Source organism: Cibotium barometz, chromosome 45 (genome assembly GCF_041138505.1).
Source record: "Cibotium barometz isolate CiBa-2024 chromosome 45, ASM4113850v1, whole genome shotgun sequence".
In the NCBI taxonomy this organism is placed as follows: domain Eukaryota; kingdom Viridiplantae; phylum Streptophyta; class Polypodiopsida; order Cyatheales; family Cibotiaceae; genus Cibotium; species Cibotium barometz.
Window position 1 is genome coordinate 6423005 of NC_141090.1, and position 144179 is coordinate 6567183.

Below are 144179 nucleotides of genomic sequence, written 5' to 3' on the forward strand. Positions count from 1 at the left end.
TTCAACGCTAACAAGATATTTCCTAATCTTGTTTGACCATGCTCTGGGTACCTGCTTCAAGCCATAGAAGGCTTTGTGCAACCTTCACACAAAAACTAGATGTGTATCGCTCTCATAACTTGGTGGCTGTATCATGTAAACCTCTTGCAAATCACCATGCAAGAATGCATTCTTTACATCAATTTTATGTAAATACTAATCCTTTTCTATAGTCATATCAAGGATAGCTCTCATGGTTGCCATTATCACAAATGAGATTGAATGTCTTCTCATAGTCAATGCCATTTGTCTACCCATAGCCCAACCAGTCTTGCATTATACATGTTCACAGATCTATCTGAGTTATGCTTGACCTTGTATACCCACTTACATCTAATTACATTCTTATCCTTAGGTAAAGACACTAATTTCCATGTCGCATTTGTATCCAATTTAAGTTGCAATCTCCTCATCCATGACATCTTTCCATTTTTTATTTCTAAGTGTCTGCTCAAAACAAGTGGGCTATATCTCCTGTATTGTTTCAACCATGTAAACATTGTGATAGACTATATGTCTATTATATCTCAATATATCAACAAGGTATCTAACCCGAGCAGACCTGTGTATACATGGATCACTACCATATGGCATCAAAATAACCCTAGTTCTCTATGCACTAGGAGTAACCAATGACAGAATGCCAAGATCCTCATCAAGCCTCTCATGTGGAGCCACTAGAGTCACCATCCACATAAGAGTGACCTACCGACATATTAAACATAATAGGTTGATATACCTTCTCCTTTTCTTTGCATTAATAACCAATGAAGATGCATTTCGCTACCTCTGGATGCAACTTGATTCTCACTTCATTAAGAACATGCGCATATGAAACACTTCCAAATATTTTTAAGTGATATAGATCTGGTTATATACCTATGAACTTCTGTTTATGGCATATTCAGGTGCCATGCCATGAATAGATACAATGGAGGTTTTGTTTATAATATAAACAACAGTGCTACTACTTCAATCCAAAAATAATCCGGCATATTCTTTTCAGATATCAAGACACAAGTAACTTCTACAATGTGTGTTTCTTTCTTTTCTGTAATACCATATGTACCTACATGTGAATTATCTCATAATTCCCTGCTTTCTTAAGAAATCACTGAACTTATTAAAGAAATATTCTCTCCCACCATCCGATCTTAAGCATTTGATCTACATTCTTGTCTTGTCCTTAACCAAGGCTTTAAATCTCTAAAAGTGATCAAACACCTACTTTTCTCCTTCATAAAAAAGTAAACCTACTCTTTTGTACTATGATCATCATGAATATAACATAGTACATGTAACCTATAATTGTTGCAATCTTGGTCGGTTTCCATAACATCAAAATGTATAACATCAATGATCTTACACTGATGTGATTTTTATGTGGGAAAGCATGTTTGACATGTTTACTAAGCTCACATGCTTCACATACTTTGTGCATATCATCAATCTTAAACTTTGACAAACCTATAACAATATTTTCGGCATGCATAGACTTCAACCACTGTATATTCACATGATCAATATACTTGTGCCATATGTTAATATCTGCAATGACACCTATCCCATGTGCAAACATGGTTGTCTTCATCTCTCAAGTATGTTAATATATCCAAAGTAAATATTATGTCATTTTTTTGTTGCCCTTTGTAACCAAGCGACATTGATTTTTGAAGGCTTCCACGGTATTTCCATATCTCCAATGACACCTATCCCATGCACAAACATGGTTACTTTCATCTTTCAGGTATGTTAGCATATCCAAAGTAAATATTATGCCATTTTTGCTACCCTTTGCAACCAAGCGACACTATTTTTTGAAGTCTTTCATAAAGCACCCTTGAGGATTGAACCCCACTTACAAGAAGACTCTCCTTAACTATATCTATCCAATAGAAACTAAGCTTTTCGTAATATTAAGAACATGAAGTATATATTCCAAGTACTTTATTTTGCCATTCTACATAGACAACGACACTTTACCAACATGCGCAATGGGATGTACAATTTCATTCTGTTTTCACATATCTTGGTTTTTTTCATTTTTTGCATACCTCTAAACTACTCACCACCATGACTGATCTTTGTGGTAAGTTGGTAGGAAGTATCATCCTGTTCTCACATATCCTGATTTTTTCATTTTTTGTATATAAACCACTCACCATGACTAATCATGTGGTTAGAGGTGCCAGAATCCACATATCAACACATCTCTTGTCATGAAACTGAGCATGTATTGCATCACAAACAACTGCTCACTTCGATCATCACCATGTTTACTTGATGATGTATAGTTGCCTTGCTGCAACTTTTCACTTTTGATATCATTTTGCTTTGTATAGCAGTCCTTTGCAATGTGCCCTAGTTTGCCAAAGTAATAGCACTCCATTGGTTTCTTTGCCAACCACCTTAGCCTCTTTGGCTCCCCGTCTCTAGAGTGGCCTCTTACGCATGTTTGTACATTAGATTTCTATTGTTGCTACCCATGACTTTTGTTTCCAAAACGGCTTGCACCTCGACCTCTAGATGATGATCTTTCTCTATATCTATATGTATCTGAGTGAAAATCCCACTCTTGTGAATTTTGGAAGGATGAACCTCCCCCAATATTCATCTCCTCATGGATGAGAAGAGAAAGTTCTCTCGAACTCAAATGGAGATCTCAAATTGATTGTATTTCTTGCCAAAACAATTCAAGGTCACTATTGATACCATATTATCATTATCTATTGGTGATCCAATAGAAGTCAAAGAATCTGTAAATTAGTTACATCTTCCGAGCTTGAGTGTTTACACATCTTCACTAAGGTGTCCCAAGCCTCTAATACACCAAAGTGGCTGTGTCACACAACTTGTAAACAATTGGTGACTACCTCCCATCAACCTAACCAGTAACATAAGTGCAAAAGTTATCAAAAAGAGACTCATCAATGTCTGTAACACTAGTTGAGCTAATTATCTCAACAAATCAAAATGTCAAATATCAAAAATCATACCCATGAAGATGTCAAATAGATGTCTTAGTAATATTTTGTCCCTTCTCTAAGATCCTTTGTTCTTTCTAATAAACCCGTCTCGTCGAGAGTAACTCAAGGAAGAGGGGATGTTATGAAAATGTATTTTAAGCCCTTAAAATTATTATTATACCTTATAATTTAGAAACACCTAGATTTTCTTTGTGTCATGACAAATTATGTTAATATTGTAGACGAACATGTGTATGGTGATGGTTTGTTTGTCTATGGGCTATGTGATGGATTTACCAAATTCATTGTTTGGATATTTAGAGGTAAGGACTTGGAAGATTGAGACATGCAAATTATTATCAAAAGCAAATGCATCCAAGACTCCAAAACCTAATATATTTCAGAGTGTAACCCCATACTTGATATCGAGTGATATTAGGTAAGCCCAACAACCCAGAATAGATGGAATAGAGAAGAGGCGGAGCGAACAAGTATTCTACTGCAAGGAAATGAATGTATATTGCTTAATACAAATGGCCGATGCCCACAATCAACCCATCATAACTTAAAAATAGTTTAGGGTTGCTATTTCAAGCCTTAAGTATATACATGAAGTCTATGACTTCCCTAAGTGCCTTGCAGTAGGATAAGCAGACCGAACCATGTTAACCATCGGAGTGGTTTAACACCTCCCTTGCACTTCCACTTATTTTCTTTCATAGATGAAGGTATGTTCCTACTTATTACCCCAATATATTCACTTCATTTTTGCACAAAATTCACATCCAATATTTTATGTCTGCTAAGTTCCTAAATTGTGCATTGATTTGTTTTTATAACCCTCAAGATTAAAAAGAAAAGCATGTCATCTGCATACAAGGGCTAGATGTAACGATTGATCCGACAAATTGCCCAACCCCATGGATCTCTCAATTGAAAAAGGGTTGGAGATGGTGGTCTTCACCCAAATGGTGCATTTAAATTCCATGAAACATCACTAATGGAACTCTAAGCCCCATCCAAGAGCTTGCTTATAGATTGTCATTAAAATCTAGGGAAGATTTGATTGGATTTGATTGGAAGTCTAGTGCTTGAAACATGTCAAAAAGCATCCTACATGGGACCATGTCAAAAGCTTTCCTAAATTCCACAAACCTATGGTAGACTTTTTAAGGACAAGCATGTGCTCTAATAATGGTGAAGATAGGATCCAAAGTGGAGTAGGTAAAGCCTAAAACCATCCTAGCCTCTAGCTCTCACGTTATTTCATCTTGCAAAAGTGCTAACAAGAGACCCAAAGGCCAAGGCAAAGATCATTGTTATAGTGTGGGAGCCATAGAAAATGAAAACAAAGTTTCCTTGGCTCATAGAAACATGATCACACTGTCCTTGTTACAAATGCTTGATCTACCATCATCTCCTTAAAAGGAGGCATTTCAAGACAGCCCATCAAATCAATGGTTTAGAGAACAAGTCGCAAATGTGTAAGATTTTGAAGCTGTCCAGAGTTGTTGATATGCTAAACACCACATGCTTGAAGTCCTTTGATAAGACCAGCAGACTCTTCAACACACAGCACAGCTACAACAAGCATTAGTGCAACCAATATATATGATACAAAGTGGCCACTACAAACCCCACATACTCTAGTCATTAAGACATGAGCTTGACAAATTTAGATGAACAGGTGTAGCACCAATCGATCAACATGCTTATGAATCAACAAAGAAGTAATAAGGCCTGAACATTGGCGTATTCTTCTTGACAAAAACAAGTTAACATTAATGCCTCCGTCCCAGTAAATTGAAGAATGTTAAAAAGAGGGTGCCTCCAAGCTCTATAAATAAACCAGCTCCTCACAAGATCAGATTGTTGAGGCCTTTCTTGGGTGAAAGAAAATTGCAGAAGGCAATGTAAGCAAATGAATTGATGATCCCTTCTTTGACCTTCTTTGAAGGGAGGGGACTGCCATTCTAGACATGCCACCTGTTCCACTGAAGCAATGAGTGTGATAAAGGATTTTGCAAGCAAGTCAAGAAACACATCTGTATACACAAGCCAAACTCCCTACAAGTTTCTTAGAATACTTACAAGGCTTTGAACCCAGACTAAGTGTTGTCCTTGACTGTAAAGACTAACATGCTGACGGAGCTTCACGCAACAGCTTAGCTCGCTTCCACTTGGAACTTGGCAATAAAGAAACCAATTGTATCCAAAGGTCCTGATGGATCAAACCTTTGGACCAGATGCTTTTCTTCTTCCCTAAGCCATTGCCTACCATGACACCAAAATAAACATCACAGAAACATTGTTTTTTGTAATATACTACAAAGATATACAACTAAAGTTCAACATATTCAGATTTCCTTTGTAATGCTTACTTGTAAGACACTCCGTCATCTAGCCCACCAGTCAGACCAGGCCCACCTAACTTTGGATACTGCACGTCAATGACAGCTTCGACAGTAAGTTCATTATATGCCAGTGGGCTCTAGCCCGAGCCCGAATGGCAATGCCTTGACCTGCCAAACTGCAGGTCTAAGGTTCAAACCCTGGCACCTACATATAATAAATATCTAAGAAAATATAACAATCTTAAGTGATATAAGATTTCTTTGGAAAAAGAAGCGTTCCAAAGAACAAACTTAAACATGGACAGACCAGGCCAGAAATATGTATAATACCTGCGGTACAAGGGACAGAAAACTGTAGGTATCCAATGCATATCGAACAACAGCCTCATTTTCTCCCGGATTGATCGTGCATCTAGTTATTAAATATCATTCTCAGGCATGCAAGGCATTCAAGCAATTGACAATTCAGCCCTAATTAAACATCTAATTTGGAAAACGTAATACAAGGTTTAAGCTCAAGGCCATGACCTTTATGATCAGATGTAGGCATGCATACTTTCAAGAAACTGTGAACAATGCCTTCGAAGTAAGTGGTAAGGTAAAGGTTTCTCATTATAAGCCATCTTTAGAAAAGACTCTTGAATGGACTTTATTGAAAGTATCACCATTATTTCCTACTTTCCCGCATTTAGTAAGTATTTGGAATCCGACTTGCAAGAGTAAACCATGGTCTTTATTCGATTTTTCTTACAGTTGTTTGCACTACACCTTTCTCCCTACCTCAGTTTGGTAGGAATTGAGGTGCAGCTTCTGTAGTTAGTGTTGGCATTGCCTTCTGTCCCTCATATTGTTTGACTTGTGTACCCAGAGTTCCCTCTTGAGTTAGATTGGGCATGACCTGCATATGAGCTAGGAACTCTGGATCAGTCAACAATTGGTTAATACCCGCCTTAGTAGGTTCCCTAGGGTATTTAGCTATGGTAACAGTCTCAGCTTACTGAGTCACACTACCTATGTCTTCCCTTGAACCTTCTAGAATGGTTTCAAGAGGTGGCATTCCTTCTCATCAACTACTTGAACGTAGGCATAAGCATCTCCTGGTGTCAGCTGGCCAATGGTGATACGCATGGCATGTGACGTCTGCCAATCAAGGTAGCTGGGACTCATAATGAATCCATCATCAAAAACTCACAAGTACTCTCTATAAAATTGGATTTTCGTGGGGAGCTCAGGTGGGGCCATCCATGTGTGGCTGGTTTGCAGCTCTGTCAAGTTGAGGTGGATAAGGGGGTTGATCTCTTGCCAGGAGGGATTCAAGAACAGTGAGTCAAGAGTATACGGAAAGGGGGGGAGGCAATCTATGTGAGGGCCATGTCCATCAAACCAGCTCAACACCCATGAGTACCAAGACTTGCTCTGTCCCTCGTGTAAGCTGCAAGGACGACTCAAAGGCCAACTGCGGGAGGTGTTTCCATACAGTGTGTACACGACGTATATAGTTGATGGTTTGGAAACGTGCATCTATGACAAAGGGGGAGACTCCACAACTCAGCCAAGATAATCCAACGCAGCACTGATATCTTACTCCAGATCATGCATTAAAGCATCCTCACCTGCCATCTTTCCTCCTCCATTCCTCCTCTCCTAGATCTGACCCCGAAAAGGCACCATACACTACTGCAAGGCGCACCAAAGTGTCAAAAACTCAACACTTGGTGTGGGGCTCCTGAAAGTGGCGAGCCCCAAAAGCGGTCCTGGAAGCACTGTCTCAAGGTGGGCCGAAGCTGCTTATCCTCTTGACACGTGGACTTGTGCGGCTGGTCTCATAGAAAAGATTGGACCTGTGACTGCCACTCCAAGGTAAACATAAGATGAGACGATCTCACCTGGGCTCCACTGTAAAGAAAGGACCTGCCTGCTCTCTGTCAGTATGGAGTGCTAAAGACCATAACCTTGGTTTTGCAGAGATTAATCGTGAGTCTCTCTCGTCACAAAACTGCTGCAATGGGTCCAAATTTCTCTGTAGTCCCTCCATGAACTGCAGATGGTGATTCGATGCTTTGCTGATGACTCACTTCTCTTCTTGGATGCATCCAATGATAATGTTAGAAAGGCTTTGGCAATTGTACAAGTCTGCAGATGCTTCTGGCTCCAAATGTAACATTCACAAGTCAAGGTTAATCAGTTTAACCGAGGATGAATCCTTTGATGTAACCAGATGGGGATGCCAAGTCCAGATCTTTAGACATTTGGGATGCCCCATGGGAGTGGATGTTTCAGGTAAATGCATAGTGGACTGGCTTATGGACAAATTCATAGCCAAATTTAGAGCTTGGGACAACGTATTTCTTCCCTTTCATTCAAGGGTAGTAATAGTAAACATGGTGTTGTTGGCATGCTTTCACTTCTTTACTCCTGGTATAGATTTTACAGCATGCCTTTGGAAGAGAGCTTTAAGCTATGCTAAAGCTTTTCTATGGAAGAATAAGCAGGGCAAGAGACCATGTTCCTTCTTGGCATGGCAGAAGGTGTGTAAACCCAAGAAGGATGGGGAAATTGGCACCCTAGACATGGAAACACATGCAATGGCGAGAATGCCAAAAATGTTGACCTCCTTTCTACAGCAGAGTCAACCGTGGACTAGGATGCTTAAAGAGCTTTCTCTGAATATGACTGTGAGTTAGCAAGGCAAATGGAGGGGACTCTCTTGGATTGATAAGATTTTTTCCCATGCTCCTCTTGTCTTTAAAAATATGCCCTTGGCTGAATTTCTGATTAAGAAATGGAAGAGGATCATTCCCCTCATTCAATGGCAGGGATCTCCCAGAATCACGGGAAATTCATTATTCATGTATAATGTTTGGTGGTCCCCAGTTTTTTTTCCCCCATTAGCCCTCATTCAGCCCAAAGTGAGCAAAAGACTCAACAACAAAGGGATAAACAGATTTGAGGATTCTGGGATGGTCCTCTTCTGGGGTGGAGAGATGAGGATCAACTATCTGTCATGTATGGTCTCTCAAGATTTGATAAGAATCATCTGCATGTAATTATTGGTAACCTCAAGACACTAACTATCAATACTTCTAAGCTTACGGAAAGGTGGATCAAAGATTGGGGATGGACAGATGGACTTCCCCTTGGTCGGGAATCAACTGCCAAGTTTTATCAGATGTTAATGCAAGAGGAGAGATTTTAAACATTTCAATACAATATGGAAAGTAGCTTGGCCGGACAAATGCTGGGAATCCAGATGCAAAAGAATTTGGGGATCCAAACTGCCAACACATGCTCAGACTTTTTTGTGGAGAATCATGGTTGGGGCTCTTCTGTTAGGCTGTAAGCTGATGATCAGAAATATGGCCTCAGGGATATGCCCAAGATGCAAAACAGCCATCGAGGATTTCAAGCATGCCTTTTGGGATTGCCCGGCATTAAGATCCTTTTGGACACAACTCTCTAAATGGGGGGGGGGGGAACATTTTTGGGCTGCAATGTACATGGTCCCATTGGGTTTTGGGTAAAAAGATTGGTCCAGCAGAAGAGAGTAATAGCCTTTGTGGATTTGCAAGATTTACATGCCTTTGGGAGATATGGTCTACGGGGAACACTCTGGTCTTTGTTAATGATAGCATGCAAAGTGTAGATCCTAAGAAAGTTATTTGTTTAGTGAAAGCTCACATTGCTAGTTTGGTGAGTATAAACAGACCGGAGTCAGATGCAATGAAACTACTCACTAAGAGGATTTTGGATTGAGCAGTTTCTGTGGGTAGTTCTTCTCTTGATTGTTTGAGAAGACTATCCCACAGTTTATATGTACTCTTTTCTTATTATTAATAAAAATACATCTTCACTAAAAAAAAAGTTAGAAAATCAGGACTATGTCATCTGCCTACAACAGAATGGGCACAACTGCATGCGCCATCCATGAGCCTGTCCCTGCAAATATATGCAGAAATAATGAGATCTCATCAATGTATAGCCCGAACAATGTAGGAGAGAGTGGGTAGCCCCTGATAGTGCTACTGAGGGTCTCTAATAGCCCTTGTGCTGCTGCCCGGATCCTGCAAGTCCTGGCCTTGTATAGGGCCATCACTATCCATATCATATCTGATGGAAAATGAAGCCCATGTAGGCAATCAAGAAGTTGGGATTGGGAGAGTCAATCAAAGGCCTTTTGTAAGTCCACCAAACAGTATCACTGAGGTGCCATGTGACAGATATTCATGGGGGATGATTTGACTCCCGCACAAGCAGCACACCGTTGAGAGGCCATGATGACTGTAAGGAGGCGGGTAAGGCGGGCGAGTGGGCTGTCTATGGAAATGGCCGCATCATCATCATCGAGCGTCACCACAGATAGGCGGGGTGTATTGAGACCACACAGTTGAGGCTAGCCGTATGGAACTGCAACTGCACTGTGGTCTGACCCAGGAGAGAGAAACACCCACAGGTAGGGACATCATCTTCTGCACAGAGACACCAAAGCCCTGAGAGGAGACTACCATACATATCGGATTACGAGTGGGAGTCATCCTCACAGGTAGGGACATACATCTTCTGCACAGAGACTACCATATATATCGGGTTACAAGTGGGAGTCAACCTTCCGGGGTGAGACCTGCATGTCGGGAGGCTTGCGAGGCATTGCGGTCCTCTACAAGATCACACCTCGGGCGGATTCCTAGTAACGTCTGGAAGGACGAGGAGGCACGGTACATATGGGTGCGGCTACAACTGACTAGAGAAAGAGCTATGCATATTGCAGCATGCTATTTCCCACCGAGCCACTCCCGTTATGCTGAATAGCATGGCCAGTCACCTTTCCTATCACTCTATAGTGATAGAGTGCGGTTCTCTTGCCTGGGTGAAGTCCTACGGGGAAACTTCCACGCCAGGAGGACTGAGGCCGCCCAGTTTCTCTACTTGATTTGGATAACCCCATCAGACTGTTGGGGGCCCTTGGCCGCAAAGTACCAGATGGATCTTCATTGAGATGTGGGCCCGCGGGTTTAGCCTTGAGGACAGATTTGCAACGAGTTTACTCCGAGCTTGGGACCACCTCAGGCCGGCCCTCAGGCAGCTAGCTCCGGTTGCCGCAGAGGAGCGTCTTCAGCAGCCATTAATCTGGAACCCCTTGATCCTTTTACCGAGTGGCCACATGCTGGGGGGCCGACCTCATGTATCATGGGGCACATTGAGCTTAGGACCTGCCAGGTCCCTTGAAGAGTGGCTTGCACACAGGCAGTTACCCCCAGAGGTTCAGGAGAGGTTTGGCAGGGATCTGGGGTAGAGACAGGCTCAGCATCAACATCAACTCAGGTATTCCTCAGGAGTGGCTGACTCCTATCCCAGACCCGTCTCCCCCAGTGTGGCTTGGCGTGTTTACCAGGCATGATATTGTTGTGGCAGTTCACGGAGCGGATAAGGGCAGGTGGTTTGCTCACTTTTTCTATTGGATTCCATGGCAGATTAGAGAGATTCGAGCCCCCCTTGGAGGATTTCAGTGGCTGCACCTTACAGAGGGTGAGGGTGATTGGATTTCATGCACGGGAGGGGTACATAGACCCATCACCGGCCAAGGTGGCCAGGGAGCGATCCTGGCGGCTATGGATTTGGGAGTGCCGACCCCTCACGCGCCTCCAGTGGGAGTCGGGACCCACGAGAGTGGACTTGGCATGATCCAGCTGAACGGGAGGAGACTCTGGATGCCCCCTTTTTTGCATATTCAGCGCGGCTAGGCCGCAGGATCTAGATGCCAGAGATTGATGACACCCTGGCAGCTGCAGCTCATTGGCAGTCACAAGGCCTCTCACAATGTTTCCTCTCCGATTTTTGGAAGAGGTTTGGGACAATTTTCGGCCTAGAAAGATCACCCTCTTTCTTTGGTTGATGGCACACGAGCTTGGCGGTTGGCACTTGGTTGGCAGTTGGAGCAGCTTGCCCGAGGTGCGGCCACCCTCACGAGTCTCAGTGACATTGTCTTTGGGATTGCCCGAAGGCTCAGCAGGTTTGGCGGCGGATTCTCCACATATTCACGATGGATAGGGCCTCGACCTGGATCATTACATGGGGCACTCTCGCTTGGGCCACAAAGGTTGAGGTGGTCAGGGCATAGTCACAAGGGACGGAAGGGACGAACGCTTGGAACGGCGAGACGCCAAGTCGGGACGAAACAGGAACGGGGACGGCAGGGGGCGGTCAAACGTCCCCCTGGAGGCGTCCCTCACAAGGGACGGGTACGGGATGGCTGCAGGAGCGGGGCCGGCTATGGGGGACGGCAGGGCGCCATAGCGCGTTGTCCCGATTGTTTTTTGCCTGTTTTTTGGCCGTTTCTAGCCGCTTATGGCCATTTGGGTGGCCGTTTGGGGATGCCTTGAGCCTTGAGGCTTGGCCTTTGAGGCTTGGGCCTTGGCCCTTGCCTTGGCCTTTAGGCTTGAGCCTTGGGGCCTTGGGCCTTGGCCCTTGCCTCTCTCTCGTAGCTACGAGGCCATGGATTGCATGATAGAGAAGTTGAAAGACTTCGTGCCTGACGAAGACAGATACGAGGAGATCCATGCCTTGTGTCTAGAAAGGTGGAATTCCTACTACTCTCCATTGCATGCAGCAGCTTTTGTGGTGGACCCAGAATTCCAAGGCAACAAGCAAGAGAGCGGCCGGGAGGTGACCGCTGGATGGAGGATCATCTTGCATCGGTTAGGCGCAAGATCAGGGACCAGCTTTCCATGTACAGGTCATTTCATGGCTCCTATGGCTGTCATGATGCACAGATCGACCGCTCCAAAGTTGGTGCTGCTCTATGGTGGGAGGACTTTGGTTCGGATGGACCGGAGCATAGTTGCCACACGTTTTTTGAAACGCGTTTTTGAAACGTGTTTGAAACGTTTCAAAAACGTTTCAAACAAATTTCCAAAAGTTTTTTAAAAGTTTTTTTCAAATTTTTTTTCAGGTGTTTTTTCCAGGTTTTTTTTAGGGGGGTGTCCATAAATTTATGTTTGGTACAGTTTAATGCTAAAATCTACATTCAACTTTCATATACATGAATCATGATACATCATGAATGATGAATCCATGATTCAAATTTCATACTGAATCCTGATTCTTAATACATCATACATGATTACAATTTACATCATACAATGATCATACATGTAACATGAATCATGATACATCATACATGATACATGGCAGTCTTCAGGAATCAGGAATTAGATCATAGATGGCAAAAACCCATATAATTATTAATAGCATAACCAGTTTGAAGTTACAAGTTACAACTTACAACATACTAAGCAACATACTAAGCACTAGTGAATAGTGTCAAATGATAAATCTGAAATCTGAAATACAGATGTCTGTACCGAAAGACCAAATACAAAAACTCTGAAAAAACAAATGGTCTCCAATGTCTGGAGTCTGGACTCTCAACTCTAGACTCAAGTGTCAAGAGTCAAGAGTCACTAGTAGTAACTAGTAACTACTCAGCATCATCCTCCTCTGAGGAATGTGAGTCTGTGTCGTAAGAAGATGAAGCCTCAGCCTCAGCCTCAGCACTCGTAGATGCATGATCTGCTGATGTCGGTGCCCGTGATCGTGTCATAGTAGCTGGTGCCATCATCTCCTCGTATAGCATGGCATAGATGTCGCGCTCCTCAGCAGGGATCTCTGGTACGTCCTTCACTTTCTCTATGTCGATCTTGTCGACATTCACTTGGCGCGGCTCAATGGGATTGCCATGTCCGTAATGCGAAGCACACTATATATAGGCTGAGTGGCCGTGACAAGTGCAAGGGCCTCAGCCCACCAAGTGTCTCGCATTACCGCGCGCACAAATGCTACTGCCTTGGGATGCTCTCTATCATCCCATGCCATCCACTCCTGAGAGACAACAGTGCGGAGTAAACCTGTACGGACCCGCACAAGCCTCTCAACCACAATGAGCATGTAAGCAAACCTGGTGTTTGAGGGCTTCAACAACTCCAAATCACTGTGTGCACGAAACATAGCTAAAACCTTTGGCCTCTTGGTGACAAACTTCACCATGCTCCGAGAAGTACTAAAGAGGTCGGCAATCCACCCAATTTTGGCCACATCCTCTATCAAGAGGTCCAAGCTGTGTGATGCACATGGAGTCCACACTATCTTTGGAAACTCATCCTCTAACATCCTGCCCATAGATACACAATTTGACCCATTATCTGTAACTACCTGCACTATGTTCTCTGGGCCAATCTCTAGCACTGCCTCACGCAAATGTCTCCATATGAATGCTCCAGTAACAACTGTACCTGGAACCGAGGCATCAATGGCACGCAAAAACATTGTGCCCTTACAACAGGACACCAAAATGTTATATACATTTCTCTTTCTCATGTCTGTCCAGCCATCACAAAGCAATGTGCATCCATATTTCTGCCAGGTTGCCTTCAAAGGCTCCATCTCAAGCTCCACTGCCTTCTTCTCCTTCCTTAAGTGGGTTTTGCGAAGGGACTCATAAGATGGACCCTCCCACTCATACCCAATGCGGCTGATAGCTTTAATGGCCTTCTTCCAACGAGGAGTACGCACGACGTGAAATGACAAAGCGCATTGTATAAACAACTTTGTCAATTCACGTGTGGCCTCCTTGACAGCTTGCTTTTGTATGCCTGCTTTAATGCCTGCCCTCTTTAGAGAAGGCACGGTGGGCAATGAAGATCTGTGGGCTACAGGAATGGAGCTAGACCCACCTGCTTGACTCTGCAAATCATCCTCTGTCCTAGCTCTTTTGGACACATCACCTACAGAATCTGTATCCTGTACATCATCATCAATAGGCTGAATTCCCTTTGCTGCTTCATGTTCTCTCTTCCATTGCTGAAGAGACGCTACAACCTCTCTTGGTACTTGACTGCAAGGGCCAATGCCTTCCCCTCTTACTCCTGTAAAATGGGCCTTTACCCTAATAATAGACCCACCTGACACTTTGGCACAAAAATTGCATTTCCACCTTTCTGTGCCTGAACCCCCATATCTGCTCACAGGAGTTACGTGGTTCCACATGGCATCCTTAGCCCGAGGCATGATGAATGAATGAAGAAATTTGGGCAACCTGGCAAGAAATGCCCAAATTTCAAATCTGAAATTTGGTCCAAAATCAGAAAAAATCAGCATTTAGGGTTATTAAAAACCTGAGAAGCAGGGTGCGTAGGGGCCGGAGGAGTAGGCTTGGTGCGTAGGCAAGGTGTGCATGCACCAATGTAGGCAACCTGGCAAAAAATGCCCAAATTTCAAATCTGAAATTTGGTCCAAAATCAGAAAAAATCAGGATTTAGGGTTAGTACAAACCTGTTACCTACGGTGCGTAGGGGCCGGGGGAGAAGGACTGGTGCGTAGGTAGGGGTGCAAGCAAACCTGGAAGACTTCAAAGGCTGGAAACGTCTCTTTCAAGCGTCACTTTCAAAACTGAAATGCCAGGAGATACTGCATCGTACGTTTTCTATCATAAAAAAAAACTGGCCCAGCAAAAAAACGCGTTTCAAACGTTTGAAACGTTTGCACGTTTCAAACGAGTAGCCTAAAGTTTGAAACGCGTTTTTTTGCAACTATGGACCGGAGCTACAACAGCTTGCCACCCGCATACTTAGCCAGGCCGTCAGCTCCTCTTGCTTGGAGAAACTTTGGAGCACCTACAGCCACATTGCCTCTAGGAAGAACCGACTCGGGGTAGAGCGTGCCAATGACCTTATCTTCGTCAACGCGAACTTGGGAATGTTTTACAAGAGCATGACCAAGAAGGCAGATCCCTTCACCGAGTGGGAGATGAGTCAACAAGAAGAGCAACAAGAGGATGAGGTGCAGGAGCAGTATGCTCGTGAGGATGAGAGTGAGGATGAGCTTGACGCTCCTTTGGCACAAGCTACCCATGACCATGAGGCGAGCACTTCACGTGGATGATCATTCATGGATCATGATTCATGGGCCTTACTACTTAGCTCTAGCCTCTAGGCTTTAGCACTTTTTTTCATTAACTCATTTGAGTCCGTCCATGTATTCTGCCTCCTTAAGTCCTGACTCTTGAGTCATGACTCATTTTGTATCTACTTAATTATTAATACAATCAACCGTCAACGCCTTCACTCTTTGATTGGCGTATTTTGTTAATATGACTCAAAAGCTTACCATTTTAGTGTAAATTTGTGCTCATTTTGACGTACTTTCAAAGTAGAATGAAAGTAGAGTAGAAAAACTTTTTAAAAAAGTATTTTTGAGTGCCGTTCCCTCCCCCATCCCCGTTCCCTACTTATGGCCGTCCCCCATCCCCGTCCCCGTCCCCGTCCCCGTCCCCGTCCCCGTCCCCCGTTACTGTCCCCCGTCCCTTGTGACTATGGGTCAGGGGTTACGAGGAGGATGGTGAAGGGTTAGCCCTTCAGGTCTCTCACCTACGCATTTCAGCAGTACCATTTATTACAGCCCCACCTACAGACCACTAGCGACCAGGCTCATGCCAGAGATGGGAGATTTGCAGTAGCATTGCAGCCTAGCACATATGGCGAGCTAGATGCAGCGAAACCATCGAGGGTACCCACACTCCGCCTGCAGAGTCTATCAAGAGCATTTGGCTCGATATCATACATACCCTCTGCGGTCAATGGGGGAAGTTGTAGGGTGGTTCTGACCACATGCGGAAGCAGCAGGAAACTTTCTTGTGGCTTTGGTGGCCTGGCCTTTTCTCACTGATAGAGGTGGTGACCCCAATTGGCATTATAGACCACCTGTGTGGTTGTTCCCCCCCCCCCCCTCCCCCCCTCCCCCCCCCCTCCCCCTATACCTTCTCCTCATAGAGCCAGTTGGAGGAGAAGTGTCTCTTTCCCCTCTTTTGATTACTTGATTCCCACCCTGTACAGGAGGCGAGTTTGTATCTAGCCCTTCGTGGTTGTATTTAGTCCTTCGTGGCTGGTTTTTTCAGTCACTAATAGAAGGATCTTTTTCCTAGAAAAAAAAATCCCCATCAGACTACAGAAGTTGGACATCAGTGACACGGGACTCATGAGATCATCACAGGACAGGAAGGTGATACCTCCTAGAGCTCAGAACAGCACACGGACTCGTTATTTATAATGGGATGCCATGTTGGATCTCCTTAGGTACCTTCAACTGCTTTCCACATGGAGGCAGCTCCAGCACCTTGGATTACCTACCGAGATCTCTGGCTTTGGCACGTCTCATCCCTGACTTCTCCACCCCGCCACCCCCCATTGACGCCGACCACACCTATCTCCACTTTGTCCTCATGTGCACACTACCCAGGTCCCACCCTCCCACCAACACCACCCCCCACCACTCACTACACTTAGATCCATTTTGATCATGAGCTTGATGGTGTTTACTAAGACCACATTCATCCCCACCTCCGGGATGTGGATCCTCTTGCCCCCCTTGCCACCCTCACATCCCAGGTCATCACCATCCTTCACACATCTGCCACCATCTTCGTCATATACACACCTTGCTCCACTACCAAATCACCTTGCCCAAGAATGGTTGGTATGACGATGAATGCCGGGCCACCCGCTCCTGTCTCAAGCATGAGGTATGCTTGGATAAATCTCGAGGCACCAAGCACAATGGATTTCCTGACGCATTACCAAACACAAGAAACGAGAGTTCTATGCTCGGAAAGAGAATGAATAATATTGACTCTTCCTAGGGCATAACTACAAGGATGCTTGGAGAGAACTCAGTGACGTGCGAAAGCCACCCCGCCACCCCCCATTGACGCCAACCACACCATCTCCACTTTATCCTCATGTGCACACTACCCAGGTCCCACCCTCCCACCACACACTACACTTAGATCCATTTTGATCATGAGCTTGATGGTGTTTACTCAAACCACATTTATCCCCACCTCCGGGACGTGGATCCTCTTGCCCCCCTTGCCACCCTCACATCCCAGGTCACCACCATCCTTCACACATCTACCACCATGTCCTTCATATGCACACCCTACTCCACTACTAAATCACCTTGCCCCAGAATGGTTGGTATGACGATGAATGCCGGGCCACCTGCTCCCGTCTCAAGCATGAGGTATGCTTGGATAAATCTCTAGACACCTAGTGCAATGGATTTCCCGTCGCATTACCAAATGCAAGAAACGAGAGTTCTATGCTCGGAAAGAGAATGAATTGTATCGACTCTTCCTAGGGCATAACTGAAAGCTTTTTGACTCTAACTTAACATTCTTTTTTGTACAATGTAGAGACGGATTGCATTGAGAGTTCTCTCCCAGGACTACAGTTCAGGGCCTTGTGAAAGGAACTGGAGTACATGGGCTCTTTTTCACACGAAAAAGAGAAATAGACTCTCCACATCACAATTGGAGAGGCTTGTCTTTTGTCATTGCAATCTCCGATTGCTAGAACAAAAGGGTCATCCCATTGAGCCTCGCCAAGTGAATCCAGATAAGATTGATATCATGAAGTGCAAGGAGATTCCCGACATTCCTCAAGGAAGAGAGACATCTATTCTATGCTCTATGAGGAGATCATGGCTCCGGCTCGCACTACACGATCTTCTCGAGAGGCTAGTACTAGTGGTGCACCTGCACCTCTAGAGGATGAGGCATTTGAAGACTCGGCTACCGGCAGTGACCTTGAGAGTGAGGCTGCAGAGGCAGAAGATGCAGATGAGGATGAGCATGAGGATGCAGATAGTAGCTAGCAGCTACCAGCATCATTTTATTTGGACATGTTATTTAGTTTGAACTTTGGACATGTTATTTATTTTGATCTTGGATTTTGAGTCATGATTCATCACCCACGTGGTGATCCTTTTGATTTTTGTTTAGTCATCAGTGATGATCACCCACGTGATTTGTGATATCATCATATCTTACATGTATTTTGTTTTTATTGAAATGAATTCAATGTGGTCTCTTATAAGTTATGTCAACAGTTTTTTCTTTTGTATATTTCAAGTTAAAAATATACATGCTTTTGTATGAAACCTTTTTGTACCCATTTCTTACCTTTTATGAAACGTTTCAAAACGTATGAAACCCGTTTCATACCTGCCGTTTCAGAAACGCCTGGCAACACTGTTGAACACAATGCTAATCAATATAATTAAATATATTGAGATTTTTATGGACAATAAGCACAATACAAGATGTAATTTGCTGAATTGACAAGAGACGCACAATGATGTGGGTAATGGCTGTTAGGGTTAGGGTTTTGGAAGGCACTTCAACAGGAGGCGTGAGAGTGAGAGAGAGGAACATGATTGCTCATATATTGATAATGATAAAAATGAAGTACAATAGCCACATAAAGATGTGACCTAATAGTGTGTTCACATGGTCCGGCCATAAATAGTGCCAGGTGGACCAAAACCACTTATAAACCTTTATAAGTGAAACTAAGCTAAACTGGGGAAAAAAACCTCCACTAACTAAAGTAAAAAGTGCCCCAGTAACCTACTGATGATCACTAGCACTCCCCTGGGTGCATACACACCATAAAACCCAACAAACCTCCCTGGAGTGATATGTGATCACTGTACATCATCCACCAAAAGGAAACAATTCAAAGCAGTGCGGAATGCCTCGAATTTCGGACGTGGTAGTGCCTTGGTGAAGATGTCTGCCACATTCTGATCTATAGGGCAATAAATCAGACTCATATCACCTGCCTCGAGTCTCTCCCGAACAAAGTGATAGTGAATCTCAATGTGTTTCGTGCGAGCATGAAACATAGGATTCCTGGCCACGGCAATGGCACTCTGACTATCACTATAGATAGGTGTAGGCTCCTCCACTGAAATATCCATATCAGTCATAAGACGAAGCAACCATACACACTCAACGCTAGTAGTGTAGGCTGCTCTGTACTCTGCCTCACAAGACGAAGTGGCCACTGTGATCTGTTGCTTAGTCAAGAAATACATGAAGAGCCAAGAAAGAAACAATTTCCACTAGTGGAATGTCTGGTATCAAAATCACCAGTCCAATCTGAATCGCTGTAAGCATATAGCTGCATGTCACCCCCCTCAGGATAAAGCAATCCAAGAGACAAGGTACCCTGCAAATACCGAAATACACGCTTCACAGCTTGCCAATGTGACAATCGCGGGCTGTGCATGAATCTGCTCAACTGAGATACGGCATACTGAATATCTGGCCGTGTAGTACACAAGTAAATAAGGCACCCAACAGCATGAGCATATGTAGTGGCATCAAATAAAATACTGTCATCTTGTAGTGACAGTTTCATCCCAGGCTCCATGGGAGTGCTGATAGGCTTGCAATCCTGAAATTTGAACTTCTCCAGAAGTTTAGCAACATACCGAGATTGCAACAACCCAATGCCTCTGCTATCCTGCACAAACTGTATGCCCAAATAGTAGTGTACGAGCCCCAAATCAGACATGGCAAATGTCTGTTGCAGTATCTCTTTAAAAGCTGCAATTTTGTCATCATTTGATCCCATGAGCAAAAGATCATCTACATAAAGACTGATGACCAGCAGACCTTTCTCTTCTTTCTTTACATACAAAGTGGCTTCTAATGGACTGTTCACAAAGCCTTGAGTGAGCAAGAAAGCATCTATCTTTGCATACCAAGCTCGTGGAGCTTGTTTCAAACCATACAAGGCCTTTTTCAACCTGAATACTTTCCCTTCATGACCATGTTCTGCAAAACCTATGGGTTGATGTACATAAACTTCCTCCTCGAGGTCCCCATGTAGGAAAGCAGTCTTGATGTCCAACTGATGAACAACCCAACCACAATGTGCAGCCAATGCAATGACACTCCTAAGTGTCGACATACGGGATGTTCTCCTCATAATCAATGCCCTTCTTCTGTGCATAGCCCTTTGCAACTAGACTGGCTTTGTACCTGTCAATGGATCCATCTGCATGTCTTTTCAACTTATAGACCCACTTAGTACCAATGGCTTTCTTGCCTTTGGGCAAATCAACCAAATCCCATGTTTGATTCTTTTTAATAGAATCAAGTTCATCCTGCATGGCTTTGTTCCAATGCACATTGTCTCGTGCATCCACAAATGAATCAGGCTCATCATCATCCTGTAAACTAGCTACCATAGCCAGAAATCCATGATGTGTGCATGCTCATTGGTTCGTGTCTCCCTACGAGTACGGCCAGCAAGAGGAGCCTCTAGATGGCTGTCCTGTAATGTCCTCAAATACCATCTAGGTATATGTCTGACCTGTGGACCTGTTGCCTCATGTTTGGCTCAGCTTCTGGGTCAATCTCCTGCTGAATTTCTGCACCACCTTCATGATTAGCTGGCTGTCCTGCACCCTCATGGGTTGGATCACCAACTGTGGAATGAAACTCCATCGGTAGTAGACCTTCAAACACATCATTTTCAGCCTGATTTGCATCATAACTAGCCATGGATAATTCTGATTTTTCATCAAAAATCACATCCCGACTAGTGAATATCTTCTTGGACAGTGGGTCATATAACCGGTAGCCCTTGCTCTCACGGCTATACCCAACAAAAATACATTTTTTGGCTTTATCATCCAACTTCCTCCTCAACTCTTTGGGTATGTGTGCATATGCAAGACACCCAAAAGTACGAAAATGTGATACCGAAGGCTTGCGGCCATGCCAAGCCTCAAAAGGAGTAATGGAAACCAATGCCTTTGTGGGACATCGATTCAAAATATGACAAGCACACATAACAGCTTCCACCCCCAAGCACAAGATTGTGGGTAACCGCTCGCTAAAGCTCCCGCCCCTCCCTGCTCGCGCTACCTGCACACTTGCGCCCCCCCGCCTACCTGCCTGCTCGCCCCCTCGCTCCCCCCTCATTCCTCCCCCCCGCCTGCCCTCGCTACTGCGCCCCCCTCCCTCGCTGTACTGCCCACCGCCCCACCTCTCCTTCACGCCTCCCCTTCTTTTCGCGCCCACCTCCCCTCTGCAGCGCCCCGACCCCCGCCCCTCCGCCAGCTCTTTCTCCCCCCCACCCCTCTTGCGCGCAGCTCCCGCCACCCCCCCCCCCCCCCCCCCCCCCCCCCCCGGGCTACTCCTTCGCCGCCTCGCCCCCCCCCTCCCTTTTCTTGCTGATTTCCGCCCCCAGGGGGGTTTTTCCTTTTTCTCCGGCCTTCATCTTCCACCTATCTGTGTGCAGCTCGGTTCTTGCAGGATCTCCACTTTCGCCTCGCCTTCGCCATAGCTTCAGACTCTGATGGAGGGTCCTCCTGCCCCGCCTCAGAGGGACTCCCCTGCAGTCCCCTCGCCCGCCCCCGAGGACACCCCCATCAGGCTCTCTCTTTCGCCAGAAGAGGAAGCGAGCCTCACCGCACAGGTGGAACGCCCCCAGGCTCATTCCACCGTCTGCCGTATAGTCGGCACTCGCCCCAGCAGAGGGGAGATCCGGGATCTTCTCCAGGCCCACCTTCTTGCAGATGTGGGCAAGATCCTGGACGTATAGCTACTAGGCCGTGGACATTACCAGATCGAGTTCGAGACCGCCCAGAGTGTGGCCAAGGTCCTAGCCATGAGTCCCCTTGACATCAGGGGTGCTCGGGCTTTCTTCAGACCTTGGCAGCATGGCTTTGACCCAGCAGCGGCCGAGCAGGGAGAGCGCCTTTTCCATGTTACAGTTTGCTTCCCTGGACTCCGCCGGGAGTATCTTCCGCTCCTCTCTAGGCTAGGAGCATTGGTGGGCTCGGTACTAGAGACTGGCCCCACAGCAGCTTCAGTGGTGGCCAAAGCAGCTGGGCTACCTTCGGTCAGAGTTTTGGTGTCTGACATCTCCTCCCTTCCTAAGGTCATTCAGCTACCTAGGATAGGGGGGGGATGGATTGATCAGAGAGTGGAGTTCTCGGGGCTCCCAAACCAGTGCTTCATTTGCAGGCAGGTCGGTCATCTGGCCAAGGCCTGCCCTCGCAGCAGGAGACCCCGACCCTCACCACAGCAGCAGGCCCCTGATGGCCCGCCCACAAATGCGGCTCGGCAGGCAGCCTCTGGGACACCTGCTCATGCCACAGAGACCTCGGAGTGGCAGCCTGGACAGGGGCGCCATCAAGGGAGACAGCCACAGCAGCATGCTCAGAGACCGTTGCACCAGCAGCCATAGTCTCAGCATCACTGGGTTCCCGTGAGGAGCAGCTTTGCTTCCCTCCAGGAGGAGACCCCTGCGACGACTGAGGACCAGGAGATGCCAGCACCCCCTCCTTTACCCCCCCCACCCCCGTCCCCCCCCACTGCCTCGCTTCCACCTTCGCCTCCTCCCGTCCCCGCTCCGGTTTCGGCAGCGGCTCCCTCTCCACCCCCCTCGCCCCGCCCTCCTTCCCCCCCGCCCGCCTCACCTCCCCGGGAGGCCCTGGCAGTCCCCTGGCGTTCACCTGCAGTCCGTAGGGCGCTAAGCACCGACCTCGCTCGAGCACCACAGAGGAGACTTACCATGCCGATTCGGGCTTCACGGATATCATCTATCCGCAGTCGGCTGAGTCGCCTCGGCACTAGACAGCGCTCGGAGGCTTTTGATTACGCCTTCACACGGCTTTTTGGAGCAGAGGGCCCCCATGAGCCAGCACCCGTCAGAGTTCATGTAGTGATTCCTCCGGCCCGCGGGGAGGAGGCACTTGATTCAGCGGTGGTCTTCTCGTTCGCTCTATGTGGCCCATGCGACCGGGAGTGGACTCTAGAGCTCGCTCTTAGCACTTAGAAGACTCAGGCAGTTGAGTTTTCTCATCATGTGAGCGATCTGGAGGTGACAGATGTGATAGGCCGACTATGGGAGTTGGCTCATTTTTTCTTGGATCCCGAGAGTGTGGATGCCTCAGGGATTCGTCATTTGGTTGTTCGCATAGTGGCAGACTTAGCACGCGACCTTGGATATGTATGTATACACGAGGTTGCTCTGTCGGAGCGGGAGGCAGTCGCCATGGGACACAGCCACTGGCGCCTGATCCTCTTGCAGTACACCGGGTGGGCTGATTCGCAGCCGCTCGGATGGGGACTATTCTCCATCCAAGCCGCTTGCGAAGGCCCGCCGCACGGCTGAGACAGCATCCACCTCAGCAGGTCATCCATGAGGATCATCTCATGGAATGTACAGGGCCTTGGCGGAGCACATTATATACGCTATCGTGGTTGCTTGAGGCAGGAGCTTCAAAGATGCCTGGTTGGTGGCAACATTGATATTTTGATGATGCAGGAGCACCACTTGGGTGAGAGCAGGATCCGGAGATATGGTTCGGTGATGCCTGGTAGATGGGACACCTTTTGGTCTGCAGGGTTTGGTCCTTTGGGTGGACAGGAAGGAGTATGCATGGTCATTGCAGATGTATGGCGGCAGGCCATTGTGGATCGAGGGATCATTGTGCCTGGTAGAGCACAGTATGTCATTCTGAGGATGCATGATGAGCTAGTGGGCGTGCTCAACGTCTATGTGCCCAACCATGCTAGTGCCAGAGCAGAGTTCTGGACCCAGGTTACGGATGCATTGCCAGAGGCCGCACATTGGTGTGTCGGGGGTGACTTCAACATGCTTGAGGACTCGGCTGATAGGGTGGGAGGCAGTCATGTTACAGTGCACGGCACGGAGCTTGCAGCTTGGGAGCGATTTTGCATGTCACTGAGGATCACTGATGCATGGCAGCATGGGGCCTTCTCCCGCTCTCAGGACAGTCTTAGTTTCTCTCGGTCGGATCGCTGGCATGGAGGGACTAATCTATCACGGATTGATCGCTTTTATGTGGGCGACTGATTAGGGGAGCGAGGGGGCTCCGTTGGCATTCTCGTTGGCACCTAATTTTCAGATCATGCGCCAGTTATTTTGACGCTTGAGGAGAGGACACGGGAGCCCAGCTTGCAGTTGAGGATCCCAGAGAGGGTACTTACAGATCCTAGTCTCGCAGAGGACATTGAGAGGATCTGGCATGATAGTCAGTGCTCTGACCAAGATGCAGCAGGCCAGTGTGCCCAGGGACTCATGGAGCTTAGCTCTTTTCTGCATGCTGCAGCTTTGACACAACTATGAGAGATTTGCGAGCGGGAGCAGCGGCTGAGACGCAGCCTTGCTTCGCTTCAGCGCCTTCAGGAGCAGCAGCCTGCATGTGAGTGGGTGGCGTCCCAGCTGAGCCAGGCACGCCAGGAGGTTAGAGAGGCAGAGGAGCAGAGACATGAGTTTTACTATCCTCGCCAGGCCTCTCAGTGGACGCAGCTTGGGGATAGAGTGACTGGGGAGTTTTTTGAGATTACTGGACCCCGCCATGCTCGAGCAGGAGTCCGTCAGCTTGGGAGGCCGGACGGGTCTGTAGCTACTAAGCCCGGGGAGATCAGAGCCATTGCCACTGGGTTCTATAGAGACCTGCTTTCAGCGGAGCCAGCCACTGAGGCTCGGAATGCTTGCAGACAGACGGTGTGGGCCCAGGTGCAGAGGAGGGTCACAGATCGTATGCGTACAGTCCTTGGTGCGCCTCTTTCAGAGGTTGAGCTTGCTGAGGCCTTGAGGGTCCTGCCGCGCCATAGTTGCCCAGGGGAGGACGGGCTGACGCCTGCCTTTTTTATGCGCTATTGGGACCTTTTGGGGCCAGGCCTCCGCAGGGGCTTTCAGTATGTTTTGGACACTGGGGTGATGCCACAAAGCTTTTCCGAGGGCTTGATCTTTCTCATCCCCAAGGGGAAGGGAGTATCAGATGATATTCAGCATTGGAGACTTATTACGATCCTCAATACTGTCTACAAGGTCTTAGCAAAGGCCTTGAGTTTGAGGATCCAGCCCTTCCTGGGGGAGTTGATTCATGCTACCCAGACAGGATTCGTCAAGGAGCGTAGTATCCTTGACAACATTTTCACCTTCTGGGAGGCGACGGCCCGAGCTAGATTTCTTGGTGAGGACTTGGTCGTGATGCTTCTCGATTTTGAGAAGGCATACGATAGAGTCGATTGGGATTTCTTAGAGGGCACTATGCTTCGCCTGGGCTTTGAGCCAGGTTGGATTAGAGGGGTGGCGACTCTGTATTCCACAGCTCGTAGCCAGGTGTTGATTGCAGGAGGACGGGGGCCGAGTTTTGAGCTGACCAGATCAGTCCGTCAGGGGTGTCCCCTCGCCCCTTTTCTTTTTCTCTTCTTTGCGGAGGCTATGAGCATGTATTTGATGGCAGAGGAGGTTGGTTTGAGAGGACTCCAGCTCCCAGTTCGGGGGGAGGACCTGCTCGATGCTGAGTTTGCAGACGACACGGGCTTATTTTTGCATGGCCAGGAGGCCAATCTTCTTCGGGGAGAGCAGTCGCTCCAGGTTTTTAGTGCAGCTTCAAGAGCATTGATCAATTGGCGCAAGACAGTGGCCCTTCGGATCAGTAGCGCTCCCACTCCGGCATGGAGCCCAGACCCCGGCTTTAGATGGATTCCTCTTGGCACAGCAGTGCGGTATTTGGGATGCCAGATTGGACTAGATTTGTCACCTGAGCAGTAGATTGCCCCGCTTCTTCTGAGCATTCGGAAGAAGCTTTTGTATTGGAGTACAGCTCGACTATCCTTGGCCGGGAGGGTGGTGGTGGCAAATCAGGTGCTGTTAGCGACCATGTGGTACATTACGTCTTGCTAGATCTTCTCGAGCTCTTGCATCAGCCAGGTATGTACAGAGGCTGATCAGGAACTTTCTTTGGTCTGGGCGGGACGGTCAGCCAGCTCGAGCAAAGGTTGCATGGGCAGTTATTACACTTCTGCTGGCTCAGGGAGGCTTGGCCATTATAGATCCAGTCGATCAGAGTAGAGCCTTATTGGGGAAGCTTATTGTTCGGGGGCTACTTCCAGGCGCTGAGCCTTGGAAAGAGCTTCTCTTGCAGCGGCTGCAGGCTCCCCCAACAGGGGGCACTTGGGCACCAAAGATTCGATGGATCTTCATAGAGATGAGGAGGACAGTGCAGTGGAGGATGGGAGGACAGATTTGCTTTGAGCATCCTGAGAGCTTGGGAGCTGCTGAGACCGGGGCTCTCAGCGACCTCCTTCTTGTGTCGAGGAGCGAGCCAGACAGCCGCTCATCTGGAGCCCAACGCACAGAGCAGGGTCATATGCTGGGTTCTCGGCCTTGTCTAGCCTGGGGACCTTTGGCGGCAGGCCCAGCACGTAGCTTTGGAGACTAGCAGGCCTTCTGCAGTCTACCAGAGGAGATCCAGGTGGAGAGGCTGAGTCACTTCAGAGGGGGGTTGATTATGAGGGATGACATTCAGGAGGCACTCACAGAGGAGTGGTTCACGCCTATCGAGCTAGTGGCCCCACGGTGGATGGGAGCCTTTACAAAGTTGGAGATCCTGATTGCTGTCAGAGCTTGCACTGAGGATGGCAAATGCCTCTACTATGAGATTCAGGATGAGGGCAGACTTCAGAGAGTGGAGGTGGAGTCGCCTTTGGTTGCAGAGTGCACCTTTCAGAGGATACAGGTAGTGGCCGCCGCTTCTCGGAAGTGGCATATTGACCCAGACCCTACAGATGTGCTCCCGGATTGGCGCATATGGGCATATGCAGCACGCCCCTTGGCCCAGCTACAGTGGGACCCTGGTGAGTACGAGTGGCACGATCCTTATGCATCCCTTGAGGCCACAGAGACTACCTTTTTTCAGTATACTGTTCGGTTGGGACGGCATATTTTGACGGCGAGGAGGATGGTCTCTCCAACTGCAGCGGCGGCTACAGGGACTCTCACAGGAGTTTCTGGAGGATTTTTGGGCCTGGCTCTGGGCTAGTCGACAGGCCCGCAGGATCTCGACTTTCCAGTGTGACTGGTCGCCCACAGGGGCTCAGCAGTTGGCACCTGGCTTGTCTACAGCGGTCTTCCGGCGGCCTACGTCCGATGCGGCCACCCTATGGAGACACAGAGACATTGCCTTTGGGACTGCCCTCAGGCGCAACTGATTTGGCTGCGGCGGATGCTGCGTATTCTGGCCCCCCTCTCTCCAGAGGGTACGTATACGTGGGGTGTCGCTGCTTGGTCGACTTCGTCAGGGCCTGCTATGGGCTATGAGACGGAGCAGGACAGCGAGGCCATCAGATTCATTAGGGGCCAGCCTCGCCTTGTTCCTTCACCGGATTTCTTGTCCGCCAGCTGGACACAGGAGAGGGATCTACGATGGGAGCTCCTCAGCAGCATCACCATCTGGTTCACCTGGAAGGCCCGGTGTTTTAGGGCCTTTGAGGGGAGTGTGGAGCCACCAGCAGAGACTGTTCGGGGGATCTGGCAGGAGTTGATCCACACCTTGCGGGGACAGTACAACCGCATTCGGGGCGACTCGGATGAGGCGATCTTGCGGCGCCAGGCCTTTCACACCGCAGCGGCCCCTTCTATACCCTTCACGCGGGGTCCCCCCGTTGGCACTACAGCCACCTGTTTGGCTTTTCCCCCCTCCTATTGTATGATATAGCCATTTAGTTCTTTGTACTGATACTTGTACTTTTCAGCACCTAGGGAGAGTCTCCCTGGCTGCCCTGCTGTTTTCTCTGCTCTGTTTTTTCTTGTGAGCAAGAGAGGATTTTTTTGTAGCCCTACGAGCGTTTTTTATAACTAATGAAAGGATCTTTTCTCAGGGGGGGGAAAAAAAACAGCTTCCACCCAAAAGATATGTGGTAGCTTCTTTGCCTTTAACATACATCTGGCCATCTCCACCCATGAGTGACCGATTCTTCCTTTTTGCAACCCCATTTTGCTGTGGAGTATAAGAAGTAGTATACTGATGCTTGATACCTCTACTCTCAAGAAAGGAATTCAACATGTGTGACACATATTCCCCCCCTCGGTCAGAACGGAGAGTCTTAACCTTGCATCCTGCCTCTGTTTCAGCAAGTGCTACAAAGGCCAAAAATGCATCATATACATGTGATTTCCGTGTCAACGGATAGACCCAGCATATACGAGAGAAGTCATCAATAAATGTAGCAAAATAGAAGCAACCTCCTAATGACTTCGTCTCATGGGACCACAAAGATCACTGTGTATAAGCTGCAACTTTGCAATTGCTCGTAGAGCCCGATCACGTGGAAAGGAAAACCGATGCATTTTTCCCAAAATACATCCTTCACATATGTGATCTAGAGGCTTCTCCATAAGAGGTAGGTCTGTCAACATGTTATGTCGCTGCATAAGCATAAGACTACCAAAATTTACATGCCCCATGCGAGCATGCCATAACTCCGCATTAACCATAGCTGGAGTAAGAGTGAATGCATTTATCCACTGGCTGAAATGCATCCAACTGATAGAGTCCATGACATAATGTACCAGTAAGCATCAAGGTCAAAGCATTACCTTTGTCTCTGACCATGCATTTGTCATCATCAAAGTTGACTTGCATACCACACTGTGCTAAAGAAGAAATGGACAACAGATTCTTCTTTATCCCTGGTACATATAAGGCATCTGTAAGGCAAAGAATAGAGCCATCAATGGCTGTGAGCTGAATCTCCCCAATGCCACGAACTGGATATGAAGCATTATTGGCACACTGAACGGTCTTGCCAACAGGGGCAGGGCATACATTACAAAACAAATCCCTGCGAGATGTAATATGCTTTGAAGCACCACTATCAAAATACCAAGTACATGCATGCTCAGTCACACTGAGTGCCTGTGAAGACCAAGAGGCATCATAACTGCATGTGTAGAAACAGTAATCCCTGTCTTCAACAAAGGAAGCAGTCTCCGGAGGAGCTTTAGAGGCATCGTTTACAGACATCCCAGATTCCTTCGCCTTCTCTTTGGCAATCCTCTTCCTACACTCTGTGATGTAGTGACCTGGCTTCTTACAATAATGGCATTTGCCCTTCTTCTTGGGCTGTCCATCACCTTTCTTGGTATCCTAAGATGAACCACCATCACCTAGCTCTTTGGCTGAGACTTGCCTTTCCCTTTTTGACCTGTCACAAATGCTTGTTCAGCACTTGTGTTCATGTTCATGTTCTTCCTGATTTGCTCTTCCTGTAACAAGAGAGCAACAAGTTCCTGATACTTTTGGGGCTCAATAGCATTCCTCATGCTGAGGTTCAAAGAGGTATGAAAAGCCAAGTAGGATCTTGGCAAAGAGTTTAAGATGGTGGATACAAGCTGTGTCTTAGGAATAATCTCATCCACATTGATGAGTTGCTCTCTCAAATCCTGCAGCTTGTTCAAGTGGCTAGACATATCATCTCCTTCATGCATCTTCTGATTTTCCAGCTCTCTTTTCAAAAATGAGATCCGTGCCTCATTACGAGCAGCATACATTTGCTCCAAAGTCACCCATGCATTCCGTGAAGAGCCAGCTGAACGAATATGAGGTATAATAGACCTCTGTACTGACAATGCAATAAGTGATAAGGCTTGTGCATCTTTGGCATCCCATGTCTTCTGAGCATTTGTTCTTTGAACAGGCTGTGGCTGACCCGGTGCCTGTGCCTGTTGTCCTCTTCCACAAGCACCCCCTTGGGGAGGGGTCTCTGGAGCCAATGGACCTGGACATGGTTCATCACCACTAACAAAATCCCAAAGACCTTTTGCCACGAGCACATTTCTTAGCATAAAACTCCACAAGGAGTAGTTCATGCCATCCAACTTGTCTTCCTTAGACAAGTACGTGAACACATCACTCTGCTGTTGATTTGCCATTATGCCAGTGCACAATGTTGTACCTGTGTATCAAAAAACCCAAAAGCAACAACCCTGAAAGCAACTGTACTCCACTGAGTACAACTGACCCAAATATGCTTGCACTCTCAATCCTCTGAATGTGCAAAACAATGCACCATTGAGACTGAGTAGAGCAACAAAGGTGGCTCACACAGTGCCAAAATGCCCAAAAATGGCCAAAATTTATGCACCCAAAGCCTTGCAAAAGCCTGTAGAGGTTTCTTTGCAAGAAAACCTCCCTGTATCTGCCAGAAAAACTTTCACAGAGAAAATGCCCAAATTTCAAAACATGTAAAGCTGTAAATTTTACCCAAAAGATTTTGCAGGTACACTCGGCTGTAGGCTGTACGGAACAGTAGCAGGTACTAGTCGACTGTATGGAACTGCAGGTATTGTACGGAGCTACAAGTGTACGCAGCAGGTGCTGGTCGCCTGCTGTCTGCTGTACGGAGCAGTGTACTGAGCAGAGCAGGCGCGTGTACGGAGCAGGGCAGTCTGATGGCGAACCAGTACGGACAGAGCAAGCGAACCAGTACGGGCAGTTGCAGGCGAACTTGTACGGGCAATTGCAGCTGTACGAGCAGGACAGGCGAAGGCAGCTGATGGCGTGGAACTGTACGGGCAAGGCAGGCGCACCTGCTCTAATACCAAAATGTGGGTAATGGCTCTTAGGGTTAGGGTTTTGGAAGGCACTTCAACAGGAGGCGTGAGAGTGAGAGAGAGGAACACGACTGCTCATATATTGATAATGATAAAAATGAAGTACAATAGCCACATAAAGATGTGACCTAATAGTGTGTTCACATGGTCCGGCCATAAATAGTGCCAGGTGGACCAAAACCACTTATAAACCTTTATAAGTGACTAAGCTAAACTGGGGGAAAAAACCTCCACTAACTGAAGTAAAAAGTGCCCCAGTAACCTACTGGTGATCACTAGCACTCCCCTGGGTGCATACACAGCATAAAACCCAACAAAATGAGCCGGAATGGCCGGCCCCTCCTTCAAATAATGTTTATTGATCTTGCGAGAATCAAGTACATAGTGTCATGGGAATTTCTGACAAGATTTCCATACCAATGTATATGAATACAGTATTGCAAACAATATGGTTGTTGATGAAGATCTGAAACTCACACTACCCTGTGAAGTGCCCATGTTCCCTACCATCTGCTCTCTATTGTTCCACCAACACACGGTAGAAACAATCTGCAAGAGAGCACGTAGGACAAGAGAACACTATGCACGATATGTGAACACGGAGTCCTACTTCTCCCTCATGCTACTTGCTTCCATAATTGAGCATCAAAGCTTACCAATTACAAGTAGAGTCGATGATAGCGGAAGTCTTCACGATGGAAGCGCCTGGAGTTTTGAAATCTTCAATCTGTCGTGATCCTTCGCAGAAAATGTCTTCAAGTGGATGAAGTGAACCCAGGAAAAGCTTCCCCTATGGTTCAACTTGAGAAAGGAAGGCTGAAATTAGGGTTTTCAGCCAAAAGACCAGAAATTACAGCAAATATAATGGTTGTTTTGCTGAATTTCAGTCATTGGGAGTGTGTAGGAGAGTGAAATACCACCTGGAAACACTCTTAAAAGCTTGGAAAACACACTAGCAAGCTTGGATATGGTGATGGAAAGGAGAAAGTGCAGAAAATACAGCCAAAAGGCCTCAGAAGTGAGGCCCGCAAGGCTTTGCTTGGACTTCAAGACAAATAAAAAGAGTATAGCCAAACCAGCTCTTTTAGAGTATAATGAGACTTGGATCTCATTAGGGAAACTAGTCCTTCAGCCTACTAAGGCATTAATGCAAACTGTTTCACGACTGTATGATGAATGTGAAGGATTTGTAAAGCTGATTTTCCACATTAATTCTTATCTCTCGTAGAATGTAGTTTCTTTGTCATGACTACAAGAAAAATGCCAAAAGAATTCATCCTTGGATGAGGATGGATCACCAAACATGACTGCAGCATGACAAGATGTACTGTGACCATCAAACTTGAGCATAGGACAATGAATGTTGTTTTCGGAGAAGGGAAACCATGACAAAACTCCTTTGAGATCCAGAAATTGCTCACTTTGTTACAAACAGGTCCTATCAAGCCGGTAAGTGGCTAAAACTAGGACGAAACCAAAGGACTGCCAAGGATACTCCAATCCCTGCTACCTCCACTTCACAAAGAATCCCCAAGGGTAAAATATGACAAAGTGTGGATACCAAAATGCTTAATGATTCTAGCAACAGTACCCTCTACTTCTCCAAAATCCAAGGTCAACAGGCCAGGTATGGATCCCAAAAGCCAATATTCCAAGCCTGCAACAACGGACGGCATGTGACAAGGACAGCATTCTGTGTAGCAAGGTATGTTTAAAGACATCTATTTTTCTGTACAGCACCCGTGTACAGGGCATCTGACACTTGGCCTTTAACTGAAGGCAGTATATCTTCTGGTTTTCTTATCCTCCAACTGATGTCCTGTCCTGGTCTGTGATTGGTCTGCCTTGGTCTCATATTTTCAGTGCACAAAAGCGTCACTAATGGTCTATTGTCTGGACTTTCTAGTGAGAGCATTAGTGTGTCAGTGAAACACCTTTCAGTCAAATATGGGTGTTTAACACATTTCAAGAGCAGTTTCAACGATTGAAGTGCTTAAATGTCCGCAGAAACTGCGTGCCTCACAGTGAAGCTGAGTGAGCTATAGGCAAGATTTGCATTCATAAATATACTTTGTTCTAGAAAACAGCAAGTAGTCTCTTGGCATTGATGATGTGAGACGGAAAGAACCACAATGGAATGTGAAGACAAATTCTAAAAGTCACTTACGTAGAGTACACAATGATGCCACCGGGGCGACAGAGTTGAACAGCTTGGTCAAGCATTCTTTTCTGATAAATTGCATGCCGCCGCAGACCCTCTATTGTTTCCTGACACACCAGAATATACAAGAAAAATCAAATCAAAGCTGCCTTGTAGAACTACATACCTCCTCCACAGTATTGATAAGAAACATACAAAAAATAAATAATTCCTCATATTTGTTAGACCCTTCATGACGAGACTCATACCTCCCCAGCAAAGAGCCGTGGCCGCAATCCCAATGCAGAACAAGGAGGATCTAGAAGGACTCTGTCAAAACTGTGCGGTAAAAATCCTTTTGTTCGGTTGTTATTGGCATGGTCTTCTGACTTCCAATTCCCTCTTGGTCCATTTCTTATCTTCCTTGCCTCTTTCCTGGCTTTGGCATTACTTTGATACTGCACCTTTACTGTTTTCTTGCCTGTGCCAAAAACTGTCTGGAATTAAGTGCTTAAAATAGTGTCTTCTTTGCATGGCTTGCCAAAACATGGCTTCTTAAAGAGAACCCCAGCTAGGCAAAACAACTACTTGCCTAGAAAATTAGTGGAATCCTTGTGCAATTCTGCTGGAAAAAACGTCGACTCTGAGCCCTCATGATCAGATTTGCGAAGCCCTTCAGTAATGGAACCAGCTACAGAAACTGTCAACACATCGGCTTCTGATATAGACTTCAAAATCTCTACATTTGGGTTACATTCAGCGGACACACAGTCAGATTGAATTATTTCTTTTTGTACAGCCTTGAGAGCATCAAGTTTATATGCATGAACAGATGTCAACTTCATTTCTTCTGCCAGCCTCCTAATGTCCATGACCTACATAGTCCAAAAAAAAATCCATGAGAATGAGTCTGTCAATATGGACTTGGAAGATAGGAGTTGTTTACACATGTCCAAGCATCACCATGCACCATCCAACATATCATTATAAAAAAAGCCAAGCCAATGCCTTAGCTACTAGAACAGCATGCTAATCTTCTCTGCATGCAATCTCAATTCATGCACTCAACCCTAGTACATACATGGCATCCTCCTTCAAGCACTCAACCTTGCACATGTGCCGACATCACAGTGACGAGTCATTTTCTCAGCCCCAACTCCACACTTTTCTTAACCTCTAGCACTCTTCTCACATCTGCTGAATTCAGTGGCCCTTCGAATGCTCTCTTTCTCACACTGTTTTCATGGTAGAAATACAGATTTTATAAACCACAAAGAAGTAAAATTGGAGAAAGACCTACTAACGTCTGTAAAAAGGCCACAAACATCCATGAAACTGGTTTTTCATTGCTTTATTGAATTGTACATGAGATACAACAGGAATTGTGTCTCCCAAGATGCTTGCATCTATAAAATGCTCAGAGCTGTTATACATAAAAGAGATCTTATTGGTCTTGTAGCTCTTGTCGATCAAAGCATGCATGCCACGGTTTCCCAAGCAATACATCACATCCTTGGAGAGGCACAATGTGAAAGTTTTCGTGCTTGAGGTAGCCTTGGATGTGTATACACATGTAAGAGATCTCTGAAGATCTCATCCTTAGTGCATAGGATGGGTGGCAATATCACTTTGCCATAAACAATTTCAAACGGGGCCTTTCCCATGAAGGCATGCACTGTGTCGTTGTATGTAAACTCCACCAACAGTAGATACTTTTCCCAAGCTGTTTTCTCGTCTGCAACATAGCATTTGAGAAGATCCAAGATAGCTGAATTTGCAGCCTCACTTTGCCCATCTATTTCGGGGTGAAAAGCCGATGAGAAGTCCAGCTTAGTGCCCATATTGTCAAAGAGAGCTCTCCAAAAGAGGCTTGTAGTCCTGGGATCTCTATCCCCCACAATGGATTTAGGCATACCATAGTGTTTGAACACTTATGCCACAAATAACTTGACCATGTGCTCAGGCCTAACAGTCTTCTTGGCAAGGAGTGTGCTTGCTTGCTAAGCTTGTCAACAATGGTCCAAATAGTATCATTGCGTTGCTAAGTACGAGGAAAATCCATGATAAAACCCATTGCAATACTTTCCCATGCCTGTAAGGGAATAGGCAAAGGCTGAAGCAAACCAAGAGCCTTTTGCCTGTTAAACTTGATACATGCACATACATATGCTCTATATCTTTGCGCACTCCTGGCCAAAAGAAGTAACGCTCAATCATGCGCGTAACAAGCATTATACCTCTATGTCCTGCATACGGGGGAGCATGGCACTCATCAAAGACCTTTTGCCTCATGTTTGTCACAACACATAGGCAGTTATCCTTCACGAGATACCCCTCTTTGATCACATAAGAGGCATGCGCATGTCCAGCCACTAAACCAATCCATATATGCCCAAAATCAGCATCCATATGGTACAATTCACGCATGGCAGACAAGTCCCCATGTGAGGCAATTGATATTGCAGCCACATATGGCTTTCTATACAATGCATCTGCCACCACATTCTTCTTTCCAGGAGTGTGCATAATCTGAAAATGATACATAGACAAGAAGTTTGCCATCCTCATATGCTTCTCCAAAGGCTTTGTTTGCATCAAGAAGTACCTTAGGCTTTGATGATCTGTCTTGACCATCAAAACATCCCCAATAAGGTAATGTTTCCAAATAGTCAAGGCATGAATCACAACTAACAACTCCTTCTCATAAATGCCCAAAGAAAGCTCTGCATTATGCAAACGACGGCTTTCATAAGCTATAACATGTCCTCCTTGCTTTAGGACGACACTAATGCAACTTCTCGATGCATCACATTCCACACAGAAAGGTTTCTGTAGGTTTGGAATGACTAACACAGGCCCACTCATAACAGTCTCCTTGAGGCAAACGAAAGCATCTTTCTCATCAACTGTCCATTTGAAGGCTACCTTCTTCTTAGTGAGCTCATGCAATGGCGAGGCAATCCATACAAAGTGTCTGATAAAACGCCTGCAATATGAGCACAAACCCAAAAAGCTTCGTACTTCATGTACGGAAGATAGCTCATGCCAATTCCAAATGGCTTCAGGATCCATCCTGACACCATTCTTTGATACAATATGTCCCAAATATTGAATCTTGGAAACGAAAAATTCACTCTTTTTCGCATTAATGAAGAGCTTGTGGTTATGAAGCTCTTCAAAAACAATGGCCAAATGTTGTTGCTCATTTTTGGAAAATACCAAGATATCATCGAAAAACACACCTGTGAATTTACGATGCTCACAGAAAATGCGATCCATCATTCTATTGAGCATGAACGGGGCATTCGTAAGACCAAACAGCATAACCAAAAACTCATATAGCCCGAATGGCATCCTAAATGTTGTTTTGTGTACATCCTGTGGTGCTACATGCACTTAGTGATACCCACTCTTAAGGTCAATGCAACTGAACCATGCAGATCCATCAAGTTTATCAAGGACGTCATCTATACGCGGAATTAGTAACCGGTTCTTGATAGTAAGCTTATTTAAAGTCCGTAATCCACACACATACGAAAGGAACCATCCTTCCTCTGCACCAGTGAGCAATATGGCGAAGAGCTTGGCTAAACGAAATCTCGGTCCAAAAGCTCTGTCACTTGTTTCATAACCTCCTGCTCCGCTTACCCTATATGCAGGTCTATTTGGTGGGGAGCTACCCTGCACCAAATCAATGCGATGATCCTCAGGTCTTTCAAGAGGTAGCTCTCCTTGCAATGCATCTGCAAAGCAATCCTAGAATGCATTTAAAAATTTCAGCCTTTCACTTGTGAGAGTATCTACACACACATCATTACAATCAACCTTATCACAAACAAAGACCAAGTACGCAGAAACACTCTTCTTCATTGCTTTATTAATCTGGATATGAGATACAACTGGGATGGAGTCTCCCTCATAGCTCTATGCGGTGATGCCATAGTTTCCCAAGCAATACATCACATCCATTGAGTGGTGCAACCAAAAAGTTCTCATGATCGAGGTAGCCTTGGATATGTATGCGCAACTTCCCAATGATCGGGGTTACATGCACTTCTTTACCCACAAATGCGGCCTCCGCTTCTATTTGGGGTCCCATGTCCCCTATTTCAATACCCAAAGTGGCCACCATTTCCACATCAATGAAATTATCAATGGCATAATCATCAAACATAAAGAGAGCAGGCTGATCTTATGAGCTGTCCCCATGCCTTACATACCACTCTCTCTTTGTTGTCATGCTTTGTATTCCCTTGTACATCAGGACTGGCATGCACATTTACCCCTGGTTGCTTCTCTTTTCATTCTTCTTACTTGCGGGCATTCCCTAAACATGTGATCGTTGTTACCACATGAGAAGCATTTACCCTCCTTGGCATATTGCTCCTTTTGCTCAAGAGTGAGGCTAAACTTGTGCTTTTTTTGAGAGGCATCCTTTGGCTGCATATTTTCAGCCTTCACACCACTCTCTACATCTTTCACAAAAGATTTAGCATGTTGTCCGTTCTTTTGCTGGTTATGACCAGCCCTCTCTTTGCCCTTGAACGCATGGTCTCCTTTACCAGAACGCTGCAATTTATGTTCCAATTGCTCGGTAGCAAGAGCAGCTAGACTTGTACACCGGTTGAAGTTTAAGCTGATGAGAAGTCCAATTTGGTGCCCGTGCTATCAAATAAGGCCCGCCAAAAGAGACTTGTAGTCCTGGTATCTCCATCCCCCACAATGGACTTCGGCATTCGATGATGCTGAACACTTGTGCAAGATATATTTTAACCATATGCTCAGCTTTGATGGTCTTTTTGACCGGCAAGAAGTGAGCTTGCTTGCTAAACCTGTCCACAATTGTCCAAATTGCATCATTGCACTGTTGGGTCCGTGGCAAGTCCATACTGAAGTCCATTGTAATACTTTCCCATGGCTACGTGGGAATAGGCAATGGCTGAAGCAAACCTAGTGCCTTTTGCCTATCAAATTTCACCTTTTGACAGGTTATACATGCACCATAGTCACAGGGGACGGAAGGGACGGACGGTTGGAATGGAGGGACGCCGAGTCGGGACGGATCAACAACGGGGACGACAGGGGACGGTCGGACGTCCCTCTGGAGGCGTCCCTCACAAGGGACAACAGCAAGAACGGGGACGGCTATGGGGGACGGCACTGTGCGGGGACGACAGGGAGCCGTTGCGCGTAGTCCGCCTGTTCCCCCCCCCCCCCCCCCCCCCCCCCCCGTTTCTAGCCGTTTGCCTTGGCCGTTTCTAGCCGTTTATGGCTGTTTGGCTTGGCCGTTTGGGGATGCCTTGAGCCTCGAGGCTTGGCCTTTGAGGCTTGGCCCTAGAAGCTTGAGCCTTGGCCCTTGCCTCTCTCTTGCCTTGGCCTTTAGGCTTGGGGCCTTGGACCTTGAGGCTTGGCCCTTGCCTCTCTCTCTTATCAAGGACCAGAAGAAGACATTGGACAGCACCATCACCGCCATCAAGGAGGACTTATTGACGCGCATGGGGAAGCTGGAGGCCGAAGCAGAAATATGGAAGGAAGAGAAGCTTACCATGCAAGAGGAGTGGGAGAAGGAAAAGCTCGCCATGTAGGAGGAAATCAACCTTTTGAAGGGCGAAGTGGCATCCTTACGCGATCGTCCACGGGAGGAAGGAGAGACTCTTGAGATGGACAAAGAGGCGATCAAGGAAGAGATCACCAAAACCCTCACCCACACAATCGAGGGAAAATGGAGGCGGCCCACGAAGGATGGGTAGAAGTGATGAAGAAGAACATCAAAAAGGAGGTGCAAGAAGATGTACAAGTGATGAAGAAGAACATCAAGAAGGAGGTACAAGAAGATGTACACATGATGCAGTCTACTCTTGATGAAGAGAAGATGCGACGGATCCGGCGCCTCAACATCCAAGTCACAGGGATACGAGAGAGCACTACCTCCACGCCCGAGATTGACGGGCGGAACCTATGTACCAAGCTAGGACTAAAGGAGGATGAGCCGCTCCCATTCACTAGAGTATGGAGGACAACCCCAAAGGACTCCACCAAAGGCAAGGCCTTAGTGCTACAGTTCCCGGACGAGGAGAGTAGGATGAGCTTTATGAGAAGACGGGCTATCTTGAGGAGCTTGCCAGGGGACCCCATCTACTTCGATGATGACCTCACATGGATGCAACTAGAGCATAGAAGATTATACATGCCGAAGATCAAGGCGGCACGCAAAGAAGGGAAGAAGGCACATTATAGGGATGGTCACATCTACATTGATGGGAAGAGGGTCGAATAGCGCCATCTGGCCTATGAGACACGGAGGAAACAACATGAGGACAAAGAGATACACATAGCAATCTGGAACTGTAATGGAGTCCTATGGACACATCCAGGGAGACTTGAGGAGGTGATGGAGGGCCGGGATATCATCTTGATGACAGAGACACATGAGAGCCCGGAGAGGGGCTTACCACGGGTTGAGGGTTATCAGTGGGAGTTAGCTCACCAACAGGGGATGAGACAGGCCACCTCCCGAGGTTCAGGAGGTTTTGCAGTGCTTTTCAGGCACGGGTTACATGAGCATGTTCGAGTCGTAGCACGAGACTCGGAGGCGAGATACATGTGGATTAGCTTACGCCTCTCGGCAACCAGATGGATTTATATCGCCCTTTGCTACTTTCCTCCGAAGGGGTCGCGGTTTGCCACCACCGAGGAGCCGGGTGGAGGAGAGGCTAGTGAGTCTCCATACTCTGTCTTATCTGAGGAGATCTTACACTATTCGACACTGGGAGAAGTCTTCTTGATGGGGGACTTCAATGCACGGACTCAGAGCAGACAGTGCGAGATCTATGACTTTGAGGATCCCCTGAGACTAGAGCCGCTAGCTACAGAGGATACAGGGACCACTCGGATCTCCGCTGATGGAGGAGCTGACAGCACTGGATATGGGCAACATCTGCTGGAGCTTGGGGCCCGACACCATCTCGTTATTTATAATGGGATGACTCAGTGGCCAGATTCAGGTGGGTTGACTTGCTTTCCAGTGGGAGGCGGCAGTAGTACAGTGGATTATGTGATGGGATCCCGGGAGGCAGCAGATATGGTGTCTCACTATCCAGCCACCACGCACTATTTTTCACTTCACTCAGGACCTAGCCGAGGTGTACGACTATCATGTTCATGATCAGCTATTTGCCTTAGATCCATCGGCACCCATGGCCATGCTCACCTCCCAGCTCTCACATGTACTTCACTCCGCAACCGCGAGGAGTTTCCCATACCACATACAGACAGGACGGCCACCTACATTTGGGAGCATGCCCCAGAACCGATGGTATGATGATGAGTGCAGAAACCTTTACCGCAGTCTCCGAGTGTAGAGGGCTCGCGGGGAGATCACCCGGAGGCAGGCAGGCAGGAGGATGCATACTCTCACCCGCCGTAAGCGGCTAGCTTATGAGGAAGCTCAGTACTGGGACACATATCACATGCTCATGAGCAGAGATGCTGCTGCTGCTTGGAGGAGACTCAGAGAGCCCCGTCCTCCCACACCTATTGCCGATCCTCAGACCTGGCAGACATATGCAGAGAGACTTTATGATGTGCCTGCACAGCCCCCTATACCACAGCCCACAGAGCCATGCTCCACAGTCTCCACCTTCTTTACCCCACCTATGGTTAGGAGGGCCATATGCCGACTCCAACATGGACGGGCGACAGATCATACAGGATTACAGGGAGAGCATCTCATCTATGCTATTGATACATTGGCACCATTTCTTGCTCATCTCTTCAACAGAGCTCTGTCAGAGGGGTTTCCGGCTGAGTGGACGATGCACACTATTGTGCCAATCCATAAAGCGGGAGATGTACTAGACCCCGGGAACTACAGGACCATCATGATTGGCCATATATTGGCCAAACTATACGGGGCAGTTTTGGAGGCAAAGCTGAGCACTCATGCAGAGCTTGGGGGATTGAGAGCAGCAGGCCAGGCAGGCTTCCGTCGAGCCTTCTCGACCATTGACCACATTTTTACATTGAGGTGCCTGATTGATCAGGCCAAGGCACGGAGGCAACAGCTCTATTGTTGCTTTGTGGATTTCCGCAAAGCATTTGATACTGTGCCCAGAGAGCGCCTCTTTCAGCGACTACAGACACTAGGCATACCTTCAGACATGATGTGGGGCATATACAGGCTATATGAGCAGGTCTTTGGGAGAGTCCGATGCCTAGGAGGCTTGTCCGACACAGTTGCTAGCACCATTGGTGTGAAGCAGGGGTGCCCGCTCTCCCCCACGCTCTTTGGGCTCTATATTGATGAGTTGGTCGATTACATCACACAGGGAGGAGGCTCTGGGGTTGAGCTATCAGGTATTACTGTCCATGTTATGCTTTATGCTGATGACATCGTCTTGGTATCCGACACGCAGGTTGGGCTTCAAAGACACCTTGTGGCTCTTGATGACTTCTGCGCACAGCAGGGGCTCACAGTGAACCTTGGGAAAACCAAGGTTATGATCTTCCACACTTCACCCGCAGTCAGGAGCCACACTACTCCCACATTAGCAGGAGGGCGGGTCGAGGTGGTGAGCTCTTATGTTTACCTTGGCATCACATTTACTAGCTCAGCTGGACGCTTCTCCATGGCTCAGGCAGGTCCGAGACAGAGTGACCCGGGGATATGCAGCTCTTGTTGGCCTTGAGCGTCAGTGTTATCAGGCACATTTTCAGGAACCCCGCACGAAGGGGTGGATCTTTGATACATTAGTGACACCAGCCTTGATGTATGCAGTAGCGGTTTGGGCACCAGGGCTTGCAGCCTCCACATGGGTACAGCTAGAGAGACCACAGATCTTGATGCTCTCGAGGATGATACGCAGCAAACCATCCGCCCCGCACGACATTGTTCGAGCTGAGTTTGTTGCACCACCTATGGCAGTGGAGGCATTGTTCCAGACGATCTCCTTTATATACAGGATGAGGGAGATGCCCATGGAGAGATTATCCCGCCGAACTTTTGAGGCATCCAGACAGCTGGCCGAGGCTGGACACACTGGATCTTGGTATGCACAGATGCTACAGTGGTTCTCACATCATGGTATAGACATTGAGCGGTTGCCACCTTTTCAGTATGATCAGTCTGCTCCACAGGGTTACCTCTCTCTCAATGAGAGGAACAGAGTGATGAGACAGGACATATGGCAGCACTACATACAGGAGACATGGACAGCACCAGAGAGCCCACTACCACCGAAGATGCTGTACTACACCACTTTATGAGCATCTCAGGGGATGGGTTTAAACATCGACCGCGGTACATGGATGTATACATGCCACATAGCTAACGCGTTGCTATTGGACAGCTACGAGTCTCATCACATCAGCTAGAGATAGAGGCTGGGAGAGCCGCACGGGTTCCTAGAGCTGAGCGGATATGCAGATTGTGCCGCGAGGAGGTGGAGACTGAGGATCACTTTGTATGTAGATGTAGAGCCCACCAGGGGTCAGAGATAGATATGCAGGATTGTTTGAGGAGCACTCTTCACTACATCAGTTGATGGAGGCCTCGGACCAGCGACAACTTGGCAGACTACTACTAGAGCTTCATAGTTCTCGAGAGAGACTCCTCCAGACACCCGCTCCCACTAGGGGTGGGAGACAGTCCCAGCTCACAGATTTCTTCCAGAAAGCTATGCCAGTGCCAGCTGATGTACCACGTGGGGTGACCGCACAGAGAGCAGAGGAATTGAGAGCCAGGAGGAGACCTAGACAGACTGGACATAGAGCACCCCGACTCCGTCACACCGAGAGATAGCAGCTATCCGAATGAGACACCAGATGGAGACACAAGAGAGGCTAGCTCGCTTTCATTCAGACTCAGGGTACATGTTCATGCCATTCACAGCCTCAGCATCGGCGATGTATGATATCTTATATCCCTCTTATGGCACTGGATGGAGTGAGACAGAGATCTGCATAGCATGCTTGTACTACCCCTTCAGCATATAGAGATGCATCTTGCCTTAGCACTCCATCCACATCCCCATCCCCCTTATATTGTTTGTATATGGGCTCCCCCGATCCATGATGATTCACAGTTGTATCCAGACACATGCACACTTTTTCTTTTGTTTCTTTTCTTCCGATGACCGGAAGAACACAGTTGTATTATTTTTTGTCTCATAGGCCGACTTTGGCCTCTCGTAGACGTTAATATATCTTTCTTTCTTTCTTTCTTTCTCTCTCTTGCACTTTCCTTTCTCTCTTGCCTATCTAATATCTATATAAGAACAAGGCTACAAGGCTACAAGCACACACACACCCTTTCAAGTTTTCAACTTAAGGCTTCAAGGATTCAAACTTCAAAGTTCAAGCAACTCTCTCTCTCAACTTTCAAGCCTCGCTACACTCTATGAGTGTATCTACTCTCTCTAGTCTCTCTCCCTCAAGCTTCTTCTAACTTCCAACTTCCAAGTTCCAAGCCTCTCACACAAGGCCCTACTCTCTACTATCTAGACTCTCTCTCTCTCTCTCTCTCTCTCTCTCTCACCTCTCCCTCAAGCCTCTTGAGTCTTCAACTTCCAAGCCTCTAGGCCTCTAGGCTCTCTCTCTCTCTCTCTCTCTCTCTCCCTTTCTCATTGCTCAAGGCTCAAGGCTCAAGGCTCAAGCCATCTTCAACCATGGCATCCTCCTCACGTGCCAGGGCTTCCGTAAGGCTTAGTCCTGACTCTTGAGTCATGACTCATTTTGTATCTACTTAATTATTAATACAATCAACTGTCAACGCCTTCACTCTTTGATTGGAGTATTTTGTACCATTTTAGTGTAAATTTGTGCTCATTTTGATGTACTTCCAAAGTACAATATAGAGTAGAAAAACTTTTAAAAAAAGTATTTTTTGAGTGCCGTTCCCTCCCCCGTCCCCGTTCCCTACTAATGGCCGTCGCCCGTCCTGTCCCCCGTCCCTTGTGACTGACATGCACGTACATGTGCCTCTATGTCCTTCTGCATACCTGGCCAAAAGAAATACCGCTCAATCATGTGCGTAGTAGGCATTATGCCTCTATGACTAGCATATGGAGGAGCATGGCACTCATCCAAAACCTTTTGCCTCCTATCAGACACCACACATAGGCAATTATCTTTCATAAGATAACCCTCTTTGATCACATATGAGGCATGTGCATGACCAGCCATCAAATCAGCTCAAATAGTGGCAAAATCAGCTTCCGTATGACACAAATCACACATGGCAAACAAGTCCCCGTGAGAGGCAACCGAAATAGCTGCTACATACGGCTTTCGTGACAATGCATCTGCCACTACATTCTTCTTTCTTGGGGTGTGCAAGATCTAAAAATGAAACATAGAGAGGAAATTGGCCATCCTCATATGCTTCTCTGACAACTGAGTTTGGGTAAGAAAATACCTCAAACTCTGGTGATCTGTCTTCACTGCTGTGAAATCAGCCCCAAGAAGGTAATGTTTCCATATAGTAAGTGCATGAATTACAGCCAATAGCTCTCTCTCATAAATGCGAAGAGATAGCTCTACATCATGCAATCTACGGCTCTCATAAGCCACAGCATGTCCCTCTTGATTAAGGACAGCTCCTATGCAATTTCCAGATGCATCACATTCCACACTAAAAGGCTTTTGCAAATCCGGAATGATCAACACTGGACCATGAGTAGTTGCATCTTTCAATTTGAGGAATGCATCCCTCTCTACATTAGTCCATTTGAACACGGCCTTCTTCTTTGTCAAATCATGCAAAGGAGAAGCAATCCATGCAAAGCGGCGAATGAACCTGCGGTAGTAAGAGCATAATGCAAGAAAACTACGGATCTCATGTACTGAACTCAATTCGGACCAATTCCGAATTGCATCAATCTTTGCAAGATCCATCCGCACTCCATCTTTGGACACAATATGCCCAAGATAATGTATCTCTGACAAGAAAGACACCACAAGAAAATCCTCATGATCCACAGCCTTAAATGTGTATGCGCAACTTACCAAAAATAGGCGTGACCTGCACTTCTCTACCAACAAAGGCAGCCCCTGCTTCAATTTGAGGACCCATGTCCTCCACTTCAATACCCAAAGTAGCTGCCATCTGTGTGGATATGAAATTCTCAGATGCACAATCATCAAACATGAACAAAGCAGGCTGATCCTTGAGATGTCCCCAAGCTTTACATACAATCCTGTCTTTGCTATCATGTGAAGTATTACCCTGCACATCCGAAACCAAATGCACATTAGGCTTTGATGCATTTGCATTATCACGCTTCTTCTTGTTTGGGCATGCTTTTGCAATATACTCGGTGTGCTACCACAAATAAAGCATTTCCCCTCGCTCATATATTGCTTTTTTTGCTCCGGAGTGAGACCATAGTCTCTCAATTTGAAGGGACGCTTCTTGGTAGTGTTACTTTCAGCCTTTGGACAATTTTTATCTTGGTTTTGGTTCTTTTTAGGTGGCTGTCCATTATTTTGCAGGTTTTGGACAATCCTCTCTTTGCCTTGAAATGAGGGTTTAGTCTTATTGGATCGACTCAATTTGAGTTCCAATTGCTCGGTGGCAGTGGCGGCTGCGATTAATTGGTGTGACCAGGATACATTTGTAGTCCCGCTTTGTATGCAGGTTGCAATCCCGATTGAAACCTTCTCTTCCTTTCCGCCTCGGTGACATGCATAAATGGAGACACCTCCAAAAGCACTTTCCAAAACTTTTGTACATATGCATTTACTGATTCCCCCTCATTTTGCTTCACTCAATCCCACTTCATTGTTATCTCATTCAAGGCATTGGGAGGCAAGAATTGAGCGTAGAACCTCTCCTTGAACTCTTCCCATGATCTAACAGGATTCAGGATTCGGTGAGAGCTTCTTTGTGAGCCACCAATGGACAACAGTGCCTTTCATAAACATGCTTACATGCCGGATCATGGATTTCTAAGTGAAATCCTCATCACTGAAAGCAATATCAAATTGGGCAATAAAAGCAAGTGCCTTTGATGCATCATATTCCCCATGATATGTGTCAAACTTCACAGATTTGTCTCCAGCTTTGAAGTCATGAGACTTTGATGCATGTGCCTGCATCTCAACATGTTTTCCCCATGTTTTTCCATTGGGACAGCCCTTGTGACTGGCATCATTTTAGGACCAAAAGGTGATGCATAAGGCATAGATACATGTGCCCTCTAAGCATGAGGCATGGCTGGCCCCTCAACATACATTGATACATTTTCAGCCATAGCTTCTCCCTCACGAGCACACTCGAAGGCATGAGTGGCATGAGAGATATGTGGAATACCTGCACCAACAGAAAATTGCAGCCCATGTTGCATGTGTTGTGTATGCACATTTTCAGCCGGCAATGGCATTTGACATACATTTTGACCACTGCCAAACATTGTGTCCTTCACAGGCTACATAAGGTATTCCTGCATGGCGTGAAGTCGTAAGTTCTTGTTCGGACACCCGTAGGGAATCCAAGACATGTGGGATGGTTGCCTTTTCTACATAGACATCCTCGGTATACGAGCCAAGTATGCACCTGCTGCATCCCTCGGTTGCATGTGCAACTCTTAAGCAATCATTGCCATTGCATGATCCATATAAGATTCAGCTTTCTTGGCCTTCAAACGGTTATGTACCAATGGGTCCTCGCGGCGGTAGAGATTCAATTGTTCTTGTTGTGCATGGAGAAGAGCCTGCATACGAGTAAGTTCAGCCCTCAGGACCATGGACTCTTATTCCTGCATCTTCTCTTTGCCACGGGATGGTTGTCCCACACATTCATGTTCTCTGTTGTGCACCACATGAGTTTGCTCATCCTATAAAGCATTGGAGGCATGCATTTCATTGTCCCTATCTCTTATGTTAGCATCTCCAACATTCATTGTATGGTTGTCCATAATGTTCTAAGTGTAGAGATAGCTAGTGTTCACGGTGATCGTCTCTCACGATAGAAGTGAAAGAGAATTGTATGCTCTGATACCAATGTAACTTGGTTGAACACAATGCTAATCAATACACTTAAATACACTAAGCTTTGATGGACACTTGCTCACATACAAGAAGTAATTTGTTGAATCGACAAGAGACACACAATGAGCCGAAACGGCCAACTCCTCTCTCAAATAAAGTATATTGATCTTGGGAGAATCAAGTACATAGTGTCATGGGCATTTCTGACCAGATTTCCATACCAATGCATATAAATACAGTATTACAAACAAGTGGTTGTGGATGTAGACTTGCAATCCACACTACCCTCTCAAGTGCCCATGTTCCCTACCATCTGCTCTCTATTGTTCCACCAACACATGGTAGCAACAATCTGCAAGAGAGCACGTAGGACAAGAGAACACTACACAGGGTATGTGATCTTGTAATCCGGTTCCTCCCTCTTGCTACTTGCTTCCATATTTAAGCATAAAAGCTTACCAATTGCAAGTAGAGTCGATGACAGCAGAAGTCTTCATGATGGAAGTCCTTGGAGTGATGAGATCTTCGATTTGTCGCATTTCTTCACGACAAAAGTCTTCAAGAGGATGAAGGAAATCCTAGGAAAGCTTTCCCTATGGTTCAACTTGAGAAAGGAGGGCTGAAATTAGGGTTTTCAGCAAAAAGACGAGATATTACAGCAATAAAGAGAGCTGTTTTGCTGAATTTCAATCATTGGGAGTGTGTAGGAGAGTGATTAGCATCCGGAAACACTCTTGGAAGCTTGAGAAACACCTTAGCAAGCTTGGAAATGGAGTTGGGAAGGAGAAAGTGCAGAAAATGCAGCCCAACAGTCCTCATGAAGGAGGCGCCAATCTCTAAAGAGAGGAGGAGTGAGGTGGTGAGTTGTCCAGTGTAGGTGGCAGGCAGGTGCTTTGTGGAGCAAGCTAGAGTGGACACATGGCTGGTTACTACCTTTGTACAAAGGGGATAAGGTCTGGGCGGTGGACATTGAGTTATGTCCACCTCGGGACATCAGTGTGTGTGAACACCGGGCTGGTCATAATTTGTAAGTGAGTTTTGGTCTCCCAAAACTTAATGAAGTGTGCACACACTCTTATAAATTAGTGCTAACTCCTAAGGCTAGGTTTATGACCAATACTTACCACCTATCACATGCCACATAACCATGTCAGCAGACAGTTTCACACACTCTTATAAATTAGTGCTAACTCCTAAGGCTAGGAGTATGACCAATACTTACCACCTATCACATGCCACATAACCATGTCAGCAGACAGTTTCACACGCACGGTTCGCAGGCGGGCGTCCCCTTACCCGGAACTACACATTGGTCAAGCAAGCATGAAAACAACATGCAATTTCAATTGCAAGCAAGCACATAAAGATGTTATGCAATGCAGCATTGGTATGGACAATCCCCGTTCATGAGACTATACCAAAATAGACGTGTTCTAGGCAAGTACACGAAGTACCAAACCCAATGGAACACCAATCCACCAAGCATTTCCAGGCATGTACACAAAGGCACAAGTCCCAATGGAAAGCCAAGTCCACAGTATCACATGAGTGGAATCAATCCCCAGCATATACAACTACCATGGACACCAGTCCAATGTACATACATGATGAAAAAGCACGGGTGGACCAATTGGGTGGCCAAATGGTGACATCACCTGTAAAGGCTCCGCTCACTGACGAACGTAAGAACAGGTATGTCCCTGCCTGCTGCCAACATCTGGCAAGCCATCCACCATTTGGTCTCGGAAAGCCTGCCGCAGCGTATCCACATTCAAGTGATCATGACGAGGCTGCCACAAATCACCTAACTGAGAACCTGTAAGAGAGAGTGCTGAGAGTTTGTAGATCCCATTCTCCACTCCACCTCGCCATACAACCTGGCTTGTTGCTTTGTCCCGTAGAGCAAAAAAATGCTCATCAAACTCCACCCGTATGCCAGTCTTGCAAATCTCATGCATTGACAAACGATGAAAACCAAGGGATGGGACATAAAGAACCTAGAAGGAATGCTTCCCCCCTCTGCCATCAGGAACGATCTCTAACCTGCCCTCACTGTGAATAGGGATAGTGGACTTGTCACCAATAAGGATGTGACCTGTATGTCTTTGAAGATCCTGTAATAACTCTCAGGAAGGAGTCATGTGCCTAGAAGCACCACTATCTAGAATCCAGTCCCGAGTCTCCCTAGCAGTGAGTCCAACCGCTTCCCTGCTCGAAGAAGATGAAACTCCAGTGTCCATAATCTCCAAGTGCACAAAAGCGGGAGTCTTCACGGTTACTGCTAAGGACTCTACACCTTTCTCGATGCTCCGCTGAGAACATTTCCTCCAATAGTGGCCTTTCTCGCGACACTGGTTATAGGTCCGCTCTGCCTTCAAGGTGTCACGATCCGACTTGGGCTCCCGCTCAGAAGACCGCCTGTGAAGACTTCCCTTTGCCCTTGTTGCAGCCTTTCGACTGCTAGCCAGTCAAGGCCTCAGAACCTCTGCCCTATGGAGGGTTCGTAAATCGCTCTTCTTGGTCCAAGACCATTGGCACAAGCTCCTCCCATGTGATGGTGCTAAGCCTCCCACTGGTGAGATCAAAGAGGAATAGAAAGTTGAGTATTGAGGGGTCACATGAGACAGCAAAGTGATGGCCATGTCCTCTGAAGATATCTCCTTCCCAGCCTGAAGAACCTCTTGCTAAAGGGCCTGGAGTTTGTTGATGTGCTCCCGCATCGTCGAAGACTTTGCAGGATCCATCACTCACATTTGCACTTCCAAGGAAATCCGCTTCATGGGTGATACTCTGTTATACAAAGAAGTCAAGTGCTGCCAAATCCCTCTGGCCAGCGTCATGTGTTTGATATGATTAATCACCCGGGGTGGCCAATTAAGGAAGATGAAAGCACACGAGCATTGACACGATCCCATAATTGTGCTTGAGCCTCCCGTTCTTTCCTAGTAGGGGGTAAAAGCTCCCTGTCCTCCAACTCTAGCCGTGGAACACCAACCACAATGAAATCAGCCAAGTCATAAGACTCCAAGACAGACTCCATCATTACCTTCCAGATGCCATACTCGGTCCCGTCCAGCTGTCGATCCACTAGGAAAGTGGGGAGAGTGGGAATCTTCACGTGCTTCTCAGCCATCTCAAGTAAATATGCCATCTCAAGGGTTCACAAGGTCTTGTGAAGGGAGGGTGGGTGGGAAAAAAATAAAGAAGAGGCTGCAAGCACTATGCAAGGTGGCTGTCCAATAGTGATGGCCACCTTCTACTCGTTCTCCAAGTCCCGAACAACCCAAGAAATCTCCAATCAACACCCAAAAACAGCAAACCCTCAAGCTCCCACTGTCTCCAAGCTTCAAGCCACCTAGGGCTCTGATACCATGTCGGAATGCACAGGGGAAAATGAGACACCTGCTGTGAGAAACAAAATGCAGAAGTGTAGAGAGAGAGAGAAGCTGTATAAACTCTACTATATACACGAAGATCCGATACAAAAAGGAGTGTGGGGGCAAGGGTGGTATTTATACCACCCTATGGTACTAGTCGGCCAGCCCAAAAACAGCCCACAGGCTGATTGAATGTCCACGACTGGGTGGGAGCCAGTCGGCCAGCACAAGTACAGTCTGCCAAGACAAAAAGCTCAGTTGGCCAAGACAAAAAGCTCAGACGGCCAGAACAAGACAGCCCCCACGACCCAAAAACAGGGAAAAAGACATGGAAAAATGGAGAGAACTCCTGGGTGGGCACACCCACAACAAAGGCCCTCACTGAGTAATATGGTATAGATAGGAGATAATTGCTAACAACTTGATGGTGAGTGGACCAATGATCTAAATGATCTGGAAAGGGAATCCTTGGCACATTTCCAATCAGTCTTTGCTACATCACATCACTTCTCGCAAGAAGAGTTGAAAGCGAAAACCAGGATGCTTATAAATGTGACATCAATTCTTAATCAACAAGCAGTTGCACAAATGGAATCCCCTTTCACAAATATGGATTGCAAAGTGCTCTTGCCAAACTGGGTAAGTGGAAGTCACCACGATGGGATGGATTGACTATGGAATTTTTTCAGCATTTTCGAGAGGAATCGGAAGACATTCTATTGGCAATGATAAATGTTGCATGGTTACAAAGAGTGACACCTGCTTCCTGGCAAGAAGGCCTTGTGAAATTGGTTCCATAAAAGCATGTATGCATAAATTTGGTTGATTGGAGACCTAACTTCAATGCCAGTACTATACAAATTGGTGACAAAGATGATCTCCAATAGAATAGCCAATGTGCTTGACAAAGGATTGCATTCTGCCCAATACAGGCTCATTCCTAGATATGTAATGCTTATGTGAGAATGGAGTATGCCAAATATACTGGTCAGGATGTGTTGCTACTATAGGTAGACATTGCCAAAGCATTTGATACAGTGCATTGGGACTTTATTGCTGCTACCATGAAACGTCTAGGATTTGGTCCAAAAATGACAGAAGTCATCTATTGGTGGTAGCACAGCTAGATGTATCATTGGGAAAGGATTATAAGTGTTTTTCCACTGTTTTTAGATATACTTTAACGAGAGTCTCTTGCTTTGAGGGTTCTTATAAAATAGTGGTTTCACCCAAAAAAAAAAAAGGTGTCTGAAAACACCTCGAGCCTACGAGGTATTTTCCCATTGTTTCTGATCTGAGTCGTAGCTGTCCCACTCTGGGTAGCTATGAATGTACATTACTATTATTAATAAAGAAGTGGTTTCACTATTAAAAAAGGTGTGTGTGTGTGTGTGTGTGAACACATGTGCCACTTGCATTGATAACTTCTAAAAGCATGTGTACAAAGTAAAACATCACACACTGATCCAGAAAAGCATGTTGACACTCCAGTGTCTTACCTTGTTATTGGATCTATCTATTGCAATTATGTTTCCATTGTCCTTCATAAGAATTGCGATTGCAGTACTCTTTCCTCCTGGTGCAGCACACATATCCAAAATGTGCTCTCCTGGGTGTGGATCTGAATGAAAACCGAAACACGAATATCAAAGTAGTAGCAACAAGCATTAACATGTGACTTACCAATTCTTTGGTTTCACTAGAAAAAAATCTACTTTACTTTGAAAAATGTTGATTGAGCTTAATTTTGATGTGATTTTCCTTGAGTGTTTATAGTGTATCACAGCTTTGTGATAGAGGTCTTGAAATGCTTCAAAGCAAGAATCGAAACTACTTGAGAGTTCACCCAAGAACTATATGCACACACAAGCTCTCCTAGGTGTGGATCTGAATGAAAACCAAAACACACATATCAAAGTAGTAGCAACAAGCATTAACATGTGACTTAATTCTTTGGTTTCACTAGAAAAAATCTACTTTACTTTAAAAAATGTTGATTGAGCTTAATTTTGATGTGATTTTCCTCAGGAGTGTTCATAGTGTATCACAGCTTTGTGACAAAGGTCCTGAAATTCTTCAAAGCAAGGATCGAAACTACTTGAGAGTTCACACAAGAACTATATGCACACACAAGCATATTTGTGAAGCAATCCAAGTACATGTAATCCATGGTCTCAACGATACCACGAGGACAAATGTGGATTCAACGAACACTCGCCACCAAACTATAGGTTACAAGCCGAATACAACGTTAAGCCACCCTCAAGCTAGAGACCGTGCAACCCTAGCCCAATCCGCATCAAAAATGTATGAATGTCCCACAACTAATGTGACTAGTCACTGGACTATCTAGTAGTTCGGCCCTTTGTGAGCTACCCTTGGATCCGCACAAGCCTTTGTTGGAGAAGCTGAAGGAGACAGATGAGCACATAGCATCTCTATGAACATCCATTCAATTGCGTAGCCCTTATGGCAAAATGCTCTATAATGCGTTGCTTGACATGGGGGCTAGTCACAATTTAATTTTCTTCAATACATGGAACCATTTGGAAAATGGAACCAGTTGGAAAAACTTGAACTCGTAGACACCTCTTTGAAGATGGAAGGTCTCAATGATAGGAACACCAAGGTTCTTCGGCTACTACAAATTGGAACATATTATGATAACAAGCACCTGGTGGAAGAATTCTTGGTTATGCCTACAAGAACATTACCTGAACCAGTAATACTTGCACATGGATGAAGGTTGCACGATGTATGATTGACTAGTCAACGGGGCGTGTCTCTGTGGGTGAAGCCTTAACCCCCACGGCGGAACATTCTACTCATAACCCCCTGATACCTCTCACTCTTATTGAACGTCGCAATGAGGTGAAAGCCCAACATCAACCAAATCTAAACAAACCCCCTCTACCTCATCGTCTATTGTTCAAAGGACTCTTGATTCTTTTCCCTCCACACGGCTAACACCTCCATGTCAAAAGAACCAGCCGATCCAACGGGCTAAAAAGTGACAACCCAAATCTACCATGAAATGGGTTCCCAAGATTTCTCCATCCGTACCACCTCAACCAACCAAGCAGAAAGGTCTCAATGAAATAATCGGCGCAGAAAGTCCAAACTAGATGTTACCCCAAAATGGATACCTAAATGCTTAGTGAAAGCTCAAGGCTACTACGAGTGTAACCATTATATTTGGATCCCAAAATAAAAATGTATTCCACTAGCTTCACTGTCGCCGCTTGCCAATTCCCAAGTCTCTTCAGCGGTGGACAAAAGCTTTATAGGCTCGAATTCAAACAAAGGGAAGACTTTTGTAGATGAACCTTCACCCAAACAAATTTGGATCCCTCACATTTCACTCCCCGACAAATTTCACTTTTACCCTCACATTTCATCAGGAGGGAGCTTGTTAGGAGGGAGCTTGTTGGGAAAGGCTAGCGCCATAACAATATAGTTTGCACCAACATGTACAACAATATAGCACATACACACGATAAAAATACAAATAACAATAAAAATTAAAAAAGATGATGAGAAAGAGCACATACCAGAAAGAGAATGAATGTAAGTCTCTGTTATTACTACAGGCCTTGAGTATGGACTTTTCATGGACTAATACGAGCAACCCTATCTTGGATCCGGATTGTTTGGACTGGTACTATCAAGGGGAGATAAGTATTCCTCCTTTCCAAATCCACTCACAATATTTTCATGCACCATTAAGGAAGCGATGTTGTGGAGTCACCTTTGTGGACCTATTCTGCTTTAACTGTGAGCGTCATGTTTTAACTGATGTTTTAACTGTGAGCGTCGCGAGTTATCCGCAGCATCCTACTTATGTTGGCACTGTAGAACTTATTTTAGGCGCTATGGGACAGGACTCTTGCAATCCATGGTAGAAGAGACCCCACAACGACATGATGGAGTGAGTGTACTTTACCATGTGGGAGGACCCTGTCAACTAAGGACAGCGCAAAAAGAGCTCATAGAGCAGGGGAGGAGAAATGAAATGAAATGAAATGTTATATTAACGTCTTACACCATCATTCTATGCAATAATGTTACCAACTCCTTGTCCCTTCTGGAGCATGATGGGTCATTTCCTTTACAGCTTAGCTAGTCGTGGCTATTTAGCTCACTTGCCTGTAATACCCATGCCATATCACAGTGAGAATCGAATGGGAGAAAGAATTATTATTAGGGTTTCATGTGAGAGACAAACACACAGAGAAGAAGGGAGAGAGAGAGAGAGTTGTGGGGATAAGTCAACTCATCAAGGAATGAGTGTGTGACTCCCCTATCACACATGTATATTGCACTAGTACACATAGTGCACTTAGTACATTAAAAGTACTAACTGTACTATGTACTATAACTTATGGGCTTGTACACACTACAAGGGTGGGCATAATGCCTTTACCCCAACAACCTCCCACTTAAAGGCAAAGTGCCCTTAAATGAAGGAAAAGAAAAAATCAGCATGTACATGATAATATACAAGGCCATATCAAGGCTGAAACTGGCCTCATCCAATGCCCATCAAGTGTCTGCAATGAGCAAACCACTCCGGAGGCAAACTCTTTGTCAACAGATCAGCCGGGTTGTCATCCGTATGAATCTTAACAAGCTGAATTTGCTTGTTCTCTATCACCTCTCTGATGAAGTGATACTTCACATCCACATGCTTCGTCTTTGCATGAAAGACAGGGTTCTTTGCCAACTGGATGGCACTCTGACTGTCACAATGCAACAATGGAATATCCCCTGTATAACCCAAATCAACCACTAACCGAGTAGCCATAATGCCTCCTTGCAAGCCTCTGTGGTGGCTGCAATATACTCGGCCTCTTTAGTAGATAAGGCAGTGCACTTCTGCATCCTGGATATCCATGACACAGCACCTCCTGTGAATGTAAACACATAACCGGTAGTAGACTTCCGGTTATCAGGATGACCGGCATAATCCGAATCCGTGTAACCATGCACTAATGCATCCTGTTTGCCAAAGCAAATGCACATATCCTGTGTGCCCTAGAGGTAACTCATGACACCTTTCACTGCTTCCCAATGCTTCTTGCCAGGGTTGGCCATGTATCTAGAAACCACTCCTACTGCAAATGCAATGTCCGGCCTAGTAGCAACCATGGCATACATGAGACTGCCACAAGCTGAAGCATACGGAATCTTGGCCATATCAGCCCTGCCACTATCTGACTATGGGCTGTCCATAGCACTGAGTTTCACATATGGAGGCAAAGGAGTACTAGTCTTCTTCCCTCCCATCCATATTGAACCTCTGCAAAACTTTGCCAATGTATTCTTTCTGAGACAAATACAACACATGCTGATTTTTGTCCCGAAGTATCCGCATACCCAAGATGTGATTTGCATCACCCAAATCCTTCATATCAAAGGTTTGATGCAGCCTCTTCTTCAAGGCATCCATCTCCTTACGAGATTTCCCGGCAATCAACATATCATCAACATACAAGATGAGGATCAATAGACTGCCATCCAAAGCTTTCTTGGTGTATAAGCAGTGATCTATGTCACTTCTCCTGAAATCCTGGGATTTCATGAATGTATCAAATTTATGATACCATTCCCTTAGTGCCTGTTTGAGCCCATAAAGACTCTTTTTCAGCTTGCATACAAGCTTCTCCTTTCCATTTACTGCATAACCCTCTGGCTGTTGCGTATATATCTCCTCATGGAGATCACCGTGAAGAAAAGCAGTCTTCACATCCATCTGAATCAAATCCAGATCATCATGAGCAACCAAAGCTAACACAGCTCTAAGTGTGGTCATTTTGACCACTGGAGAGAAGATCTCATCAAAGTCCACACCGTATTCCTGCTTGAAGCCCTTAGCCACTAACCTGGCTTCGTATCTTGGCTTTGCATCAGGTGCAACTTTGAGCCTGTAAACCCATTTGCATGGCAAAACCTTCTTGCCTGTAGGCAAATGCACCAACTTCCATGTTCCATTTTTGTGCAGAGAATCCATCTCTGACTTCATAGCACGCTCCCAAAGAGCCTTGTCTGCCCTCTGTAAAGCCTCCTTATAACATGAGGGCTCCCCACAGTCAGTGAGCATCAAGTAGTCAACCCCTGGAACAAACCTGTCAGGGGCTCTGGAGGGTCTTGTGAACATCATTTGCAGGTTGCTGTCCAGCCTGCATATCACCTATTGGTGGCTCCTGTTCCATGCCATAAGGTTGAAATATCATGCCCGGTATCTCCTCTAACTGTGGGATATCCATAGGGATATCTTCTGCCATCTCTGGCTGTCCATTTGGACCATTTTCAGCACCATTTAAGGGCTGGTTTTGCTGTTGTAATGGCTGATTTACAGCCCTTGGTTGTTGTCCATGATGTCCATCATCATCAAAGATGACTCTGCCAGGCTCCTGTTGCCTTGCAGGCTCCTTATACATGCATGTTTCATCAAAAATGACATCATTGCTGCGTATAATCTTTCTATCACTGGATCCCAAAGTCTATACCCCATTTCACCTCTGTCACCATATCCTAGGAATATGCATTTGTGAGACTTAGGATCAAGTTTGGTGCGCATTTCCCTGCGTATGTGCACGTACGCAATGCAACCAAACACTCTCAAGTGCTTGTATGACGGAGCCTTCCCTGTCCATACTTCCTCTGGCACTTTCCCACCAAGCCTCGTGTTAGGTGACCTGTTTATAAGATGAACGGCTGTCATAACAGCTTCAGCCCAGAAACCATGAGATAATGCAGCATGTGACAACATAGAACGGACCTTCTCCTGAATGGTCCTGTTCATCCTCTCTGCTGTCCCGTTTTGTGGAGGATCATAAGGAGTAGAGAGCTCCCTCTTGATGCCTTTAGCATCACAAAAGTCCTGAAACTGTTTGGACATATACTCTCCACCATTGTCGGAACGCAAAGCCTTCAGTGTTTTGCCAGTTTGATTCTCAACATGAGCAACAAACTTCTCAAACACTGAGAATGTATCACTCTTCAAACGAAGAGGATAAACCCACACCTTGCGTGTGGCATCATCAATAAATGACACAAAATATTTTGCCCCTCCCAAAGAAAGCTGAGGCATCTCACATACATCTGTATGCACAAGCTCTAATTGAGCATCTTTCTGTCCAAGAGCTTTCTTGTGGAGTCACTGGAGTTGCCTGCCATATATACAATGCTCACAAAACTGAAAACTTGAAAACTTTAGAGAAGGCAAGTAACCAAAACGAGACAATTGCTCCATTCCTTTGACACTCATGTGTCCCAACCGGCTATGCCACATAGAGATTTCCGGCAGCTCGGTTGCATTTACATTAGCATGGTGACAAACACCTGCATGCATGAAGTAAAGAGTGTCCACCTTAGAGCCTCTGGCAACAACCAGTGAGCCCTTACTAATCTTCCACTTTCCACGACCAAATGTGGTAACACAATCAGCATCATCAAGCTGTCCAGTAGAAAGCAGGTTCTTCTTGATCTCAGGCACATGCCTGACATCATGGAGCATATGCTGTGAGCCATCTGAAAACACAAGCCTCACATCACCTCTGCCAAGAATCTTGCATGCATGGTTATCACCCAAATAAACTACTCCTTCATTGCCAGCAGTATACCTGACAAACAAGTCTCTGCAACCTGTGACATGAAAGGAGGCACCTGAATCAATGATCCATGAGTGCATACCATGACCATCTCCTATAAGAAGTGAATGGGCATCAAGTGAAGACGTGAATAGGACTTCATCCTCACTGTCACCTGCACGTGACACATTGACTTCTTCATTCTTGACTCCACTTTTGCCCTTTGGCTTTACATCTTTGGCTTCATCTTTGTCTTTGTCTTTGCCTTTTCCCTTTTCCTTTTGATCATTTTTTCATTTGTAGCATTGCTTTTTGATATGTCCCTTCTTGCCACAATAATGGCATTCCAAGTCCTTTTTGGAGCGGGACTTGCTCCTTCCCCGTTCTTGGCTTTTACCCCTTTGCTGGGATCTCCCACGTGCATTCATTGCATTGGACTTTCCAACAGAATTATTCTTCCTGTTCATCTCTTCTTGAAGAAGAGCACCCTCAACATCTGCATATGACAGCATAGCATTCGAATTGCTAGTGGCTGTCCTGAATGTGTCCCAACTCTCTAGCAAAAAGCATAAGAGAAAGGTGGCTTTGAACTCATCGTCCATTGCCAACTTTTGATTAATGACCTGGCTGACAATACCATTAAACTCATTTAGATGGGCTGTCATAGACGCCCCTTCCTTCATCTGAAGACCTATGAGTTTCTTCAACCAATACACTTTGCTTGAGGCACTTTGCTGGGCATACAAGTCCTGCAATCTCTGCCACATTCCCCAAGTTCTCTTCTCTTCACGAATGCTGAAAAGTAAAGAGTCTGACACAGACAACATGATAGTAGATCTTGCCAGCTCATCCATATCTTCCCACTCATACCCGCACACACACGGACACAACCGTGGCTCTGATACCAGTTGAATGGGAGAAAGAATTATTATTAGGGTTTCATGTGAGAGACAAACACACAGAGAAGAAGGGAGAGAGAGAGAGAGAGAGTTGTGGGGATAAGTCAACTCATCAAGGAATGAGTGTCTGACTCCCCTATCACACATGTATATTGCACTAGTACACATAGTGCACTTAGTACATTAAAAGTACTAAGTGTACTATGTCCTATAACTTATGGGCTTGTACACACTACAAGGGTGGGCATAATGCCTTTACCCCAACAGAGAATGCACTCAGACCGTTGCCACGTACACCAAAGGAGGTATATATTTTAGAATCAAACCGTAAGAAGGACGATGAGCTTAGTTACTGAGTCCGACCCGGCATATGAGTTATGGCTATCTCATGACGAATTGTTGCGATAATTTTGAAGAAATTATTTTTTAGATTCGACAAACAGAAAGCAACAATGGAAAGGAATCAACATTACAATTCTACAACACCAACTTCCTAACCATACAACTATTCAGGTGTATTCTAAACCCATTCTCAAATGTTTTTATTATTTTTAATCTTTTTTATAAATTTTCAATTTAATGCTTGCTTGTGTTTCTTCTGAGACTGGTCCAACTTTCTTCTAGTTTGTGTTAACTCCTTGTGCCATGGAAAGGACGTAGGAAACTACTATTGTCGTGGAGCTTTGCCTCACCGCTCTTAAGAGTACGTGGAAGCTCAATCCGAGAAACCATTATCCCATGGTATAACACACAAATCACACTCGAGGTGTGTCACCTCGTAAATGCTCGCAGCTCACCAATCCTCTTAGGTAGCGTTGTGGAAGAAGCACTCGAGAGCTCGACCTCCTCGTCGCTGCCGCACACCAATGGAAGCTCGATCCTCCTCACAACTCAATCTCACATGACACACACTCACTCTCTCACATACATGCAAGCACACTCACTCTCTCACATAGTGTCAGGCCACTTGTCTCACTTTGGTCCACTTTCTTGCCACATGTCCCAATCTAAGAGATGGGTCCTTCCATAAACTTTATCTCTAAAAATATCCCAACTGGTATACATTCTGTCATAGGCACTTTGCCAACTCTTGGTATCTGCTCAATTCCAGATGTAATGACGCGAACAGAATTTCCATCGGAGTCGGGCCAAAAATAGCAACTCTCCTAAATTTTAGGAGAATTCCATGGAAGATATGCTAGACACAGGCACAAGAGCCAATTGTGTCTCAATCACCAATATCAATGAGATAATCATATGCCAATGAAAATCACCAACCAGGTGCTAAGACACTTAAATAAGTGCCATGCACAAGAAACTAGTGCCTTGCACAAAAACATGTGCTATGCACACAAACTGGTGCCATTCAAGAGGACAAACCATGGTGACAAAAAAGCTGGTTCTCCATAGTTCGGGCAATCCTTTCTCCCAATCCCAATAGTTCCCATGTTCTCCCATACAATCCCAACTCTGATCAACAAGCATGGTGTGAAAACAATGAAACACTCACTCCACAATCGCAACACGAATCCACGAGTATGGTGGAGTGTTCATTGAATTGCCCTCTCACAATCCCAACATGAATCCACATGCATAGTGAGATGAACAATGAACCTCTTGGCCTCTATATGGGGAGATAGTGATTCTAATATGGCATAAAGATAAATAAATCCATGTCCCAAATAAATGGGCGAGACAAAACAGTCCCATAAGTCCAGATATCATAATCATGTCCCAAGTAAATGGGCGAGACAAATCAGTCCCATAAGTCCAGATATCATAATCCATGTCCCAAGTAAATGGGCGAGACAAATCAGTCTCATAAGTCGAGATATCATAATCCATGCCCCAAGTAAATGGGCGAGATAAAATAAGTCTCCTGCCAACAAGGCATTGGTCCACATGACCCTTGGCATAGACATAAGTCCCGTGCCAACCAGGCGTCATGTCCACTTTACCACTTGCACTCCGTGTTGGTACTCTGACCACACTTCTTGGATGAGAGGTGGGCTCAAGTAACAAGATAAAACAATCATTCGCAGGCATAGATAACCTGGTGTTCCATAAGCATTTCTGCTACACATAGTTTATAGGCATTTCGGCCACCAATAGTTTGTAGGCATTTTGGCCACCAACTCACACTGCCCTCTCAAGTGCCCATGTTCCCTTCCATCTGCTCTCTATTGTTCCACCCAGATATGGTAGAAACAATCTTCAAGAGAGCACGTAGGACAAGAGAACACTACACACGGCATGTTGTACTCGACACTACCCTCTGAAGTGCCCACGTTCCCTTCCATCTGCTCTCTATTGTTCCACCCACACATGGTAGAAACAATCTTCAAGAGAGCACGTAGGACAAGAGAACACTACACAGGGTATGTGAACCAATAGTTTCATAAGTCCAATGCATCCCAAATAAAGGGAGCCATAAAGAATAATCCATCCTAGTACAAGGGAGTCATAAACATAATCCATAAACCTGAGGATGGATCCAAATCCCTAGAAAAGAAGTCCAAGAATCCATAGACCTGTATACCATAACTCTTAGCACATACTCCGTGCTAACCACACACCTTGGAGTAGAGGTGGACTTTTATCCACAAAAGTATCATATCCATGCGAGATCCAAATATTTCTTCTCTATAAACTGGGACAGATTCGTCCATAATCTTGTCCAAGAAAGAAATCTCCATAGATATAATCCATCCCAATAAAGGGAGCCATAAACAATGTTTCCCTGAAACCATCTCAAGGCAAACACCACCACCTTTCTCCTTGCATGGCATATCCTTAAGATATCCCGAGATATATCTCCATATAGCTTGCTTGTAAGCTTGATAATATAATCCACAATATCTATGTGGAAAGAGTGCTAAACGTGTGCACATAAAGCCAACTCCACACTTCCAAGATAAAATTTTGTGAATCTTAGATCAACAAGCTGTCATGCTCTTACTTCATAAGCTATGAAGCGACTGGCCATGCTTAACAGCAATGATGGTAAGTGTGGTCCCCACTTGAGATCTTTTCTCTTTCTTATTGATAGAAGGAAGCCTTCCCTTCCAAGAAAGCCTATGCTCTGATACCAATGAAACTCGGCGGGTGCCCAAGGGACTAGGGCCTTTGACGATACCATCAATGCATATTAAAACATTTAAATAAGGCCACAACCTTAACACATATCCATCATCAATTTGCATAAAACATAAAAGCTGGACAAAACATCCACAAATGCTGAAAATGGAGCTTGCACGTGTGACACCGCATAGAGGCCGGAATGGGCCGACCCCCCCCCCCCCCCCCCCCCCCCTTGGAGTATTTTATTACCCAAGGAGAATAATATCATGTACAAACTTTGAGGGCCTTACTCTCCCCACGGGAGATGCCGGATTATCCATATACAAATGCCATAACACAGCCCAACATGAGGCAACCAAGCCGGAACATAGGCTGTAGAAATGCCGAGCCAACAACATAATCCATATACCTCCGTGTTCTTCCCCAAAAACCATGGGTCTTCATGCAATAGAGCTGGTATAGCAAGTACAACTCTCCATTCAGCCGGTACAATAGGTACAATGGCTGGTACAGTCGGTACAGTGGTTGGTACACCGTAAGTACAATGGCTGGTACAGTCGGTACGATGGCTGGTACAGCATGTACAGTGACTAATACAGCAAGTACAATGGCTGGTACAGCAAGTACAAAAGCTGATACAATCGGTACAATGGGTGATACAGCAAGTACAACAAGTACAAGGATTGGTACAGCCAGTACAATGGCTGGTATAGTAGGTACAAAGGCTGGTACAACATGTACAATGGCTAGAAATCATAATAAATGATTAAATACCCTTGCCTTCAGTATTTCTTCGCGATGGAAGCCTCCAAAACAATCCCCAACAGCCGGTATTCTTGATGGGCAGCCTTCAAGAGAGAGAGAAAGAGAGTAGCCATCATTAGGGCAGCCTGTAACAGTGGTAGAGGCTAGTCTGCAGCAAGAGAGCCTCCATTAATGAAGAGAGAGGACTCCAATTTATAGATTTGGGCCTCTCAGAGCTAAAATGGCAAGAGAAGGCTACAATGACAAGTGGAGAGCCACACAATAGTTGAAGTGACAAGTGTGAGGCCACTTGTCTCACTTTGATCCACTTTATAACAAGTGTCAGGCCACTTGTCTCACTTTGGTCCACTTTCTTGCCACATGTCCCAATCTAAGAGATGGGTCCTTCCATAAACTTTATCTCTAAAAATATCCCAACTGGTAGACATTCTGTCATAAGCACTTTGCCAACTCTTGGTATCTGCTCAATTCCAGATGTAATGACGCGAACAGAATTTCCATCGGAGTTGGGCCAAAAATAGCAACTCTCCTAAATTTTAGGAGTGTGGTCCTTTGTATTCTAGGATAATCCCCCATTCCCAAAGCATGTACTTTCCAAATATTTAGACATCCTGGAGTCCACCAGATCCCTTTCATACTGGGAAATATCTAGGTTGATGACACAATACAAGACTTTTAAGTGAATTATGCCTATTCCGGCACCTGTGGCCCGAAGAAGGTGAAAATGATATGGTGGTGGCCGGCATCAACGCCATAGAGTTCTCCAGCAAGAGTTAACATGTCCCCCTTCCTGATGCAAATTCCTGTTGGAGGTGGCAATTCTCGTAGCTACTCTCAGGTTATCGCATATCTAGAAGTTGTGGTCGATTATCCCATATGCAAGAGCATGGAAAGTCGAAGAGCCATATATAGGGTGTGGTGGCACCTTGTCATAGATATCTCCTCCGACCAGGTTTTTGGGGGGGAGCAACACCTAGGAGATGGGACTCCAGCCACCACTGACGTTGCTCAGTGCCCTAGGGTGGTGTCCGTGCTGCTCTACAGCGTGACTTTGACATGGTATCAGAGCTCGACCTGTGTGGTCCTGGGCGGTGCTAACCTCTGTTTGATCGAGGTGCTCGAATTGAAGGAGAGTATTGGAGGTGGCAATTCTCGTAGCTACCCTCGGGTTATCGCATGACTAGAAGTTGTGGTGGATTATCCCATATGCAAGAGCATGGGAAGTTGAAGACCCATATAAAGGATATGGTGGCACCTTGTCATAGATATCTCCTCCGGCCGGGTTTTTGGGGAGGAGAAATGGCTAGGAGATGGGAGCCCAGCCACTGACGTTGCTCAGGTCCCTAGGGTGGTGTGCGTGCTACTGCTGCGTGATTTTGACATGGTATCAGAGCTCAGCCTGTGTGGTCTTGGGCGGTCCTAACCTCTGTTTGATCAAGGTGCTCGAATTGAAGGAGGGTGTTGGAGGTGGCAATTCTCGTAGCTACTCTCACGTTATCGCATGACTAGAAGTTGTGGTGGATTATACCATATGCAAGAGCATGGGAAGTCGAAGAGCCATATATAGGGTGTGGTGGCACCTTGTCATAGATATCTCCTCCGACCGGGTTTTTGGGGGGGAGCATCGACTAGGAGATGGGAGCCCAGCCACCGACGTTGCTCAGTGCCCTAGGGTGGTGTGCATGCTACTGCTACGTAACTTTGACAATTCCATCCTCGGAATATGTCGATGATGATGCGTCGAGGTTGTATGCCGGAGGAGTATTTTGTTGCATGTTGGCCTAGAATAGCTTCTAGAAATGTTGGAGGCCTTGTAAGATCTGCAAGGCAACATGGTATAACCAATAAGGTATTCCACTCGAAAATAATTGAACTTCAAGCACAATGTAAACACCTAATCAAGCAATCATGAAATTTTGGTTGTGACTGGTCAAATTTTCCTAGTTATTACAAGGGTAATATTAAGGTTGGTCAAATTCTATCTAAAATGTTTTTGACACATGTCACAGGGTTTCTATAGAGACTTCCTAGACTTGAGCATGCGATGCAGGATGTGTGGTATCTTCTATACATATTTGGTGCCTTGTGTAGTACGAGAGGGCAACACATATATTTTATTGCATGGATCCTTGTGATTGTAGGCTACCTGGTGGATACCAAGGGATGATGAGAGGAATATTTGATAGCATGGTACTGGATATCTAGATTTTGGCTAGCATGTTTCTCATGTTTATCATGGTTGTCAAGATTGACATGGGGAATCCTTCTTACGCTTTTAAATTTAGGGATAACTTTGGTTTCTTCTAGATAGTTTATCTCTGATTTTGCTAGTTACCAATTAGAAAACCATCCACGAAGAATTTTCGTAAGGGTTATCACTTCAATCGCAATCCACCTTTGTCATAGCCGAGTGCTGTTACTTTCCTGTACAATCATTGATCTTGCCTATTTTGACACTAGTGATTAGGGAGCCTTGGTAATATAATCTGGTCCCCACGTCTTATTTGTTGTACAGAGGGATCATGGAGGAGATTAGAGACTTCCTAGATTTGAGCATGCGATGCAGGATGTGTGGTATCTTCTATACATATTTGGTGCCTTGTGTAGTACGAGAGGGCAACACATATATTTTATTGCATGGATCCTTGTGATTGTAGGCTACCTGGTGGATACCAAGGGATGATGAGAGGAATATTTGATAGCATGGTACTGGATATCTAGATTTTGGCTAGCATGTTTCTCATGTTTATCATGGTTGTCAAGATTGACATGGGGAATCCTTCTTACGCTTCTAAATTTAGGGATAGCTTTGGTTTCTTCTGGATAGTTTATCTCTGATTTTGCTAGTTACCAATCAGAAAACCATCCACGAAGGAACTCAGTCATTCAGCGAAAATAGCTACCCACACCATGGGCTCGCTGAAGCTCCCGCCCCTCCCTACTCGCGCTACCTGCACACCTGCGCCCCCCCGCCTACCTGCCTGCTCGCCCCCTCGTGCCCCCTCTTTCCTCGCGCCCCCCCTTGCCCCCCCGGCCTGCCCTCGCTACTGCACCCCCCTCCCTCGCTGTTCTGCCCGCCGCCCCTCCTCTCCTTCGCGCCCGCCTCCCCTCTGCGGCGCCCCGACCCCCTCCCTCGCTGTTCTGCCCGCCGCCCCTCCTCTCCTTCGCGCCCCCCTTCTTTTCGCGCCCGCCTCCCCTCTGCGGCGCCCCGACCCCCCCCCCCCCCCCCCCCCCCTAAGGACTACTCCTTCGCCGCCTCGCCCCCCCCCCCTCCCTTTTCTTTGCTGATTTCCGCCCCCAGGGGGGTTTTCCCTTTTTCCTCCGGCCTTCGTCTTCCGCCTCTCTGTGTGCAGCTTGGTTCTTGCAGGATCTCCGCTTTCGCCTCGGCTCCTCCTGCCCCGCCACAGAGGGACTCCATCGCAGCCCCCTCGCCCGCCCCTGAGGACACCCCCATCAGGCTTTCTCTTTCGCCAGAAGAGGAAGCGAGCCTCACCGCAGAGGTGGAACGCCTCCAGGCTCATTCCACTATCTGCCGTATAGTCGGCACTCGCCCCAGCAGAGGGGAGATCCGGGATCTTCTCCAGGCCCGCCTTCTTGCAGATGTGGGCAAGATCTTGGACGTACAGCTACTGGACCGTGGACATTACCAGATCGAGTTCGAGATCGCCCAGAGCGTGGCCAAGGTCCTAGCCATGAGTCCACTTGACATCAGGGGTGCTCGGGCTTTCTTCAGACCTTGGCAGCATGGCTTTGACCCAGCAGCGGCCGAGCAGGGAGAGCGCCTTTTCCATGTTACAGTTTGCTTCCCTAAACTCCGCCGGGAGTATCTTCCGCTCCTCTCTAGGCTAGGAGCATTGGTGGGCTCGGTACTAGAGACTGGCCCCACAGCAACTTCAATGGTGGCCAGAGCAGCTGGGCTACCTTCGGTCAGAGTTTTGGTGTCTGACATCTCCTCCCTTCCTAAGGTCATTCAGCTACCTAGGATAGGGGGACGATGGATTGACCAGAGAGTGGAGTTCTCGGGGCTCCCGAACCAGTGCTTCATTTGCAAGCAAGTCGGCCATCTGGCCAAGGCCTGCCCTCGCAGGAGACCCCGACACTCACCACAGCAGCAGGCCCTTGATGGCCCGCCCACAGATGCGGCTCGGCAGGCAGCCTCCGGGACACCTGCTCAGGCCATAGAGACCTCGGAGTGGCAGCCTGGACAGGGGCGCCGTCGAGGGAGACAGCCACAGCAGCACGCCCAGAGACCGCTGCAACAGCAGCCACAGTCTCAGCATCACTGGGTTCCCGTGAGGAACAGCTTTGCTCCCCTTCAGGAGCAGACCCCTGTGACGACTGAGGACTAGGAGATGCCAGCACCCCCTCCTCCACTGCCCCCACCCCCGTCCCCCCCCACCGCCTCGCTTCCACCTTCGCCTTCTCCCGTCCCCACTCCAGTTTCGATAGCGGCTCCCTCTCCACCCCCCCCCTTCCTCCCCCCCCACCCGCCTCACCTCCCCGGGAGGCCTTGGCAGTCCCCTTGCATTCACCTGCAGTCCGGAGGGCGCTGAGCACCGACCTCGCTCGAGCACCACAGTGGAGACTTACCATGCCGATTCGGGCTTCACGGATATCATCTATCCGCAGTCGGCTGAGTCGCCTCAGCACTAGACAGCGCTCGGAGGCTTTTGATTACGCCTTCACACGGCTTTTTGGAGCAGAGGGCCCCCATGAGCAAGCACCCATCAGAGTTCATGTAGTGATTCCTCCGGCCCGCGGGGGGAGGAGGCACTTGATTCAGCGGTGGCCTTCTCGTTCCCTCTATGTGGCCCATGCGACCGGGAGTGGACTCTAGAGCTCGCTCTTAGCACTTTGAAGACTCAGGCAGTTGAGTTTTCTCATCATGTGAGCGATCTGGAGGTGACAGATGTGATAGGCCGACTATGGGAGTTGGCTCATTTTTTCTTGGATCCCGGGAGTGTGGATGCCTCAGGGATTCGTCATTTGGTCGTTCGCATAGTGGCAGACTTAGCATGCGACCCTGGATATGTATGTATACACGAGGTTGCTCTGTCTGAGCGGGAGGCAGTCGCCATGGGACACAGCCACTGGCGCCTGATCTGTGATTCTTGCAGTACACCGGGTGGGCAGATTCGCAGCCGCTCGGATGGGGACTATTCTCCATCCAAGCCGCTTGCAAAGGCCCGCCGCACGGCTGAGACAGCGTCCACCTCAGCAGGTCATCCATGAGGATCATCTCATGGAATGTACAGGGCCTTGGCGGAGCACATTATATACGCTATCGTGGTTGCTTGAGGCAGGAGCTTCAGAGATGCCTGGTTGGTGGCAGCATTGATATTTTGATGATGCAGGAGCACCACTTGGGTGAGAGCAGGATCCGGAGATATGGTTCGGTGATGCCTGGTACATGGGACATCTTTTGGTCTGCAGGGTTTGGTCCTTTGGGTGGACAGGGAGGAGTATGCATGGTCATTGCAGATGTATGGCGGCAGGCCATTGTGGATCGAGGGATCATTGTGCCTGGTAGAGCACAGTATGTCATTCTGAGGATGCATGATGAGCTAGTGGGCGTGCTCAACGTCTATGCGCCCAACCATGCTAGTGCCAGAGCAGAGTTCTGGACCCAGGTTACGGATGCATTGCCAGAGGCCGCACATTGGTGTGTCGGGGGTGACTTCAACATGCTTGAGGACCCGGCTAATAGGGTGGGAGGCAGTCATGTTACAGTGCACGGCACGGAGCTTGCAGCCTTGGAGCGATTTTGCATGTCACTGAGGTTCACTGATGCATGGCAGCATGGGGCCTTCTCCCGCTCTCAGGACAGTCTAAGTTTCTCTCGGTCGGCGGATCGCCGGCAGGGAGGGACAAATCTATCACGGATTGATCGCTTTTATGTGGGCGACTGGTTAGGGGAGCGAGGGGGCTCCGTTGGCATTCTCGTTGGCACCTCATTTTCAGATCATGCGCCAGTTATTTTGACGCTTGAGGAGAGGACACGGGAGCTCAGCTTGCAGTTGAGGATCCCAGAGAGGGCACTTACAGATCCTAGTCTCGCAGAGGACGTTGAGAGGATCTGGCATGATAGTTAGTGCTCTGACCAGGATGCAGCAGGCCAGTGTGCCCAGGAACTCATGGAGCTTAGCTCTTTTCTGCACGCTGCAGCTTTGACACGGCTGGGAGAGATTCGCGAGCGGGAGCAGCGGCTGAGACGCAACCTTGCTTCGCTTCAGCGCCTTCAGGAGCAACAGCCTGCATGTGAGTGGGTGGCGTCCCAGCTGAGCCAGGCACGCCAGGAGGTTAGAGAGGCAGAGGAGCAGAGACATGAGTTTTACTATCGTTGCCAGGCCTCTCAGTGGACGCAGCTTGGGGATAGAGTGACTGGGGAGTTTTTTGAGATTACTGGACCCCGCCATGCTCGAGCAGGAGTCCGTCAGCTTGGGAGGCCGGACGGGTCTGTAGCTACTGAGCCCGGAGAGATCAGAGCCATTGCCACTGGGTTCTATAGAGACCTGCTTTCAGCGGAGCCAGCCACTGGGACGGCATATTTTGACGGCGAGGAGGATGGTCTCTCCAGCTGCAGCAGGGCACTGGCGGCTATAGGGACTCTCAGGAGTTTCTGGAGGATTTTTGGGCCCGGCTCTGGGCTAGTCGACAGGCCCGCAGGATCTCGACTTTCCAGTGGCTGGTCGCCCACAGGGGCTCAGCAGTTGGCACCTGGCTTGTCTACTGCGGTCTTCCGGCGGCCTGCGCCCAATGCGGCCACCCTATGGAGACACAGAGACATTGCCTTTGGGACTGCCCTCAGGCGCAGCTGATTTGGGTGCAGATGCTGCGTATTCTGGCCCCCCTCTCTCCAAAGGGTCTGTATACGTGGGGTGCCACTGCTTGGTCGACTTCGTCAGGGCCTGCTATGGGCTATGAGACAGAGCAGGACAGCCAGGCCATCAGATTCATTAGGGGCCAGCCTCGCCTTGTTCCTTCACCAGATTTCTCGTCCGCCAGTTGGACACAGGAGAGGGATCTACGATGGGAGCTCCTCAGTAGCATCACCATCTGGTTCACCTGGAAGGCCCGGTGTTTCAGGGCCTTTGAGGGGAGACTGGAGCCACCAGCAGAGAATGTTCGGGGGATCTGGCAGGAGTTGATCCACACCTTGCGGGGACAGTACGCCCGCATTCGGGGTGACTCGGATGAGGCGATCTTGCGGCGCCAGGCCTTTCACACCACCTGGCGCAGCGGCCCCTTCTATACCCTTCACGCGGGGTCCCCCCGCTGGCACTACAGGCCACCTGTTTGGCTTTTCCCCCCTCCTATTGTATGATATAGCCATTCAGTTCTTTGTACTGATACTTGTACTTTTCAGCACCTAGGGAGAGTCTCCCTGGCTGCCCTGCTGTTTTCTCTGCTCTGTTTTTTCTTGTGAACAAGAGAGGATTTTTTTGTAGCCCTACGGGCGTTTTTTATAACTAATGAAAGGATCTTTTCTCGGAAAAAAAAAAAACCATCCACGAAGAATTTTCGTAAGGGTTAACACTTCAATCGCAATCCACGTTTGTCATAGCCGAGTGCTGTTACTTTCCTGTACAATCATTGATCTTGCCTATTTTGACACTAGTGATTAGGGAGCCTTGGTTTTATAATCTGGTCCCCACGTCTTATTTGTTGTACAGAGGGATCATGGAGGAGATTGGGCACATTTCTATTGTAGTGCACGGTACTCTTGGAGGTTGATAGAGGTTACAGCTTTACGCTGGGGTTTCAGTGGGGCTCCAGGTATGGTAGTAATTTTGTGCCTCACATGAGTCCAAGCCATGGGGAGGATAAGTCTTGACTGCGATCAAGATGCATTCATGTATGTGATTTAATACACTGATATTATTTCTCTATGGTCACATGAGATAGCTTTACAGTTAGTCGCATGTGTTCAATTGATTTTCCTTGAGGTTTACTAGTGATATTTCTCTGGTGTTTTTTAATTTCCAACCTACCTTTGGCTCACATGTATGTTTAGCCCAAGTTCACAACAAATGTCGGATGCTCTTTCACTTGACAGATCAGTATATTTGTTGTATGGCTTCTCACGGGACTTTCTCTACTTAGCCTCATCTTAGTGTTTTTGGACAAGGGATGCTATAGCTTTGATCTAGGATTCCTCTCTTGTGTCCTTTGATTCGAATGACGAGCTGTCGGTGCTCTATAGAGATTCTTGTGTAGGACTTAGCTGTGGTAGAAGTACTCAAGAGACTGGTTAGCCATCTATGGCTATGCTCAGTGCGAGTGAGCTTGCGGTATTGACATAGTTTGTCATTTTTTGAGTGTTAAGCACTTATGGTAGTCCGAGGATTGGAGGTGGTCTTAGGGAATGCTGTAGTGGCAAATTGATGTGGGGGTCTAACCTGAAAGTGGCTGACATTCAAGTAGGAGTCTCGTTGTCTCAAGACAAGGTCTAGGAAGGAATTGATCACTCTAACCTGGATTCTTATATGGAGTATATCTTGATGGTATGGGACGCTAGCATATGCTATATATAGGATTTCTCAATGCATCCATATTTCTGTTTGGGTGTTAGTTGACAAAAGGTGAGACACGTGGAAGCTCTGTGTGTCTTCTTTCAGCCCTGAGTAACTGAATAGGAACCTTCATGCAAGTCACCAACAAAGATAGAGTGAGAAGAGAGAGAGAGAGCTGTATTTTCAGTATATTATATTGTACAAAAGACACTACAAATCTATGGCCTTTGGCATTCCAAAAAAGGAAATCTAAGACCATCTATAGACAGACTCTTGACTTGCCCAAAAGGGGTCAAATGAATACAATGACTCAATGCCTAGCCTTTTTATAGGCCCCTTAGAAGCCATTCCTACTAGCCGACTGCTGGTTGGCCAGCTCCATTGGACGAATAAAATGCATAAATGCTGCCAACACCTTCTATGGTCCTTGTCCAAGAGAATGCTTTCCGGTGCCCTAAACCTACTGTTTATTTGCTGCCCAAACAGGGATTAGCCTGGAAATTAGCCATGTCCATGTGTGCACATGACACACGTGGCTTGTTACGTCCCTGGTTTTGCTAAGATTAGGGGATAGCCCAATGGTGAGGTAAACAAATCAAAGAGAATACGAATCAAGGATTAAGCTAAATATAGCATACTAGGCTAGTCTATACAAGGTAGACTGAGAGGGAAGATACATGGGAAATTGATTGTAGTCTTAAGGAAAAAAATATCCAATTTATTGCTGAGGACATTAGTAATACTTAAAGGGGGGGAAGTATGTTACGCCGCCCCAGTTCTGCTAAGGGTAACAGATACCTTCTGGTGTAGTAAACCAATCCACCAAAAGGGGAGGCTAAGATCAATATATAGGGCTAAGCTAAATATAGCATATTGGACTAGTCAGGGCTCAGTTATGAGTGACGATCACCCCAGTTTGAATGGATCATAGTAGCCCTCAAGAATCATTCAGCATGAGGACACCCTCGGGGTAATTCTTGGTGGTAAGAGATGCCAAGGCTTACTGCACTTTGGAGCTTTGCCCCAGATGAGTACCTTAGTCTCCAACCTGGGGGTGGATCCAGATAGATCCTATGGCTGGGTGTTGAGCTTGATACATTCTTTTCAAGAGGTCCCAAGACTAGTTGAGTACAATGCTGTTGTTGCTTAAGCCAAGGATGAATTTACACTTCTCAAGTTTATGGCATTTCTTTCAAAGGATTTGCTTGTATTGGTACATTCAATTTATTCTCGTTTAACAAACTTCAAAATACTTCAACTTGGAAGATGATGTGCTGAAGTGACGTGAACCTGCGCTGCTGCCCCCGCCTGCCCTCTGTTGCCTCCGCCTGCTCCTTGACTGCTCCCGCCTGCCAACTGCTGCCTTCACCTGCCCTTCTGCAACCCCCCGCCTGTCCCTCTGCAACCTTTGCCAACCTTTCCTCAATCCCCGCCTGCCCTTTCGCTAGCCTTTCAGTCCCCGCCTGCCCTTCAGCTGCCCCCGCTAGCCCCTCTGCTGCCCCCCGCCTGCCTTCACCTGCCCCTTTTGCTGCCCCCGCCAGCCCCCCTTTTGATGCAACGCCTGCCCTTCAGCTGCCCCCGTCAGCCCCTCTGCTATCCCCCCGCCTGCCTTCGCCTGCCCCTTTTGCTGCCCCCACCAGCCCCCCTTTTGCTGCCCCGCCTCCCCCTTTGCAGCCCGCCCCCTGCCTTCTTCAGTCCCCGCCTGCCCCTTTGCCCTTGCTTCCCCAGCTGCTTCCCGGCTTTGCCCCCCTTCCTCTGCTCCCGTTTTCCCAGCAACTATTTTATCTGGATTCAAGTCGGCCGCCCACTTTTCTTGATTGGTCTTATGGCTTTTTCTGCCGCAGCCAATCTCTCATCACCCCCACTGGCCGGGAGAATCATCAATTTTTCACAAGACAAGCTCACCTCTCTTCAGCACGACATTGACCTTGAGGTCCAGACTACCCTTGTTGCAAGAGTTTATGGTTCCCACCCCTCTCGTTCTCGCAGGCCCGTGAATGGCTTCTAGCAGCTCTCCCTTCGGAGCTGATTGTGCACTTTCAGGATACTCGTTTACTTGGTCGACGCTTCTTCCAGGTGGACTTTCATTCTTCAGACGCTACTTCTCAGGTTTTGTTGCCCTGTCTAAGAGGCAAGAGGCCTTGGACTTAGAAAGGGCTATTAGACGTAGATTGGCTGTCTTACAGAAAGAGCACGAGAAACATCCTCATGCTCAATGGGTTGCAGATTCTTTATGTACTGTTAGAGCAGAACTTCAACACTCTCTTGAGCAGCACACGGGGTACCGTTTCCATGCCCAGGAATCCTTTTGGACACAGATGGGTGGCAGATGTAACAAACATTTCTTTGCTTCTCACGGCCCATCTTGTTGGGAAAAGCATAATGAGTGATAATACAAGCTTAATGAGAGCATGGAGTGATGAAAGAGCTATGGTGGTTCAAGATAAGCCATGGTGGTCACATGAACAAAAGTGTAATTAACTAGTACTTAATCCAAGATTAAGAGAGCATAATGACAGCACAATAAGGAGCATCACATAGCATATAAATTCGTGTTTTTCTCATTAGGAGGGCCACCATTTTATAGCCAAAGTGTACATGATTGAATGACATCATTGCTTACATTTCATCAAGAGCATCCAAGGCCATCTCCCCCCACATGGCTCCCTAGAATATAGCCTCCATGGAATCTTCTGAAACTCGCCTACTTCAAGTGGGGTTTGACCCTTACATTCACCTGGATTCTCTTCACATTACATGGTCCTTTTACATTTTATTGTGTGCTTTAACCTTAGACCATGACATTGATCATAAATTCCAACATATTCCAATACCCTCCCTTGATCATGGCATGGTATATTGCCCTCCCTTGATCCAAACATTACATGAAAAAAAGCTTAACTCATAAGGAGTATAGCTCTACAGTACATAAAAGAAATTAGCATCGCTCATAGGGAGCATAGCTTCTACATTGCGAAAAGAAAATGACATGACATGAAAACATTCCTACATGAAAACATTCCTCTCCCATACCCCATCATCATCATAGCATCATCATCATCATATCCATGGGCATCATCATCATCATTTGTTGGTCATGGAGACCCAACTCCCCATCAATCCCCCCTTGAGGGCTACATGGCCTACTGAGAGATATTGTGGGCATCATAATAACACATAACCTACATCATCGGTGGTTAGAGGTGTCCATACATAAACATTTGGGTAAGAGAGGGCATAAACATTGTTGGCTTTAGAAAGCCCATTCTGCATCTACCTCTGCATCAAAAGAGGTAGTAACATTGTTACATGCTTGAATTGCTTCTTCGGAATCATTCGAAATGCTTGCCATATTTGCCTGGTTGGTGTAACATTTGTCGGCGAGGTGACCTGGCTTTCCACATTTGGTGCATATTCGCTTTGGCTTGTCTTTGTGGTAGCAATTCTTGGCAAGGTGTCCTGTCCTTCCACAATGTGTACATTGGAGTGATTTGCCGGTTTGCTTTTGAACAAGGTATGCCTGGTTTGAGACAAGATCAATGGCTCTACCTTTCAACTTCTTCTCTTCTTCCAAGAGAACACTCTCTATTCCCTCCAAAGTGGGATCCTGCATGTACTTTAAGGTCGGCATGAGTGTATCATACTCGGATGGCATTGACTTTAGGAGGATGGCTATGGCATCACTCTCCTTGACTGGTTCATTGATGGCTTCGAGCTGGGCCATCAAGCTCTTCATGGTGTTGATGTGAGATGCAAGTGTCTCGTCAATCTTGTACTCTAGACTGTAAAAGTCTACTTTGAGACTGATTTTGCTGTGGAGGCCTTGAGCACCAAAAGATTTATCCAGTGAATTCCAAGCAATTTGTGAAGATGTTCCATTACCAATGTAATGTATATAACTATCTTCAACTCCAAGGGCAATGAGAGCTAATGCTTTCTCATCCTTGGTTTGCCAAGAGATTTCTCCTTCTCGTGTGGTAGGTTTAGGTATAGTACCATTGACTATGCCCCAAACTCCTTCTTTCATTAGTAAAAATCTCATTTTGACTTGCCAAGTGTGAAAGTCATGACCGTTGAATTTCTTGATGAAAGAGGATGATATGTAAGTTGACTCCATGATTGGAACTGAACAATGCAATAGATTAAAAGCTAGAATCCCCCTTCACCATATAGATGCATGAAATTACTCAAGAATTCCCCAAACCCATAAGCCTTTGCATAGTGATAATAACTGGGCCTAGACTTGATCCTAGGTTTTCTAGTTTTGCTTTTGGGTTTCAATGATTTCTTGATATAATCTTCATTAGATGATTCAGCATCCGAATGCATGACTACAAAGAGATATTCAACTCAATATGCATATTAGAATGTCATCTCAATAGATAATTATATGATGATTAATTAAAGAGGAAAAAACTGCCCCCAAAAATAGAGTGAGCTTTGAGCAATTGAATGAGGCTCTTCCCAAATGAGAAACATAAAATGCTTTAAACCAAGTGAGAACCAAGGTATTGGCTCTAAGCTCAGCACTCAAACATGCCAAGATGTTGCTTCAATCTCTGTAAATCTGCTCTGCAACACAGCATGTACTGTCACTGATAAATTAGTTCAAACAGCAGCTACAGTGGACCATTGCTCATGAAAATCAATACGTGGGAGCTTCATAGCATCAATGTTATGCTCACAAGAGGAATTAGCAAACCATTCATTGTACAGCTCCAATTTGATGAATTTCGCAGCGCAGAGGCGGGCTGTTGGCAGAGCAGAATTCGCCGCGTGTACTTCGTGGGAGCTCAAATGGAGCTAGGTGTAGAATGCGTCGGCTGTTAGCTCTCTTTTGAATCAAAAAGCTTGAGATTTGGTGGAGTATAGAGCTCACATGAAGCAAAAGACCAGCAGGGGGTACATTGAAGCTTTAATGGAAAGCTTGAAAAAAATGAAAAACTAATCAATGTGGTTAATTACTATGCCTAGGGATAATCATGGCTCTGATACCATGTTGGGAAAAGCATAATGAGTGATAATACAAGCTTAATGAGAGCATGGAGTGATGAAAGCTATGGTGGTTCAAGATAAGCCATGGTGGTCACATGAACAAAAGTGTAATTAACTAGTACTTAATCCAAGATTAAGAGAGCATAATGACAGCACAATAAGGAGCATCACATAGCATATAAATTCGTGTTTTTCTCATTAGGAGGGCCACCATTTTATAGCCAAAGTGTACATGATTGAATGACATCATTGCTTACATTTCATCAAGAGCATCCAAGGCCATCTCCCCCCACATGGCTCCCTAGAATATAGCCTCCATGGAATCTTCTGAAACTCGCCTACTTCAAGTGGGGTTTGACCCTTACATTCACCTGGATTCTCTTCACATTACATGGTCCTTTTACATTTTATTGTGTGCTTTAACCTTAGACCATGACATTGATCATAAATTCCAACATATTCCAATACATCTCATGCCAGAGATAGTGTCAGGCAGTTTTGCAGGATTCACATGGCACTCTTCACTCAGATCCTCTTATGGTTAGACAAATTGCCACCGATTTCTATTGCCAGCTTCTTAGTACTGAGCCGCATTCTGATTTGAGACACAGGGCACAGAGGAAGGTTTGGAATGCATCGCCACATTTGATCACTGAGGAGATGTGTGCCGCTCTGGATGCCCCTTTTTCTATGCAGGAGTTCAGTCATGCTCTTCATGCCTTACCGCATGGTAAGTGTCCAGGGGAGGATGGCCTCTCCCCTGTTTTTTTCACTACTTTTTGGGATGAGATTGGGGCTGAGATCACATCGGCTTTGCAGGAGATATGGGACACAGGTTCTAGGCCTTCTTCTCTCACTGAGGGGCTTATTTATCTTATTCCTATGAGCGAGGATAAGACATTGATTGGCCACTGGAGACCTATCACCTTACTTGGGACTGCCTGTAAGATTCTTGCTAAGGCAGTGAGCATCAGGTTGCAGCCAATTTTGCAGGATGTTATTCATGATACCCAAAATGGATTCTTACACGGCAGTAGCATCTTTGATAACATTTTCTCGTTTTGGGAGGTCATCGAATGGGCTAAAGCGAGCATATGGGCTTCTCTCAGAGATGGATCAAGGGAGTTTCATGCATGTATCGTGATGCCCACAGTAGAGTTCTTGCTTGCGGTGATAGAGGAGAGCGGTTTCAGATTTCTTGCTTAGTACGACAGGGCTGCCCATTAGCCCCTTTATTATATATCATAGTTGCAGAGGCCATGAGCATCTTTCTCTGCTCCACTGCTGGTATTTCAGGATTGAGGTTGCCTCTTCGTAGTCATCATGAGGAGTTGGTTGACTCTGAGTTAGCTGATGACACAGCCCTGTTTTCGGAGGCTTCACATATATGCTTATGTTCCTTCCGGATAGCACTAGAGGAGTTCTGTTTGGCAGCAGGGGCACTCATTAATTGGCACAAATCTGTTGGTTTTTGGGATAGTGATTCACCGAGAGTTGATTGGGGTGCAGAGCTTGGTTTTACTTGGATCGGCAGAGGATGCACTGCTAGATATTTGGGATGCCAAGTTGGGATTGATATTTCTCCTGCACAGCAATTTGCTCCGGTACTTATGAGTATCCGGAAGAAGCTCCTCCATTGGAGCTCCAAGAGATTAGATTTAGCCTCCAAAGCTTTGGTGGCTAATCACATTTTGCTTGCCTCAGCTTGGTTTATTGCCTCTTGTTGGTGCTTCTCTCGTGCGTGCATTGGCCAATTGCGGAGACTGATCCGCAATTTTCTCTGGTCGGGCTTGGATGGCACCTCAGACACTCGTGCCAAGGTAGCTTGGCTCTCGGTTGATGGGCAGAAACCTGAATTAGGGTTTAGAGTTCATTCATGGGAGACATACACAGAGAAGCAAGGGGGAGAGAGAGAGAGAGAGTTGTGGGGATAAGTCAACTCATGAAAAGCATGAGTGTGTGACTCCCCTATCACACATGTATATTGCACTAGTACACATAGTGCACTTAGTACATTAAAAGTACTAAGTGTACTATGTACTATAACTTATGGGCTTGTACACACTATAAGGGTGGGCATTATGCCTTTACCCCAACAACCTCCCACTTAAAGGCAAAGTGCCCTTAAGTAAAGGAAAAGAAAAAATCAGCATGTACATGATAATATACAAGGCCATATCAAGGCTGAAAATGGCCTCATCCAATGCCCATCAAGTGTCTGCAATGAGCAAACCGCTCCGGAGGCAAACTCTTTGTCAACAGATCAGCCGGGTTGTCATCCGTGTGAATCTTAACAAGCTGAATTTGCTTGTTCTCTATCACCTCTCTGATGAAGTGATACTTCACATCCACATGCTTCGTCTTTGCATGAAAGACAGGGTTCTTTGCCAACTGGATGGCACTCTGACTATCACAATGCAACAATGGAATATCCCCTGTATAGCCCAAATCAACCACTAACCGAGATAGCCATAATGCCTCCTTGCAAGCCTCTGTGGCTGCAATATACTCGGCCTCTGTAGTAGATAAGGCAATGCACTTCTGCATCCTGGATATCCATGACACAGCACCTCCTGTGAATGTAAATACATAACCGGTAGTAGACTTCCGGTTATCTGGATGACCGGCATAATCCGAATCCGTGTAACCATGCACTAATGCATTCTGTTTGCCAAAGCAAATGCACAAATCCTGTGTGCCCTTCAGGTATCTCATGACACCTTTCACTGCTTCCCAATGCTTCTTGCCAGGGTTGGCCATGTATCTAGAAACCACTCCCACTGCAAATGCAATGTCCGGCCTAGTAGCAACCATGGCATACATGAGACTGCCACAAGCTGAAGCATACGGAATCTTGGCCATATCAGCCCTGTCTCTATCTGACTGTGGGCTGTCCATAGCACTGAGTTTCACATATGGAGGCAAAGGAGTACTAGCTTTCTTCCCCCCGTCCATATTGAACCTCTGCAAGACTTTGCCAATGTATTCCTTCTGAGACAAATACAACACATGCTGATTTCTGTCCCGAAGTATCCGCATACCAAAGATGTGATTAGCATCACCCAAATCCTTCATATCAAAGGTTTGATGCAGCCTCTGCTTTAAAGCATCCATCTCTTTACGAGATTTCCCGGCAATCAACATATCATCAACATACAAAATGAGAATCAAGAGACTGCCATCCAAAGCTTTCTTGGTGTACAAGCAGTGATCTATGTCACTTCTCCTGAATTTCTGAGATTTCATGAATATATCAAATTTATGATACCATTCTCTTGGTGCCTGTTTGAGCCCATAAAGACTCTTTTTCAGCTTGCATACAAGCTTTTCCTTTCCACTCACTGCATAACCCTCTGGCTGCTGCATATATATCTCCTCATGGAGATCACCGTGAAGAAAAGCAGTCTTCACATCCATCTGAATCAAGTCCAGATCATCATGCGCAACCAAAGCCAACACAGCTCTAAGTGTGGTCATTTTGACCACTGGAGAGAAGATCTCCTCAAAGTCCACACCATATTCCTGCTTAAAGCCCTTAGCCACTAACCTGGCTTTGTATCTTGGCTTAGCATCTGATGCAACTTTGAGCCTGTATACCCACTTGCATGGCAAAACCTTCTTGCCTGCAGGCAAAGACACCAATTTCCAAGTTCCATTTTTGTGCAGAGAATCCATCTCTGACTTCATGGCACGCTCCCATAGAGCTTTGTCTGCCCTCTGTAAAGCCTCTTTATAACATGAGGGCTCCCCACAGTCAGTGAGCATCAAGTAGTCAACCCCTGGAACAAACCTGTCAGGGACTCTGGAGGGTCTAGTGGACCTCCGTACCCAATGACCATCATTTGCAGGTTGCTGTCCAGCCTGCATATCACCCATTGGTGGCTCCTGTTCCATGCCATAAGGCTGAAATATCATGCCCGGTATCTCCTCTAACTGTGGTATATCCATAGGGATATCTTCTGCCATGTCTGGCTGTCCATTTGGACCATTTTCAGCACCATTTAAGGGCTGGTTTTCCTGCTGTAATGGCTGATTTACAGCCCTTTGTTGTTGTCCATGATGTCCATCATCATCAAAGATGACTCTGCCAGGCTCCTGTTGCCTTGCAGGCTCCTTATACATGCATGTTTCATCAAAAATGACATCATTGCTGCGTATGATTTTTCTATTCATGGGATCCCAAAGTCTATACCCCATTTCACCTCTGTCACCATATCCTAGGAATATGCATTTGTGAGACTTAGGATCAAGTTTGGTGCGCATTTCCCTGCGTATGTGCACGTACGCAATGCAACCAAACACTCTCAAGTGCTTGTATGACGGAGGCTTCCCTGTCCATACTTCTTCTGGCACTTTCCCACCAAGCCTCGTGTTAGGTGACCTGTTTATAAGGTGAACGGCTGTCATAACAGCTTCAGCCCAAAAACCATGAGGTAATGCAGCATGTGACAACATAGAACGGACCTTCTCCTGTATGGTCCTGTTCATCCTCTCTGCTGTCCCGTTTTGTGGAGGATCATAAGGAGTAGAGAGCTCCCTCTTGATGCCTTTAGCATCACAAAAGTCCTGAAACTGTTTGGACATGTACTCTCCACCATTGTCGGAACGCAAAGCCTTCAGTGTTTTGCCAGTTTGATTCTCAACATGAGCAACAAACTTCTGAAACACTGAGAATGTATCACTCTTCAAACGAAAGACCCACACCTTGCGTGTGGCATCATCTATAAAAGACACAAAATATTTTGCCCCTCCCAAAGAAAGCTGAGGCATCTCACATACATCTGTATGCACAAGCTCTAACTGAGCATCTTTCTGTCCAAGAGCTTTCTTGTGGGGGCACTGTAGTTGCCTACCATATATACAATGCTCACAAAACTGAAAACTTGAAAACTTTAGAGAAGGCAAGTAACCCAAACGAGACAATTGCTCCATTCCTTTGACACTCATGTGTCCCAACCGGCTATGCCACATAGAGATTTCCGGCAGCTCGGTTGCATTTACATTAGCATGGTGACAAACACCTGCATGCATGAAATAAAGAGTGTCCACCTTAGAGCCTCTGGCAACAACCAGTGAGCCCTTACTAATCTTCCACTTTCCACTACCAAATGTGGTAACATAATCAGCATCATCAAGCTGTCCAGTAGAAAGCAGATTCTTCTTGATCTCAGGCACATGCCTGACATCATGGAGCATAAGCTGTGAGCCATCTGAAAATACAAGCCTTACATCACCTCTGCCAAGAATCTTGCATGCATGGTTATCACCCAAATAAACCACTCCTTCATTGCCAGCAGTGTACCTGACAAACAAGTCTCTGCAACCTGTGACATGAAAGGAGGCACCTGAATCAATGATCCATGAGTGCATACCATGACCACCTGTAAGAAGTGAATGGGCATCAAGTGAAGACGTAAATAGGACCTCATCCTCACTGCCACCTGCATGTGACACATTGATTTCTTCGATCTTGACTCCACTTTTGCCCTTTGGCTTTACATCTTTGGCTTCATCCTTCTCTTTGTCTTTGCCTTTTCCCTTTTCCTTTTGATCATTTTTCCATTTGTAGCATTGCTTTTTAATGTGTCCCTTTTTGCCACAATAATGGCATTCCAAATCCTTTTTGGAGCGAGACTTGCTCCTTCCCCTTTCTTGGCTTTTCCCCCTTTGCTGGGATCTCCCACGTGCATTCATTGCATTGGACTTTCCAACAGAGTTGTTCTTCCTGTTCATCTCTTCTTGAAGAAGAGCACCCTCAACATCTGCATATGACAGCATAGCATGCGAATTGCTAGTGGCTGTCCTGAATGTGTCCCAACTCTCTGGCAAAGTGCATAACAAAAAAGTGGCTTTGAACTCATCGTCCATTGCCAACTTTTGATTAATGACCTGGCTGACAATACCATTAAACTCATTTAGATGGGCTGTCATAGAAGCCCCTTCCTTCATCTGAAGACCTATGAGTTTCTTCAACCAATACACTTTGCTTGAGGCACTTTGTTGGGCATACAAGTCCTGCAATCTCTGCCACATTCCCCAAGCTGTCTTCTCTTCACGAATGCTGAAAAGTAATGAGTCTGACACAGACAACATGATAGTAGATCTTGCCAGCTCATCCATATCTTCCCACTCTTCAGCAGTAAGAGAAGCGGGCATCACACCCCTTTCTTTGATAGGCTTGTGCTGCTTTTTCTGGAGCAACACATTGTAGCATTGGGTTTGCCAAATATCATAGTTATGCGAGCCTTCAAGCTTCTTGATGTGAAGCAATGAAGAGCTCTCACCTGTGGTTGCCATAGCAAAATGCAACCTGTAAATGCCTGACTCCCTGCAAAATGTGCAAACACTGCACCCAAGATGTGCAAACACTGCCCCCAGAGCACACAAAGTGCTCACAAATGTTCTCCCAAGCTTTATCTCCCACTGCGGAAGCAAGAATGCAACTTTTCTCCCAATTTTTGTGATGAAAACACCAAAATCTGGTTGCTGCAGATTTTGGACAGCACCTTAAATGTGCTCTTTTGCCCTTCCAAAGTACTGTAAAGCAGTACTAAGTGCTCACCAATGATGTACCAAACCTGTACCGGCAAGTTCAGCAGCTGAAATTGAACCTTTTGGTCACTCAAAACAGTGTACAGCCATGCCAAAACATGCACAAAGCTGTGCCAAATCTGTACCAGCAGGTACAGTAGCAATAAATGCTCTCCTGGCTGTCCAAATGAGTGAAAATCAGACTTTTACAGTCCCGTACACTGCATACAACAGTCCCAAACAGAAATTGGGCAAAAGCCCCTTGACTGCAAGCTGATTTCTAAGGATTCAAGGCATAAATGTCTTGCCTGCTGCTTTGCCAAGCTCAACAAGCATACGAACTTGAAAAGCCCCTTGATTTAAGATCAATTTCTGATCATACATGGTACATTGACGCACATGAAGGCATCCAGAGTGTTCACGATGCTTCCCCCTGGCCACATATACATCAAATACATGAAAGCCCTTTGATTTACAGGCACATTGAGTGCTTGTAAGGCATCAACACATTATCCACAGCATCAAATGCGATTGCCTGCATGCAAATCAACTCAATCGGCACAAAAGCCCCTTGATTTGCACTGCAATTTGCTGCAATTTTGCCCGAATGTGCGATTTCTCACATCATACAGCATGTATGAATGCTTAATTGCACAAATACATTAAAAGCCCCAAATTTCAATGCCCAATTTACTGCCAATTGACTGCAAATGTGACCAATGTCACCGATTTCCTGCCAATTGACGTGGGATGTGACCAATGTCACCCAATTTTGCCAATTTTGCTCAAAAATTGAGCAATTATGCACCTGTACCTGCTCAATTAATTGAATTGATGAGAAATTCCCAAAATTGAAGCAAAATACCTCTGATTTTCTGATTTTCGGGCTGAATTTGAGGTTTGCAGGAGTCGATTTTGATTGATCCTGACTTGTGTGTTGATTTCTGATACTTGCAGGTGAAAGGGGGGGGCTCTTCTTGCTGACTCGTTGCTGGTTGCTGGTTGTATGCTCCACAGGGCTCCGTTTCAGCAACTACAACAGACTGCTGCTGCCCACTTGCACCACGAGGAGTCTCTTCCAAAGGCAAAGGACGGGCTGCTGATAACTGCGCCTTGAACGAGCAGGTGATCAAAGGAGTGTGCTAACACGTGGCCTGGGGGCAGCCCACGTGCTGGGCAGCCCGTCTTGTTGGGGCAGCCCACGTGCTGGGCAGCCCGTGTGAACTCTCTGCTCAACCTGCCCGGCTTCCTGCTTGACAGCGATGCAAGGCGCTCCTCCAGTGCGCCACCAGCCTCTAAAGCGCCGCCGTTAAGGGCCACCACCACGTACCTTGACTCTTGCGCATGCAATCTTGTTATCGTTTTCTTCTTTTACAAATGGAATTTCAAAAAAAAATAGAGAGGCGATAGGCTCACACAGAAGAAAAACGACCAGCAGCTCACACAGAGGCAGGAAGAGGGAAGAGGGAGGGAAGACCTTGCTCTGATACCAGTTGATGGGGAGAAACCTGAATTAGGGTTTAGAGTTCATTCATGGGAGACATACACAGAGAAGCAAGGGAGAGAGAGAGAGAGAGAGTTGTGGGGATAAGTCAACTCATGAAAAGCATGAGTGTGTGACTCCCCTATCACACATGTATATTGCACTAGTACACATAGTGCACTTAGTACATTAAAAGTACTAAGTGTACTATGTACTATAACTTATGGGCTTGTACACACTATAAGGGTGGGCATTATGCCTTTACCCCAACATCGGTTATTCAGCCCAAAAGAGAGGGGGGCTTGAATATTATCGATCCGGATGTTCAGTGCAAGGCGTTGCTTTGCAAACTTGTGGTCAGAGGTTTCCTACCAGGCACTGAGCCTTGGAAGGATTTTTTCTTGTCTTAGATTTCCAGATGTACACCCAGAGTCGGGAGACATTGGATGCCCAACACACATTTTTTGTTCACAGAGGCTGATATTAGGGCACATCTTCCCCTCTTATTGCAGTCATTGTCAGAGCATGGAGAAGCATGAGATATGTTTTGCGACAAAGGCTTCCTAGGTCTTTGGACAAGGCTGACTAACAACTATTATGTGGAACGAGTTCATTAGGGATAAGGCTGGTCGGCCACTTGGTGCATCTCGTTATATGCAATGGTTAGGATGGGAGAGATGCGCATACACAGTTCTTGCTTGGAAGACCTTTAAGAGTCTTCCGGAGGATCGGAGAGTTGCATCCACTCAGCATCTTAGGGGCTCTCGCATTCGTATTGATCAGATTGATGCAGCTATTCCACATGAGTGGCTTTTTGGGACCTTTCACGGAGACTATCATCCGAGTTGGCTGGGAGTTTTTTCGAGGATAGGCATACCTCTGCAGGTCACTGCTCTCCCGGGCCAGGAGGATACAGATTTCCTCATTTATTCTATCATGCCTGGTGGAAGATTGAGGAGATGTAGTATGGAGGAGATCATCCCAAATACTAGGCTTAGTCTAGTGAGGATTGTTTGTCGCTCAGGGAAGCACTCGTTCATTGACCCTTCTCCTCAGATAGTGACTCATGGCTCTTGGTGTTTGTGGCTATATGGTGGCAGTCCTATCAGATATCTTCAGTGGGATCCAAGAGAGTGGGAGTGGATTGATGCCTTCGATCCTTTGAAAAGCCTTCCTTTTTTCAGTTTCACTGTTCGGAATGCCAGGCTTCTCCTCACTCGACAGATGCATAGGATCCCTACTCTCAGGCTTCATTGGGAGAGCTATGATATTTCTCCAGTGATACAGCGCAGATATTGGCATAGACTTTGGCACTCATACAGAAGGAGCCAGATCTCTCATTTCTTTTGGTTATTCTTACATGGTGGTCTCCCCACCAATCAGTGGAGATCAGTTTTCGGTGTAGCACCTTCTTGTCCTAGATGTGCGGCAGATTCTGAGTCCGTACAACATTGTCTATGGGGATGCAGCATTGCACAGCAGATTTGGGGTCCTGTAGCCTAACTTATGGGCAAATTGAGTGGCCGAGCCGTGCATGTGACTTGGAGGGCAGTTGCTTGGCTCTCCCAGTCCGGTCCACAACTTTTTTATGAGGGCAGTGGTACAGGTTCTGCTTTTTTCATTCATAGAGGTATTGCCCAGCATGGTTTATTGCAGGATGTTCCTCACTCTTATTATACACCCCCTGTGACACCAGTTGGGAGATTATTGCCAGTATTACAGCATGGCAGATCCGGAGAGCTAGATGCACGGAGGCTATTGAGGGTGTCCAGATTTTTGGGTCTTAGTGCATTAGTACTATATGGGGTGATATCATCCACACAATTATGGCTACATGGGCTCGCATTCAGGGGCCCTCTCGTTCTGCACAGGCGAAGCGTGTGATATTTATGCAGGAATGGGACCATGGCATCTTCTTTTCCTCTAGTACCACAGGTCTTACATGGCATCATGATGCTCCTCAATGGTTGAAATCACCTTACATATTGGGGTGATTCTATTCTCTTCCGGCTTATAGCTGTGATTGTTGTATGTTTTTCTCATACTTAATAGAAGTCTCTTTCTGGGAAAAAAATTTTAAAAAAAAAACAAATTCTCGTTCTCCTTTTCTGAAGAACATTTTGAAAGATTAGTTTTTCTTTTGCTCAAAGAAGAATCTACAAGGAAACTAAGGTGCCAATAGAAAATGTAACAACAAAATGAAACAGAAAATTTGAGGAACTGGTACCGAGCACCATGGCTGCAACAATACTTGGAAGATTTTGAAGAAATATGTCGCCTTTTAACACACCTGTCATTCGAGGGCAAGTCAGAGGAATCTTTTAAGGCAAAGTTTGTGCCTCTTTATCAATTGCCATTGGCACCACAAATAGCATCTATAGAGACAAAAAAACCCTGTCATTTGACTCTAATAACCAATAAAAACGCATGTGTGAGTTTAGGATCTGGATGCAATTCAACCACACACATCCAAGTAAGATACATTTGGCTTCCTGTATCTAAATTCCTCTTTTGGAGTGGGATCTCTGAGGGCTTCAGTTGCACTTCTGTTCCAAGATAAGTTTCACTCCTTGTGCAGCACCACCTTAAAATCCCCACAGAGTTCAGTGATTGTTATGCAGAAGTTGGGAGTGTCCATCTCCTAAAGCCTTTGCGCACCCTCGAATCAATCACCCACCCCCCCCCCCAAACACACACACACAAAACCCAAAAATGTCACTGTCTCTTCTCTCCTCTTTTTACTTGTTGTTTATGTAGCCTCTTACATGTTTTCTTACATTCCAACCAAGCAATCTGCTCCCCTTTCTGTGAGCTTTAAATTGCAGCTCAGCTTGCAAACTAAGTCTGCTCACTTAGTACCGACTGGATGATTCCCTCTGCTGGCAGGCTCTTGGCCAGAAAATAATTAATGTATTGAGGAGTGCTTTAACAGAGTTCGCGGATGGCTTTAGAACAGAAGGACGATAGACTTCAGCAGTACTGACAAAGTACAACATGTGGCATTCATGGAAAATGCCAATTCAGAAAATCATGATGGATCTAGGTATTATTCATGGCCACATTAAGCTTATCTTGCATAATATTTTTTATTAACAGGCAAAACGTGTACAGCTAAGTAAAATGGGAGGGCTGCTTTCACAGCATATCCAAATCTTTAATTACAAAGAAAGTTTCTAAAGAAGTTTTGTCCTGATTTACCATGCAAAGGAGGAAGCCTATAAACACGATCTATCATTTCCACTGCAACTCCTTGAAGTTCTCTGAACATGCTTGTTCTCGAAAGCATTGCTTTTCCTTTTCCAATGTAGCAATTCCTTCTCTCTGCATCATTCAATTCTGCAAAGATGCATGATATAATAGCGCACTATCAAAAACCTCAACCGCAATGTTGACAAAAACAATGCAGCTATAAGCTAAAATCTTATAACACTGAGCCAAATAGAAGACAGATTAGTAGGACTTGAAGTTGTCCCTCCTTGGGACCTGAATGCATGTATGTATGTATATATTTCTTATATGCGTATGTTTATATGTATGCATACACTGAGTTCTAATTATTGTAAACTGACAATGCAATTGCAACTATTTTTGAGTTGCATTATTGGTTGGTACCAAGGTATTTTTGGCTATATGTAAAAGTGACGAAGGATATGTTTTGTTCACCAACAGTATCAACTGAGAAAATGAAAACAATCAGACCGAAAAGCATAAATAGGATGTAGAAGCTAAGGTTCCACAGCCCTAAAATGCTAATTCAGAACTTGGTCTAAGTTTGCGAGAGCAACATGCATTAGCACCATTATTGAGTGACTTGCCAGCATTACTCATGGATTGAAAAACCTGGTGTTTTTTTTTTCTATCACCAATTTGCACAATTTTTTCAACCTAAAAATTCACTAGGCAAAGGTTGCATATTAGAACTTGATATAGTCAACCTTCGCAAACATCAAAGTCAGTCCAGTGATTTTAAACATGTTACCCTTTAAAGCTTTTCCAACAACCAAAACCCCAAGATCAGCTTTCTGTTGTCTATGTAATTTAAAGAGAAACACCATGTTGGAGAAAGGGTGCTATCTTCAAGAAATTGCAGTCAAACTTGCAGTACCCCCCTCCCCTTCCCACGGGCGTGTGCGCCACTTGCCCCCCCTGCTGCTCCATGCTTCTACCCAACCCACTACTCCTCATCCCCTCCTTTCTGTTGCACGTTTTCTCACCTTGACATTCCTCATCTCTTCTTTTTCTGATGTGTGGTTCTACCTAGTACCCAGGCTGCTGTTCCTATATCCCTCCCTTTGTTGTGCACACTAGCAGCTCCCTCTCACCTTGCTTCTCTGTTGCACCATAGAGCTGGTGGCAGATGCTCAACCCCCACATAAGTTCCCTCAATGCTTGAGAATTATAATGGAAAAAGAGTTGGACAAGCAATGAGGTGGTAGTGAAAAATAGTTTAACTCAACCCCGTCCCTCTTCCTATGCCCAAAGATGGTTCAGCTTCATTCTGTGTGAATTAGAAAGCCTTGAACAAGATCAAAGTGAAGAGCAAGTTTCATATGCGTCCAAATCAGTAGCGACACCATTTAGGTTGACCCATGCTCAGATGTCATTCAACAAAATAAAGATGCAGTTTTTAAACTCTGGATTGGAAAGTGTCTGTTTGTTTTAGATTGACCCATGCTCAGATGTCATTCAACAAAATAAAGATGCAGTTTTTAAACTCTGGATTGGAAAGTGTCTGTTTGTTTTCCCAAGAAAGAAGTTCACAAGTCCACTTTCAAGGACAAGAAGGGACACCGTTTAGATTGGCCCATGCTCGGATGTCATTCAACAAAATAAAGATGCAGTTCTTAAAATCTGGATTGGAAAGTGTCTATTTGTTTTCCTAAACTTTGTTCTTTGAACTTTATTTCAAACAACTGACTTAATGTTGTGGGTTGGGTCTTCTTATGTAACTAGCACTAATCCTCGAGATTAAAAAACTTCATAATAAGAATCCTTTATTATATTACAAAGGTTGAACTGAGTTTACAAGAGTAGTGGATGGGAAATCCAAATCACCCTGTAGAAAAAACTGGACACCGTCCATGATGAAAGATAGCTTCCTTCCAATCTAAGTGTACATCATGGTTATAAAACCACTCTTTAACTATAATTACATCTACTCTATCCAGATTCAAAATCATGAAATCCAATGGCCCCGAGTAGCTCTATATAGTTAGAGGCATCTGAGACACCCGTCAATCCCAAAATTGTGTCGACACGATACTAGTGACCACTTGGTTGCATAAATTTATTTTACTTTGTGTGATTGTTATTTTGGCTTGTGAAGTCCGAGGGACCGGGGACGCCCAGGCACCTTGTAGACATGTGTGTGCACTCCTGTTTGGGCCTAAAACTGTGGGCTTATGGGTTTTGCAGGTGGTAAGTGCGTCCACACTCAATTTACAGCTTACTTCATTTACTACTAAGGTTTATTGGTTTGCAGGTCCACACTCATTAATAAGTGGCCGGACAACTTATAATGCGTTCGCATTTGGTTGGACCAAAATTAATGAAGTCCGGACAGCTTATGGCCATTTCCCATTTGGTTGGACCTAAACTTATAGAAACGGGACAAATGGAGCACTATGGGCTGGACACCTACCTGCACACCTTATGGAGACACATGTCAGCCAGTATGTGTACCCACCAGACCCCTGAGGTGGTACCTGAAAAAGGCGCCTCCCTCAAGAGGCCCTTTTGGGCTGTTTTATTCATTATTCAACATATTGAAGAGCTGGTTGGAGCTTTGGGAGTTGCTACAGGGCTGGTTGCTTGCTTCCCGGACTCACACAAGCTTGGACAATGATCCCCACACTCTTCTAAAGGGCTGGTTGGTAAATTTCAGACCTGCAATTTCTGGTTATTGCGAGTTTTGGGCTGGTTATAGGTGGCCAAAGTCAACTTGGACAGTACAGGACAGCTCTAGGGACCTCCACAGGGCTGTAGGACCCTTTACAGGTGGATTTCTCGCGACAGAAAGTTGCTGTTTTGGACTGGTTATTGCACAAAACAGGCCGGACAGCAATGGAATATGTGAGCATGGATGTGTCTCGAGGATTCCTGGTATAGCAGGTGCTTAGGGCAAGCATTGGGGACACTTGCTCGCGGAGAACACAGGTTTCTCGATCAGTTTCTCGGGTGGAAACAGGGCCTAAAGATCCATTTACATCTTGTGCAGGGCGGAGTACCTGTGAGGATTGTGATACTCTTGTAAAGGGCGGATGTACATGTGAAGAGGCTTGTGCAGGGCGGATGTACCTATGTGTAGGGCGGATGTACCTACAGATTCTCTTGTTTGAAATGTATTCATTCATAATGTATTTGGAAGAATCAAGTGCAGGCTGGTGGTGAATCCCCAGGCACCCGTAATCTTGTACTTTGCAGACTCTTTGGTAATATAACCTAAAGGGGGGGGGGGGGGGGGGGTCAGCCTATCATCGGCCCCTTTATGTTGTGTACTACTGTCATTTTCAGCTTTGTAGTTGTAATGCTCAAGTGTTAAGTGCTCAGAATCTTGTTCACATTTATACGATTCCAATACACGCATCTGCCTCCCATTACAGAGGGTACTCCCGTTCTTGTTTCTCAGTGTCTTTGCAGGATTTGGAGTGATATTATTCACACCATCATGGCTACCTGGGTCAGAATCCAGGGATCTTCGAGGGCTGCGGAGAGGAAGCGCGGCCAGTTTATGAGAGAGTGGGACATTGGTATCTTTTTCACGTCCTCTCATTCGGGACCCTATTGGCAGCACAAGGCTCTTGATTGGTTGAGATCTCCACCTTTTTTGGTGTGAAATCTCCATTTTGTAAAAATTTTTCATACTTAATAGAAGTCTCCTTTCTTTTAAAAAAAAGAAATGCATACCATGGCTATAAGAAAACGTGCAAACAAGCTTAATATGTTGTGCACTAATTTCACCATCTCAACACTTGTTGGAGTGTGTAGCAGGGTTGGATGCCCGGCACACTAAAAAGGTGGTTCTCCTTTGGACAGTATGTCCAGTGTCCTCGATACTCACAACACAATGTACACATGAGTAGACTAAAACAGATTAGAATACGAGCATAGCACAATGACAAGAATACTGTAAACATCACTTGCATTACTCCCAAGATGCTATTACATGCCCTTCATTGTACCTGCACCATCAGCAGTGGTCACAGTGAGTAGGACGACACACCGATGGAATAACAAGTGACTACAGAACTCAATGAACACGACTCAATGACAGGACTAGATCAAAAGGATTCCCCAGGACTAGATGGAAAAGGATGTCCTTAAGCATAGGATCAGGATGTCCAAGGATGAGCTGAGGGGCCATTTTAAATTATTCCTGCGAGGTGGTGGAGTTGGTGGCATCTCCTATGTCTCGTAAATGCCCAGTAACAGTGCGGTGCCTTCAATGCCGGTGCGTGCACCTCTCATGTATCCGTTGGCGGTGTGCTTCCGTTTCTGGATGGTCTACTGAATGCTCCGGGATGGTCCAGTGTAACAGTCATGATCCAGTGTGGCACCATAGCATGGTCCAGAACAGTCCAGTGTGGCCACCCTTAGTGGCTACACAGCACCCTACTTTGGTATTAAATTATGCTTACATTCTAGCTAAATAAATATTGAAGTGTGATTTTGGAACGAATGACACCACATGCAGGCTCTTCCCAAACAAATATACCCAAAGAATTTCTGGCACTCACTATAAGTCTCTTAACTAAAGTGATATCTTCAAGCAGTACATCAAAAAGTTCTTCTGCAAAAGAACTCTGTGCTAAATTGGAATCTATGGAAAATGATACAGATTTTACAGTGCCTTAAACTTACGAGATTTTCCATGTTCTGAAAACAATATAGTCCCTCGTGTAACACCAACCACCCAATCACCATTTCCATCCAGATGTTCTACAGCAACGGAGACTGCAACTACATCACCTTGCTCTACATGTCCACTGCATGCGAGCACACCAGGTACAAAAACCTAAAAAATCAAGGAGCACAAAGGCCTAGTTAATGAAGATTTGTAGATAAATATCCATCATAACAAATAGCTCTGAGGCAATGGTTCATAGCTTTAAACACATTTTATAAAACAGATGCAAAAAGAAAATAGTTAAAAAACAAGAAAATAGTTAAAAAACAAGAAACACATCTTTGCAACAACAGCGAGCCGTGTGCTTGAGCAACCCAAAAAAGTGAGTCTGCATTGGCAGCTTTAACCTCATATAGACTTATATGATCCCCCTAAGTAAAGAACTAGAATGGGTAAAGTGGGAAACCTCCAACATTGCAAGCACGACGAGAGCAAGGGCTCCCTTCTGTGCACCTATCGCACACACACCCCCCCACCCCCCTTCCTTGGCACAGCTGCACACTGCCCACCCCTGTCCCCCTTCGCCTTTCGCCCCTGTTTCTTCCACACCACCCATCGCCGCCCCTGCCCTCTGGTCGCCTGTGCCTGCCTCCCCTTCACTTTGCCTCCCCCTGCGCCCTTGTTCACGTGGTGTCTTTACCGCCCTTCCCACCGCTCTGCCATTTGACTTCCAGCGCCCACCTCCCCTCCCGTCACCTAGCTGCTGCCTCCGCCCTGCACGCCAGCTGCCCTTGCCTGTTCCGACCTTTTTCGCCCTCTTCGCCTCCCTCCCTCTCCTTCGCCACCCCTCCTCTTCTACACACCCCTCGCCGCTTTTAGTGCCTCTCCACTTGGCCCTACCCTTCTCTTCAGTCCGTCGTCTCAGTCTTCTCTACACAGGTATTGCACCCAGATTTGTTCTCCTTTCGGCACACTCAGCTTCTCTCGTCCTTACCACTTGTGATGACTCCATGGCAACCGCTCCAACACCCCCAACCGAGGGTGCTGCCCCTTGCCATTTTTCCGAAGTGGATATCACCTCTTGGCTTCTACAGTTGCCACCCTCGAGGCCTCTTCCTTGGTTTGCAAGATCGTCGGGAGGCTGCCCCGTGCATGGACAGATTCGGGATTTTCTCCAGGAAGCCTTCATTGCCAAGCCGGGAAAAATCACCAATACCCATTTTCTTGGGCTTCACTACTCTCAGGTGGAGTTCAACTCACTTGCCGCAGCAGATCAAGTGATTCCTCCCCCCCGCCTCCGGCCCCCCTACCCCGCCCCGTCTCCACCCTCCCTAGTTCCATTGCCCCGGGCAGCAAGTGGGACTATGACTCGGCATCCTCCACCATCCACTCTTAGGCAATCGCCCTCTCTCGACATTTGGGAGACAGGGACAGCTGGCTTATTGATAGTCATACATTGGCCTTTGGTCCATATGGAGCTAGGGGACTCTTGCTTTCGGAAGCAAGACCAAACTCTGGATTCTTCGAGCCTGGAGTGTTGGACAGCCACAACGAGAGGGAGAGAAATGAAAATGAAATGAAATGATATATTAACATCTCTAAGAGGCCATAATGGCCTATGAGACCAAAACTGAGAGTAAATCTGAAGTCTACCTACCTGTACCCAATGAACCTCTACACCTACCATGCATCCTGTTCCCATCCTGCAAAACTGAGCAAGTACCTGTGAACCTCGACAACAGCTCTCATCACCAAATGACCTAGCCTGCCTCTGCATGAATGCCGATATCAACCTGTACACCAAGCTCCCAAATCAATGCTCATCCTAGGGATGAAGACTCCTGTGCCTGTACCTTGTAATCCAGAAGGCCATCTACCTGGGGAATAGGAGTGGCTCACCTTGCCAAGTAACCACATCCCCCTCTCAAAGTGAATACCCTGAGAACCTAAAGGAAACACCTGTACACCAACAAAACTATGCTGAACTGGCACAAACTCATAGACCCCCTCTGCTGTCGAGAAAGGACTAACTGTCTTCCACACACACCTCGAGGATGTGAATCCAAGTGTGCACCCATGAGTCTCAAAAACTCTAACAAAGCAAAGATTGGCCGAGCAAGGGCTCAAGGCCATGTGGGAAGGCACCATTCCTGGAAAAGAACACCTACCTCAAAAACGCAGATGAGATAATGCAAAAAAATGCTGTTGTAACCAGCCGGCAGCACATGTACCAAGAAGAAGAGAGGGAAGAGGAAAACACAGCCCTTCAACACCTCCTCTGGGGAAAATGCAGCCATGCTGCCCAGCACCCCCTCTGGAGAAAAACGCTGCCATGCTGCCAAACGCAGCCATGCTGGCTGCCCTTCACCTGCTCACAAGGGCAGAAAACGCAGCAAGAAGAGTACCTGCTTTGGCCGCCCCAGTCCTACAGAAAATGCAGCCAGAAGGGGCTGCCCTGTACCTCCTCCAGCCGCCCCAGACAAGACCAATACATCCCTCCTCCTCTGCAACCAGCAGTATCAGAAAACGCAGAAATCCTTCTCTCTCAGAAAAAACGCCAGAACACCTTCTGTAGAAAAGCTTCAACCTGGTGCTCTGATACCATGTCAAAAGTGCGCAGCGGAAAGCATGAGACATAGGCATAGAGAGAAAAAAAACGACTCTGCATAATGATGAAGAAGCAATGATACGAACAGCCCTGTGCAAGGGGTGGTCCCCGTAAGTGAGGGCATGATGAGCAACTCACCTGAGGGAGGACCCGAGCGTAGAAGCCCCTGTCAAGATGAGTACAAATGAGGAGGCAAGCATTATATAGCTCCAAAATAAGCTGGCCGACTTGCTCCAGAAAAGACTCACGACTAGACAAAAAAAAACATGTGAAAAATGGGCGGCCAACCCTACAACGAAGGGCCTAAACATGAGAAAAAAATATGGTGCTGCCTGGGATAAATCTAGGCACCCCTGATACACAACTTGGGCACACTTGAATAATGCTAACAATATGTACCCCAATTCACATGTGGGATTACTCCACGAGTTCCTTAGCTCCTCATGCATTCCACCACAATGCATTGGTGGCAACCCAATTCTAACAGAAGGTCTATCAAAATCCTGATGGAGTTTTCCTTAGCCAGTACAAATATCTACAACACCTCCTTGAGACATTTGGGATGACAGAGTGCCATCCTCTTTTCTGTCCGATGGATCCTAACTCCAAGCTTTCCTGAGAAGATTCTACTCCCATCTTTGAGGACATTATGCAGTACCAAAGCCTTGTGGCTTCTCTTATTCACTTGACTTATACCATGCCCGACATTTCTTACAATGTCAGTGTTCTCAATCAGTTCTCTTCCACTCCTCGACATTCTCATTGGCAGGCCACTCTTGGGGTTCTTCGATACTCATATGGTACCTTGGACTATGGTCTCTCTTTTAGAGGAGGCACTGAGCTTGTTGGAGATGCTAATTGGGCAGGTGATCAAGATACCAGGCGGTCCACTTTTGGTTATTGCATCACTTTAGATTATGGCCTCATTTCCTGGAGATCCAAGAAGTAGGATGCAGTCTCAATTTCTCCTATTGAGGCTGAGTACGGGCCTATTTGGATACTTACTGTGAGCTCTTATGGTTGATGCAAATGCTGAGTAATCTTGATGTTCTTTCAAGCTCCTCTGTTCGCATTCTCACAGACAGCTAGAGTGCCTTGGTGTTGGCTCCAACTTCATCTTTTCATGGTAGGACCAAACACATTGAGGTCCATTTTCGATTTGTTCGTGAGCTGATCGTTCATGGCATCATTTCTCTGGAGTATTGTCACTCTAAAGACAACCTAGCTGATCTCTTCACTAAACCTCTTCCTTAAGATTCTATTGATCAGCTCCTAACCCATGTGGGAGACGGTCCATCATGCTGGAGCTGAGAAGAGGTGTTCGAATGTGTTCATCTCCAGCATTTATCCCATTTACTGCACCATTTATGCAGCATATTTATCTAATGTATTTTACTCAGTCATGGGTATTTTTCCCACATTTTCAGGCACTTTTCCCAGTCATATGTATTTTCACCAATCGTGGGTTTCTTCTACTAAGCGACTTGGTTATTTGTGCTATATATAAGAATAGACTTTTTGCCATTTAATTCATTCATCATTTTGCTGGATCATTGTTGGCTGCTCCAAGTCTCTCCTCTGCTTCCAATTTCTCCCTTCAACCATTCTCTCAAGTTAGCGAGCAACGTGTGGTTCTTTCAAATGAGTGAGTCTACGGAAGATGTGTTGCATCTCACATGCTCGAATGAGCCCAAGACGAGACCACCTCATGCAAGGAGAGAAAAATCTAAGGCTTTCTATCCAAAAAGGAGATGGATTTTCCATTCCTGGAAAAACGAATGTTTCAAGTGCCATGAGATAGGACATTCCAAGAACACTTCCTCAGCATGTAGCGATTGAAGAACTAATTAAAGACAGGCATGAGAGGGATACCAAGCAGACAAAAAGGGGGTTTCTCTTTGAAAAAGGTTCTCAGCATATTATGGGGTAGTAGAGGGTCAGCAGATGGTGGAATGCAGATGATGTTTTACAATACCGCAAGGGCTAGAATAGAAATACTGAGAAGCATATACCAGAACCAGGAATAAATGTTCAGCATTCTGTTTTCCTGTTGCAAAAAAGAAAGACATGAATAGAACCTTTAAATTCTGCAAGTGCAAAATCTAGCCACCTCAGAAAATAAGCAAATGCAGGGCACAAATACAAGCATGAGACTTGCGGAAGCTCAAGAAAATAAAACCAATCTCAACTGCCACATGATTGAAATCGAGTTAAACAGAATAAGCAAAAGCAGGAATATATTCTCAAGGGGGAAGATGAATGCTAAGAGTTGAATAAAACAAAAGCCACATTAAAGACTGTAAGTTTATGTACCTAAAGATACAAAAGATTTTCAATTGATAGAACACTGAGCATTCACAAGAAAAAGATGCAAGTAAGCCTCCTCTTCACGGAAGATCGAGATTAGAAAAACAAGCAAAAGAGAAGCACACGCATTTATCCATGAAAAAAGAACTATCATTGAAAGCTTGCATACATTGGCTCCACGTAAAACTGCTTCTGCGCACTTCCGGCTTACTACCACCTCCTTTAAGGGGCCATGCTCTCCAGAATAATCTATTTGATGTGGACCATCACCTTGAACAATAACAGTATTTTTCAGAAGAGGATGCTCAAAGCATAGAGCATCTTTATTAGTTTTGCCCATCCGAGAAGAAACCATCTCTGCAAGCATCGGATGCCCTTGATAATCTAGGCCTACACATCGCAATTCGCTTCTTAGATTAAGATTTGTAGTTTTCGCTTCATCTGGTAGGTCTGCTTCATTAACCTGTCAAAGCATAAACATATCATGCAGCCTATATTTTGTCATTGTAGATTTACCCATCTTTTTATGAACTGAGTTGCTACAGTCCCTCTCCAACAATTCAAGAAGCTTAGCAATAACTTCTCTTCTGGTTGTCTGTAGCGTGTTCACTCTGATACATGCACAGCTGGATGGGCAACTGATCAAAATCACAAAAGTCACTTCTATGAGAGAAAAACACGACAACCTTTTGCCACATGAACGAAAATATAAGAGCATTCCATTAGATAGTACCGGGAACTTGAATGCCAAGTAAATAGATTGAAAGAAGCAATGTGAATTAATTAACAAACTCATACTAGAAATTTCATGGTTACATGGAATAAAGATTGTTGGATATGATAATTCAACTAAGAAGATTGATCAAAACATACTCAAGGTGGATCAAAGATTGTACAAGACATCATGAATAAGAGGGACAAAAATTGGTATATGCAGAAAATTGATATGAGATTAACACAAGAAGACACTAATTATGATTAGACATGAACCAAACTTACATAATCACTTGATCACAACTTGTACCTTATTTAGAGACTCCTCTACCCTATTTTTAGTTACATGAGTTGCATGAACAACATGCACCAACCATTTGTAGGCTTTACACACCAACCACTGACCACTAGCCTAACAACCACATAATAAATTGGACTAAGGAGTTGGGATTACATTTATCCAACAATCCCCCCTTAAGACCAACTTCTTACAAGAACATGAACAAGACTAACATACCTCCTTGACACAGTGAATAAGAGTCCCCCCTTAACAACAACATAGGGTAGTGTACTCTCCTCTACAACTCGTCAAGTTGGAACAACATAAGTCTTAACTCAACAACATACATGACATAATCTAAAAAGCATACTCATCATCTACATCTTTTATACTAAGACTAGAACAAAGATTTGTTTCTTCCTGTTGGTTGACTTCTTCAACCATATGTGCCTTTGCTAGCTTTTGATCTTTTTGGTAGCACTTTGAGGATGGATGATTCGTCTTTCCACAATACTCACAAGGATGTTTGGAGAAACAATCCTTAGTAAGATGATTTGTACGACCACAAATAGTACACTTCTTCTTTGCCGATGCCGTAGTAACAGTATATGCATAAGGATCATCTATCACATCCTTTGTAATCTTCTTGTCTTCTTCCTGCAAAGAATTTATGATACTTTCCAAAGAAGGGACTGGCTCCTTCTCTTTAAGTACCGTCACGATTTGTCTAAAGCTTGAAGGTAAGCTTTTAAGCAGGATAGCAATAGTATCTTCTTCAGGAAGAGGAGATTTAACATAAACCAATTGTGTCATTAAGCTCTTCAACCTGTTAATCAAAGCTGCTAAATTTTCATTACTCTCCATGGTTAGATCAAAGAGTTGCATCTTCAAACTGATCTTGGGATGCTTTGCCTTTGCTGCACCTCTTCCTCTCGCTTTAGCCTACGCCTTCCGCCCTCTTTCGCATCTTCTGCCGCCGCCCTCCTCTGTTACAGTGTCCCTACGTTGCTTTCCACCCTACCTCAGTCCCTTGTTTATCCCCCCTCCTTTCTTTGTTTCGTCCCCTCCTCCCCCCCCCCACTTGTATGTGCCACCACCTCCTCACTTCGCACCTTAGCCCCACCATTCCTTTTGCCTGCTCATAGCTTCGTCGCCTTCCCGCCACTTCGCACACATCCCATGAAGGCAAGGGTTTGATTTTCTCCCTTTTGTGGCACGGTGTTGTCACCTTTGGTCCTTTCCCTCAGGAGGACTACATGACAAATGCTCCAACACCCCGACCAAGGCTGCCTCTCCCTACCCGTCCTTGGATCAGCCGGGGTGCAGAAAACTGCCTCCCACACCTAGTAAATATAGGGAAAAATGGAAAAAAAATACGGGGAGTAAGGAAAAATAAGAAAACACCTACAAAGGGCGGGCACACCCACAACAGAGGCCCTGGTGTTTGATAAAGACAGGAGATGACTTCTAACACCCCCTCGCAGCTCCTGGCTGTGAAATCAACCCTAGGGAGCTGGAGTGCCGCCTGAGCGTAGCCTGAGGTAGAGACTTCGTAAAGAGGTCCGCTGTCACCAGCCTGGACATTTTCCAGTATAAAAGGGGTCTGGTGGACTCCAGGATGTCTAAATATTTGGAAAGTACAAGCTTTGGGAATGGGGGATTATCCTAGAATACAAAGAACCACACTCCTGAAATTTAGGAGAGTTACTATTTTTGGCCTGACTCCGATGGAAATTCCATTCGCGTCATTACATCAAGGATTGAGCAGATACCAAGAGTTGGCAAAGTGCCTATGACACAATGTCTACCACTTGGGATATTTTTAGAAATAAAGTTTATGGAAGGACCCATCTCTTAGATTGGGACATGTGGCAAGAAAGTGGACCAAAGTGAGACAAGTGGCCGAAAGTTTATGGAAGGACCCATCTCTTAGACCAAAGTGAGACAAGTGGCCTGACACTTGTTAGAAAGTGGATCAAAGTGAGACAAGTGGCCTCACACTTGTCACTTCAGCTATTGTGTGGCTCTCCACTTGTCATTGTAGCCTTCTCTTGCCATTTTAGCTCATGGGAGGCCCAAATCTATAAATTGGAGCCCTCTCTCTTCATTAATGGAGGCTCTCTTGCTGCACACTAACCTCTACCACCGTTACAGGCTGCCCTAATGATGGCTACTCTCTTTCTCTCTCTCTTGAAGGCTGCCCATGAAGAATACCGGCTATTGGGGACTGTTTTGGAGGCTTCCATCGCGAAGAAATACATAAGGCAAGGATATTTAATCATTTATTATGATTTCTAGCCATTGTACTTGTTGTACCAGCCTTTGTACCTATTGTACCAGCCATTGTACTGGTTGTACCAGTCCTTGTACTTGTTGTACTTGCTATACCACCCATTGTACCGGCTGTACCCACTTCTGTACTTGATATACCAGCCACTATACCTGCTGTACTAGTCACTATACATGCTGTACCGACATTTGTTCTTGTTGTACCTACTGTACAGCCACCGTACCGGCTGTACCAGCCATTATACCTGTTGTACCAACCATTGTGGCTGAATGGAGAGTTGTACTTGCTGTACCAACTCTATTGCATGAAGACCCATGGTTTTTGGGGAAGAATCAGTACCCACATGGAGGTATATGGATTATATTGTTGGTTCAACATTTCTACAACATGTGTTCCGGCTTGGTTGCCTCGTGTTGGGCTGTGTTATGGCATTTGTATATGGATAATCCGGCATCTCCCGTGGGGAGAGTAAGTGTTGGGGTAAAGGCGTTATGCCCACCCTTATAGTGTGTACAAGCCCATAAGTTATAGTACATAGTACACTTAGTACTTTTAATGTACTAAGTGCACTATGTGTACTAGTGCAATATACATGTGTGATAGGGGAGTCACACACTCACTTGGTGAGTTGACTTATCCCCACAACTCTCTCTCTCTCTCTCCCTTGTTCTCTCTGTGTATGTCTCCCACATGAATTAACCTAACCCTAATTCTTCCTTCTCTCGCACAACTCGTATCAGAGCAAGAAGCGCCTCCCTCTCCTTTTCTGTATCAGATTTCTGTAGGGCGTGGAGTGAGTGAGTGAGGCCGATCTTGTGAGAAACGGAGACAGCACTTACTGCTGAGACAGAATGAGGTAGTGGGCGCCCAATTTGCTTGCGCAGATGCTGTAGCGCTGCTACTCGACGAAGGCGAGAACCTACCATAAGGCAACGAAGTGCAGGCGAAGGCGACACACCATGGTGCGGTGAACGTGGAGCGAAGAAGCAGGCGGGCGTCAATATAACAGGCCAGCCCAAGTCGCGTGTAGCGCCAGCGCTAGGCGAAGGCAGGCGGACACGCCCAGCAGGCGCACTTCAGCGCACCAACAACTGGGCGTGAGTCAGCGTAGGCGAAGGCAAACGCAGCAACGCTCGCAGCAAGTCGTGAGCAGCTTGCAACAGGCGCCTGGCCACTAGGCGAAGGCTACAGGCGAAGGCGGCGGCCAACTGCCTGCACGAACACGTAAGAGCCGGCACAAAAGTCCTTCGCCTGCCCAAACAAGGCCAAGTCTGCAACCAGCCCTCCGTCATCCGTACAGCAGCAAACGCATCAGCTTGATTGGAGCAGCCATCAAATCTGCAGCAAGGATCACCTCCAAGAACATGCACAGCAGCTCCTTCAATTGCCCATTTCTGCACAAGCAGCAGCAGCATCATGCCCCCCCCCTTTCTCCTGCAACAACTGAAATTCAGCCTGCAGATCAGAGAAATTCAAAAATTAAGAGGTATTTTCCTTCAATTTTGGGAATTTCTTATCAATTCAATCAATTGCGCAGGTACACGTGCCAAATTGCTCAATTTTTGAGCAAAATTGGCAAAATTGGGTGACATTGGTCACAATCAGGATCAATTTGCAAGAAATTGGATGTCGAAATTTGGGGCTTTTGATGTAATTGTGCAATTAAGCAGTCATACATGCTGTATGATGTGAGAAATCGCACATTTGGGCAAAATTGCAGAAAATTGCAGCAAATTGCAGTGCAAATCAAGGGGCTTTTGTGCCGATTGGATTGATTTGCATGCACGCAATCACAGTTGATGCTGTGGATAACGTGTTGATGCCTTACAAGCACTCAATGTGCCTGTAAATCAAAGGGCTTTCATTATTTGGATGTATATGTGGCCAGGGGGAAGCATCGTGAACACTCTGGATGCCTTCATGTGCGTCAATGTACCATGTATGATCAGAAATTGATCTTAAATCAAGGGGCTTTTCAAGTTCGTATGCTTGTTGAGCTTGGCAAAGCAGCAGGCAAGACATTTATGCCTTGAATCCTCAAAAATCAGCTTGCAGTCAAGGGGCTTTTGCCCAATTTCTGTTCGGGACTGTTGTATGCAGTGTACGGGACTGTAAAAGTCTGATTTTCACTCATTTGGACAGCCAGGAGAGCATTTATTGCTACTGTACCTGCTGGTACAGATTTGGCACAGCTTTGTGCATGTTTTGGCATGGCTGTACATTGATTTGAGTGGGGAAAAGGTTCAATTTCATCTACTGTACTTGCCGGTACAGGTTTGGTACATCACAAGTGAGCACTTAGTACTGCTGTACAGTACTTTAAAAGGGCAACAGAGCACATTTAAGGTGCTGTCCAAAATCTGCAGCAACCAGATTTTGGTGATTTCATCACAAATAGTGGGAGAAAAGTTGCATTTGTGCTTCCGCAGTGGGAGATAAAGCTTGGGAGAACAACTGTGAGCACTTTGTGTGCTTTTGGTGCAGTGTTTGCACATTTTGCAGGGAGTCAGGCATTGACAGGTTGCATATTGCTATGGCAACCACAGGTGAGAGCTCTTCATTGCTTCACATCAAGAAGCTTGAAGGCTCACATAACTATGATATTTGGCAAACCCAGTGCTATAATGTGTTGCTCCAGAAGAAGCAGCACAAGCCTATCAAAGAAAGGGGTGTGATGCCCGCTTCTCTTACTGCTGAAGAGTGGGAAGATATGGATGAGCTGGCAAGATCTACTATCATGTTATCTGTGTCAGACTCTTTACTTTTCAGCATTCGTGAAGAGAAGACAGCTTGGGGAATGTGGCAGAGATTGCAGGACTTGTATGCCCAGCAAAGTGCCTCAAGCAAAGTGTATTGATTGAAGAAACTCATAGGTCTTCAGATGAAGGAAGGGGCGTCTATGACAGCCCATCTAAATGAGTTTAATGGTATTGTCAGCCAGGTCATTAATCAAAAGTTGGCAATGGACGATGAGTTCAAAGCCACTTTTCTCTTATGCACTTTGCCAGAGAGTTGGGACACATTCAGGACAGCCACTAGCAATTCGCATGCTATGCTGTCATATGCAGATGTTGAGGGTGCTCTTCTTCAAGAAGAGATGAACAGGAAAAACAACTCTGTTGGAAAGTCCAATGCAATGAATGCACGTGGGAGATCCCAACAAAGGGGAAAAAGCCAAGAACGGGGAAGGAGCAAGTCTCGCTCCAAAAAGGATTTGGAATGCCATTATTGTGGCAAGAAGGGACACATTAAAAAGCAATGCTACAAATGGAAAAATGATCAAAAGGAAAAGGGAAAAGGCAAAGACAAAGAGAAAGATGAAGCCAAAGATGTAAAGCCAAAGGGCAAAAGTGGAGTCAAGATTGAAGAAATCAATGTGTCACATGCAAGTGGCAGTGAGGATGAGGTCCTATTTACGTCTTCACTTGATGCCCATTCACTTCTTACAGGTGGTCATGGTATGCACTCATGGATCATTGATTCACGTGCCTCCTTTCATGTCACAGGTTGCAGAGACTTGTTTGTCAGGTATACTGCTGGCAATGAAGGAGTGGTTTATTTGGGTGATAACCATGCATGCAAGATTCTTGGCAGAGGTGATGTGAGGCTTGTGTTTTCAGATGGCTCACAGCTTATGCTCCATGATGTCAGGCATGTGCCTGAGATCAAGAAGAACCTGCTTTCTACTGGACAGCTTGATGATGCTGATTATGTTACCACATTTGGTCGTGGAAAGTGGAAGATTAGTAAGGGCTCACTGGTTGTTGCCAGAGGCTCTAAGGTGGACACTCTTTATTTCATGCATGCAGGTGTTTGTCACCATGCTAATGTAAATGCAACCGAGCTGCCGGAAATCTCTATGTGGCATAGCCGGTTGGGACACATGAGTGTCAAAGGAATGGAGCAATTGTCTCGTTTGGGTTACTTGCCTTCTCTAAAGTTTTCAAGTTTTCAGTTTTGTGAGCATTGTATATATGGTAGGCAACTACAGTGCCCCCACAAGAAAGCTCTTGGACAGAAAGATGCTCAGTTAGAGCTTGTGCATACAGATGTATGTGAGATGCCTCAGCTTTCTTTGGGAGGGGCAAAATACTTTGTGTCTTTTATTGATGATGCCACACGCAAGGTGTGGGTTTATCCTCTTCGTTTGAAGAGTGATACATTCTCAGTGTTTGAGAAGTTTGTTGCTCTTGTTGAGAATCAAACTGGCAAAACACTGAAGGCTTTGCGTTCCGACAATGGTGGAGAGTATATGTCCAAACAGTTTCAGGACTTTTGTGATGCTAAAGGCATCAAGAGGGAGCTCTCTACTCCTTATGATCCTCCACAAAACGGGACAGCAGAGAGGATGAACAGGACCATTCAGGAGAAGGTCCGTTCTATGTTGTCACATGCTGCATTACCTAATGGTTTTTGGGCTGAAGCTGTTATGATAGCCGTTCACCTTATAAACAGGTCACCTAACACGAGCTTGGTGGGAAAGTGCCAGAGGAAGTATGGACAGGGAAGCCTCCGTCATACAAGCACTTGAGAGTGTTTGGTTGCGTTGCGTACGTGCACATACGCAGGGAAATGCGCACCAAACTTGATCCTAAGTCTCACAAATGCATATTCCTAGGATATGGTGACAGAGGTGAAATGGGGTATAGACTTTGGGATCCCGTGAATAGAAAGATTATACGCAGCAATGATGTCATTTTTGATGAAACATGCATGTATAAGGAGCCTGCAAGGCAACAGGAGCCTGGCAGAGTCATCTTTGATGATGATGGACATCATGGACAACAACCAAGGGCTGTAAATCAGCCATTACAGCAGGAAAACCAGCCCTTAAATGGTGCTGAAAATGGTCCAAATGGACAGCCAGAGATGGCAGAAGATATCCCTATGGATATACCACAGTTAGAAGAAATACCGGGCATGATATTTCAGCCTTATGGCATGGAACAGGAGCCACCAATGGGTGATATGCAGGCTGGACAGCAACCTGCAAATGATGGTCATTGGGTACGGAGGTCCACTAGACCCTCCAGAGCCCCTGACAGGTTTGTTCCAGGGGTTGACTACTTGATGCTCACTGACTGTGGGGAGCCCTCATGTTATAAAGAGGCTTTACAGAGGGCAGACAAAGCTCTATGGGAGCGTGCCATGAAGTCAGAGATGGATTCTCTGCACAAAAATGAAACATGGAAGTTGGTGCATTTGCCTGCAGGCAAGAAGGTTTTGCCATGCAAATGGGTTTACAGGCTCAAAGTTGCACCAGATGCAAAGCCAAGATACAAAGCCAGGTTAGTGGCTAAGGGCTTCAAGCAGGAATATGGTGTGGACTTTGAGGAGATCTTCTCTCCAGTGGTCAAAATGACCACACTTAGAGCTGTGTTAGCTTTGGTTGCGCATGATGATCTGGACTTGATTCAGATGGATGTGAAGACTGCTTTTCTTCACGGTGATCTCCATGAGGAGATATATATGCAGCAGCCAGAGGGTTATGCAGTGAGTGGAAAGGAGAAGCTTGTATGCAAGCTGAAAAAGAGTCTTTATGGACTCAAACAGGCACCAAGGGAATGGTATCATAAATTTGATACATTCATGAAATCACAGAAATTCAGGAGAAGTGACATAGATCACTGCTTGTACACCAAGAAAGCTTTGGATGGCAGTCTATTGATCCTCATCTTGTATGTTGATGATATGTTGATTGCCGGGAAATCTCGTAAGGAGATGGATACCTTGAAGCAGAGGCTGCATCAAACCTTTGATATGAAGGATTTGGGTGATGCAAATCACATCTTGGGTATGCGGATACTTCGGGACAGAAATCAACATGTGTTGTATTTGTCTCAGAAGGAATACATTGGCAAAGTTTTGCAGAGGTTCAATATGGACGGGGGGAAGAAGACTAGTACTCCTTTGCCTCCATATGTGAAACTCAGTGCTATGGACAGCCCACAGTCAGATAGTGGCAGGGCTGATATGGCCAAGATTCCGTATGCTTCAGCTTGTGGCAGTCTCATGTATGCCATGGTTGCTACTAGGCCGGACATTGCATTTGCAGTGGGAGTGGTTTCTAGATACATGGCCAACCCTGGCAAGAAGCATTGGGAAGCAGTGAAAGGTGTCATGAGATACCTGAAGGGCACACAGGATATGTGCATATGTTTTGGCAAACAGGATGCATTAGTGCATGGTTACACCGATTCAGATTATGCCGGTCATCCAGATAACTGGAAGTCTACTACCGGTTATGTGTTTACATTCACAGGAGGTGCTGTGTCATGGATATCCAGGATGCAGAAGTGCACTGCCTTATCTACTACAGAGGCCGAGTATATTGCAGCCACAGAGGCTTGCAAGGAGGCATTATGGCTATCTCGGTTAGTGGTTGATTTGGGTTATACAGGGGATATTCCATTGTTGCATTGTGACAGTCAGAGTGCCATCCAGTTGGCAAAGAACCCTGTCTTTCATGCAAAGACGAAGCATGTGGATGTGAAGTATCACTTCATCAGAGAGGTGATAGAGAACAAGCAAATTCAGCTTGTTAAGATTCATACGGATGACAACCCGGCTGATCTGTTGACAAAGAGTTTGCCTCCGGAGCGGTTTGCCCATTGCAGACACTTGATGGGCATTGGATGAGGCCAGTTTCAGCCTTGATATGGCCTTGTATATTATCATGTACATGCTGATTTTTCTTTTCCTTCATTTAAGGGCACTTTGCCTTTAAGTGGGAGGTTGTTGGGGTAAAGGCGTTATGCCCACCCTTATAGTCTGTACAAGCCCATAAGTTATAGTACATAGTACACTTAGTACTTTTAATGTACTAAGTGCACTATGTGTACTAGTGCAATATACATGTGTGATAGGGGAGTCACACACTCACTTGGTGAGTTGACTTATCCCCACAACTCTCTCTCTCTCTCTCCCTTGTTCTCTCTGTGTATGTCTCCCACATGAATTAACCTAACCCTAATTCTTCCTTCTCTCGCACAACTTTTAATGTACTAAGTGCACTATGTGTACTAGTGCAATATACATGTGTGATAGGGGAGTCACACACTCACTTGGTGAGTTGACTTATCCCCACAACTCTCTCTCTCTCTCTCTCTCCCTTGTTCTCTCTGTGTATGTCTCCCACATGAATTAACCTAACCCTAATTCTTCCTTCTCTCGCACAGTAAGGTCCTCAAAGCTTGTACATGATATTATTCTCCTTGGGTAATAAAATACTCCAAGGGGGGGGGGGGGGTCGGCCCATTCCGGCCTCTATGCGGTGTCACACGTGCAAGCTCCATTTTCAGCATTTGTGGATGTTTTGTCCAGCTTTTATGTTTCATGCAAAGTGATGATGATGGATATATATATTAAGGCTGTGGCCATGTTTTAATGTTTTAATATGCATTGATGGTATCAACAAGTGTGTCAAAGGCCCTAGTCCCCCGGGCACCCGCCGCAAGTTACATCCGCCGCATTGTCCTCCGTCGAACAATAAAGTAGCAAGATGTCACCAGCCAAGATCTTCTCACGTACAAAGTGATACTGTATCTCTATGTGCTTGGTCCGGGCATGAAAGACCGGGTTCCGAGCAGTAGCTATACAACTTTGGTTATCACACTGGATGATTGTGGGCTCTTTCTGTGGAAACCCAATCTCGCCTAGCAGCCTCCGCAGCCACACAACCTCGCAAGCAGCACCACAAGCAGCCCGGTACTCTGCCTCTATCGAAGATAGGGCAATAGTTGGCTGCCTCTTACAGCTCCAAGAAACTACTCCTGAGCCGAGGGTAAAACTGTAACCTGAAGTAGATCTCCTCGTGTCTGGATCTCCTCCCCAATGTGAGTTACTCCAACCTTGGAGTCTGACTCCATCCCCTCCTGTGTAAAAGAGTCCTAGATCCTTCGTACTCTGCAGATACCGCAAGATCCGCAATCCTGCGTCCCAATGAGACTTCAATGGCGTTTGCATAAAAGAGCTCAACAGCCCCACGGAGAAGCTCAAGTCCAAATCAATGAACCAACCAACTTCCAATACTGCGAGGCATCAACTGGCTCACAAGGATCATTAACAGTTAACTTTGTATTTGGATCCATCAGCGAAGTAATAGACTTGCAATTCTCCATCCCAAAGGCCTCAAGCAATTCATGAACATACCGCTGCTCAGAGACAAAAACCCCCCTCTGGGTCTGCCAGATCTCCAATCCCAAAAAGAAGTGGAGTAAGCCTAGATCGGTCATCTCAAACTCCTTTGACAAGGCAACCTTCGTCACGCCAATGTGCTCCACATGACCGCCGATGAGAATGCGATCATCCACATAAAGGAAAATAATCGTAACCATGCCGCGTTCCCGAAAGAGATACAGGTTGGGATCTGCAACCGATCTCTGAAAACCAGTCCGAACAAAGAAGGAATCAATCTTCTAATTCCAAGCCCTGGGAGCCTGCTTAAGACCATACAAGGCCTTACGTAACCTGTAAACCATCCCTTCTGACCTTGGAACAACAAAGCCTGGAGGTTGCTCAACATACACCTCCTCCTGCAGGTCACCATTAAGGAACGCAGATTTTACATCCATTTGATACACAGGCTACCTCTGAGAAGAAGCAAGGGCAAGAACGGTCCAAATCGTGGTCATCCTTGCTATCGGTGCAAAGGTATCCTCGTAGTCGATGCCTGGCCGCTGAGCATAACCTTTAGCCACGAGTCTGGCTTTGTGTTTGTCCACCGACCCATCTGACGCATATTTGGTCTTAAAGACCCATTTGACACCAATGAGACTGACCGTTTCGACGGCCTCGGTACCAACTCCCATGTGTTGTTCTTCTCGATGGCATCAAGTTCCACCTGCATGGCTTTCCTCCAAGTATCTTGTGAAAGGGCTTCCTTAACAGAAGTGGGCTCCTTGTCCCGCATAATACGAGACATCAAAGCATAGTTTACCTAAAGAAGCTCCGCTATATTGCTTTTGTCGCAGACTCTGTGCGATCTTCGAGGGCCGTCCTCTGTGGTCCACTCGGAGAGTAGCTCCGTGACACCTGACTCCCGAAGGGTGTCCATCAACCACCTGGGTACTCGAACAGATCGTGGAGCCTCCTGCCGTTGCGGGGGCTCTACTCCAGCTGCGGGATCAACCTCCTGTACTGACTGAGGTTGATCAACTCGAACAATGGTCATCATCAGACTCCTCTGGATCTCCAAGAAGTGGCGGCTCCTCGACAGTGGATACTGGAACATGCTCATCAAAGACCACATCTCGGCTGACAACAATCTCATTCCTCTCTGGATCATACAATCTATATCCCTTGGAAAGAGAATTATACCCCACAAATATAAGCTTGCGGGATTTGGAGTCAAGCTTCCCCCTATGCTCCTTTGGAATATGTACATATGCATCGCTCCCAAAAACACGGAAGTGGGAGACATCAGGTTTCCTGCCAAAGTATGCCTCAAACAGAGTCATATTAGGTACTAAAGTCGTTGGAGACCGGTTGAGGGTATGGACAGCCGTTGCCACAGCCTCTCCCCAAAGTGGACGAGAAAGATCACGATGCTCCAGCATGGTCCTCGCCATCTCCACCACAGTCCTCTTTTTGCGTTCTACAACTCCATTCTCTGAAGGCGATCCTGTATTGGCCAGTTCCCTCTTGATGATATGGTCTGCACAAAATCTAAGAAATACATTTGAGGAGAATTCACCCCCTTTGTCAGCCCTGAGAGTCTTTACCTGCAATCCAGACTCTTTTTCCACCATCACGTGCCAATCCTTGAACCGTGCAAAAGCTTGGTCCTTCTGTGAAAGAAAGTAGACCCACGTGAATCTGGTACAGTCATCAACAAGCAGCATGAAATAGAGAGATCCTCCCAATGATGGTGTCTGTTGAGGTCCACACAAGTCAGTGTGAATCAACTCCAATGGTTTTGAAGCCCGCCTAGAAGCCTGCTTCGGAAAGGATTCCTTGTGCTGCTTACCACGTATGCAAGAACTGCAACCGCAACGTCCTTGCCTGCCGCCAACATCTGGCAAGCCAACCACCATCTAGTCCCGAAAAGCTCGCCGCAGTGCATCCACATTTAAGTGGCCATAACAAAAGTGCCACAGATCTCCGACCTGAGAACCTGTCAATGAGGAGAGTGCAGAGAGCTTGTAGATACCATTCTCCACACCGCCTTCCCAAACAACCTGGCCAGTCTCACAGTCCCGTAGAGCAACCAAATGCTCCTCAAATTCCACCCGAAAGCCAGTCTTGCATACTTCATGCACTGACAGAAGGTGAAAACCAAGAGCAGGGACGTAAAGAACACAGGAGGCATGCTTGCCCCCCTTGCCGTCGGGAATAATCTCCATCCGGCCCTCGCTATGTATCGGAATGGTGTTGTCACCAATGAAGATGCGACCTGACTGCCGTTTCAAATCCAAAAAGAAGTCTCGGGACGGAGTCAAGAATCCATTCCCGGGTATCCTTTGCGGTGAAGCCAACTGCCTCCTCGCTCGAAGACGATGAAGCATCTGAGTCCATCATCTCTAAGTGCACAAATGCATGAGTCTTTGTTTGCAGCTGAGGCTGAAGAATCAGCACTCTTCCCAGTCCGCTTAGGACACTTCCTCCAAAAGTGGCCTTTCTCGCCACAATCATTGCAGGACCTCTCGGCCTTCAGTTTCTCTCGATCTATGTCAGGCTTCTTCTCAGAAGACTTCTCCGGTGAAGCCTTCCCTTTGCCCTTCTTGTTATTCCGGTCTTTCGGCCGTTGGTCAGTTAAGACCTCCGAACCTCCGCTGTGAGGAGGGTTCGTGAATCGTTCCTCCTGGTCCAAGACCATGGGCACAAGCTCCTCCCAGGTAATGGTGCTGAGCCTCTGCCACTAGAATCAAAAAGGAGTAGAAAGCGGAATACTGAGCAGGCAAGTGGGACAACAAAGTAATGGCCATATCTTCTAATGATATCTCCTTCTCAACCTGGAGGACTTCCTCCTCAAGGGCCTCCAGCTTGTTAATGTGCTCCCGCATCGTCGACGACTTTGGAGGGTTCATAACCCGCATCTGTACTTCCAAGGAAATCCTCTTCATGGGCGATACCCTGTTATAAAGAGAAGCCAAGTGCTGCCATATGCCTCTGGCCAGCGTCATATGCTTTACGTGATTGATTACTTGCGGTGTGCAATTGAGGAAGATAAATGAACGAACCCTGGTGTTGACACGATCCCACATCTGTGCCAATGCCTCGCGGTCCTTCCTCGTTGACAGTAACTCCCCTTCCTCTGCTTCCGGCCGTGGAACCCCGATAACGATGAAATCAGCAAGGTCATATGACTCCAGTACAAACTCCATCATAACCTTCCAGATGCCGTAATTGTTCCCGTCCAACTGACGGTCCACTGAGAACGTGGGGAGTGTTGGGATCTTCACATGCTTCTTAGCCGTCTCTAACAAATCTACCATCGCGGGGATGTAACTGAAAAAGGGTGGGTGGGTGGGAAAAAAAACTTTAAACCTGCAAGTGGCTATCCAGCAACTCAGCCTGCCTTCCTCTTGCTTCTTCTCTTCCCGAACAGTCCCTAACAATCCACCAATCAGCAACGCAACAATCCCCCTCTTGCTCAGAAAACTTCCAAGATCTTTCAAGAGCCTAGGGCTCTGATACCATGTCAAAATACGCAGCGAAGATGATAACCAAATATGAGACCACAAGAGCAAGTAGAGTGCAGAAATAAGACAGCACAAGAGAAGGAGAGAGATAGGCGTGAAACTCTTCTCTATACACAAGATCCCGAAATGAAAACAAGATACAATGGTGTGGGGGCCATGGGGCCATTTTATATGGCCCCATACATGCAGTCAGCCTGTTGAAAAGGCAGCCGACTGGGCCTACATGTCCACGACTAGCTCCATCCACCAGTTGGCCAGCTGTACACAATCGGCCAGCATGCATGAGAGGCCAGGGTGCAGAAAATTGCCTCCCACACCTGGTAAAAATAGGGAAAAATGGGGAAAAAATACGAGGAGTGAGGAAAAATGAGAAAACACCTACAAAGGGCGGGCACACCCACAACAGAGGCCCTGGTGTCTGATAAAGACAGGAGATGACTTCTAACATAGTCATCTCCTCCGGCCGGTGTTTTGGGGGGCAGCTCACCGGGAGATGGGAGCTCGGTGGAGGGATGCTGCAGTGCCCGTTGAGGGTGTTCGTGGTGCTCGATGGTGATGCGTCTCCTATGTGTGTTAGTCTTCCGCTGCGCATTCTGACATGGTATCAGAGCTCGGGCGGTGGTCCTGGGCTACCCCCTCGCGCCTCGGTGGCTTGCGGAGCTCGAATCGAGGGAGGGTGTTGGAAGGTTGGCAATTTCGAACTTGTGATCTATGGCCTAAGCGTGCCTTGGATTATCCCATAAGTGGAAGCATGGGTAGTTGAAGCGCCATATATAGGGTGTGGTGGCACCTTGTCATAGTCATCTCCTCCGGTCGGTGTTTTGGGGGACAGCTCACCGGGAGATGGGAGCCCGGTGGAGGGATGCTGCAATGCCCGTTGAGGGTGTTCATGGTGCTCGATGGTGATGCATCTCCTACGTGCGTTAGTCTTCCGCTGCACATTCTGACCGAGTTATCGAGAGAGTGATGGAATCCCCCCCCCCCCCACTGCTGCTTTGGTTCTAGCCCATACAACAACGACTCTTTCTTCACATCTACACAGCCTCTCCGGAAATAGTTCCTCATGTCATATCGCTCCCGTGCCTCCGTGGAGCTTCTACTTTGCAAAGTTGGGTACTCTAGCCTCCTCGGACAGTGCTTCATTTGCCAACAGATAAGACCCGTCACATCAGTCCAAGAGAGCACCACCAGTGCCCCCTCCCCCCTCCCCTCCTTCCTCCTCTGTTCGAATATATCATCTCCCAAGGGGTCTACATCACCTTTTTCATGCTTGTACTAGTCATTTTATGAGACCCTGCATTAGCATATTTAGCAGATATTATTTGAGATTTTTCTACCATTTTTTAGCCATTTTATGCTACTGGACAGTTGCCAGCCTGCTACAACTCGCCGACCAGCTCTCTCGAGGGATATATAAGGGTTCCTACCCTTCCCCTCACTTTTCATCTCATTCTTGCGTATCTGCTGGAGGTCATTGGTTGTAGCAACAGTCTCTTATGCTTGTAAGCACCTACGGGCTTCCCTGCTCGTTTTCGGCAATAATCAACTGTTTCCAACCCTCTACAGTTTGTGCTTTGGGCCTACGACCTATGATGCTTTCTTTCACACACACCCCACCCCCCCGTGGCCGATTCCCAACAGAGCTCCTCACCAAGGGGGAGGACGGGGAATCGCAGCCCCTAGGATTTAGAGCACTAGGCTCAGGCCCCAAAGGACCCAAGTGCAGGAGTGTGGTAGGCTGCCAGTTCGAGGCGGAACCGCTGTCCACTTCCAAGGCAGAACAACACCATCAGGCTCACCACACTGGTGGGCTCGGATACGATCATGTCAGAGAACCATTTTGAGCACTTATCACAGCAGCCTTCCGAGGGTGATGCTCAAGTCTCGATTAACTTTCAACACCCCTCTTATATCGAGGTCACCCTGAGCTAGCACCCAACAAACCGACCAACACAGACAAAAACTCCATCAGACAGCCGACGCCGCACCCAGAGCGATGTGCTATACAAAGGTGACACACACCTTCGACCAGCCAAGCGACACACACCTTCAACACCAACTATTCCAGAAGCACAGTGGCTTTCTCATGATTGAGATCATGAGATGCTGTGAAACTATTTATTTCAAACACTAGGTTGTATATATTAACTAGGTATAGGTCAAGTCTAGAGTATAAGTAGTCTATTTTGTTGGCTATTTTTGTGTGATGTAGATTAAGTTTGAGAAATTTTATGTTCTTACAAAACTTTATATTTTAGCCTCTACATACACATTGACACTATGTACTTTACATCGGATTAGGATGACATGATTTTTTACGTTTATCATTAACTCTACTGCTCAAGCTGAGGCAAGTTAAAGGTACACAAATGTGCAGGTGCTAATTTACCTTATGTGTCGTTAATAATAATACTAAAGTTGTTTACCTAAGAGGCCACCGTCAAGCGCAATGCAGGGACACCACCGAACCAGCGAAAGCAGCACCATCAGATTGAACAGGCTTTCATACCATGTTTAGCAATCACCCAAGGTGCCCGCCGAGTGCGGGGATCCCACCCCCTTGCCACCAGCCAGAGGTGTCCCCCCTTAAAACGTGCACCAGGATGAGAGAGACCCCTCCCTCTCCTTCCCTTGAAACCTTTGAGACCATACATTTGGAATTATTCCCGAAGACCTTGCTATATGTCACACTAGAGAGAGGGGGGCTAGATTAACTTTCAACAGATTGGGGGATGATGTTTACGTTTGAGTGCCTGATTGCTGAATAAACAAGCCAGCGAAACAAAACCTTTTCAAAGAGTCAACCGATTACCTAGTATGTGGCATCGCACAAAGGCCATGCAGGTGAGGCAACGTATAACATTACTAATTAATGGAAGGCTAGGTTGCATGGGAAGGGTTGCATAGTTGTCCTCCCCAAGTCCCATATGCTATTTGAGGGAAGAAAAGAGGATGATCTGAGATGTTCTATGAGGAAAGAGGACACAAATTTCAATCTAGAGACAGGCTGTGGCATTCCCATCACCTTGGCCTAAGGGAGGACACAGCCCAGGAGATTATAGTCGGCATAGCCGAGGTTGCCATTGAGAGCATATATACCTTCCTTAGGTGTATGCCTTGCGGATTTGAGGAACATTTAAGGGCAGTTGGGACATCCTTGGTAAGGGTTCAAGTTGACAAGGGGCGGGACTACATCTCAACCTGGTCTGAAAATCTACCTTTTTTCACTTGCTACTTTGGCATAGAGTGGCAATAACACATGCTAGACTAGCTTAGCCATGAGAGGGGCTCGTCTCCTATGACATTGATCTCCTTCTGTTAGACCTGTTAGGGAATCACCATAATACAGCATATGGGTTCTGTTTCTGTGTAGCAGGTGATTACAATTCTTGCTGGTAAAAATTCTTCGTTCTACCTAAAAGCATGTGGGGAGGGGAACTAACGTGAGGGCTTGACAGATTCTCTGGAAGTGCTCCACACCAAAGACTTTCACGAAGTAGTCCTCCACCTCCGCATCGAATTCGAGCTTGGGCCTGTACCCAGGGCTCAGGTCCTCCGCAGTGCCACCCATCTCCGTCGACCAACGCTGGCTCGAAGCGGGGAGAGAGAGAGAGAGAGAGAGAGTAGTATTTATTTGATTTTCAGGAAATATTTTCCTATTCCTACTATGGCTTCAAAAGTGGCATGTCATGCTTGTGGGCATAACTCACATCATACAGAAGTCTAAACCCTGCAAAACAATTGTTTTAGAAAATCCTCCTATATATCTTTCCCTGTTTTCTAAAACAATTGTTTTGGAAAATACTCTTATATATTTTTCCCTATTTTCTAAAACAATTGTTTTAGAAAACCTTTTTCCCTATTGACCCGTAATCAAGCAAAACAATTAATTAGATCCAGCCTTGTTTTTTTGTTGCTTCTCATGCGAAGAGTAGATGACCTTGAGCAGGTCACCTCTCCAAATCATCATTCATCCAACGGCTATGCTTTTTTTTTGAAGTTTTGGTTTTTCAATAAACAACTAATAATTGACAGCTCTTCTATGATTTGTAAATTTCAATTAAGAATGGTGTACCATATATAGACGATCTTTATCATCTTTCTATTAAAAGGAGAGACTCTTCTGATGCCTTCCTAAATGTGACAATCTTACTAAGCTTATTGAACTTCGTAAAGGAGGGCCCATTTATAGCTTTTTTCATGATCTCTCTCATGGGATTGGGTAGCTAGCAAAATCCAACGTTACACCTAACTTTTGCTAAGGGGTTACGTTGTTGACATTACTTATAGCACTTAGCAAACTCTAAAGCTATTTTAAGAAAGCTTCACAAGTCTCATAAGACTTTTTTGGGATGAAACTATAATACTTCTAACAGCTTCTTAAATTTAAGCGCTTCAAAACATTTAAGGTAATAAGGTTAGTAAATTAGTTTTTGAATACAGATCTGTGTGATTGCCACCTTTTCATTTGAACAATATGATTAGGGCCACACGTGTGTTGCTGCAGGAGCTCACTATACAAGTCCAGTTCTATAGTGAGCATTTTTTATGATCGGTTTATTATGAGCCTTGGCTATCTTTAAAGGCACGTGTCACATGCCATGCTCATTACTATTGGCTAGCTAACAAGTATCATCCCGTTGTCTATGAGTTGAGTATAGTAGAGTGGATTCGCACTACTCACCAGGAGGCACATGTTTATTTGGGCCCACATTTGGGTATCAGATCCCTATGGACTAACCGAAAGGTTAGAACCTGTAGATCCGGCTTGGGGAGCTGAAGGTTTCGACCCATTTATTGAAAGAGGAATAGCTTCACACCATATAGCAGCTAGAGGAGTCCTAGTTATATTAGTTGGTCTATTCCACCTCATTGTTCGTCCTCCCCAACAATTATACAAAGCTCTACACATGGAGAATGTTGAAACCATGTCATCTAGCAGTATCGCTACTATTTTTTTCACCGCGTTGTAGTTTCTGGAACCATGTGGTACGGTTTTGCTGCCACTCCAATATGCACGATACACACAACAAGGGAGGTCAAGAGCATTATACATATTTAGATGCCCATCTTACTATGAGATTTGAGGGGGGTTTCATTCTCTTCTAAGATGAATTATGCTCTCTCTTATAGGTTATACATTATGAGAACCGGAAACCCCTAGGTTTGTACCTACTTGGTGAGAGACCAGAAGGTACTCGTGGAGTCACAGCAGCCAGCAAGATGCCTCTCAAACATCCACCATTATAGACTACTTCAAATTGCTTCTTTAGATTGCATTTGCCCATGCTAGAGAGTACTATCCACGCTTTACAGAGATTGCTTCTTCGAATTACATTTTCCCATGCCAAAGAGTACTATCCACGGTCCAAGGTATTATACATGCTAGAGAGAGGCTACACCTCCCCACTCATCGAATCCTTTGCCCCCATGCACCCATGGCATCACTAGTGAGAGAGCTTGGTCCTAGTTGAGAGCTAGACCTCCGCCCCCCAGTAAGCCTACAGCCAATCAACTACAAATCTACGACATACTATGCCACCATGGAGGAGAGGCCAGTACTCCATACAGCAGGGGATGAGACTACACCTATCAAATCTAAGAGAGTTTATGATAAACCGAGGGCAAATATCTACTTTTTCATTTATTGGTGTACTTTTTTTATAGGAGAGTACATAGGAAGGTTATCAAGGCATTAGGAAAGACTAATCAAGCAAAAAATCATTTAAAAAATCAAAAGAAACTATTGATTTTTGCTCATTTTCACTAATCTGCTAGTTTTCATGCTTAAGAGAGTCAAGAGATGAAAAATAAAAATTTGCTGCGATTGAGTCTCATTGAGTTTAAAATCATAAGTCCCATGATTAGAAGAACCAAACTAGATGTTTAGGGCATGAAAAATCATCAAAAACACCAAAAAAGATTGACCATGAAAAAGAGCTTTTCAAACCAGAGGTAAGGCAAAGGCTAAGGAAAAGTGGAGAGAAAACTACTCTCTAGAATCCTAGAAGATGTGGAGAGGAAAAAAGTTAAGACCTGAGGAAAAATGGAGAGAAAACTACTGTCTAGAATCCTAGAAGATGTGGAGAGGAAAAAGTTAAGAAACCTCCTCAACATGGATCTGGAGAGACAAGGAAGAGTTTTTCTCTCAAAATCTTAGAGAGGCTTGTCTTCTTCAAAAATAAACCAAAAAACCTCAAAGTCTTGCACATAAGTATTCATAAGAAACCTCCACATTTTGGGGTTATTCCATTTTTAGAAACTCCAAAGTGTGCATGTTCAAGAACACAACTGGGCATGGTTAAACCTCTACATTTTGGGGTTGTACCATTTTTAGAAACCCCAAAGTTAAGCGTGCATGTTTTGAAACACAATTGGGATGGGCAACCTCCCGTCGGGAGTTTTTTTTCTCTACATAGTAGTTGGCGTCATTGAGCAAGATAAGTTGGACTTTTTGGCCATGCTTAGGCCTACCATAGGGACTCCAACACACAAGTGCACCTCTCTAAGTGCGCACATGCATAAAAATAAAGAGAGATAAATTGTCTCAAAATTCAAACCGTGTGTATTCTTAAGCATTTGTGCTTACTTTTAGTCATCTTTGAGAATTTGTTGCACTTCATTCAAGAGGCTATGTACACAAAAATTGGTATGTGTACTAGTCACATTGGATGTTGTGGTTGTGTATGGTTCACAGTGGTATACAACTTGGACTACTACTTTGATGGATCTACCAATCATGTCCAATTCATACAAAAGAAAGGGGGGTTGTAGAAGGAATAAATGGCGCTTTAAATTCAAAAGGAGTTATAGATGGTCCAAGCGAGTCATCAAGAATCAGCCATCGTAGAGATCTCCAAGATTATGGAAATACTAAACAATCTAGGAAGAGGGGGTTGTAGACGGAATAAATGGTGTTTTAAATTCAAGAGGAGTTGCACATGGCCTAACCGATTCATTAAGAAACGGCCATAGAGATCTCCAAGGTCATGGAAAATATGATGGATCAACCAATCCTATTCAATTCATGCAACAATCATTTGAGTAGTGATGTGAAGCTTTTGGAAAGCTAAATTGCCCAACCAAGTGTTGACATGTCATCTCCAGCCCATTTTACTCCATTCTATGCCACTTTTTATCGTGATATTTATCTGATGTAATTAGGGATTTGTCCAATTTTTCATTCATAATTCAATTCAATATTTCCAATCTTGGTTGTCTACTTTCTCTTGTTTGATCTTTACTTGCTTCCACTTTTTATCGTGATATTTATATGATGTAATTAGGGATTTGTCCAATTTTTCATTCATAATTCAATTCAATATTTCCAATCTTGGTTGTCTACTTTCTCTTGTTTGATCTCTACTTGCTTCCGCTTCATATTCACGTATTCTCACATGGTAGTAGAGATCTTGTGCTTCCACAAATCAGCAAGAAGAGTTTTCAAGTTGCGTTTTTTCTCCTTTGCTCCTTTGGTGGTTGCGTTTTAGAGATCTCCTTCAAGCACACATCAGTGCTTCTCTTAGCACTGATTCTAGGCTATTTTCGGCCTCTTTCCTTCATCTTGGCCAACCCTATAACCTGCGTTTTTTTTTTCTTTGTAGCCCCCTTTTCCACGTTTTTCATTCCCAGTCCTCCCCCCTTCAAAGGAGGCCCTTCTAGCCAACCTTTCTCAGCTTCTACACCCTTCTACCTCTTTCCAACCCCTCACCTAGGTTCTAGGGAGGGTAGGTGGCCCCGAGGTTCCTATTTGCACATTTTTCTTACTACTTATTAAGGAGGAGGGTTCCATGGCTTCTACACCAACTGTTATCTCTTCATCCATTCCTCAACTTCCCAAGGAATCCATCTTAGATGGAACCAAATATCTTGATTGGGCACTATAGATGAAGACTCTCCTTCAGTATCATCGGCTATGGGGTATTGTTTTTGGTATTGATGCCTCTCCTAATGCTACTTCTCCTCAGGCTAAGATTGATGCCTGGGCTAACAAGGATGCAAGGGCTCATGCTTTTTTCTTCTTCAACATAAAACCCTCTATTGTTCGTTAATTTGATGACAATGATGAGGAAATTGGAGAAGAATTGTGGGATACCATATAGAGGAGGTATCGCTGTGAGAACTCTGCTTAGAAAGTAGCCTTGGAGAATCAGCTCTCTAACCTAAAGTTGCCAATATTTCTAACATCATGGACTTTGTTATAAATTCATAACCATTTTGAAGCAGTTGGTCTCTTTGGGGAGCAAAGCTACCCACAAGGACTTTGCCAATCAACTCCTATCCGATTGCCCAAGACTTTCTCTAGTTTTTGTGATACTATATTACTTCTTCCTTCTAATCTTGATCCACATACCATTGTTGGCATGCTTTAGAATAGGGCCATGAGAAAGAAGATCAACCAGGGTACTTCTGAGACCCAACTTCAAGCTAAGGGTAAAAGTAAATGGCAGTCCAAGGTTTTCATGAGCAACAAAGGTGACCATAAACCTGCTAACAATCCTGCTCACATAAGGAGTGTAGTCATCATTATTGTGGTCTCAAAGGTCACATTCAACCTTATTGTTGCCACAAGAAGAAGAGAGAAGGTGGTTGTACTAAAATACCCCTCCAACCAAGCCTTTTCATCCACCAACCAAACTAAAAAATCCTCTTCCACCAAGGAAACTGTCTTCATCGGTATTGAGGAGCTTCCCTCTGACTCTCCTATTCCTTCCACCTCATGTCTTATGGATTGGGTGGTTGATAGTGGGTGTACTACTCACATGACTCATGACAAAACCATTCTTCATGGCATTCGTCCCAGCTCTTGGACGGTGTCCATTGGTGATGCCTCTAACATGGAAGCCTCTTTAGTTGGAAATGTGTGACTTAACTCTTCGCTGGGCTAGCTTTCTACCATTTAGGATGTGCTTCATGTTCCCAAGCTTTCCAGCAATCTCCTCTTATGTTTTTGGATTGTGGAGAAAGGATATGGTGTCTACTTTGATAGTTTTGTCCTTGAGATCATCGACAACAGCACCTTGTAGATTGTTGCCACAAGTATCTAGGAAGGTGGTCTTTATTGATTAAAGGACTTTGATGGCTCTTTGAATGAGTCCCAATCTCATCTGATGTAACTTCTTCATAGCTATCATGCGTTGGTAGCTCATGTGGATACATATTTATGGCATGCTTGCTACAGGCATCTAAATTATACTTCCATGTAGCTACCGTCTTCTCAACAGATGGTCAAGGTTCTTCCACCATTGAAACCCTCGCACTCTACTTGTGTGGCTTGTCTTCATGGTAGGCAATACCGAGATGTCTTTCCTTACGAGAATACTCACGGGCTTCTCATATTCTGGAGCTCTTTCATATGGACATGTGCGGCCCCATGCGGATTACTACCCAAGGAGGAGTGGATAATTTATGCTTATTATTGATGATTACTCACACAAAGTTTGGGTTTATCTCTTGGTAGAAAAATCTCAAGCTTTCTCCCACTTCCAAGTGTGGGTGAATTTAGTCGAGGCTGCAACCGCGTAGAAGGTTCAACAAGTCTGATCTGATAATGGAGGAGAATTCATCTCCAAAGCCTTCCATAATTTTTGCTCACAGAAAGGTATAAGCCATCAAATTTCCATATCTCACACTCCTTAGCAGAATGTTGTGGTTGAATGCAAGAACACGAGTGTTCAGGAGATAGCCCATGCCATGCTTTCTTCTTCTGATCTTCCTCCCTCTTTATGGGGAGAAGCTATGAGCATTACTTTTTACATCATCAACCGTTCTCCTACAAAGGCGGTTTCTCATATGACTCCAGAAGTGACTTTTGATCCCTCGCTTGTGAAGAGCCTCCGTTGTGATGGTATGGATGGACTCATAGCCTTTGCGACTTATACCTGCTTCACAAGCACTTTGAATATCATTTGTACTCAAAATCCCCTCCATGTCTTTCATGATATCTTTCGTCTCAAGACATCATGAAATCCCTTGTAATTGGAGTCACGAACAATAGCCAACATGTCCTGCTTCCTAATGTAAGCTTTCAAAAGACTATGGGTATGTGTTTGTGAATTCCCTGCTTTGCTGATGCATCAATCAAAAAGTTCCTGAAATATAAATGTTGAAGAAAAGTGTTAGTTGTAGAACTCTTATTAAAATTATTTAATACTCAATTATTGATAATCACCTTGTTTCCATGATTCGCCTTTTCCTAGCACCATTGCCTATTGCAAGCCTATCAATTTTCGATAGCTCTCTTTGGCGTTCCCTTGTACCAACTAGGGTTTTCTTCAAATGATCTAATTTGAGTCTAAGCTTATTTAATTCTTTCTCTTGTTCCTTGATTTGTATCTCCTGGTCTTTATTCTTATTCTCTAGATTTTGGACTTGTTTTGTTAAATCTTCAATATTTGATTGAAGATGCAAATTTGATGTGTATATATTTTGCATAAAATCCCCGCCACAGACTGTTAGACATTTATAATATCTAAGAAGCCCATTTTTCCCATCACCAATGTGACGTACTAAACTAGTCAGATCAGTGATGAATGGTGGGTTATCTAAGGTTAATGGGTCACATGGATAGAGTGCGCCATCAACCCATAAGTCTACATGTTTCTTTCCCTGAGCTAAGTAAAGAAATGGATGCATTATCCAATGGTTGTCTTACATAAGGATGTTTCATTGATGCATATTCCTCTTGTACATAAATATGTAGATCTATCCTATGTTTTCTTGTGTTAGTAATATCTTCTAAAGGAGGCATGGTTTAGACTAAGGTTAGCAATGAAAGAAGGATTAGAGTAAGATAAAAGGATGATTAAAAGAAAATGAGATAGTTATTGTTGAAAATGACCTTTAAAAGGTACTTCTGAGGGTAGCTTATGACTGAGGGACCCTTTTTTGATTAAAATTATTAAAATTTTAGGGTCCCTTATACCCGTGTTTTTCATATTTGGGGAAGAGAGAGGTGTGGGACCCCATATAAATGCATGAGATATGATGGAAAAGATATGGGACTTGAAGAGGTAGTTTTTGACTGAAAGTGACCTTGAAAAGGTACTTTTGGAGGTTACATATGATTGAGGGACCCTTTTTGATTAAAAAATGTTAAAAGTAAACCACCCACCAACTCCCCCTAGCCCTACCCTTGTCATGACATTACTCCCACATTTTGGAAGACTTTTCTTCCTCGAAAACAAAGGTAGGATATCGGGTCTTGAGAGTACTAACATCCTCCCAAGTTGAACCTTCTTCCAGTCTATCCTTTCACTTAACTAGACACTGTTGTCTAATTCTATGATGAGTTCGCTTCTCTAAAAATCCAAGATGGGCTCTACCTCATGTGGTAAAACTAGAGGCTCAATTAAATCTTCAAGAACACATGTATAAACCACATTGGCATCTTCGCCTAGTCGTTTTCACAGATGACTAACATGAAAAACTGGGTGAACCTTGGAATATTCTAGTAGAGCTAACTTGGAGTAGGCAACTTCACCTACATGCTTAAGGATTGTGAAAGGTCCACAATACCTAGGTGACAACTTTGGCACTTTTCCCGTCCTCAAAGTTTCTGAATTTGGGGGAACCTTGAGAAATACTTGGTCACTTTTTTCAAACGTGACCACTCTGCGGGTCTTTGTTTGCATAATGCTTGTAAACGATCTTGGGCCCGTTTAACATTTTCCTTAGCAATCTTCATCATATCGGTATGATCTTGCAGAAAATATTTAACCTTTTGAATTCTTTAAGTAGCTAGCCCCATAGCTACTAGCTACTGGGGATCAGGGTTGAAAGCCATACATAAGCATGAAAGGACTAAAGCCCGTAGTGACATGCTTTGAACTATTACAGGTAAATTTTAAAATTGGTAAGTAATCTTTTCAATTTGTTTGTCATTTACTCACATATGCCCTTAGCATATCCTCGAGTACTTGGTTGACCCTTTTTGTCTGACCATCACTCTGGGGGTGGTCAGCAGTGCTCATACTGAGCAATGTGTCCAACCTTTTGAACATTGCTCGCTAGAAGTGACTATTAAACTTTTGATCTCTTATCACTGACTATATTGGCTAGTAGTAGCCCATAGAGTCGATAGATATTCTCAATGAAAAGCTGAGCTAACTCTGGCGTTTTCACTATGGTTTTAGTCAGAACATACCGAGACATCTTGGTCAACCTGTCCACTACAACCCAAATGGCATCATGGCCTTTGCTAGTTGTAGGTAGACCTACAATAAAATCTATAGAGATGATTTCCCACTTACCATCAATAGGGATCTCTAAGGGTTGTAACAGCCCGCCTATCTTAAGACACCCAGCCTTATTGACCTGGCATTTTGACAATGCGAAACATATTCTTGGACGTCCCTGTAAAGTCCAGGTCAATAGAATTCCCTTCACTAAGGCATAGGTCTTCCTAATTCCAAGATGACCTACACTTGGACTAACATGACACTCATAAAGTATTTGGCGCCTAGTGTCTGAGTCGTCCGAGGGTATATATACTCTGCCTTTGTGTAACAAAAACCCATGATCGATGGAAAAATGTCTCCAACGATTAAGCTCATCCCTAGAAAGAGAAGAGCTAGATGTGGAACTATCATCTGCACTTGCTACTGTGGAGTGGGAGGGATCCTTGCGTTTAGTAAATTTCCACACCTTTGCATATATGACTGATCATGTTCACACTTTCCTTTGAGTGAATTTAAAAATTCACTTTTCAACTCTGTGAAACTCAACAAGTTGACTTAAGGCATGCGCCTTAAGGCATCAGCCACCCACGACATTATATTAGCCCTTGCGATACCTTAGTTGAAAGTCTATTTCTTGGAGGATTTCTGCCCACCGAGCTTTACAACTTTTCAAATCAGTTTGAGTTGTTAACCATTTGATTCTCTCATGATCAAAGACAATCTCAAACTTAGCACCGTAGAGATAATGTCTCCACTTCCCTAGAGCACAAATGATGGCATAAATCTCATGCTTATACATAAAATAATTCCGTGAGCTCTATCCAACTTCTTGCTTTCAAAAGCTACCGGTCTTCCTCCTTGAAGAAGCATAGCACCACACTAGCATCCATTTCAACCACAAACAGTCGATTAGGATCTACTATTTCCAACACAGGTGCGGTAGCTATGGCAACCTTAAGATGATCGAAACTTTGCTGTTGGTCAGCACCCCAAGAAAAGTTGTGACCCTTAGATTTTAATTGGTCTGTCATTGAAACACTAACTTAGTATAATCTTGGATGAATTTACGGTAGAAACCTGCCAACCCAAGGAATATTTGTAATTCCTCTAGATTGGTTGGATGAGGTCACTTAAGGATTGCATCTACTTTTTGCAGGATCCATTTGAATTCCCTCTCTAGAGATTAGGTGACCCAAATAATGGATCTCCGAGGCAAAGAACTCACACTTGCTCTCTTTAGCGTAAAGTGCATTTTGCATTATGAAGCAACAAAATAAGACCAAGGGCCTAGGTTTGGATACCCTATATGGCAAAAAAAGTCCATGTCATTAATTTATGAAAGGTATCATTATCTCTCCCCTCCTCCCCCACCTCACAATTTGGGTATCTCTTGAGATTCTACATTTAAGAACAACCATTCACCCTCTACTTTATTCAGGCTTATGTTTGATTAAGAAATTACCCACCTCACTATTTGGGTACCCTATTCACATCATATGCCTACTCTCTTCACATCATATGCTACTCTACCTTTACTAATGCCACTGATATGGCATTTATAGTCAATGGCATTTATAAAGACTGAGGAGGGGCCTAAGGCTAAAGCCCCTCACACACAAAAATTAAACAACCTCTCTTTCTCTCTCTCTCTCTCTCTCTCTCTCTCCCTTCACACTTGAACTCCCCCTCTTCTAATGCTATCTCCTCCATCTCTCTCGCCCCTCTCTCACTGTGTTTTGTTCTCTTTGCCTCGTCTCTCACTCTTTCTCCTCCATCTCCCCCTCCTCCAAATGCTAACCTTAGAAAAATGCAAAAAGCATGCGTAGCCTTGCATGCATGATAGAGAGATAGAGAGAAAGAGAATAATAGAAAGATGGGAAAGATAGATAGATAGATATATAGATAGATAGATAGAGAGAGAGAGAGAGAGAGAGAGAGAGAGAGAGAGAGAGAGAGAGAGAGAGAGAGAGAGAGAGAGAGAACATGCCTAGACTCCTTAGTTAGAGACAAGAGAGGCACACATAGAGAGAGAGAGAAAGCGGATACACATGAGCATGCAACCTATTCTAGCCCTACCTTAACCCTTCAACCTCAGAACCTTTAAAAAAAAAACATTATGAAGCGAAAAAACAAGACAAGGGCCTAGGTTTAGGTACCCTACATGGTCACAATTGATTTTAAAAAAATCCATGCAAAAAGGTATCATTGTCTCTCCCCTCCTCCATTTCCTATATCTCTACATGTTCTCTCTTCCCCCTTGCACCCTTTCCTCTCTCTCTCTCTCTCTCTCTCTCTCTCTCTCTCTCTCTCTCTCTCTCTCTCTCTCTCTCCTTCTCCCTTTTCATTACTTTTTCTACATATAATAGCCCGCCCAACCTTCACTCCCTCTCTAAACACATGCAGGCACTCTCTCCCATCCCCTCTCTCTTCTCACTGCACCTCCTCACTACACACACATAGCCCACACAAACATCATTCTCCCCTTGTCTCTCTCTTCTCTCACACCCTCAGACATCTCTCTTACGCTGCAGCCCCCTAGAGAGAGAGAGAGAGAGAGAGAGAGAGAGAGAGAGAGAGAATCAGTGCATGTGAGAGGGAGATGGAGATAGTATGTGTGTGCAAGCACTGGTGCCACATGTTAATAGACATTTTACATTTAAAAACAACCACACCCTCTAATTTTGTAAGACTTATGTTTTATTATGAGCTTACCCACGTCACAATTTGAGTACCCTATTCACATCATATGCTTTCTCTACCTTTATTAATGCCATTGACATGGCATTTATAAGACTAAGTAGGGTCCTAAAGCTAAATCCCCTGACCTAAAAGTTAAACAACCTCTCTCTCTCTCTCTCTCTCTCTCTCTCTCTCTCTCTCTCTCTCTCTCTCCTCACACTCTTGACCTCCGCCCTTCCACTACTATCTCCTCCACCTCTCTCACCCTTCTATCATTGTGTCTTGTTCTCTCTTCCCTCCCTCCCCCTTCTCTCAGTGTGTGTTGTTCTTCTCTCTGTCCCCTGTCCCTCCCTCTCTCCTCTACCTCCCCCTCCTCCAAACACTAATATTAGAAAAATACAAAAAGCACAAGTGTAACCTTACGTGCATGATAGAGAGATAGAGAGAGAATAATAAAAAGATGCTAGAGATAAGGGGGGAGAGAGAGAGAGAGAGAGAGAGAGAGAGAGAGAGAGAGAGAGATATGAGCATGCAACCTATTCTAGCCCTTCAAACTCAAAACTTATTTGTTTTCATAAACAACATTATAATCAACAAAAAAACACCAAGGACCTAGGTTTGGGTCCCTTTTATGTGTTAAAATGCAAGCAAAGTGATGAGCTATGGTGGATCAAATGCAAGAATCAACATCATTAGCAAGTGATTAGATGATGATTAAGATGAGATTAGTGAGCAATTAGCTTAATGTAGGCATGGATACTCAAAAACCAGCAAATTACTCATTAGGCCAATGCCTCAATTTATACAAGTTTGTTCCATGATCTGCTCCACTGATTTGTTCCTTGATTTGTGCCACCTCCCCTACATCTAGGAGACACCTCATCCTTGATTCACTCCACATCTTTTGCTTGATTCTCTCCACCTCTTCACTTTTTCCAGAATATCTCCACACATCCTAGATCTTCTCATGCTACCCTTTATTCTCTCCCAGTAGATACCTCTCACCTTTTCACTGCTACTCACTCATTTACCAGACTCTCTTTTACAGCCTCTTGCTGTGCTAAGGGCTTGTTCCCACACACACACCCATTCACTTGTATATCTCCCCTCAAGTGAATAATCCTAGCACACCTGGACCCTATACCGATTTTCCCTCTTACTTGGTAGCCCGCGACCAGTGCCTCAAGTCCCTAACTCATAGTCCTTGACACACGCTCTCTCTCTATGTGTCCAAGGCTTACTACAAGTGCCCGTGACCTTGACTAAAGTGCTCACACATACATCTACCACATGGCCTACATCATCGGTGGCCCAGAGGTGGTTTTACTCTATTGGGATAGGTTACATTGGGTTGTGGGGTTTCTCTCTCTTTCTTTCTCAGAAAAGATGATTTTACTCCACTTCCTTTAGGAGTCTCCATGAAGTTTGCTGATGTCGATCCTTCTTCATTGGGTTTGCTGTAGCAGTCTCTTGCCATGTGTCTTGGCTTCCCACAGTTGTGGCAAGTGAAGGTCCTTCCTCCTCCCCTGCCTCTTCCTCGTCCTCGTCCTCGTGAGAATCCTCCTCGGGTGTAGAATGCTTTTTTCTCTTCAGTTGTTGGGTCCACCCCTTTCTTCTCCTTGACCTTGGTCTCTTGCTCTAGTAGAGCTCCTTCTATCTCATATAGCTTCAACTATAGTACATTCTTTAAGGTTGCCACGATGTTTTCATATTCTCCTTTGCTCTTCAGAAGCACTGCTAGTGCCTCATCATCCTCTACCTTCTTACCAATGGTGGCTGCCAGTTGTTGCTTAATGCTTTTATATTTGTTCAAGTGTGTGGGTAGAGGTTCACTTTCATTCATGTCAAGTTTGTAGAATTGCATTAGCAAATTTATCTTTGAATTTTTTGCTTGAGTGCCAAATAATTTATTGAGTTCATCCCATGCATCCTTGGCCCATTGTATCCCTGTGCTGTGGTGAATGATTTTATCATTTAAACTGAGTGCAATGAGTCCTAATGCTTTCTCATTCCTACTCTTCCACTCATTCTCCCCAATCACCTCTGGGAATTCATCTCTTCCCTCAACTATCCCCCACAGATTTTCCCTCATGAGCAAATACATGGTCTTTGTTTGCAATGTATGAAACTGCTCCCCATTAAATTTAGCTATTTCTTTTGCCGTGCTCATCATGATGTAAAGGGGGTCTTACCTCTTGATTCAATTCAATATTCAAGGGTAGTGTCTACCCTTTTACAACTCAAATCTAGTGTTAAATGATGATTACAACAGATTTATCAGCATACATTTCCTAAAAATTAAAGCCAAGTGTAACTGATCTTGTACTGAATGGTTGGAGTATCAAACCATCTTCGAATTGCAATCTGAAGTAATAGGGATCTGTATCAGATACCCAATGGTAAATTTGAACCCTCAATTGTACCAAAATATAGTGATTAATTTTTATTAATCACTGATTAGTGAAATCATCTCCTATTTTATATGCAAAAAACAGAGTGTGCGGGGAGGCCAAATCTGGTGCCTTAGAGTTCAAATGAGCTCAAATCCTTTCAAAGGCATCAATAGCAGTTAGTCTAGTAGAGGATCAAGCCAAGAAATAAAAGATTTGACCAAACATTGAATGCTTAATCTTTGTTTTACCAAAGTCATTTGCAGATTTGATGCAGAGCTTGATGCCACTTTTCCTCGAGAAATTTCACAAATCTGACATCACCAGCATCATGTAGAGCACCCTTGAAAACCCCTAGAGCCAAGAGGAATTAGACTAATTCTAGTTGTAAGAGACAAGATATGCAAATTGCTTCAGAACTCGGGCACCTGCAAATCGATGAAAATCAGGAGCAGCCGACGGCGATTTGATGATTTGACACGATGGGCTGGAGCATGGATGAGCTAGCTATGTGTGCCTGAGACCTCTTTGCCTAATGTTGAGCTAGAGGGAGATCAAGCCCCTCCACCAGTTGGGGGTGCATGGGGTTTAGTTAAAAAGAGCTTAAAATTTTGATTATCTCTTAATCCTAATTAATAAGGTGATTAGTAAGATAAACAAGCTCATAAATTGGATGGATCCTAAGCTAGGCTCTGATACCATGTTAAAATGCAAGCAAAGTGATGAGCTATGTTGGATCAAATGATGCAAGAATCAACATCATTAGCAAGTGATTAGATGATGATTAAGATAAGATTAGTGATTTGAGCAATCAGCTTAATGTAGGCATGGATACTCAAAAAATAGCAAATTACTCATTAGGCCAATGCCTCAATTTATACAAGTTTGTCCATGATCTGCTCCACTGATTTGTTCGTTGATTTGTGCCACCTCCGCTACATATGGGGGGACACCTTATCCTTGATTCACTCCACCTCTTCACTTTTCCTAGAATATCTTCACACATCCTAGATCTTCTCATGCTATCCTTTTATTCTCTCCCAGTAGATACCTCTCGCCTTTTCACTGCTACTCACTCATTTACAGACTCTCTTTTACAGCCTCTTTGCTAAGGGTTTGTTCCCGCACACACACCCATTCACTTGTATATTTCAACATTATGGTCCCAATTGTTAAAAAGTTAAAAAAACCAAGACTTTAGTCAATGAGGTATCAGTAACCTCTCCCCTTTTCCCTCTCCTATCTCTCTACATGTTCTCTCTTTCCCCGTGCCCCCTTTCCTCTCTCTTTTTGTACACACTCTCTTTCCCCCTTCCTCCTTTCCACCACCTCCACACACACTCTCCTCTTGTCCCTCTCCTCTCTCCCCCTCATACATCTCTCTTACCTTGAGGGCCCCTTAAGGGGGGAGAGAGAGAGAGAGAGAGACACACACAGAGAGAGAGAGAGGGTGTGAGAGGGAGATGGAGATAGTATGTGTGTGCAAGCAATGGTGCATTCTACATTTAAAAATAACCATTTACCCTCTCATTTTATAAGACTTATGTTTTATTAAGAGATTACCCACCTCATGATTCAAGTACCCGCCGATTCACATCATATGCTTTCTCTATTTGCATCTCAACGTTGACTTTCTACATATCATGATTTAGGTACCAATCATCCTCTTTTTAAAGACTTAGATTTTATTAAGATATGACTCACTCACTATTTGGGTACCCTATTCACATCATATGTTTGCTCTATTCACATCATATGCTCATTCTAAGTTTTTAATGCCACTAATATGGCTGATTAGTGGGCTCTAAGGCTAAAGCCCCTCACACAAAAAATTAAACCCTCTCTCTCTCTCTCTCTCTCTCTCTCTCTCTCTCTCTCTCTCTCTGCACTTAGAACTGCGTCTGCAACGTTTGCCTAATGGAATCCCACTCCATAGACCAAACTGTAGGTAAATGTTTTTACATTATGTTTATATAATGTGTTTCATTTCTATACTTATGCTTCTGTTGTATTTGTCTGTAAAGATATATATCCTTCAAACTTGGTTGACTTCTGGTAGCCTATAGATAGTATTGTGGGAATCTTTGATGCTTTTCATGCATCTATTGGTGAGATCTTCGATGCTTTTCATGCATCTATTGGTGTGGGCAGCTATACAAAGAAACATCAAGCAAGTCTTTGGCAGAGAGAGGAGTTTTCCTTTTATAATGAATTTTACATGGCACCTCATAGTGTTACAGGTTATGGATCTTTGAAAGCATTACCACTGTCTTCATTCGACAGTCCATAATGGCCAATACCAAAAGCAAAAACAAGTGAATGCTTTAGATTAAAAGATATACCAAGACGTGCAGAGGTGTATAAGACTAAATGTAGCAAGTCGTTAGGTGAAAATCGTTGTCTTTATATGCCATTGCATGTTTTTGTCGACTTCTTTTATGACGAGGAGGTAAAAAAAACATCATCAATGTTTATCTATAAATCAGAGAAATGTTTGGATTTCTTAGGTCAAAATTGGGATGTGAAAGAATTAAATGGGGTTACGTGCAAAATCCATAGGAAATCTATTATCTGTAAATATATGATTGGCTCCTAGAATTTTATTTTAGCCTTTTATTATATGAGATGGCATTATGTCAATGTAAAACTTGTAGCAATTGATCAGGACTTGGAGGATAACATTGAAAATCCATTGATATTATTAGAGGCATGGTTTGAACATGAGCTCTTCACAGTACTCAATATAAGGTCAAACATCTCACTGCATCTTTTGTAATGATCTTCATAACCATGAAATCTTGAAGTGAAACCTTTATGATGACCATGATCTTTGTTAGGTACACAAGCATCATTCCGAGAAGATTGGCATGCATGCCCTTTACCCTTGGCATCACTTGGTGTGACGCATACATGGAGTTCTACATGGCTCCACAAGGGAAGAATGCAAGTTCGGATTGTTATCTTTGTTACCAAATGCGGATTGACCCATGTCACTAAACATAATGCCTTTTGGCTTGCCTTGAGCCTTCAACATTGTTTGATCGACTATGATGGCCACCCAAGTCTTCTTTCCACAAAGGAGTCATGCATTGGAGTAGATCCATGAATGGGTTGCCACACATGATCTTGATTGTTGCATTGTGACAACTCACCCTTCAAATCATTGCAAAGCCCTTTGATTTATTCTACCATTGGCTTCATGATTGTTTTCATCATTCCACACATTAGCATCATCATTTGTGCCATATTCTCTATTCATAGTGGGTGTTGCATTTGCATTAGGTTCTCCACCATGATGGGGATGGGCATGGAGCAGGCTTCTCTGAGCGAGATTTGGAGCAGGATTTTTTTGACAACCAATCTCTCTCTATACCCATGTCTTCTCTCTCTTCTCCCATCCTCCCTACTCTCACCTCAGCCTCAGCCCAACCCGGCCCCGCCAGGCCACCTCCACCGCCTCCTTCCCCCTCCAACCTATCAGAACCAAATCCTCTCTCTCTCTCTCTCTCTCTCTCTCTCTCTCTCATGCCCCTTCTTTCGCTCTGTTAAAATCTATTCCTCTTCCCTCTCTCTCTCTCTCTCTCTCTCTCTCTCTCTCTCTCCCTCCCTCCCACAACCCTCCCTGTCATTTTGTGGGGGGTGGTTGGGGGGTTGTGTATAGCTTGCCAACCCACCCAAGAGCTCGCATCTCGCACAACCCTCCCCACCATTTGTTGGTGGGGATGAGGCAGGGCCCACCTGCTCCCAAAAAAGGTGGGGGGACGGGGGTGGTCACAGGGGTTTGGCAAGCTCACCACCACAACCCACACCACCATTTGGTGAGGGTTATGGTGAGATCGCCACAACCCTCCCTGCCATTTGGTAGGGGCGAGGTGAGGGCAACATGCTCGCAAAAAAGGTGGGGGCGGGGCAGTTTAGGGATTGTGGCGAGCTCGCCATAACCTTACCTGCCATTGGAGGGATGGAAAGGAATCCTGATTGGTGAGATAACATGGGGGAGAGAGAGAGAGAGAGAGAGAGAGAGAGAGAGAGAGAGAGAGAGAGAGAGAGAGAGAGAGAGAGAGAGAGAGAGAGAGAGGGAGAGGGAGAGATTGCAAGAGAGGGATAGAGAACGATAGAGAGGGAGAGAGATAGATCAAGGATGTACAGTGTGATGACAAGGAGAGAGAAAGGGACAAGGATAGGCAAAGGAAGTGTTGGATATGATAATTCAGCTATGAAGATTGATCAAAACATACTCAAGGTGGATCAAAGATTGTACAAAACATCATGTATATGAGAGACAAAAACTGGTATATGTAGAAAATTGCTTTGAGATTAACACAAGAAGACTCTAATTATGATTAGACATGAACCAAACTTACATAATCACTTGATCACGACTTGTACCTTATTTAGAGACTCCTCTACCCTATTTTTAGTTGCATGAACAACATGCACCAACCATTTGTAGGCTTTACACACCAACCACTGACCACTAGCCTAACCACCACATATTAAATTGGACTAAGAAGATGCACCAACCATTTGTAGGCTTTATGACCACTAGCCTAAACACCACATATTAAATTGGACTAAGGAGTTGGGATTACATTTATCCAACAGGAAGCACTCTATTGAATTAGCATAAAAGAATGAATGGTGAGTATACACAATGACCCTTATCTTGGTCCATAGCCTTCACACCTTGGGTAGCTATACTTAAAAAAATAGGTCCATGGCTATCCACAGTCGCCTAGGCTTATGGAAATACTTAATCTAAGAATACAATCTACATTATTAATCTCGTGGCGCACCTCCCATAGAAAAGCGGCAATCGCGCACATAAAATATACAATGATGCTGGAGAGGTGTCCAATGAGGGTTAACATGCCACCTTCCTGATGTAGATTCCATCCTCGAAATATGTCAATGAAGATTGGTCGAGGCTGTTGCTGGATGTATGAAATGTTGGAGGTCCGTGAAGGTCTGCAAGGTAACATGATACCCCACGAGTAAGGTGTATTTAAGAAAAATGCAAACACCAATCAAGCAGTGAGGAATGATATTATTAATGACTGGTCAAATTTTCTAGTTAAGACAAGGGTAATCTAAAGATTGGTCCAAATTTCGATCTAATCTAAGAAGGAGCAAAAAGCATGCCTTGGTTATGACCTTGGTCTCGACACACTATCCTTTGGTGAAACCATCTCTAGCTATTATCTAGCCTTATAAATGAAACTGCTAAGTGATTATTATAAGGTTTCGTTTTGGTTCTAAAAAAAGAAAAGTAGGGTTTTTAGCCACAAGGTCCCATCCCATATGGAGATCAAGGAGGCTACGGTCCCAAGGCTCCATCACACTAAGAGCCAAAATTCCTACCTAGATCGCACATGGCGATGGTTATCTTCTTGTGGGCCTTTTAAATTTCTTTTTGTTTTTATTTTTCTTTGTTTTTTGTTTTTTGTCTTTAAATAAACTAGTGTCGCTTTCACAATTCGCCTAGAAGGCTCTATTCTAACTAAAGAGGGCACACTAAGGAAGGTGGAGTACTTGGCATACTCTAAGGTTGATCTCAAGGAAGATTGAACTAAGACCAAAGCCTAAATGTTATCAGGTAATAACTAGAAAATTGATAAACCAGATACCTAACCATGCAAGAATGCACATAAGCAAACAATCGAGAGAATCATAAAAAGATGAAAATAAATGCAAAAGGTCATCTCCGCTAAAGTGTCGCCTTTAGCAAGGGGTTTAATTGTAGAAGTGCTCTGTCCCGTGACTCCATAGGCAATAGATTTAGAATCTAATGCTTTAGCTTCTTTGACCATGAGATTATTCTCTAGTTAGATGGCATTTGTTGTGACTTCATCCCATGTAGTGATCCCTATAATGAATAAGCCATTATAGATCGCTTCATGGTTAAGCCTTTGGATGAATCTATTCAACAATTGATTATTCAAATAGCGTTCATGTGGAAGGCAATGAAAGTTCAAATGCTTGAGATGGCTATTGAAATCTCTAACCGACTCCTCTTCTTCTCTCTCGGCTTTGTGTAGTTGTGAAGCTATGCCCCATAAGACTCCTTCATGCACAAATTGCTTCAAGAACCATCTCCTAAGACCAGTGAAGTTCAAGCGTTCCTCAATCCTAAGATTTCTATACAAATTCCTAGCCTTACCGTCTAATGTTAGACTAAAGGAATTGGTCTTGGAAACCTCATTTTGTTCTCTTAGGGCCTCACACACGATTAAATACTTTCAAATGTCTCCTAGGATCACCATCTCCAGTGAACTTATGAGTTAGCTTGGCTATTTGGACAGCCTTCCCATGGCTCTGTCGACCATCGTCTCTCACAAACAGGTGCTATGCTTTCCACTACCACTCTTCCCAAGGCCTATGCAAAAGCAATTGGATCTATGGGTAGAGCTAGTGCTGGCATAACACGTGGCACTGCATGAGGATGCATTGGTCTAAACCTTGGTGAGAGTAGATGTGCAACATAAGGCATGTGCCCTTCTGGCCCCCCAATAGAGGTGCTCTAGTCATGTGGGCATTAGATGCAGCCGGTCTCGTAAATAACAACAAGAGTTGGTAGCACACTCACTCTAGGTAGGGGATGTTTCATGGTGGGTGCAGTAGAATAAGATGTGACCCCCTAGGAATGTTAATACTAGATATGCCAGGCGCGCAAGGGCTCCATGTGTGAAGAGGTGTTGGCTATCGCGGTAGCTATTAGCATGTGGCTCAAAGTCAATTCTGTATCAGTCTCATAGGTGCCATGGTTGATGAGATGCCATCCCTAATGGAGGAGGCAGTGTACTAGTATTATCTTAGGCGGGGACAAGCTCATGCTAGTCTATCCTTGAGTCCCTATAGTATGGCCTTGTGGGTTAGAGGATGTGGGTTGGTCCATGGCATAGTTGGATGATACTACAAAAGTACGATCCGCTGGGCTCATAGGAGGTGTTACCATTTTGCTCATTGTGGGCATTCTTGCCTTGGACGTTCCAACTTGTGCCATAGATCTTTGGATCCTTTCATGTTCATAGTGACCCTATATATACAATTGTAGATACCCTGCAAATCATTCCTCCTTTGTTGTGGGCCCTGAATATCGATTGGACAATCCCTTCCCAACTAACACCATACGCTTAGCCTGTGGTGGCAAAATCCACAAGAGTTTCTATGGATGTGTTATACTCCCAATCATTTGTGAGAAGACATTGATCCATGATTTGCAAGCCTAGCTCTTTTCTAGAGGTAGATGCAATGTTATTTCTTTTATTGAGACTATCGGGTACTACTTGTGCAGTCTTGGCATGGGACTCATTTTGGGTGTATTGGATTTTTTGGGTTGCTAATCGTTGTTGTGCCAATTGCAAGGTCTCTTCTTCCTTTGCTCTGGTAGCTTGGATCAACGCCTCTATTGCTTGCACTTCTTCTAAGCACTTGTGCAGGGGGTGGTTTGATGGTCACATTGCAACAGGTGTAATAGGATCTGTATGGACAGGGATATCAAGAATGAACACTCTCTGCTTGTTGCAACAATAATGTGAGTATAGCAGGTGCCTCTCTGGAGTTAACCTCAACTCCTTCATCACATGGCCTATAGGTTGTAAGGTTTGGCTCAGAGATAGTGGTTGAGACCGAACCTCTGAGGTAGGTAGCCACACGGCCACAAAAATATTGGTAACTGGCTTGGCTGGTGAGACCTGGTTAGGGTTCTCACTTTGTGGGACTAGGGATCCTTCCATTGAGTCAAAATATGATGTTGTATCACTAGTCCCTAGTACAAGTCCTTGTACAACGCTAAACTGGATTCTGAGACTGAAGGTCCCAAGTCCAGTGTATGTTGGTATACGTACGTAGTTTGATAGATGCATTATCATCTATATCGGCTTCTAATACATGCCTAGATCGTAGGTGCATGTGATTATAGGGTATAGGAAGGTCCTATAGATGTCCCGAACAAGTTTGGAAATTTTTATTTTTTTATTTTTTTATAGTAAATTTTTTTAAAGAAAATTTTTGGATTGGCCAAAGTTTTTTTGAAACACGTCTTTTGTGTTTCTTAACCCGTTTGGCATAAGAAATAGTGTATTTTTTTCGGGTCAGTTAAGCGCTACACAGGCGGCGCTGGCTCCCATAGTTAAGAAAGCTCCTTAACTATGTAAAATTGTAATTTTTTCAAGTGTCACACAAGTTGCATCAATGTGATCACAACAACCTAAAACATATATTAGGAAAGTTTGTGGCGAGCACTTTCTTAAAAAAATTATATATTTTTTCCTGACCTTTTACCTTTCCCCTTTTACCTTTTCACTTTTCACTTTTTATTTTTTACTTTTTACTTTTTATTTTTTACTTTTCAAAAAAGAATCTTTTTACATTTCACTTTCTTTGTTTACGGTTTACAATTTCACTTTTTGGTTTCATCGATTCACCGAGAAAAGAGGTTTTCCTAGGATCTTTGACTTGGAGCCTACACATATTAAATGCGTCTAGCCACACAAAACAAACTTTTGGAAATTTCTGGCTACTGGCCTAAAAGCTTGCATGTATTAAATGCGGTCAGCTAATCAAGATGTCTCAATATAGGAAAAGGATTAAGTGTAATTAACTCGCATTAATTACACTAATGCAAAAATACAAAAAACACAGAAAGTTTTGTGTGTGCCAAATCCTCCCCTAATTTATGTTATTATCCCAATTTCTACGCATAAGGAGCTACAATTGGGATAAACCCTATGCTAGGAAATCGATTCAATGGTCCGGTTTACCCAATTCTTTCAATTTTATGCTCGAATGACTGTTTTTATATTTTGAAATCGAAAAAACATGCAAAATGAGAAAATGCAAAAAATTAAAAATTGGACTTGCAATTGAAATGCGGGAGAAGAATTAATCAAAATGCACCAATTGTAGCACTCAACGAGAAATGAAAAACAAGCATAAATTGAACAATATGCAAGAATTTAAACAATATGCAAAAATTACAGAAATCAACAAGAATGCAAACAATGCCACAAAATGGACACATTTTCATCTATTTATTTCTACCCTTCTTGTAAAAAGAGAAAACAAAATTAAAATGGGATTCTTTCATACACACACGCATTCAAAATGCATTGTGGCTATGCAGTAGGGCTAATCCCTGGCAGTGGTGCCATTTATGGGAAGCCCTTGCACTCTAGAAATAGTGCAAGAACTAGCCAACGTCGTGGGGCTTTGCCTCACCGCACTCGGAGCATACAACAGCTCAAACTGAGATAATCTACCATAACGTAGACCACAATTGCGTAAACAAGATGTCTCACTCACCTCGTTGATTGCTTATGCTCGGATTCTCATAGGAGACGGTGTTGCCATGTAGCCACACTCCAAGCTCCACTCCAACGCCACTGCGCCGCACTCTAATGGAAGCTCGACCCTCCTCTCTCACTCAATCACACACACACTCTCTCACACACATGCAAGTAAGCACACAAGAGCTTAAACAAGAAAGAGGCAAGCAAGAAAGCAACAATATAGGAGAGTAGAGAAAAAGAGCACTCTATTGACTTAGCATAAAAGAATGCATGGTGAGTATACACAATGACCCTTATCTTGGTCCATAGCCTTCACACCTTGGGTGGCCATACTTGAAAAATAGATCCATGGCTTTCCACGACCGCCTAGGCTTATGCAAACACTTAATCTAAGAATAAAATCTCCATTATTAATCATGTGGCTTGCCTTTCAGACAAGTGGCAATCGCATACGTAAAATATAAAATGATGCTGGAGAGGTGTCCAATGAGGGTTAACAGAGAGAGAGAGAGAGAGAGAGAGAGAGAGAGAGAGAGAGAGAGAGAGAGAGAGGGAGAGGAAGAGAGGGTGTGTGTTGTGTGTTGGAGGAGAGTGAGAGCGGGGGAGAGAGAGGCTAGGCGGGGCTGTGTGGGGATAGGCGAAGGGTCGGGAAGGTGGATGGGGAGGGGAGGATAGATAGGGCTGAAATTGTAGAGAGAGAACAAGGAGGGAAGACTTTATGAAAAAATCCTGCTCAAAATCCCTCTTGGGGAAGCCCACTCCTTGAGAGAAGTGATTGTAATCTTGCTCAAAGAGAGTAGTAAGGGCATGGATTTGCTTCAAAAATGTGCTATCATGCCACATGTTTTTTTAGGGTTTTATGAGGTGATTATTTTGCTAATCATCCACTTGATCAAGCATTAGTTGCCCTAGTCAGCATATGTGTGAAGATGGAGGCATAAGGGGACTGATTTCTAGGGTTTCCAAGCACAAAATAAGGGCTAAAAATTCCATGAAAATGTGGAAAACTTTTGGAGAAAAATAGATCAAGATCAAGCTTTGATACCACTGCAAGAGGGGCTGCTGAGGGCATGGAGTAGGCATGGGTGTAGGTCACCATCCTTAAACAAAGGGAGGCCAATAAAGCCATGGAAGCTTAAAAAGTTATAATTGTGGTTAGTAGTGATTAATGATGATTAGTAAACTTATAAAATTATCCTTTATACCAAGCTCCATGTTCATACTAACTTAAGCCTTTAGCCCCCACACTTGGCCTAGCCTAAGCCATTACCCATGGTCTTGTCCTCTTTATTTGGCCCATAGCCTATGATTATTATATTTACATGTGTCCGAGATCCCACATCATTACAAAAATAGCAATTGATCATGATCATAGATGCGAGCTAGAATGACGTATCAAACGTTTTAAGCACAAACACAATTACATTGTGTGCCTAGAGTTCTTGAAAAAGGACTCACAAATTAAGTGAAAGGCATTCACTTTTCAAAATTATGATGGGAGGAAAAACGCTCGTGTGCTTATTGCTTGGCTCAATCAACTAGATGATTATTTTTCAAGCAAAAACTTCTTGGAAAAAGATAAGATTAAGTGTACAGAAGGATAGAAACAATAAATCTTTGAATGGTAAGCCAAATAACTGTATCGTCAAGTGTTTCAGATGTCACAAGAAGGGGCACATCACACTAGATATTATCCTAAGAAGAAGAAGAATCTCACACTTGTGGTTCAGTCAACATGATTGAAGAAAATGATATGACGATTCACTAAAAAAGCAAGACATTAACTCCAATCCTGACTATTGAAATGCAGGTAAGCTTCCTATTCATATTTTGTTGAGAATCCAAGGAAAGATAAAAGGAAAGACAATCTCTATTTTGCATGATAATGGTAGTTCACATGATTTCATTTTTTTAAAAGGCATTAAGGACACTTAATATAGATGCATTACACTTTAGTTATAAAGTGAAAGATGTAGTTCAGAAGAAACTAGATACAATTGTCCTAGAGGTTAAGAATCTAGAATTGGAAATGAATTTATTAAGAGAAAAGAGAACATTTCTAGTTGCTCCTTTATAAGGTGTTGATATTATTTTAGGAATGTTATGGAAAAATGATTGTAAGCCTCAAATTGATTATGACACTTATACAAACAAAGTGATTAATTATATTATTTTAGAAATGCTATGGAAAGATAAATATAACCCTCAAATTGATTATGACACTTATACAAACAATGTGGTTAATGAAACATGTTAAAGAAATTTATCTTGAGTTCCACAAAGGGTGAATTAGATCCTCTCATGACTCATAGCCAAGCTAAGAGTATTACAGGACCTGTTCTCCAAGTACAAGATTTCAACAAATTTTACAAATTACTTTAAATAAGTTAACTACAAGTTAGTACATCAACCTTAGAAGAAGAATTAAATGAAAAACTTAAATGGAAAAATATTCATGAACACAAGACAAAAGCATTGGGTCCAATCTGCCCCCCTATATGTAAGACCGTCGGTCTCACATATGAGTATTTCAATGATTAATTAAGGTAAGACCGTCGGTCTCACATATGAGTATTTCAATGATTAATTAAGGTATGAAGTAATTTGATACAATCATACATCTTCTCATCAGAGGAGAAAAGAGAAGATAGAAAGAAAAGAGAGCTTCATCCAAGGAACCTACAATTCTTATAAACCATGTTTAATTTCTCTCTCTCTCTCTCTCTCTCTCTCTCTCACTCATGAAATAATTAAACCATACAAGGAAAACAATAAGAGAACTAATACTCCCTGTAGACGTTTGCTTGTCTCAGCCTGTCCTGGCTCCATGTATACAAGTACAGGCCTGCAACTTGCAGCCGCTATAGCTCTCTGGTTTTTTGTCAAAATATAATCAAGTTGGTACTTAAAATTACAGGAATAGGCCTTGTCTATATCTTAGCGTAGGCCGTTTTGCTAAATTCAACCGTATGCAAAAACCGACCTACTTTTTGGGATCTCTATTATAAAGATGCTATTTTTATCCACAAATTTATTTTCTTTATATTTTTCTAATTGTTTAGAGATATTCATATACTCTCATCTCTAACTATAATTTTTATTGAATAAATATAATTAAATTCTCAAGAAAGTTCACTTACATAATAGTCCTCCCAATTGCCCTCAGTTGTTGCGTAGCTTGCAAAACCTGGCTAGAAATTTGACAAAAGAAAAGTCCAACAAACCAGCAGGGTTGTACACATGGTACATTAGATCATACATTACCAATAAAATGTGTTTAGCAAGTCCTACCAAAACCATCAACAACAAAGCATGCATGTTGTTAAATATATTTCTTTAAAAAAAATAATAATAACAGTTGATAAGAAGCATACCTGTCATACCAAAAGCCTGATATTGTTGTTGAGATATCAACCATCTTGATCCATTGTCTTATATCCATGCCATATTCACCCTGGCTAATGAGCAACACATGCTCACACTCTCTCCAACTATACTAGTTGTTCACCATCACACAATGTCAGCAGTCCACAACTACTAACTACTGACATCAATCATGAGTACTAACCCATACTCAAGTCCAATTTCTCCTAAGCCATGGGCATCCCCAATGACCCCAGAGGGTGATCAAACACATTAGATCAGTGCCTCTTTCCCGAGAAAACAACTGTCATCCAGTGGGTGGCTCAGAAAACCTTTCTCGGTAATTACTCACACCATATCACCACCATCACGTCCTAGCCATTTCTGGCTTATGAGCACAAAGCCCGTCAATCTCACCAACATACACAAGGTTGTCCATTCAAACACATTCACATTAGCAACACATGCTAAAGTTAGACGACAGCACATAAGTATTAAATCCAACACTTAGTCCTAGCCATCCCTAATTTCATGTGTCCCACAAATGGAATATTCAGAATCACCCAAGTGCCATGCTTCGAACATAGTGGTAATTAGGCGTCCCCAATTAACCATAGAAGGATGGACGAACAAACCATGACATCCCTCATGCCCGGGATAGCAATTGTCCTCAGTTGCATCATATCCAATTGGCCCGTGTTTGAAAGTAAGATTGGGTGAGGTTGGGATAGGTGAAGCAAAACCGCTCAGGTATCCATTCAAGAATTAATAAATAGAGTATAATTGTTCTCCATTGTTGTGGTGTGACCTGTCAAAACAATTTAACATTCCAAGAGATGTGAATCGTTATGCTTTCTTTGGATAGGGAATATAAAGTTCTTGAAGATAATTCGTGAGAAACTTAACATCATAACAATGAAAAATAAATTGATTATGGATACAAGATAATAGATACTAACCTTGAGTGTTGAAAAGTTATCTGAGAGAGAATGTGAGATTATAAATAAACATAGATAGAAATGACTTTTCAATACATTGAAAGTTGAAATACAAATATAAATATGAATGACTAGCAACAATTCTAACAATCTTGATTAATAAAATAAAAACTTGAATTTATATAATTAATAATAACTCACTCTTATGAATAAAAAATAACAAAGTTCAAGACATAAAAGAAAGATAGATCAAATTAAACCAAACAATATAAACTTGTATAAAATGTAAGTCATAATTTCATTGAGGTTTGTATAAATACCTTTGTAAGATATTTATAGCGAGAATCTCTCAAATTTGAGGAAAGCAAGCCTTAGGTCTAAAATGGCTCAAATCAACAAGTCTAAATATATGTGCTTACCTTAATGTCAACAAAGGAGATGATGAGGAAAAGATTAATTCCTATTTGAAGTTGAAATAAACTTGAATAATAAATATGAAACTTGGCAATCAGAAGATTGAGTTAAGACTAGGAAGGTAGCACCTTACATAGATTCGATTGCAATGATGTTCTACAAAATAGCAAAAGCACTATAGTCCAATTATTAATAGGTTAGTCCATAGCCCACATCTTTGATTTTCTTTCCCTAAGCATGTGAAAAGATCGTGCACTTGGCCTGTAGCTCTGATACCACTATTATGGGACCTAAATTTCTCCAAGTATAAGATTTCAATAATTTTACGAATTACTTTAAATAAGTTAACTACAAGTTAGTACATCAACCTTAAAAAAAGAATTAAATGAAAAACTTAAATGGAAAAATATTTATGAACACAAGACAAAAGCATTGGGTCTAATCTGCCTCCCCCTATATAAGACCCGCGGTCTCACATATGAATATTTCAATGATTTATCAAGGTATGATGTAATTTGATATAATCATACATCTTCTCATCAGAGGAGAAAAGAGAAGATAGAAAGAAAAGAGAGCTTCATCCAAGGAACCTACAATTATTAAACCATGTTTAATTTCTCTCTCTCTCTCTCTCTCTCTCTCTCTCTCTCTCTCACTCATGAAATAATTAAACCATACAAGGAAAACAATAAGAGAACTAATACTCCCTGTAGACATTTGCTTGTCTCAGCCTGTCCTAGCTCCCTGTATACAAGTATAGGCCTGCAACTTGCAGCCGCTGAAACTCTGTTTTTTGTCAGAATATAGTCGAGTTGGTACTTAAAATTACGAGAATAGACTTGGTCTATATCTTAGCATGGGCTGTTTTGGTAAATTCAACCGTATACAAAAACCGACCTACTTTTTGGGATCTCTATCATAAAGATGCTATTTTTATCACAAATTTATTTTCTTTATATTTTTCTAATTGTTTAGAGATATTCATATACTCTCATCTCTAACTATAATTTTAATTGAATAAATATAATAAAATTCTCAAGAAAGTTCACTCACATAACAAAGAGAGCTATGAAATACCAATATTCAATACTTTGAGTGAAACATATGGAATTATTGTGCTTTAAACAAATAATGGGACATCGAATTATCGTGCTTTAAACAAGATAACTATGAAAAATCAATATTCAATACCTTGAGTGGATGATATTTTAGACAAGATCAAGGGAGCACAAGTC

At 44.9% G+C, this 144179-nt stretch overlaps 1 protein-coding gene across 8 annotated transcripts; it reads right to left on the minus strand.

The window, feature by feature from the left end:
* Positions 1-4587: 4587 nt before the first annotated feature.
* Positions 4588-115411, minus strand: LOC147612360 (NOL1/NOP2/sun family protein). 8 transcript variants are annotated; one of them, XM_086782983.1, is made up of 14 exons: positions 115135-115411; positions 97282-97403; positions 96935-97155; positions 91865-92018; positions 87203-87340; positions 86232-86294; positions 51645-51766; positions 33375-33657; positions 33052-33263; positions 32810-32910; positions 5690-5771; positions 5387-5445; positions 5097-5279; positions 4588-4991 (listed from the first exon to the last, which is right to left on the minus strand). In XM_086782983.1, the coding sequence occupies exons 1-13, from the start codon at positions 115260-115262 to the stop codon at positions 5171-5173; spliced, it is 1794 nt and encodes a 597-aa protein (XP_086639109.1). In that variant the 5' UTR covers positions 115263-115411; the 3' UTR covers positions 4588-4991; positions 5097-5170. The 8 variants fall into 8 exon arrangements, with proteins under 8 accessions (XP_086639109.1, XP_086639110.1, XP_086639107.1 ...); XM_086782984.1 differs by having other exon boundaries at positions 4588-4999; XM_086782981.1 differs by having other exon boundaries at positions 33052-33275.
* Between the last annotated feature and the right edge of the window lie 28768 nt (positions 115412-144179).

Coding starts and splice junctions, on each gene's coding strand:
- LOC147612360 (XM_086782981.1), bottom strand. CDS start 115,262: ATGGGTGGCACTGCGGAGGACCTGAGCCCTGGGTACAGGCCCAAGCTC. Junction 97,156..97,281: donor CTCAGTTCATAAAAAGATGG/GTAAATCTACAA, acceptor TGCGATGTGTAG/GCCTAGATTATCAAGGGCAT. Junction 5,446..5,689: donor TTCTGTCCCTTGTACCGCAG/GTATTATACATA, acceptor ATTGACGTGCAG/TATCCAAAGTTAGGTGGGCC.